The sequence below is a fragment of the Chiroxiphia lanceolata genome, chromosome 27 (assembly GCF_009829145.1).
Source record: "Chiroxiphia lanceolata isolate bChiLan1 chromosome 27, bChiLan1.pri, whole genome shotgun sequence".
Taxonomy (NCBI): domain Eukaryota; kingdom Metazoa; phylum Chordata; class Aves; order Passeriformes; family Pipridae; genus Chiroxiphia; species Chiroxiphia lanceolata.
In genome coordinates this window covers 2,079,115-2,186,719 of record NC_045663.1, presented here as the reverse complement: position 1 = coordinate 2,186,719, position 107,605 = coordinate 2,079,115, and the positions used below count along the sequence as shown (strand labels likewise).

At 58.9% G+C, this 107,605-nt stretch overlaps 8 protein-coding genes and 1 long non-coding RNA gene across 31 annotated transcripts; 5 read left to right on the top strand and 4 right to left on the bottom strand.

Moving 5' to 3' along the window:
* Positions 1 to 20,584: 20,584 nt before the first annotated feature.
* EBI3 (Epstein-Barr virus induced 3) lies at positions 20,585 to 23,610 on the bottom strand. Its single transcript, XM_032712130.1, has 7 exons — positions 23,560 to 23,610; positions 22,801 to 22,919; positions 22,153 to 22,368; positions 21,936 to 22,053; positions 21,687 to 21,847; positions 20,917 to 21,080; positions 20,585 to 20,820 (listed from the first exon to the last, which is right to left on the bottom strand). Exons 2-7 carry the CDS (start codon positions 22,886 to 22,888, stop codon positions 20,668 to 20,670), a joined length of 900 nt encoding a protein of 299 aa, XP_032568021.1. The 5' UTR covers positions 22,889 to 22,919; positions 23,560 to 23,610; the 3' UTR covers positions 20,585 to 20,667.
* A 300-nt stretch (positions 23,611 to 23,910) lies between these two features.
* On the bottom strand, positions 23,911 to 34,600 carry ANKRD24 (ankyrin repeat domain 24). 2 transcript variants are annotated; one of them, XM_032712042.1, is made up of 19 exons: positions 33,950 to 34,600; positions 30,787 to 30,917; positions 30,612 to 30,700; positions 30,306 to 30,370; positions 29,441 to 29,498; positions 29,239 to 29,309; positions 29,009 to 29,115; positions 28,738 to 28,925; positions 28,213 to 28,241; positions 28,012 to 28,104; positions 27,672 to 27,776; positions 27,294 to 27,338; positions 27,094 to 27,192; positions 26,941 to 27,013; positions 26,713 to 26,834; positions 25,466 to 26,632; positions 24,578 to 24,715; positions 24,417 to 24,482; positions 23,911 to 24,173 (listed from the first exon to the last, which is right to left on the bottom strand). In XM_032712042.1, exons 1-19 carry the CDS (start codon positions 33,983 to 33,985, stop codon positions 24,096 to 24,098), a joined length of 2,760 nt encoding a protein of 919 aa, XP_032567933.1. In that variant the 5' UTR covers positions 33,986 to 34,600; the 3' UTR covers positions 23,911 to 24,095. The 2 variants fall into 2 exon arrangements, with proteins under 2 accessions (XP_032567933.1, XP_032567932.1); XM_032712041.1 differs by lacking the exon at positions 33,950 to 34,600 and adding an exon at positions 32,201 to 32,336.
* Positions 34,601 to 35,371: 771 nt separating this feature from the next.
* On the top strand, positions 35,372 to 42,804 carry SIRT6 (sirtuin 6). 2 transcript variants are annotated; one of them, XM_032712352.1, is made up of 8 exons: positions 35,372 to 35,465; positions 36,972 to 37,099; positions 37,813 to 37,995; positions 40,403 to 40,462; positions 40,585 to 40,680; positions 41,251 to 41,331; positions 41,436 to 41,559; positions 42,346 to 42,804. In XM_032712352.1, exons 1-8 carry the CDS (start codon positions 35,400 to 35,402, stop codon positions 42,682 to 42,684), a joined length of 1,077 nt encoding a protein of 358 aa, XP_032568243.1. In that variant the 5' UTR covers positions 35,372 to 35,399; the 3' UTR covers positions 42,685 to 42,804. The 2 variants fall into 2 exon arrangements, with proteins under 2 accessions (XP_032568243.1, XP_032568244.1); XM_032712353.1 differs by lacking the exon at positions 35,372 to 35,465 and adding an exon at positions 36,280 to 36,392.
* A 630-nt stretch (positions 42,805 to 43,434) lies between these two features.
* CREB3L3 (cAMP responsive element binding protein 3 like 3) lies at positions 43,435 to 49,100 on the bottom strand. 2 transcript variants are annotated; one of them, XM_032712382.1, is made up of 10 exons: positions 48,616 to 49,099; positions 47,541 to 47,656; positions 47,203 to 47,458; positions 46,636 to 46,751; positions 45,960 to 46,091; positions 45,768 to 45,874; positions 45,596 to 45,664; positions 45,410 to 45,494; positions 44,797 to 44,893; positions 43,435 to 44,161 (listed from the first exon to the last, which is right to left on the bottom strand). In XM_032712382.1, the coding sequence occupies exons 1-10, from the start codon at positions 48,842 to 48,844 to the stop codon at positions 43,815 to 43,817; spliced, it is 1,554 nt and encodes a 517-aa protein (XP_032568273.1). In that variant the 5' UTR covers positions 48,845 to 49,099; the 3' UTR covers positions 43,435 to 43,814. The 2 variants fall into 2 exon arrangements, with proteins under 2 accessions (XP_032568273.1, XP_032568275.1); XM_032712384.1 differs by having other exon boundaries at positions 43,466 to 44,161; positions 45,960 to 46,088; positions 48,616 to 49,100.
* Positions 49,101 to 50,478: 1,378 nt separating this feature from the next.
* MAP2K2 (mitogen-activated protein kinase kinase 2) lies at positions 50,479 to 63,966 on the top strand. The gene is made up of 11 exons (XM_032712244.1): positions 50,479 to 50,580; positions 51,763 to 51,973; positions 53,322 to 53,468; positions 54,043 to 54,120; positions 54,530 to 54,581; positions 54,679 to 54,803; positions 58,032 to 58,245; positions 58,957 to 59,021; positions 59,736 to 59,797; positions 60,413 to 60,458; positions 61,572 to 63,966. Exons 1-11 carry the CDS (start codon positions 50,495 to 50,497, stop codon positions 61,680 to 61,682), a joined length of 1,197 nt encoding a protein of 398 aa, XP_032568135.1. The 5' UTR covers positions 50,479 to 50,494; the 3' UTR covers positions 61,683 to 63,966.
* Positions 63,967 to 68,219: 4,253 nt separating this feature from the next.
* On the top strand, positions 68,220 to 92,531 carry ZBTB7A (zinc finger and BTB domain containing 7A). Of its 2 annotated transcripts, none has more exons than XM_032711834.1 (3): positions 68,220 to 68,397; positions 85,607 to 86,811; positions 91,894 to 92,531. In XM_032711834.1, the coding sequence occupies exons 2-3, from the start codon at positions 85,622 to 85,624 to the stop codon at positions 92,366 to 92,368; spliced, it is 1,665 nt and encodes a 554-aa protein (XP_032567725.1). In that variant the 5' UTR covers positions 68,220 to 68,397; positions 85,607 to 85,621; the 3' UTR covers positions 92,369 to 92,531. The 2 variants fall into 2 exon arrangements, with proteins under 2 accessions (XP_032567725.1, XP_032567726.1); XM_032711835.1 differs by lacking the exon at positions 68,220 to 68,397 and adding an exon at positions 72,707 to 72,719.
* A 391-nt stretch (positions 92,532 to 92,922) lies between these two features.
* LOC116799059 (basic proline-rich protein-like) lies at positions 92,923 to 94,625 on the top strand. 17 transcript variants are annotated; one of them, XM_032711850.1, is made up of 5 exons: positions 92,923 to 93,260; positions 93,311 to 93,370; positions 93,475 to 93,641; positions 93,676 to 93,761; positions 93,796 to 94,625. In XM_032711850.1, exons 1-5 carry the CDS (start codon positions 93,253 to 93,255, stop codon positions 94,453 to 94,455), a joined length of 981 nt encoding a protein of 326 aa, XP_032567741.1. In that variant the 5' UTR covers positions 92,923 to 93,252; the 3' UTR covers positions 94,456 to 94,625. The 17 variants fall into 17 exon arrangements, with proteins under 17 accessions (XP_032567741.1, XP_032567738.1, XP_032567740.1 ...); XM_032711847.1 differs by having other exon boundaries at positions 93,311 to 93,385; positions 93,435 to 93,641; positions 93,796 to 94,581; XM_032711849.1 differs by having other exon boundaries at positions 93,475 to 93,643; positions 93,697 to 94,625.
* Positions 94,626 to 95,292: 667 nt separating this feature from the next.
* LOC116799061 lies at positions 95,293 to 97,254 on the top strand. Of its 3 annotated transcripts, none has more exons than XR_004360986.1 (3): positions 95,293 to 96,341; positions 96,460 to 96,673; positions 96,913 to 97,254. It is a non-coding gene; the product is annotated as an uncharacterized LOC116799061 (long non-coding RNA). The 3 variants fall into 3 exon arrangements; XR_004360988.1 differs by lacking the exon at positions 96,913 to 97,254 and having other exon boundaries at positions 95,293 to 95,886; positions 96,126 to 96,341; positions 96,460 to 96,905; XR_004360987.1 differs by lacking the exon at positions 96,913 to 97,254 and adding an exon at positions 96,813 to 96,899 and having other exon boundaries at positions 96,460 to 96,696.
* A 6,394-nt stretch (positions 97,255 to 103,648) lies between these two features.
* On the bottom strand, positions 103,649 to 105,439 carry LOC116798964 (forkhead box protein L2-like). Its single transcript, XM_032711676.1, has 3 exons — positions 105,083 to 105,439; positions 103,973 to 104,145; positions 103,649 to 103,868 (listed from the first exon to the last, which is right to left on the bottom strand). The coding sequence occupies exons 1-3, from the start codon at positions 105,437 to 105,439 to the stop codon at positions 103,649 to 103,651; spliced, it is 750 nt and encodes a 249-aa protein (XP_032567567.1).
* Positions 105,440 to 107,605: the final 2,166 nt, after the last annotated feature.

The following is a 107,605-nucleotide window of genomic DNA, read 5'->3' as shown; positions in this document are numbered from 1 at the left end:
AGAGGGCTGGTGCAGCTGCTGGGGGAGCAGGAACCGTGCCAGGGAAGGTGCTGGTGGGAGCTGACGCCGGTGCCAGGAGGTTTCATTTTTGGGAAGTGTTCAAGGCACTCGCCAAGACGAGGAATTGAAAGGCTGAAGGAGCAGAATGGCAGTGAAATTTTGCTTCCTCGATGGCCCGTGCTGCTCCTGGACTGGCCTTTGGCAGGAGTGCCAGGACAAGGGGGGAATGGTTTCAAACTGCCAGAGGGATATTGGGAAGGAATTCCTCCCTGGGAGGGTGGTGGGGCCCTGGCATGGGTTGCCCAGAGAAGCTGTGGCTGCTCCAAGTGTCCAAGGATGGGGCTTGGAGCAACCTGGGATAGTGGAAGGTGTCCCTGCCCATGGCAGGGGGTTGGAACTGGATGATCCTTAAAGTCCCTTCCAACCCAAACCATTCTGGGATTCCCCGGATCTGTGACCTTCCATCTTCCATCAGAAGCACAGGGGGGAAAAAAAAAAAAGTAAAATCACTGCTAGGAATATTTACAGACCCCAGATTGGCCAAGTTTTCCACAGGAATAAGGACAGGGCCATGAAAGGCAGGGAGCTGAGGCCCAGAGGCCGTAAAACAGAGCTAAGACTGATCAAAGGCCTCAAGGAAGTCCCTGGTCACAGGGCTGGCAAGGCTGACGGACTCATTTTATCAAAGCAAAAGGAAGTCTGAGGGATAACTTGACTGCCAGGCATGGATATCACCGGGGGAAGGGGAAATGTGGGATAGAAAACGACCCTTCACCGTCGGGGAAAAAAAAAACCATCAGGAGCCGGACGCCAAATCCAGACGATTAAAAATGAGGAATAAGGAGAGGGAGTTTTAACAGCAACCTGGGGCAGTGGGAGTGTCCCTGCCCATGGAATGAGGTGGGCTTTGAGGTCACTTCCAACACAAACCAATTTGGGATTTGCCACTGCCACAAGACTCCGAGGAAGTCACGGATTGCCCTGAGCGAGTGTGGATGAAACGCAGCGGTCGGATGGATGGATGGGCTCAGGACCAGGAGAAATGGGTGAAGTGTGGTAATCCCTGACAGATATGAGGTCACTGGGGATGATCTCATGTCCCTTCTGGCCTCTGTGGAGCTCTGTCACCGTGTAAATGTCACCACACCTGCTCAGTGTGGGGAGGGGATGATTCCCAGTCCTTCCCTGGGCTGTTCACCCCCATCAAAACAACAATTATGGCACTGATGATTCCAGCTAAAAATACCAGATCACTCCCTTCCCCTGGGATTCCTCCTCTGAATTTGGGCATTGCTGCCCAAACCTGCCCTCCCAACCCTCTCTGTGTTTTTAATCCAAGTCTAAGACCAGGCTCAGCAAAGCTCCTGCTGCATCTTAAGGGCTGTTAAAGCCCAGAACTGCCCATTCTTTGGTTGGGCTGCTGCAGAGTCTCCACTGTCTTTCCAAGGGTCCATCCCCTCATCCGAGGAGCACCTGGAGGGTCTGGAGACCCCAAAGACCTGCTGGGTCCCACAGGAGGGCAGGGGGACGTGTTGAAGCCATGGACACACATGGCCAGTGGCTCTCTGAGCCCATTCCAGGCTCACAGGAGGACACAACTCCAGGGAATACCCTCCATCCAGCACTTGAATTCCCAATTCCTGCAACGAGCCACGGGACAATTTTTTTCCTCCTCTTTTATTTTTTTTGTTTCACTGTGGAGTTTTCTCTTCCCCCCTTTCCCTCCAGCCCGGTGTTCCCATGTTCCTGTGGCTGTTTTTTTTTTTTTTTAGGGATCCAATCCCAGCCACCCCTCGGGAAGTTTGTGCCTTTCCTGCCGCTCCGTGTGCGCAGGTTTCCTGGTCCTGCTCACAGGAGACATGAGTTCATCCAGGCTCCCTCTGTCTAATCACTAACAGACATGGAAAAAACCCCCTCACACACCCGAGGAGAACATAAACATCCATGTGATGTGCACAAGCTTATGGAGACGGGACTATGGGAAACACATGGTTCCATTTTAATAAAAAACTCTTACATTTCCAGGGCTTTTTTTTTTTTTTTCCCTTTTTTTTTTCTTTTTTTTTTTTCTTCCCCCTTTTTTATGGCTTGTTTTACCGAGCTGTGAATAGCAAGGGCCTGTTTTGTTGTTATTGTTGTGTTTTATGAGGACAACTCTGTGTCCACAGCCCCAGACATCACATATTTTGGTGGTGGGGGGAGATAAAGCTTCCCTTGGCTCCCACCCAGGTCTCTGTTAACTCCTTCTGGGATTGCTCAGGCTCTGACAGCCGGGGATGGGGTGGTCAAGAAGCCCCATGTGCTCTGAAATATTTTATCTAATCTCCCTTCTTAAACAATTTCAGCCCCTCACTCAGATTCTTCAAAGTCCTTTGTGCTTTTTTTGGGTTTTTTTTTTTGGGCTCATGAGCAGTTTCCTGAGGGATTTTGGGATGGGGGGGGGGAGAAGTTTGGCTGCCCAGCTGGGCCACGAGAAGGAGGATGTGGAGGATAATGACACATTTAGCTCATAAATCATGGAATCAAGGAATGGTTTGGGTTGGAAGGACCTTAAAGCTCATCCAGTCTCACCCCCTGGGACACCTCCCACTATCCCAGGTTGCTCCAACCTGGCCTTGGACACTTCCAGGGATGGGGCAGCCACAGAGGAGCAACCTGTGCCAGGGCCTCCCCACCCTCTCAGGGAGGAATTCCTTCCCAATATCCCATCTAAATCTTCCCTCTGTCAGTTTGAAGCCATTCCCCCTCATCCTGTCATTCCATGCCCTTTTCCAGGATCCCTCTCCAGCTCTCCTGGAGCCCCTTCAGGCACTGGAAGTTTGGTCACACCTTTACACCGTTCTGTCACCACATCCATGGAATCAGAGAATCCCGGGATGGTTTGGGTTGGAGGGACTGGAAAGATCATCTCATTCCAACCTCTGCCCTGGGCAGGGGCCGGGATGGGGAGTGGGAATGTGCCAGAGTCCAGGATGTTATCCCGCTCGGCTCATCCCAGCAGACCTGGATCACAAGGCTCAGGATGATCAAGCCTCTTCTTCTCCGGAGAAGAGGACACACCTTGTTTTCCCAGACAGCCCTTTCCAGGAGATTTTCCTTATCGGGACATGAACTCTGGATGACTTAAATGCACGGATTTGGTTTTTTTTGAGGGGAGGGGGAACTCAGCAAGCTGAAGTTCAGGATGGATATTTGGGTGCAAAGTCGGGGCACTGGCCTGTTCCTCTCCTCCTCCTCCTCCTCCTCCCATTCTGTGATTCCCAACCCAGCATCCCAGCTTTGTTCCCACTTCAAAAGCCCCTCCAAAGCCCATCCAGCCCTGGTCTACAGCAGAGTGTAAACAGGCAGACCCCCTTCCAGGCAGACCCCATTCCAGGCAGGGCCAGGAGGCGGATTTGTCCAGAAATCCCAGGAATCCTACCCAAGGGCCAGAAAAGAGGAAACCCCGGAAAAGCCACTTTCCCTGAAATGCTTCGTTAATGTTGTCACTTTTAACATCAAAATGGCCTCAAAATATCCACAGTCTGGGTCGAGCTCAGACCAAACCACGCAGACAAAGCCCCGAGGGGGTTCAGCTCCGTGGAGGAAGACGATGGGATGGAGGGACAGCAGCTTTCCAGAGGTAAAAAGGCCACCAGACGTGGCCAGCACAGCAGAGAGAGGCACATGCAGGGTGCAGAGAGCCTCACATGGGCCTGATTAGAGATTCCTGAGCATCCCTTCCTGCCCATTCCCTGTTCCTCAGCCGGGCTCCCGCCGCGTGCCGGGATTCCGGCTGCTTGGTGAAGTGAACGAACGTGGGCAGGAAGGAAGGAAGGAGGAAAAGCCGACCTCAAATCTAATCCCACCGCCCCAGGAGCACCTGGATCCGCCCTGCCAAGGGTTTGGAGGGGGGATCACGGGGTTCCTCCTTCCCAGCAAAGGCTGGACCCGCTTTTCAAGCCATTTATTTATGGATGGATTGCTCGGGGAAAGGAATCAAACGGGGCGAAAAGTCAATAAAAGGGCACGATTTTGATCCTTCCCAGTGGGAGGATGAAACCTGGACTGACACAGAGAGAATTTTCACATCCCTGGAATATCCTTGGAGGTTCCTCCTCGCTGCCATTCCACTGCAGGGCATCTTCTGCAAGACCTTTCACCCCCACCAGCCTCTTTTTTCTCTCCCTCTTTTACTCCCGTTACAGCGTCTTGGGGAGGAGGGAAATGGATCTGCTGCCCCTGCTGATGTTTTCCCCATCACTAAAAAGAAGCTGCCTGGAACAAACCCCGAATTCTCAGCACTGAGAGTGTGTCTGCCCAGGGAAAGGGACAAAAATCCCTCAAGGAACACTCCTAAGGCTGGAAAAGGACTCAGATCCCACCCCGGCTCTGCTGATTCCTTCAGGATTTTACTGTCCTGCATCACTCTGGGATGTCCAACCCTGCTCTCCCCCTTCCCTCTCCCCTCCTGTGCTGGATATAATTCTGTTTATTTTGGGATTCACTAGAAAATCCCTAAATTTTCTGCTGGCTGCAGGGAAAAAGGTTTGCTGGGATGAGAGGGAAGGGGATGAAGGGAGGAAACGAGGGGCAGAGGGGTCTCCAAGCCCCAAACACCCCCCCCCCCGGACTCCACGGGCCGCTTGTGCCACACCGGCATCCTGAAAGACCACAGCTCCGGGGAAAATGGGGCCGTTCCAGCTCTCACCAAAACCAGGAGGATCCTGCCCACTTCCTAGAACATTCCTGGAACTGAGGAGTGCAGAGGTGCAGCTCTCCGGAGCCGTCACGTTCCATGTGGAGAGCTGCCCCGGCGCTGAGCTCAGGGCTGAGCTCCACTCCGAGCCCAGGACGGATTCCAAGCCCTTTGGCCGCTTCCCCACGTTGGATCTGCCGGAGTCAGGCTGAGCTCTGCGCCCTCAGAGCTCGGGAGAGGACACGGGGATCCTGCTTTTTTTTTTATCCGACTGCGGACAAGGGACGGAGGGGCAGGACACAGGGAATGGCTTCAAAGTGACAGAGGGGGAAATTTAGGTGGGATATTGGGAAGGAATTCCTGCCTGGGAGGGCGGGGAGGCCCTGGCACAGGTTGGGCAGAGAAGCAAGTGTCCAAGTGTCCATGCCAGGTTGGAGAACTCTGGGATAGTGGGAGGTGTCCCTGCTCATGGCACTGGATGAGCTTTAAAATCCCTCCCAACCCAAATCATTCCACGGCTCCATGAGATATTGGGAATGGGAGAAACAGGACAAATATAAACCACAGCCTGACACAGAGAGACTGTGAAAGGGTCCGTGTGACACCAGGGGAGGGGGTCAGAGCACCCCCAGAACTTCAGGTTCACGTGTGACAGAGCAACCAAAATCCAGTGGGGTTTAGCAAGTGGCTTGGAAATCTCCCAGGAATCTCTGGTTTCCGGCAGGTTGGAATTCAAACAAATTCTCCTGGTGGTATTCAGACAAAACTCAGCACCGAGGGAGCTGGAATTGGGTGGTTGTGCAGGGGATGAGCAGCAGTTTTTCACTGCATTTCTGCTCAAAGCTTAGAGGTCGGATTTTGGGCTGTTTGTTCTGATGCAAATTAACTGTTCCAGCTACTGGGCTGACAAACCCAGTTATTCCCTAAAGGAAAGGCTGGAATCAAGCTCAGGAGATGGTACTGAGGACACAAGCCCAGAAACCCCAGTGCACTGAGGTGCTCCAGGGAAATGGGGGGAGTGGGAGTTCAGGAACAGCAGGGAAGTCATGCCCTCTGGCCTGGAATATCCCTATGGAAATAAACCTGGAAGTAGCTCCTGGCCATGTGGCCAGAAACCACCACCTGGCCACTGCTGCTGAAGGAGCTGCAGAAGTGATAACAGGAGTGATGAGTCTCTTCTGCCTCAATGTAGCTTTGCTTCCTCCTCAGTCCGAGGTCACTCCTTGTCCCCAGTCCCTCTCCAGCTCTCCTGGAGCCCCTTTAGGCCCTGGAAGGGGTTTAAGGTCTCCCCAGAGCCTTCTCTTCTCCAGCTGAACACCCCCAGCTCTCCCAGTCTCTCCAGAGCCCTCGGAGCATCTCCGTGGTTTCCTCTGGACTCCTTCCAGCTGCTCCACGTCCTTCTGATGTTGAGGACCCCGGAGCTGGAGGCAGCTCTGCAGGTGGGGTCTCACCTGAGGGGAGCAGAGGGGGAGAATCCTCTCCCTCAACCTGCTGGTCTCACACACGATCCAGCTGCTCTTGGGTTTGATACAATTCCTGGCCCTGCCCAGGATACCCCAACATTCCCACCCTGTCCCTCAGAGCGTTGTCCAAACCCTCCTGGAGCTCTGGCAGCCTTGGTGCTGTGCCCACTGCCCTGGGGAGCCTGGTCAGTGCCCACCACCCTCTGGAGGAAGAACCTTTCCCTAATTCCAGGTTATACTGTGCATATAATTACACCCTGTGCACTTGGGTGTCATTTTGTGGGTGTTGAAACTGAGGTTTCACTTGGTTCCTCCAGTCAAAGTTGCAGCCTGGATTAACCCGGATTGCTAATTAATCATTGTAGAATCATGGAACAGCCTGAGTGGGAAGGGACCCACAAGGATCATCCAGTGCAACTCCTGGCCCTGCCCAGGACACCCCAACAATCCCTCCCTGTCCCTCAGAGCATTGTCCAAGAGTTCTGGACATGTTCCCCAGGGTTTGCTTTTGTTCTTCTCCACCCCCTGCCCCTCTTTATTTAAGGAGTTGGGGCTTCATTTGTCCCCTACAAACACAGAAACATCCACAGCAACAATGCAGCAGGATTTCTGTGGAATCCTGGAATATCCTGAGTGGGAAGGGACCCCCAGGGATCATCAGGACACCCCAACAATCCCTCAGAGGATCATCCAAACCCTCCTGGAGCTCTGGCAGTCTTGGTGCTGTGCCCACTGCCCTGGGGAGCCTGGGCAGTGCCCACCACCCTCTGGGGAGGAAGAACCTTTCCCTGAGATCCATCCCAACCCCCTGGCACAGCTCCAGCTGTTCCAGGGTCCCGTCCCTGCTCACAGAGAGCAGAGGTTGCTGCTGTCCCTCCGCTTCGAGGAAAAGGGATGTTATTAAACACCCCCCAGCAGTTCAAGCCAATCCTGGAATTCCTCCTCCTTCCGAGCCCCCAGCCGAGGTTCTGGTGAGGCTTCCACCGCCTCTCCTGACCCAGAGCGCTGCTCGGAGTCGCTTCTAATTAACCAGAGCTGTGTTTAATTCAGCAGCTGCTCAGCACCTGACAGGGCTGCTCCATCCCCTGTCTGAGCTCCAGCTCATCTTCATCGCGTTTCACGGGTCACTTCACCCCCTTAACCACCCGTTTGTGGCTGGAGAACACCCGTCCCGTCCTCCCCCCCCCGAGGGCTGGGGGGTGACGTGTCCAGCCAGCCCGAAAAGACGTGGAAATGGTGCTCCCAAGAGGCCCGGAGGAGCCACTCCTCCTCCCGAAATGTGTCTGAAGGTCGCGCTAAATCGTGCACCTCTAGCGAAAGGCTGATGAAGGGAATTCTTGGCTCACACTTCGGGCGCTTTTTCCAAAGCGTTTTGTCGCTGGCACTCCCGTCCACGCGGGGTGGAAAATGTGTCCAGCGCATAAAACAACGCTGCATTGTTGTTAAACTGCTTCGGTGTAACCCTTAAATAACCTCCTCCAGCGAGGGAAGGTTTGATTCAGCTTCTTTATTCAGCTTCTTTATTCAGCTTCTTTATTCAGCTTTTTTATTCAGCTTTTTTATTCAGCTTCTCTGATATCTGGAGATCTTTTTTATTCAGCTTCTCTGATATCTGGAGATCTTTTTTATTCAGCTTCTCTGATATCTGGAGATCTTTATTTCAGTGGAGCGCAGAGATCTCGGGAGGGAGAGTTTATACCTCGGGAACTGGTTTGGAAAAGCTGTAACAGCCCTGGAAATTCTGAAATGCAACCACCACCCCCACACACAGGCACACTGTGAACATCCCAAAAGTAAAATATAGGTATTTTGGAAATGGCACTGACACTTAGAACTGCAGAATCCCAGGAGGGTTTGGGATGGGAGGCACATTAAAGCTCATCCTGTTCCATCCCAGGGACACCTTCCACTAGTCCAGGTTGCTCCAACCCGGCCTTGGACACTTCCAGGGATGGGGCAGGAAACCTGAGCAACCTCCCTCAGTGTCTTCAGTGGAAACATGACTTTGTTCGAATCTGGTAAAAAAGAAGAAAAGAAAAATAAAAAAGGGGAGCTCTGAAAAATCCAGAGTTGCAGGTGACAAAAACCCACCCAGATCCCTCCACTGATGGCGACCACATGGCACAGAGAAAGTGCACTCAGGGGGATGGAAAATGAAGTTTCCTCATCCTTACAAGCTCTAGGAAGAATTAAATCCACTCTAGGAAGAATTAAATCCACTCAGGGGCTCCTGGAATCTGGAGGTGAGGCTGTTCCCTTATGGAATGAGAACCAGCCTCATCCCACGCCCCAGTCGTGTTTAGAGAACCCACCTCTGAGAGATGCCAAACAAAAACCGCTCCAAAATTCTCCTCAGGGAGGTTGAGTTTCTCCCCATTGATGGTGAAAAGGCATTCAACACAAACTCATTGCTGGCCCCACTCTAAACTCAACCAAACCCAAATATTGAAGGTGGAAGCAACTTGTAAGCAGGAAGAGCAATCCCATCTCCAAGAGCCTCTAAACTAAACAAGATTTAATGATGCCTCCTGCATGTCCCTGCTGGAAGGAGAACATCTGTTTCCTATGCAGGGGGAGATATCCTCCGATCTAATCAGTTTGGGGAGGATTAGAAGGCTAATGGAAGACATTCGCAAATTCCAAGTTTCCTAAAACTCCACATTTTCATCTCAGGAAGCCTGGAAGGAAAAGGCTCGAGTGTGTGTGCTGGATGCAATAAAATGGGGCTGAATAAAGATCACAGAAAAAGCAGGAATCATTCACATATCTCTTATCAGTTGGAAGACACTGCGGAATCCAGACCTTTCCGAAATCCAGACCTTTCCGCCGCCGCCGTTCGCTTTGATCCGGAGTTGCCGCACGAGGAGAGGGGACTGCAAACACCACTCCGTGTCCTGGGAAATCCCAACAGCTCCTGAGACACAAAGCCAAGCCCCAAAGGTGGGAGGCTTGCCCCAGATTTGTGCAAGGCATCAGTCCCTAAACACGACTTCCAGCAGGAAACATCCATGCCAGGAGTTTGGAGGGTTTATGTCCGGACTGAACCTGGGTGTCGTCAACTATTTCCCTTTCCAGAGACTTCTCTGCAGGTGAAGTGGCTCCTGAAGAGCTGTTAGCTCTGCTTTAGTCTCTGGTGGAACATTCCATGTTCTTCCCACCCATCTTCCCTGTTTTTTGCCTTTTCCTAAGCCAATGAGCTAATTCTGCACTAGAGAGAGAAGCCTGGGTGGAAACCTTCCTTGGGAGAGCAGGGCAGGAAGGGATGTGGCGTCATTCCTGCTGGTGCTGGACACTGGTGGGACCTCCTGGAGCTGTCCATGTGGTGGAGGAGACACTGGCTGTGCACACTCATTCCTCTCTAAATATCAAAACCAGATTAACCAAGTCTCAGGGCATCCATAAACCTGAGCTGGTGAGGGCTGTGGAGCTCTCCCAAGGTGGGACGAGCCCAGTCTTTACTCCCCAAAACACACCCAAGCCCCAGGACATCCATCCCCAAAACACACCCAAGCCCCAGGACATCCATCCCCAAAACACCCATCCCCAAAACACACCCAAGCCCCAAGACATCCATCCCCAAAACACACCCAAGCCCCAGGACATCCATCCCCAAAACACACCCAAGCCCCAGGACATCCATCCCCAAAACACCCATCCCCAAAACACACCCAAGCCCCAAGACATCCATCCCCAAAACACACCCAGGCTCCAGGACATCCATCCCCAAAACACCCATCCCCAAAACACACCCAAGCCCCAAGACATCCATCCCCAAAACACACCCAGGCTCCAGGACATCCATCCCCAAAACACACCCAGGCCCCAGGACATCCATCCCCAAAACACACCCAGGCTCCAAGACATCCATCCCCAAAACACCCATCTCCAAAACACACCCAAGCCCCAGGACATCCATCCCCAAAACACACCCAGGCTCCAAGACATCCATCCCCAAAACACACCCAGGCCCCAGGACATCCATCCCCAAAACACACCCAAGCCCCAAGACATCCATCCCCAAAACACACCCAAGCCCCAGGACATCCATCCCCAAAACACACCCAGGCCCAAGACATCCATCCCCAAAACATCCATCCCCAAAACACACCCAGGCCCCAGGACATCCATCCCCAAAACACACCCAGGCCTCAAGACATCCATCCCCAAAACACACCCAGGCCCCAGGACATCCATCCCCAAAACACACCCAAGCCCCAAGACATCCATCCCCAAAACACACCCAGGCCCCAGGACATCCATCCCCAAAACACCCATCCCCAAAACACACCCAGGCCCCAAGACATCCATCCCCAAAACACACCCAGGCCCCAGGACATCCATCCCCACGGAGGTTTGGCCAATGTCACCTCATGTTTCAACATTCTGGGTTCGATTCTGAAAGGAAAATACGGCTCCTAAAGCCACCCAGCCCCTCTGCTCCTTTTGGGACTGGACCAAAAATGCACCTCCCCTCCCCCTGCGTTCCCCCCCCCCCCCGACACACCTTTCCTTCCACTGGAACATAACCCCAAATAAGACGTTGGCCTGACATGAAAGCAAAACGTATAAATATTTTTAAAAAGAGAAGAATTCCTGCCTCTCCAACAGTTTAGCTCCAGCTAATAGGTTTCAGATGTCTCACATACTTCATTCATTCAGCCCCATTCAGTCTCCTAGGAGCCCCCGCTGTATTTATTAAACACAGCAATCGTGGAATGTTCAGCACTTACAGAATAAAACACACCAATTTCCCCACACACACACACAAAAAAAAAATCATAATTAGAAAGCTTTGTGAGTGACCTAAAACTGTCATTCTGTTCCAATCCCGGTGCCCACTCCAGCGTTTTGCAGCTGTCCCAAAGGCCGTGCCACGGCTTTTAGCCCTCCCTGGGTCGTGCAAGCCCCCAAGAACACGGTTTTTTGGGGGAGTTTTCTCCTCGGCAGGATGGTTTCGCCGCCTTGCTGGAGCACCTCCCGCTCGCTGTGTTATTCCTCAGCGTGTTCCTTTGGCCACTTTGGCTCTCAAATCCAACTCGTCTCGGCCCTTCCCGCCGCCGAACGCGAGTCAGGCCCTGGAATCCTGCAGGATGCCAGTGCTAATTTCAGCAGCAAAGGGCTGGAGCACACGAGATCTCTCCTAGAGGGATTCAGATGGAAGCAGACAGGAGTAGAAGAGCCATTTTTCATTACAGTGCTGGCAGGGAACGCCGAGGAGGACGTCTGGGCCGGAGCGTCGTAGAGAGGCAAGAGATGGAGTTTGCTCCAGCCCCAGTGACCTGCCAGAGCTGGGTGACTGGTCAGAAGGGTTTGCTGGAGGCTGTCCCGGCCCTGCTTCGGGGAGAGACACATGAAAAGCAGCTCAGAAAGGGGACGGGAGGCCCTGAGTCTGGGCTGGGATGATCTGGCAGGAGCCAGCGGGGCAGAAACGGCCTTTTGCTTGAGGCCACGACCAGTTCATGTGGCTGATGCGGTTCTGTCGGGGTCTGGAGTGCCCCAACAGGAGTTTGTGGCCCCCAACCAGCCTCTCGTGGGCCATCAGCTCCAGTCCAGCCTCCCCTGAGCCACAACTCCAGTCCAGCCTCCCCTGGGCCATCACCTCTATTCCATCCTCCCCTGGGCCATCAGCTCCATTCCCACCTTCCTTGGTCCAGCAACTCCATTCCAGCCTCCCCTGGGCCAGCAGCCCCATTCCAGTGTCCCCTAGGCCACCATCTCTACTCCAGTGTCCCCTAGGCCACCATCTTTATTCCATCCTCTCGTGGGCCATCAGCTCAAATCCAGCCTCCCCTGGGCCATCACCTCTATTCCAGCCTCCCCTGAGCCACCAGCTCCATTCCCATCTCCCTTGGTCCAGCAGCTCCATTCCAGCCTCCCCTGGGCCACCAGCTCCAGTTCAGCCTCCCCTGGGCCAGCAGCTCCAGGCCAATGTCCCCTGGGCCACCATCTCTATTCCAGTGTCCCCTAGGCCACCATCTCTATTCCAGCCTCCCTTGAGCCAGCAGCTCCATTCCCACCTTCCTTGGTCCAGCAACTCCATTCCAACCTCCCCTGGTCCAGCAGCTCCAGTCCAATGTCCCCTAGGCCACCATCTCTATTCCAGCCTCCCCTGAGCCAGCAGCTCCAGTCCATCCTTTCCTGATCCAGCAGCTCCAGTCCAGCCTCCCCTGGGCCATCATCTCTGTTCCAGCCTCCCCTGGGCCACCAGCCCCATTCCATCCTCCGTGAGCCACCAGTTCCATTCCATTCTCCCTGAGCCTCCAGCTCCATTCCAGCCTGCCCTGGGCCACCAGTCCATCCCACCTCCAGCCTGAGTGACATCCAAGGTGTCCCTGTCCCCAGCCCTGTCACGGGTGCTCTGGGCTCTGGTTCCCATCTCTGCCTGGCCCCTGGTGGGTGAGGACCTGCCCAGCTCACCTCCCAGCTCTCTGTCCCTTGAGGAGAAACCAACCCCCTGCCAAGAAATTTCCCTTCCCAGTGCCAGGGTTAGGTGGGATATTGGGAAGGAATTGTTCCCTGGGAGGGTGGGGAGGCCCTGGCACAGGTTTCCCAGAGAAGCTGTGGCTGCCCCAGCCCTGGAAGTGTCCGAGGCCAGGTTGGAGCAACCTGGGATAGTGGAAGGTGTTCCTGCCCATGGCAGGAGGTTGGAATGAGATGGGCTTTAAGGTGCTTTCCAACCCAAACCATCCTGGGATTCTGTAATTCCAAGACCCCCTGGGACAGAGCAGGATTTGGCCACACCATCAGCAGGCCCTGGGGAAGGCTGTGTGTGCACGAGGGTTTAGCAGAGCTTCACCTCCCCACTCGGGAAGATTTTGCCTAAGACGGTCCCTGCAGAATTTTGGAAGGTGCCTCTCCCGCCCTTTGCGTCACCGGAGGACGCTTCATCTTCCTCCTCCCCTCCGTCGATCCCCTCAGCCTGTGCCACCGCTCCAGGATTTTCCAGCAGGCATCCAGGAAGAGCCCAGCCCTACCCACACATCATGGACAGACTGACCTCTCCCCAAAGGTGTGGGGACTCATTTTTCACCCTTTTTTGGCCGCACACCTCCACCCCCTTGCCCATGGCAGACCCCCTGGCTCACTGGAACAGCGCTGCTGTCACTGTTTCCACATCCCTGCCCACTTCAAAGACCCCAGAATAAGTCTTGTCCCAGACACATTCCCGAGGGAGCTGTTGGTTTCCAGTCAGGATCCTCAGTTATTAGTCCCACTGCAGGAGGTTCTACGGGAATAGATGAACACCACGAGCTGTAAAACACACCAAATGTGCTGCGAGTCACTCCAGAGCAACGGCAACACTTCATTACACCACCCTGGAATGAGAGTTCCTCTGTCTCCTCTGCCTGGGGACAAGGACAACTCCATGCCCTGACCACTTCCAGGGGTTCCCATCTTCCCTGTACCTTTCACTAACTGTACAGAAGGAAAACTGGGAGCCCTGGTTGCTGGAGTCTGGCTTGTTCCCTGTCCATCCATTCTGGTTCAGCTCTGCCTTGTCGCATCCTGCCAGCAAATCCTTCATTTTCCCTCAGCCAGGCCCCTTCACGTCATCTTGGAGCGCTCCTTTCCCTAAATTTCATACAACTGTGAAGTCACATCTCACCCATCAAGCACCTGCAGCCAACCTTACACACTCACATTCAACTCCTCAAAAGCTTCAGGAAAGCCCAGGCTATCCCAGGGATCTGAGAGTCCAGATTCGAGGATCTGGGACAGCAAAACTTTTCAGCTCCTCACTCCAAAGTTGCTCCATCTCAAAACTGTTCCCTGACATTTCGGTGTCGCTCATCCCTGTGCTCACAGCACAGTGACAGATTTTCTGGAGAGGTGCCCAGGCCATGAGCCCAAACCATTGCCCCAGTGCCAGCATCTCTGACCATGTATTGGAAAAACCCCTAAGGAAGATTCCTGCCCATTCCCGAAACTTGGTGCCTCTGGGACAACAATACTCCCCCTTCCATCATGGGTTTCCAGCCTTTTTTGTGAGGTTGGCTGAGCATCTGCTGGTGATTAAGGGTTTTGTCATTTGGAAAGAGCTGACAATTACCTCCAATTATTCAAACTAGGTCAGGTTCTTCAGCACAAGTTTATGTGATGACTGTTGGCTGGAATTTAGGATTTCAAACCCCACTGGGGAGCAGAACCCACCTCTCCTCTCTCACATTCAGGAAAGAATTCCTCCCATAAAAAAACCAGCTCCTGATCCCACAGAACCTGACTTGGGCATGTCCCTGACCTGCTGTTGTTTCAGGACAACACCCCAGGAAGTGCAGAACAGGACAAGGGAGTGAAGGGAATTCCCAGGATGTTGGAGGAATTTCAAGGACAGTTTTCTCATCTAATTCCAACATTCCATGTTGAAATTCCCAACTTGCTTGGAAGTGTCCTTTGGGGGGCCTCAGGTGCCAGGTGAGAGGGTGAAGACTGCAATTTAAATTCCATGTGGGAAAAGGATACCTCACATTCCTTTTCCTCAGGAGCTCCTGGGATCTCCTGGCCTGGACAGGCTTGAATTTCCCACCGAGCTGGGAACTTGTGTGAGCAGCAACCACTGACCAGGGGCTGGACTTTAAAGATTCCTGTCAGTCCAGACTATTCCATGGCTCTACTTCACCAATCCTACAGGAGCCCTGTCAAGCTGTGTGGCTGTCAGGGAAAGGGATTTTCCAGGCATTCCCTCAAGAAGCTCTGAGCTTTTTAGATGCTCCCAGTGCTCATTCAGGGATCAACACGACTAAAAAGCCTCCTCAGGAACCTTCTGCACAGTGGGAGACACTGGAAGGTGAAGAGAGAACCTGGAAGCCCATTTGGGGCTCTGCCTGTGTCAGGTTCTGTCCTTGTCCAAGGAAAAGGAGGGATGAGCAGGTGACGTGAGGGAAACCAGCAGAGCCATTTCCAGCTGTCGCATGGGTGTGATGCTGATTTTATCCTGCAAAGTTTTCCCCTCCTCTTGCCTTCAGGCATGAACAAAGCCCTTCCCAGAAAGGACACGGCCATTAATTGATCACAGCCCGGTGTGGGACTGTGGCAGCCCCAGGGGGGTACATAAGGAATTCCTTTATATCCTTAATTCCCTCCAAAGCCGAGCCAGCAACGCCCGGCGGGCACAACTGGCAGGGCCAGCCCAGCCCAGGTATCTCCTCCCAGCCCACTTTCCAGGCAGGTTTTTGGCAGTGGTGCCTACAGAGAAGATCCCTCTGGAGACAGGAGCGTGCCCCACAAGCCCCAGTCGATGGGACGGTTCAAGTGGTACAAACACAACTGGAAAATAAGCGGCACTGCAAGGCCGGGATATTCAAATTCCACCTCCCTAATTACATGTGATTGCTTTTTGGCAAGAGCTCAGCCTGCCAGAGCAGTGAGGTTTTACAAACATTCACACAGGCATTAGATCATTGTTTGAATGAGTTATTGGCAGCCCGAATCCGAAGTAAAAACATAGTTTAAAGAAGACCATATTGGAGAGGGTGAAGCCGTCGGCTTTCATGTCTCCTGGTTGTCTCTGGACACCTCGAGATCCCCTCTGGCTCCGTGTCACTCACACCACAAGGGTGTTTGTGGGGGCGGGTGTCATGATTTTGGGGGGGTTCTGACGCGGGGTTGGCGCTCACACAAACCACAGGCCGTGGATGGGGCCCTTTCCCGGATTGTGGAGTGGAAAAGGCAGGTTTGGAAGTTCAGGTGCTGCTCAGGGAGGGGAAGGAGACGGAGACTCCAAGCGCAGGTAGGCTGGAGATCTGCCCAGACACACCAATCAGATCACTGGGAGGACCATAAATGACTTCAAGCTTTCCCATATTAATAAACACAACAGTGCTCCTGCCCCCCCAACATCACCCAGCACTTTGAGGAGGAAGATGGGAATACCACTGAAAGCAAATGTCCTTGTTGGGAAAAGGGATTTAGAGAATCCCAGAATGGTTTGGGTTGGAAGGGACATTAAAGATCACCCATTCCCACCCCCTGCCATGGGCAAGGACACCTCCCACTATCCCAGGTTGCTTCAATCTGGCCTTGGACACTTCCCGGGATGGGGCAGCCACAGCTTCTCTGGGAAATCCATCCCAGCCCCTCCCTGCCCTCACAGGGAAGAATTCCTTCCTGCTGCCATCCAGGAGTGCCTGCACGCTCCATGAATCCCTGCTGTCGAGGTGAGGGTGTCCTCCACCACGCTCAGGTGGTGCTGAGAGCCCCTGGCAGCTCGGCTTGGCGGATAAAAATATTCCAGGCCGGAATATTTTCGCCTGCACGGAGGTTCCGCCCTCGAGGACACCCCTGCCTTCCACGTGCTTCCTAAATTAGATCTCCTGGGACCAGCCTTGGGTTTTAAGAGGGAGGTGAGCTTGTTAGTGACCAACATCATCCATTAAATGGGAATCAACAGCTTTTATTGCACCTGGAGGTGCTGTAAAAGGAAAAGAGGGAGGGGACGGCACCAGGAACCCATTCCCTGCCCCAGCAGAGCCTGGCACAGAGGGGAGAGTCACTCAGGAGCTCTGGAATTGTGAAGTTACTTCATGCTCAGGGAGAACGAGCCCCAAACTAAACACAGGAGCCTCGAGAAGGTGTGAGAAGATCAGGACACGGTTTGTAAGGGGCAGCTCCCCAAAAAAGCCCCTTATCCCCCAGGTCAAAACCCCAAGCTGGAAAGGATCAAAGTGAGGATTGCCAAGATCCAGGAGGATCTATCCAGGACTGGCTCCTCCACCCAGGAAAGGCAGGGTATGCAGCTCCCTTCTTCCCCAAGTCATGGCTTGAGTTACACACCCGGGTGTTGCTGGCCCAGAAAACCCGGGGAAATCATGTTTTAGGAGCAAAAAAAGCCCCTCCTGCAGCAATTCCCTTCCACAACTTGCTCGGAGATCACGGATCCCCGTTGGAAAAGCGTCTCACGAGACGTTGGCCCACGGTTTCATTGACTGAGAGGGGTTGTTGTGCAGTTGTGTGCATTCCCAAATTCCCAGAGAGCTCTTTTTCCAGCAACAGGGATACCAAGGACAAGAAGAAACTAATAAAGAAGGGAATTAATCAAAAGTGGGGTCTTTTGGTTACAGGGAAAACTGGAGACAGAGAATCCGAAGAGAAATCTGTGACAGTTGAGAGCCGCCAGGCACCAATAAAACCTGCCCTGCCAAGGATGGTTTTTTTAATCAGGACCCAAAATCAAAGATTTTTGATTAAGAGGAGGGAAAAAAACCCACACAAACTGCACACGAAACTCAGCCGACAGGAACCATCCCGGAAAAGCTCTCGTGAATTTGCCGCCGTGTTTCAGAAAGAATGTGGAATTTCTGCTGCTTTAAACTGCTCTTCACAATGCAAACCTCGTGTTGCAGCAGCGGCCTCCGGTAAGATCTGAATCAACAAAAAGCTGAAAGGCCTTTTTGAATATTAACTAGTCCCACTCCAGCGCCTTGTGAGGTTTTAGTCGTCACTGTCATCCTAAAAATATGGGAATTTTGCTGGAGGGCTGATGTCCTTCCTAAGGTCATCCACAGACAGAGCCAGGAATAGAAATAATTGGTCCTGGCTTTAAGTATTAAACTCTGCCTGCCTGAAATAAGGAGTATAATTTATTGTCTTTTCTTGCTCGCACAGCAAAATCCACAAACTGCAAAGCAAAATTGGGAGGGGGGATTTGTGCCCATATCCATAATTCATTTTTTTTGCCACAGCGAGACCTTGTAAACCTGCATTCCCCAGCCACTGGCTGCTCCAAAGGACATCCCAGCCAGGCCAGGATTAACCCAGAGGCTGTTTGGGTTACAGGATCACCCCAGGACAGCCCCAGGTGTTCAGCCCAGCCGGTCTGGAATGACGCTGGATCAAGGAACGGACACACAAGGGCCGATTGTCAGCGTGAGGCCGAAGGGAGCCGCCGCTTTCCCAGGGATTTTCCCTTTGCTGTGTGTTTGGAAGGTCACACAGCTGTAAGTCAGGCTCAGGAGGAGCTGGAAGCCTGGAGGGATCATTGCCCCGATCACACATGTCCTATGGAAGGAAGCTCTCCCGTGGGCCGACATCCCATTAATTCCTGCTGGTGGGAGCCCCTTCCTGGGGCTGGAATTCCTTTGCTGCCGGGTGTTTGTCCTGCAGATAACTCCGGTCTCATCCCTGACCCGGTGACATGTATTTATTTTCTCATTTTATAAGAACCAGGCTCTTCCCCGCGCTCATTCCTGGTGGGAATGCTGGCGTGGTGCGAGGCCGAGACCGCGCTGCTTCAATCTCGGATACTCGAGACGGAAAACTGGGACGTTTTCCAAGGCTCCGTCTGCCTTCCTGGGAAAAAAAAAAAATCTCTGCTCCACAGGCTCCCAATCGTGCCATCAGCTGGAGAGAGAGGGAACTTCACCAGCCCTTTTCCAAAATGCCCTTTGAGGACAGGGAGAGCTTCCAGGGCCCGGGAAAAGCTCGGGGAAGGTCCTGGGGCTCCTCGAAGGGCAGAACGACACTTCCAGACCTTCCAAAGGTTGGCAAAGGCGCCAAGGAAATCTGGAGGGCAGCAAAGCTTGGGAAAGGTTGGGAAAGCCCTCGGAGCTCTCTGGAAGGTGGCAGGTCTCTGGGTCCTAAGCAAATCCCAGAGAAAGCCCCAGGGTTCTCTGGAGGGCCGGAGAGTCCTGCCCCAGCTTTGGCTAAACATGGAAAAGGGAATTCTCTGCAAGCACCAGCAAAGCCCAGCAAAGGTGCTGGGGCTGGCGGAGGGAAGCAGGGCTATCCCAGTGTCCTGGAAAAGCCCCAGGGAACACTGGGTGCCACCAGAGCCTCTTGAGATGTCATTAGAGGGCGAGGGACTGAAGAGAATTCCAGAATCCCAGAATGGTTTGGGTTGGAAGGGACCTTAAAGCCCATCCAGTTCCACTGCCTGCCATGGGCATTTTGTGTTTGTTCTCTTAATCAAAAATCTTTGATTTTGGGTTCTGATTAAAAAATGTCCTTGGCAGGGCAGGTTTTATTGGTCCCTGGCAGCTCTCAAATGTCACAGGCGTTCCTCCATCATTTTTGTTCGTATTCTGTGTCTGCAGTTTTCCTTGTAAGAAAGACACCACTTTTGATTAATTCCCTTCTTTATTAATTTCTTCTTGTTTTTTGTGTCCCCATTGATGGAACAGGAGCTATCTGGGAATTTGGGAACACAACACAACTATACAACAAACCTCAGTCCTGCTTTTGACAGGAGCAGGGAGGTCCTCAGGGGACCAGAGGGACTAAAGGCAGCTCAGAGAAACAAATGCAGGTCTTACGAGGGAACATGAAGGAAGACGGCACTGGGAACGTGAGATCGGGGTTAGATGGGATATTAGGAGGAAGCTGTTGACAGTGAGGGTGATGAGGGGCTGGAATGGATTTCCCAGAGAAGCTGTGGCCGCCCCATCCCTGGAAGTGTCCAAGGCCAGGTTGGAGCAACCTGGTATGGTGGAAGGTGTCCCTGCCCATGGCAGGGGTGGGAATAGATGACCTTTAGGCTCCTTTACCCCCCCCCCAAAGCCCTCAGCGTTTCGGTCTCTCCCCTCATGGCCCCGCCATCGCCTCAGCCCCTGAGGGGCCGCGCCCCGGGGTCGCCCGGCCCCGCGCGCAGGGGCCGCGGGCGGCGGGAACGGCGCAGCGCCCACTGCTGGAGGGCGGGAAGGCAGCGACGTGTAATGACCGCCGGGCACCAGCAGAGGGAGGCGACACACCGGCCCCAGGGCTCCGGTGTGGGTCGGTAACGGCCCCGGAGCTCCGCTTTGGGTGTAACGGCCCCACGGTGATCAGGGACCCCCACAGCGAGCACGGTGCCCACACCCAGCCCGTGTCCGACATGGCCGCCCACCCCTCAGCGCCGCCGCTCCCTGGGAATAGTCCCGCCCCTCCCTGCCGCTCATTGGTGGAGCGGGCCGCCGGCCGGTGAATGCTCGCCTGCTATTGGTTGTCTCAGATGTCTGTCAGCGAGGGCACCCAGGGGACACTGAGGGGGCTCAGGGGGCTGTGCCCGCCCTTGTGGCCATGGCGGGGCTGGAGTGGGGTTGAAGTGGGGCCGTTCGGCTTCTCGGGCACCACAGGGACCGTCAGAGAGCAGAAAAGGGAACGTCAAAGGGCAGAAAAGGGGACGTCAAAGAGCAGAAAAGAGATCGACCCCAGGGGCAGCATAGGAACCGTCCTGGGGCAGCAAAGGGACCGTTCCGGGGGAGTGAAGGGACAGTCCCCGAGGACAGAATAGGGACCGTCCTGAGGCGGGAAAGGGACAATCCTGGGGCAGTAAAAAGGGACCGTCCTGAGGCACCGAAGGGGTCGTCCAGGTGCAGAAAAGGGACCATCCTGGGGCAGAAAAGGGACCTTCCCCAGTGGCAGAAAAGGGACCTTCCCCAGTGGCAGAAAAGGGACTGTCCTGGGGCAGTGAAGGGACCACCCCAGGGGCAGCTTGGCCCCACAAACATCCCACACAATCAGAACAAGGACAGAGCCTGCAGCTGGTTTATTGCCCGTTCCTGGCAGTACTGGGATCCCTCGGTGGGACAGGGGACAGTGGCCCTGCCCTGCCTGTCATGGCCCCTCCCAGGGTGTCCCCAAGGCCGGTGGGCTCCAGGCACTGGACTCCCCGAAATCCGCCACCTCCTTGGCGGCCACCTGGATGTGGTGGAGGGTCCCGGGTTCCACGTCGGTCAGGATGTGGGATGTCAGCTCGAATGGCCCGATCTGGGGACAGCTGGGTTAGGGACACCCGGGGACACGGCCCTGTGTGTGCAGGGCAGCCTCAGTTTGCCCAGGGTGGGAGCAGGGGGGTGGCAGTACCGTGGTGGGGACAGAATCATTGTCCCGGGCGTAACGGAGGTGATACTTCAGTGGGAAGTACTCTGGGAAGGGCCAGGATGCCGGAGGGCTCCACTCCAGCAGCAGCTTCGTGGTCTCCCCAGGGATGGGGGAGACCCTCAGGTCCTCAGGGGGGTCCGGCTTTACTGAGGAATGGGGAGATAAGGAATCAGGGAATCCCAGAATGGTTTGGGTTGGAAGGGACCTTAAAGCCCATCCAGTTCCACCCCTGCCATGGGCAGGGACACCTTCCACTATCCCAAGTTGCTCCAGCCTGACCTTGGACACTTCCCGGGATGGGGCAGCCACAGCTTCTCTGGGCAACCTGTGCCAGGGCCTCCCCACCCACAGAGAGGAATTCCTTCCCAATATCCCATCTAAATCTCTCCTTGTGTGGATTAAAACCATTCCCCATGTCCTACCACCATCTGCCTGTGTAAAAAGCCTTTTTTCTTCTTTTTTAAATGAAGGGGAAGGTGATGCCTGGGGGATTTAGGGACACGCAGGAGGATCCAGGGACACCCAGGGGGATCTACGGACACCATGTGTCCCCTCCCTGTGGGCTGAGCTGTGCAATCCAGGCTGCAGAGACAGCCTGAGACCCCCAAATCATCGCACTGATGATTCCACATCCCGAGGAAGGGAGAAACCAGAGGGGAAAGACCCAAAGGTATCCGGATCAGACCCGTGGGGGGTGAGGTGTGACGGACGTGGAGGGGACTCCAGTGTCCCCCCATGCCAGCTGCACTCACTGATGTTCTCCAGGAGGAAGGGCAGGATTCCAGAGGCAGCTCCCAGGGGGTTTACAGCTGTCACATTCACCACGTAGGGGGTGAGGGAAAACACCTGCAGATCCCCAAAGGAGCAGCTCCGCGGCCCCGTGCGCTCGCACTCGCCCGTGTCTGTGCCGTGCCTGGGGGGCACAGGGGGCAGCTGGGCAAGGAAGGGGTGGCACAGACACAGGGAGGGCTCAGCTGGGCTTTGGGGACCCCCCCACTGACCTGTACGTGGCCACAAAGTCAGTGTCCAGCAGCGGGTCGAGGGTCAGAGCCCAGGAGCAGTTCACAGCCTGCGGGTAACTGGTGGCCCAGCACTCGATGGCGGGTGGAGAGGGGGGGTCTGGGGAAGGGGACGGGGGTCACCCCACTGCCAGTGTCCCCAGGGGACCCCCCCCCAGCAGCACTGGGGGCCACGGCGGGGCTGGGGAGGGTCACTCACAGCCCAGGCGCAGGCAGATGGTGGCCCAGGTCTCGCTGGTGCCGGGGTGGTGGCAGCTGTAGTTGCCCTCGTGGGCCAGGCTGGCGTTGGGCAGGGCCAGCCCCGGGGCAGGGGACGTGCCCAGGACGGTGCCCCCCCGGCGCCACTCGGCCGGACCCCCTGGGCACTGCAGCAGCACCTCGGTGCCCAGGGGGCTGTGCTGGGGGGCACAGAGGGCTGGGGGGGACACAGGAGGGGGCCCAGAGAGGGGTCAGGGGGACACGCCATGGTGGGGGTGACGCTGGGGCAGGAAGGGTCTGTGCCCCCCTGGGACCCCCAGTGCCATTCCCAACACCCCAGTGCTCCCAGCCCCCCGGCTATGCCCTTGGGTGCCCTCGTGTCCCCAGGCCCTCACTGTCCCTGTTCCTCCACCACCAGTCCCTCCAAGCCCCTGTTTCTGTCCCCCCATGTCCCATTTCCCTCCATACTCGCTCCCGGTCCCCCAATCCTCCATCCCAGTTCCCTGTTCTTCCCAACCTCCATCCTGCTCCCCCAGTCCCTCCATCCCAGTCCCTTGTTCCTCCCAACCTCCCTCTCAGTCCCCCAGTCCCTCCATCCCAGTCCCCTGTTCTTCCCAACCTCCATCCCAGTCCCCCCAGTCCCCCATACCTCTGTCCCCGTCGTCCCTGTCCCCAGTGCCATTGTAGGGGACGGTGCAGGCAGGTGCCACAAAAGCCACCACCCAAAGCCACTTCATGTCAGGAGGCTCAGAGGAGCTGCCCAGTGACCTGCAGGGACAGGCAGGACAATCAAACCCCAGGGCAGGGGACAGCAGGGACACCACAGGCTCTGGGGACATCACCTTGAAGCTGGGGGGGTTCCAACCCCTCTCTGGGCCACCCCACAGTGCTGTGCCTCAGTGTCCCCTCTGGCTGTGCCACACACCCCAGGGACAGGGATGGATTCTGGTTGTGGTGACCAGATCCTGCTGCCAGGGAGGAGAGGGAATGAAAACTCCTGCTGTTCCCACAGTTTCCTACCAGGGTCCTGCAGCCACCCCTGCAGTCCCATGCCTGGAATCGAGGTTTAGGATCACTCCAGGCCTGGACCTGCACCCTGGGATGGCCCCCACCCCCATGGACATCCAGGGTGGGACCATCCCTCAGAGAGACCCCCAAAGCCCAGCCCAGGGGCCCAGCTGAGCTCCCTGCTGTCCCCAAGCCCAGCCCCACAGGGACAGATCCTGCCCTTGTCACCTCCCACCGTGTCCCTGGGCTGGCTCAACCCCAGGAAGGACATGCCTCACTTTCCTTGGGTTTGGGGCTCCTGCAGAGCCCTAAACCAGGTGCTGTGGGGTCACCCCAGACCCCCAACACCCCCCCCCTCTCCCCCAGCCCCATAGGGAGCTCAGTCCCCCAAAATCCTCACCGCAGCAGGGCCAGGCCTCTGGGACCAGAGTGTCCCCAGCGGAGCGGGAAGCCACGGCCTCATCCCACTTCCTCGGGCAGGAAACGCCGTCCCCCGGGGGGACCAACACACTTCCCAGTGTTGTTCCACTGGGATCCTCACGCCCCAGGCTCACGGGAAAGGGCTTTCAGCTCTGGCCAAGAGGGTTCCCACCTTCCCACACCACCACCGAGCCCCCTTCCTTCAAGGTCACCCTCTGGGGACAGCAAGGCTGGAGATGGTGGCACTGATCCCCTACTGTGTCCCCCAGCTCCCCACACAGCCCCCCGTGCCCATCCTGGTGCCCGCAGAGAGGAGCCAAAATTGGTGTGACTATAAATACTTTATTGCTGCTGTGCTGGGTCGGGGGGCAGCGGGGCCCGGGTGGGTGCGGGGGGTGGGTGCCAGTGACAGGGCAAGCAAAGGGGCACAGAGGGTGCTGTGACAGACCTGTCCCCACCCCGTGTCACTGGCAGTGCCACCGCCCCCCATGGCACTGCCGTGCTGGCAGGGGCTCCTCATCTGCTCTGCTCCTGCAGCCGCTGCATCCTCAGGATCTGGCACAGGAGCCTCTGCACGTCCTCGTCCATGTGGCCCTGGGGTGGAGGAGGCATCCATGGGGACATCAAGGGGGGACATCAGGGGGTCTCCGTGTGTGTCCCAAGCGCCCCTGGGCTGGCACCAGTCCCTCAGTCCCCCACACCTCTGCCCCCAGGTCTCGCCAACCTCCATCCCAGCCCCTTGTTTGCCTGCTGTGGGCACCAAGGCGTGGCTGGCAGGTGGCCCAGTCCCCCCCAGTGTCGTCCCCCGCTGTCCCCCCAGCCCTGTCCCTGTCTCACCTGCACTGCATAGAGCAGGTGGCTCCGGTACAGCGTCACCACCTTGCTGTGCCGCACCTCTGTCTCCTGCAGGACAGGGAGGGGGGTTTGGCCACGGGGCTGGGGGCTCGTGGGAGCCCAGAACCCACCAGGTGACGGCCACCAAACCCCCCAGGGCCCACCTCCAGCTTCTCCTCCAGCGCTCGGATCCTGTCCTGGAGCGCTGCGGTGTTGGGGGGTGACTGTGGTTGCTCCCCTGGCTTGGGGAGGGTGTTCAGGGCTTCCTTCAGCCTGAAAACCTCCTTGGAGAGCTCCGTGATCTGCAGAGTGCACAGAGATCAGGGGGACCCCGCACCCCAACCCGCCGGGGTGCAGCCTTGGGTGGGCCCCGTGCCTGGGAAGGGGAAGGGAAAACCAGGGAAGAGCCAGGAGAGCAGAGGAAATTCTCCTCTAGGAGGGTGGGGAGGCCCTGGCACAGGTTGGGCAGAGAAGCTGTGGCTGCCCCATCCCTGGAAGTGTCCAAGGCTGGGTTGGAGCAACCTGGGATAGTGGGAGGTGCCCCTGCCCCTGGCAGAGGGTGGCACTGGATGATTTTTAGGACCCCTCTCCACCCAAATCATTCTGTAACTCCACATGTGCAGCTCCCAGAGGCAGAGCTGCCTCCAGGGGGGATTTCCTGGGATTAAAAGCCCCGAATCCTTCCCAGCACCACCTTTGCCTGTTTGAACTGAACAGCCCTGAGAAAAGGAATGGGGATTAAGGACAGAACTCTGTGGTGCTCCTGCTCTGGTTTAGCCCAGCTCTGCCACCCAAATGAAGCCTGTGCTTGAGCAAGAGCCGCTGAACTGGGGCCAAACTGGGGGAAATCAAGTCAGTCCTGTCTCATCCCCCCCAGAGGAGGTTCCCAGGCATTGTGGGGTTTGGAGGAGCACAGGCAGAGCGTGGCTGTGTTTCCCTCCGGCTTCTGCACCAACCTCCAGGGGACTTTTCAGACCAAACGAGTTTCAGAGGGCTGGGAACATCAGACCCCTCACTCCCCCAAACCTCCGCCCCGTGTCCCCCCCTCTTACCTTCCTGTCCCTCTCCCTGACCAGCCGAGCCGCGTCCTCGGCGTGGCCGTGGAGCTCCCGCAGCCGCCGCGCCTCGGCCCGCGCCTCCTCCAGCTGCTTCTGCGCCGCCGCCAGCCCGTCCTCGGCCGCCTGGCGCTCGCTCTTCATGAACAGCGCCTGCCGCTGCACCCTGAACACCTCCTCGCACGTCCTCTCGTGCCGCCGGCCCAGCTCCTCCAGCCGCCGGCCCAGCGCCGCCGCCTCCTCCCGCAGCGCCGCCGCCGCCGCCTCGTGCTCGGCGCGCGGCACGGCCGCCGCCAGCTCGGCCTCCAGCCGGGAGGCCTCGCGCCCCTTGGCCTCGGCCGCCGCCTCCAGCTGCGCCAGCCGCTCCCGCAGCGCCCGCGCCTGCTCCTCCAGCGCGGCCGTGGCGCGGGCGTGCTCGTCCCGCGGCACCCAGCCCTCGGCCCGCGCCTGCCGCAGCCGCGCCAGGGCCTCCTCGTGCTCCTGCCGCCCCACGGGCCGCGCCGCCAGCTGCTCCCGCAGGCTGCCCAGCTCGGCCTCCCGCCGCGCCAGGGCCTCCCGCAGCTCCGCCAGCTCCGCCGGCTCCTCACGCGCTCCCGGCTCCGGCTCGCGCCGCGCCTTGGCCTCCAGCTCCCGCCGCAGCGCCTCGGCCTCGGCCTCCGCCCGCCCGCAGCGCTCCAGCAGCGCCTCCTTCTCCCTCGACGCCTCCTCCGCGGAGGCTCCCGGCGAGGCCGCGGCCTCTGCGGCCTCCAGCCGGGCCTGCAGATCCTTCAGCTGCCGCTCCCGCTCGTCCAGAGCTTTCCGCGCCTGCTGCAGGGCCGCCCGCGCCTCCGCCAGCTCCGCGCCCGAGGAGGAGGAGGAGGAGGAGGAGGGCGGTGGCTGTGGCACCCGCAGCTCGCCCAGCGCTGCCTTGCACTCGCCCCATGTCCAGGCCAGCTCCTCGGCGAGCCCCTCCGCCGCGCTTCCCTCCGGGAATCCCTCCGGGATTTGCTCCGGGGCTCTCTCGGCGGTGCCGCGCTGCCCCTCCGGCCGCCCCCCGGCCTCGTCCCTCACACCCTGTGCCCGCAGCTGCTCCAGCTCCCGCTGCAGGGCCCGGTAGAGGCTGGCGGGCACCACGTCCCCCGGGGCGGGCACGCTGCTCTCGTCCCGCTCGTAGTTCTCCAGCACCTGCCGAGGACACCGTGAGGCCCCCGCGGGACAGGGGGCGGAGGAGGGAGGGATGGACGGACAGACAGATGGGGACGTGCCTGTATTTTGTCCCTCAGCTCCTTGTTCTGCACGGTGAGGGACTGCACCTGCCCCTGCAGCGTGGCCAGCAGCTCCTCGGCCGAGGGGCTCAGCGTCTTCTTGGAGAGCAGCAGCTCTGCAGCTGTGGGGTACAGGGACTCTGCTCGGTGCCCACCCGTGCCCAGTCACACCCCCACTCCCCAGTGCCACCCCCCCGAGGTGGCCTTGGGAGGCCTTCAGGGCCCTACCTGGGAACTCAAGCGGGTCTCCCTCCTCGTCCTGCAGCGTCTCAATGTCGTAGCTCGTGTTCTCCTTCTCGTTCTGGGGATGCAGGGTGGTGGTGACCCTCACACACACACACCCCCAAGCCCCTGGCACTGCCAGCTGCTGCCCACACCCACCTCCAGCGAGGACAAGCGGCTCCGCAGAGCCTCCACCTCCTTGCCCAGCCGCTCCTTCTCCCCATCCCGGGCTGCCAGCTGCTGCTCCAGCTCCTGGATCTGTGGGGCAGGATGCAGGAATAGGGTCCTCTTGGCTCCCACCAGAGTCCTGATGGCATTCCCAGCACCAGCAGCACCCTGAGCTCCTCCCTGGCCTTTACCTGCTTCTCCATGGAGCGCAGGGAGCCCTCGTCCAGTTCTGCCCTCTGGCAGGACCCGGAGAGAAAACAGGGAGGGATGAATGCTGCTCCCATCCCCACTGTCCCCATCCCCACTGCCCCATCCCCACTGTCCCCATCCCCACTGCCCCATCCCCACTGTCCCCATCCCCACTGCCCCATCCCTGCTGTCCCCATCCCCACTGCCCCATCCCCGCTGTCCCCATCCTTGCTGTCCTCATCCCTGCTGTCCCCATCCCTGCTGTCCCCATCCCCGCTGTCCCCATCCCCGCTGTCCCCATCCCCGCTGTCCCCATCCCTGCTGTCCCCTCTGCTCCCCAGGGACACGGTGGCATCTCCCCAGGACCCTGCAGCTGGTACCTCCCGGCGCTGCTTCTCCTGCTGCTCCAAGCCCCGGATCTTCTGCAGGAACTGGGCCCGTTCCTGCCGCAGCCTCACGATCTCCTCGTAGGCGTCCCGGTCCTCCTGCGGGTAATCACAGAATCGTGGAATCCCCCGAGCTGGAAGGGACCCATGAGGATTGTTGGGTCCAACTCCTGGCACGGGACACCCCAAAAATCCCACTGTGTGCCTGAGGGCGCTTTCTGACCCCAGGGAGAGAAGGAAAGGCTCTGGCAGGGCATGGACCCCTCACCAAGGGGTGTGCCCTGAACCTGCTGAGCCAGGTGAGGACCTGGAGCTAAGGGGGACCCCCTCTCACCTGGCTGAGGGTGCCCAGGGGAGGCAGAGGGGCCTTCCTCTTCCTTGGGGTGCTGCTCTTCTCCCTGACGGATGACTGGCTGGGGGAAGAGGTCTGTGGAGACACCAGGGCAGAGGGGACATCACACCCACGGTGACCTCTGTCCTCCCTGGCCCAGTGCCACCTCAGAGAGCCCCGGGGGACCCCCTGGCAGAGCCTCACCTGGGATGTCTGCTCAGTTGACTCCTCTTCTGAGGGGCAGAGTGGGAAGGAAGAGAAACAGGAGGGAAGTTTTTAGGGGACCAGAGCCCGTGTGGGTGTGGGGACACTCAGGGGACACACACACGTGAGTGCACAGTGTTTAAGGGGACACAGACAGACAAATACAGGGATGTACACGGGTCTGAAGGACAGGGATGCAGTGCAGACACAGGGAGACACGTGCACACACAGACACGTGTGAAAACACCCGCGCACTGAGACCCCCTCACCTGCAAACACGCGTGAACATGTGTGTGCAAGCATATGCAGACACCGAGGCTCAGCACCACCTCAGCTGGTGACAGCACAGCCAAAGGCAGCCCTGGCACCCGGGAGAAGGGGCCATGTGCCCCCCAGCCTCACCCAGCCTCCTCCATCCCCGCCCCAAAGCGCCCTGACGATGCCAATCACCCCCGGCAGGGTGACGACCCCCTCGCCCTCCATCCCCGGGGCACAGGGAGCACCAAGGTGCCACGGCTGCCTCACCACTGGCCCAGGAGCGGCGCTGAGCAGCCTCCTGCAGGAAGTGCTGGATGAGGGCGTTGCCCGTGGCCAGGCTGTAGTGAGCGGCGTCGTGGCCCGTGGCGTCGACCACGGCCACGCGGGCGCCGGCGTTGACCAGCACCTCCACCGTCTCCACGCTGCCGCTCTCACAGGCCAGCATCAGGGCTGTCCTGGGCACGGGGGGACAGCAGAGGTGAGGGGGGCATCCCCTGGGTCTCCAGTGCCCTCCCGGTGCCCACCGGCGCGGCCCCACCTGCCCTGCAGGTCCCGGCTGTTGACGGCGGCGCCGCGGTGCAGCAGGTACCGGCACAGCTCCGAGTGGCACATCTTGGCAGCCAGGATCAGCGGGGTGGAGCCGTCCTGGGCAGGGCAGGGGGGGTGAGGAGGAGCAGACGAGGCACCACCTCATATCCCCCCCCCCCGATTTCCACACCCCGCAGGCGCAGCCTGGCACGAGGAGCACGAGGAGCAGCAGGACCTCACCTTGTCCTTGATGTTCAAGGGGGCCTTGAAGTCACAGAGGATCTCGGAGCACGAGATGCAGCCGCTGACGGCTGTGGAAGGGACAGAGCTGAGTGCTCCCTCCCCGGGGACAGGGCAGGGTGGCACTGTCCCCACTGTCCCCACTGTCCTCACTGTCCCCACTGTCCTCACTGTCCCCACTGTCCCCACTGTCCCCACTCACCTGCCAGGTGCAGCGCGGTCCGGCCGCTGCCGTCGGCCACGTCCACGGGGCAGGAGGCCTGAGGGACAGAGCCTGGGTTACAGGATGGAGATGGACAGACAGACAGACAGACAGACAGACAGACCACTTGAGGGGATGTGGTTCTGTGCCACGGGGCAGGGCAGAGCACAGGCTGACAGATTGCTTGAGTGGGCATGGCTGCGTGCACGGTGGATGGCAAGGGACAGACAGACAGACTATGGCTTCGTGACACAGTAAAGGGCAGGGGACAGACAGACAGACAGACAGGGGTTCCATGGTGTGGTGGAACACAGGGGACAGACAGACAGACAGCCAAGTGGAGGACAGGGGACAGACAGACAGACTCCTTGAGTGGACACAACTCCCTGGAACAGTTAAAGACAGGGGACAGCCAGCCAGCCTGTGGCTCCATGGGGGGACAGGGGACAGACAGTCTGGTGAAGGGTAGGGGACAGACAGACAGCCTGTGGCTCCTTGGGGGGACAGGGGACAGACAGACAGCCTGGTGAAGAACAGGGGACAGACAGACAGCCTGTGGTGTGCTGAAGGACAGGGGACAGCCAGCCAGCTGTGGCTCCATGATGTGATGAAGGACAGGGGACAGACAGACAGCCTGGTGAAGGACAGGGGACAGACAGACAGCCTGTGGCTCTGTGGCATCGTGGAAGGCCGGGCAGGTGCCAGGCAGCACCACACAGAGCCAGGAATCACCATGCCAGGTCAGGGCACTGGTGAGGGAAGGGGGTTCAAGGACAGGGAGGACACTCCACTGGCACAGCACCTTCCTCCTCCTCCTCCTCCTCCCCTCCCTCCCTCCCTCCCTCCCTCTCCACCCGCCCCGTACCTGCAGCAGTTTGCTGACACACTGAGGGTGCCCGTGCTTGGAGGCCAAGTGCAGGGCAGTGGAACCTGGGGAGGGACAGACAGACGGGTCAGAGCACGGACAGCGGGTCTGTGGCACAGGGGACAGCCTGGGGGACACGCAGAAGGATGGGCACACGGGCTGGGCACACAGGGACATCCCCAGGAGCCTCATCACTCATCACTTTGAGCTCCTGGCGTGGCCGTCACCTCCATCCCCTGGGGACAACCAGGTGGCCCCGGGCGGCCCGTGGCAGTAGCCAGGGGCACGTGGTGGCCCTGCCCTCACCCGAGCTGTCCTTGGTCATGGCATCCACGCCGTGGGCCAGCATGGCTTCCAGGCAGTCCACGTTCCCCCGGGTGGCAGCCAGGTGGAACCTGCAGCGAGACCGGGGGGCTGTGGCACCGTGGCACTCGTGTCCCTCGTCCCCGGCCCTGTCCCCGGGGCGTGGGGTGGCACTCACGCGGATTTGCCCTCCGAGTCCAGCTTGGTGGGCACCAGGCCCTTGCGGAGCAGGAGCGACGTCACCCGCCCGGCATCGTTGTAGTCCACGGCCTGCAGGAGCTTCTCGTCGTTCTTGGTCCAGTCCTGGCTCTGCAACAGAGCCCAGAGGAGGCTGTGACACTGTGTGACACTGTGTGTGTGACACTGTGTGTGACACTGTGTGACACTGTGTGTGTGACACTGTGTGTGACACTGTGTGACACTGTGTGACATTGTGTGCGTGACACCGTGTGACACTGTGTAACACTGTGTGTGTGACACTGTGTGACACTGTGTGACACTGAGTGACACTGTGTGACACTGTGTGTGTGACACTGTGTGTGTGACACTGTGTGACATTGTGTGACACTGTGTGTATGACACTGTGTGACACTGTGTGACACTGTGTGTGTGACACCGTGTGTGTGACACCGTGTGTGTGACACTGTGCTGTCCCCAGGGCTGGGCTGGGGGCTGCCTTTGTCCCCGTCCCTGCTGTCCTGCCCCCAGCCCTGCCCCTTGGGGTGGCCGTCTCTGTGCCAGCCCCTCTGCTGGGGGCTGTGCTGTCCCACTCCCAGTACGGAGGGTTCAGCTGGGACTGGGATGAGGGTCCCCTCCAGCCCCTCCCAGTTTGCAGCTCACGGACCAGGGCATTTACAGATCCAGTGGGACTGACTGGGATTTGGCAACGAGCCCGGCTGCCCCTGCCACCCCAATAAACACAGCCAGCACCCAAGGGAGCCCCACCCTGCCCCGTTCTCCCCACTGATCCCATTCCCAGCCCTGAGGAGGGAAGGACCAAGCCGGGGCAGCTCCCCTGGGATGCTCCAGCCTCGCTGGGATAACGGGGCACGACACTGTCCCCATGCACGCAGCAGTGGGGCTGGAAGGGACTTTGCTTTCCCAGTGTTCCCGTTCATCCCTATCCCGAGGGACTGACCCGCAGCGGGACAGCACCAGGACAAGGACTGGAAGTCCTGGGTTCACCCCGCGACCGGTGACGACAAAGCCGAGCCGGCTGCGGCCGCGGCGGCAGGAAATGGATGTCACCTTTCGGGAGCTGCTGGCACCGTGCCCCGAGCCAGCCCGGGGGCACCGTGCCCGCCGGGAGCCCCTCGGAGCCCCTCCAGCCCGGCGGGGCCGGCAGTACACCAGTCTCCCGGGGTTACTGGGCAAACTGGGAGGGTGATGCCCGCGCCTCCCACCCCCTCGCGGGGCAAGGACAAAGCAGGTTGGGGAGGGCGCAGGGGGAGCCCCGGGTTGGGGCCGGGGATGGGGGCGCGGGGGGTGCGGGCGGGGCGGGGGGGACACGGCTGAGCCCGCAGGACGCGACCGGAGGGGTCCCGAGGGGGGTCCCGAGGGGGGTCCCGAGGGGGGTCCCGAGGGGGACGTACCGCGAAGGAGGCGGCGGCACAGAGGCAGATCTGCTTCATGGTGCTGAGGAGGAGGCGGCGGGCAGCCATAAACCCCGCGCCCCCCGCCTGGGCCAGCCCGCCCACCCCAGAGCCCGGCTCGGAGCAGCATCGCCGCCCGGGCGGGGCAGGGGCTGCCGCAGTGGGAAGCGGGACCCGCCTCCCTCCATCCCTCCGTCCCTCCCTCCCTCCTCCCCTCCCTCTCTCCCTCCTCAGCATCCCCGCATCCCACCACGGAGCATCCCCCAGTTAGCGACCAGCACCCAGACTGGTCCCAGTTCCAGCGGGAGGGGTTGGTGGGTGGGCGCAGCTTTCCCACCCCAGGCTCAAGTGAGGCGACAAACCACCCCCAAAGCAGAACTGAGCATCCTCCTGCCCCCCGAGGAGGGGGACGTGGGACCCCCTGCCCCGCCCTGGGGGCACAGACTGACCTCCCACTGCAGCCTGGCGGCCAAGGGGGGGCAGGACCCCTTGGCATCTCAGGCCCCCCCCAAACTCCCCCCAAAATGCAGAGGGTCCCCAGACACTGTCCTGGCAGAGCCCCGGGAGCAGCAGGACAGCGGGAGCCTCCCATGGGATTGTCCAGGGCGGAGCGGGGGAACTGAGGCACGGAGCACCCCTGAGCTGGGAGCCTCCCGGACTCCACGTGGGGGGGAGTCCAACCTGTGTCCCCGTGTCCCCCGGGTGCCTGTCACCCGCCCTGTCACCCTGTGCCCCCGGGGCAGAGCTCTCGGCCCGTGCCAGGCGGCTCCTGAATAATTGAGGAGCATCGACTCGCTGCTTCCGCGGGCTGTGGCAGCTGGAAAGCTGGCAGTTGTCACCAGGGAGGGGACAGGGAGGGGACCTGGGACCTGCTTCCCTCTCCTTTGTTCTGCCCCGCTCCCAAGGATGGCTCTGGGAGCACTCGGGGGTGCACTGGGGGCCCGATGCCACCGGCCAGGGTGGCAGTGCCAACCTCCTTGGGGCTGCTGTCCCCGTGGGGAGCAGCCACCCCTTCCTTGTCCCAGGGGGTGTTCCCGTGTCCCGGTGACACTGGGGACATCCTGGGGGGAATCTCCACGTCTTCAAGTCCCTGTAAGACTTGGGACGTTCTGGGGCAGGTCCCCATCCATATCCCAGGGCAGGTTCCCGTGTCCCTGTGGACATCCCAGGGCAGGTCCCTGTATCCCAGGGCAGGTCCCTGTATCCCTGTGTCCTAATGGACATCCCAGGGCAGGTCTCCGCGTCCCTGTGAAACCTGGGACATCCTGGAGCAGATTCCCATGTCCCCAAGGACACACCAGGCCAGGTCCCTGTGTCCTCATGTCCCTGTGGATATGCCAGGACAGGTCCCCATATCCCTGTGGACATCCCAGGGCAGGTCCCCGTGTCCTCAAGGACATCCCACAGCCGGTGCCCACATCCCTGTGGACATCCTGGGGCAGATCCCTGCATCCCTGTGTCCTCATGGACATCCCAGGGCAGGTCCCCATGTCCTCACGTCCCTGTGGATATAGCAGGGCAGGTCCCTTTGTCCCTGTGGACATCCCAGGGCAGGTCCCCATATCCCCAAGGACATCCCACAGCAGGTCCCCATGTCCCTGTGGACATCCCAAGGGTGGTCCCTGTATCCCTGCATCCTCATGGGCACGTCCCCGTGTCCCTGTGGACATCCCAGGAGAGGTCCCCGTGTCCCTGTGGACATCCCAGGAGAGGTCCCCGTGCCCCCAAGCCCCCAGGGATGGCACTCACGTCTCCCTTCTTGAACTTGGCCCTCAGGCTCTTCATGGTGGCTCCAACCTCAGCCTCGTGGCACCTGGAGGGGGGATGGCAGCGCTGGAGGGTCTGTCCCCTCCCGGGGACAGCTCAGCCCCCCCGTCCCGTCCCGCTGTTCCCAGCCCTGTCCCGCTGTTCCCAGCCCTGTCCCCGCGTCCCCGCAGCCGCAGCGGAGCCGGGAACAGGACCCGGGGAGTTGGGTTACGGCTGCGGCTGCGGTTACAGCCCGGGGGGGTCCGGCTGGGGAGGGGTCTGTCTGTCTGTCCGTGTGTCTGTGTGTCCCTGCAGTGCCAGGGACAGGGGGCAGAGGGGACATGGGCGGGAGGGGGAGCTGGGGGAGCTCAGTTCGGGCTGCTCAGCCCTCTCGGGGGGCTGGGGCTGCAGCTGCTGACGGGCACGGCTGGGTCCTGATGGTTGGCACCCCCTGAATTTCCTTGGCACCCCCTGAATTTCCTTGGCACCCCCTGAAATTCCATGGCACCCCCCTGTTCTTCCCTGTCCCCCCTGTCCTTGATGGTACCTCTGTCCTTCCCTGGCACTCACTGCCCTGCCCTGGCACCCCCTGACCTTGGTGGCATCTCCTGTCCTAGCCTGACCTCTCCTTCCCTTCCCTGGCATTCCCTGCCTCTCCCTGGCACCCCCTGCCCTTGCCAGCACCCCCTGCCTTCCCTGACACCCCCTGAACTTCCCTGGCACCCCTTGAACTTCCCTGGCACCCCCTGTCCCTCCCTGGCATCCACCATCCTTCCCTGGCACCCACTGCCCTTGCCAGCACCCCCTGCCTTCCCCGACACCCCCTGAACTTCCTTGGCATCCCCGTCCCTCCCTGGCATCCACCGTCCTTCCCTGGCACTCCTTGTTCTTGCCGGCACCTCCTGCCCTTCCCTGGCACCTTCTGTCCCTCCCTGGTATCCACCATCCTTCCCTGGCACCCCCTGTCCTTGCCAGCACCCCCTGCCTTCCTCGACACCCCCTGTCCCTCCCTGGCATCCACCATCCTTCCCTGGCACCCCCTGTCCTTGCCAGCACCCCCTGCCTTCCCTGACACCCCCTGAACTTCCCTGGCACCCCCTGTCCTTGCCAGCACCTCCTGCTTCCCCTCCATCCTCCCTTGTCACCCCTGTCCTACCTTGCCCTTCATGGCACCCCCTTGCCCTCACTGGCACCCATCAGCACCCCCTGCTCTCCCTGTCACCTCCTGCCCATCCCTGTCACCCCCTTTCCCCGCTCCCCCATTCCAGCCCGGGTTGGGGGGGCACAGCCCAGGTTTGGGCAAGGTTTGGGCAAGGTAAGGGCAAGGTTTGGGCAACTAAGGGCAAGCGCTTGGCTTTGCCCGACACAAAGATGGCGGCGGCGGCACGGGGCGTGTCCTGCTCAGGCCCCGCCCCCTCGGCGCTCCGCTTCCGGCCGCGGTGCGGCCGCGCCGATGGCGGTGAATTACGCGGCCGGGCTGTCCCCGTACTCGGACAAGGGCAAGTGCGGCCTCCCCGAGGTGAGCAGCGCCCGCGGAAGGAACCCTCCGACCGCCCGGGGGGGTCTCGGCCCGCCCGCAGCGGAACCACCGCCCGCCCGGGCCCCCCCCCCGCCATCCACGGGCCGTACCCCGGCCCGGCGCGTTCCCATGGCAACCGCGGCCGAGGCCCCCGCGGGGACACCCCTGGGGAGCCCAACACCGGGGAGGGACCGAGCGCTTTGTGTGTCCCCCGTGGAACCCTCCTTGGCCCCCCTCCATGGCCCCTTCCAGGCCCCCCCCCGGCCCATCCAACGGCTCCCTCCTTATCCCCTCAGCCCCACCCCGTGACCCCCTCCTTGGCCCCCCATATCTCTCCTTGGCCTCCCCTCCATGGCCCCTTCCATGGCCCCTCCAACCCCATCCATCTGCTCCCTCCTTATCCCACCCAGATCCATCCCATGGCTCCTTCTTTGTCCCCCCCCAGCCCCACCCCGTGGCCCCCTCTTTGTCTCCCCAGATCCATCCCATATCTCCCTCCTTGCCCCCCCCTCAGCCCACCCCATGTCCCCCTCTTTGTACCCCTCCAGGCCTGTCCCATAATTCCCTCCATGTTCCCCCCATCTCACCCCGTGGCTCCCTCCTTATCCCCCCAGTCCCACCCCATGACCCCCTCCATGGCCCCATAATCCCCCCCCCATGGTTTTCCCCATATCTCCCTCAGGCCCTTTCCATGATTTCCTCCTTATGCCCCGATATCCACCCTATGTCCCCCTCCGTGTCCCTCTCAGTCCCACCCCCTGTCCCCTCCATGTGTCCCCAAATCCCTCCACGTCCCCCCTGAGCCCCAGCAGTACTTGGGACCCTTATAAAGGCTTTGGGGTGAGGGGACAGGGACACACAGGGGCCTGTCCTTGTCCCTGTCCCCAGGAGATGGGGCTGGAGAAGCATCTCAGGAATTCAATCCAGGTGGGCACAGTGCCCCCCCAAACCCGTGTCCCACCTCCATGGCTCCTCTGTCCCTCACTGTCCCCGGGGCTGGTGGCACTGCTGGTGAGAGCTGGTGACACGTGGGGTGGCCCCAGGTCACTCCTGGAGCCCAGCCTGGATCAGCTGCCTGGGAGAGCAACAAACACCCCGGGAGTGTTGGGTGTTCCTGTCCCCTGCTCGGACGGGGGGTTCCTCTCCTGTTAAATGCTTCTGTTGTTAAGGAATGTGGAATCTTCCATGGGTAAGGAAGAGCTGTGGGTTACTGGGAGGTGTGTGGGATCATAGGATCACACACTGGTTTGGGTTGGAAGGGACCTGAAGGATTATCCATTCCCACCCCCTGCCACGGGCAGGGACACCTTCCATTATCCCAGGTTGCTCCAGCCTGGCCTTGGACACTTCCAGGGATGGAGCAGCCACAGCTTCTCTGCCCAACCTGTGCCAGGGCCTCCCCACCCTCCCAGGGAAGAATTCCTTCCTAATGTAACCCACAGTCACATGCACCCCATGGAGATCCACCCCCACATCCCTCCATCCCGGGTTTGTCTCTTTGCCCAGATTTTCGACCCTCCGGAGGAGCTGGAGCGGAAGGTCCGGGAGCTGGCGGAGCTGATCCGGAGCTCCTCCAATGTGGTGTTTCACACAGGGGCAGGAATCAGCACGGCCTCGGGGATCCCTGACTTCAGGTAAGGGGATGGCACCTCCTCCAAGTCCATCTTCCAGCTTGGAAAGCTCTTGGAAAGCTCTGGTTTGCCCCAGCCAGACCTACTCCGTCCATCCATCCATCCACCCATCCATCCATCCTTATATCCATCCATCCATCCTTATATCCATCCATCCATCTATCCATCCACCCATCCACTCATCCATCCACCCATCCACTCATCCATCCACCCATCCATCCACCCACCTATCCATCCATCCATCCACCCACCCACCCATCCATCCTTATATCCATCCATCCTTATATCCATCCATCCTTATATCCATCCATCCATCTATCCATCCACCCATCCACCCACCCATCCACCCATCCATCCACCCATCCATCCATCCTTATATCCATCCATCCATCCTTATATCCATCCATCCATCTATCCATCCACCCATCCACTCATCCATCCACCCATCCACTCATCCATCCACCCATCCATCCACCCACCTATCCATCCATCCATCCATCCACCCACCCACCCACCCACCCATCCATCCTTATATCCATCCATCCTTATATCCATCCATCCATCTATCCATCCACCCATCCACCCACCCATCCATCCATCCATCCATCCATCCATCCACCCACCCACCCATCCCATCAGTCCTGGATCCAGCTGGTCCATGACCTCCATGGATGAGGCCTGAGCTCTCCCTTTTCCCTCTTTCCCTCTTTCTGCAGGGGCCCCAATGGTGTCTGGACCATGGAAGAGAAAGGGCTCTCCCCAAAATTCGACACCACCTTTGAGAATGCCAGGCCCTCCAAGACTCACATGGCGCTGCTGGGGCTGCAGAGAGTCGGAATCCTGAAATTCCTGGTCAGCCAGAACGTGGATGGCCTGCACGTGCGTTCGGGATTCCCACGGTACTGCCCCTGCCTTTCCCAGCCCCGGGGAAGGGATTTGATTCCCGAGGAATCTGACAGGGGGAGTGAAAGCTGGAAGGGGATGAACCAGCTGGAATTTAGAGGCTGTGGTTCGAATCCAGAGGGTGATGGAATGGAGTCGTCCTCGGTTGGTGCTCCCTGGAAATGCTTCTTGTGCTCAGGGAAAACAGGTCATGGAATTGTAGAATCCCCAAATGGTTTGGGTTGGAAGGGACCTGAAATCCTATCTCATCCCACCCCCTGCCATGGGCAGGGACACCTTCCACTAGCCCAGGTTGCTCCAACCTGGCCTTGGACACTTCCAGGGATGGAGCAGCCACAGCTTCTCTGGGAAAACCTGTGCCAGGGTCTCCCCACTTTTCCAGGGAGGAATTCCTTCCCAATATTCCATCTAACCCTGCTGCTCTCCTGTGCCACATCATGGAATCAGGGAATCCCAGACTGGTTTGGGTTGGAAGGGACCTTTAAGCCCATCCAGTTCCACCCCTTCCCTGGGCAGGGACACCTTCCCCTATCCCAGGTTGCTCCAAGCCCCATCCAGGTTGTGGTGGTTGTAGGTGTCGGTGCTCCCTGAGGGATCGGGGCCCTGGGGGTGGGAATCTGGATCCAAGCAGGACACGTGCTCCTGGGAACACCTCAGGGTCCTTTCCACCCTCTCCATAGCCATCCAGAGGGGTGGAGGCACAGGAGGGAGGATGGGAACACCTGGAATGGCTCTGGGTGCAGAGACGTGTCTCGCCCCAGTTTGCCGGAGCTCTCGGAGCGCTGGATCCTGGGCTGCCTCAATTTGCTTCCATGAAATTCCAATAAAACCAGTGCTGGGCCCCAAAGACCCTTAACGAGCATTTGGCCTCTCGATAAATCTGGGAATCTCCAGGAGCAGCAAGAGAGAGAGGGAAGGTCCCGTGGCTGGAACTGCTCTGACTTACCGGTGCTCTCCGATTCCCCGGCGGCGAGGTCGGGATCCCACAGAGGATTCCCGAGGATTCCAAGAATTCCCTCTGCAGGGAACTGCGACGTGCAAGAGCTGAGGGTACCAGAGCTCCAGTCCCTGCTGGGGGGGGGGGGAGACTGGAGTGGCTGTTCCAAAGATGTCCTCAGAGGAACCTGCCTCTCCCCCCAGCCCTCGTGACAGCCGGAGCTTCGCCCTTCACCAACTCCAGCCCGTTATAAAACCCATTCCCGGCACTTAAGAGCAGCCAGGGATTGTTGTGGGAGGGAAAAGTGCTCGGAGCTGCCTGGGAAGGGGAGGGGAGAGCAGCAGAAAATAAAAGGAAGGGAGGCATTGAGGCTTGAAAGATGCTGAGTGTCCGGGACTGACGTTCAGACCTCTGGGGGTTTTTATGCTGATGTGTTGGAACAGGTTTCCCAGAGAATCTGTGGATGCCCTTGGAAACAAGGATGGGAAAAGGGAAATAGGCCTTGGAAAACGCTCTCAGGGACATGGTGGCATTGTTGGGGTGTCCTGGGCAGGGCCAGGAGTTGGACTGATGATCTTTGGGGGTCCCTTCCGACTCAGGATATTCTGTTATCCCTGGAAATGTCCAAGGCCAGGTTGGAGCAACCTGGGATAGCGGGAGGTGGCCCTGCCCATGGCAGGGGTTGGAATGGGATGATCTTTAAGGTCCTTCCAACCCAAACCATCCTGGGATTCCACGAGTGGGGATGAGAATGAGGATCATGAAGGAGTCTCGGAGAAGATGTTTCTCACAAATACCTTGAACCATCTGTGGCTGAGCAGAGCTGCCTCCAGGGGGGATTTCCTGGGATTAAAAGCCCCGAGTCTTTCTCCCAGCACCACCTTTGCCTGTTTGAACTGAACAGCCCTGGGAAAAGGAATAGGGAATAAGGACAGAACTCCAGTTGAGCCCAGCTCTGCCACCCCAGCAAAGCCTGTGCTTGAGCAAGAACCACTGAACTGGGGCCAAACTGGGGGAAATCAAGTCAGTCCTGTCTCATCCCCCCTGGAGGAGGTTCCCAGGAGTTGTGGGGTTTGGAGGAGCACAGGCAGAGTGTGGCTGTGTTTCCCTCTGGCTTCTGCACCGAGCTCGAGGGGACTTTTCAGGCCAAACGAGTTTCAGAGGGCTGGGATGGCACAGAGGTGCTGAGGAAAGCAAAGATCCAGGTGCTACCAGGAGCAGAGATTTGAGCTGGATCAGGAGCTGGAATCGATGCTGCAGGTGGAAGCATTCCAAGTAAAAAGCCAGGACATGCTGTCCCTCCTCTGTCCCTGCTCTGGTGGCCTCGGGGAGATGAACCCACCACCTGGCAGAGCTGGAATGCAGGGAAGCCCTTGAGCTTCAGGGCCCCAGTGAGGAAGGGAGGTGGGGGGTTGCTCCAGGGCTCTCCACCCCTTTCCCACCTCACCTGTGCCGTTCTCCCACAGGGACAAGCTGGCTGAGCTCCACGGGAATATGTTTGTGGAAGAGTGCGTGAAATGCGGCAAGTACGTGTGCCCTGAGCCTGGGGGGTGAGGGGGGGCGACTTGGTGGGGTTTTCCACGTCAAGGGGGGGCATTCCAGCCCTTCCCTGAGCAGCTGGGCCCTGAGTGGATCCGTGTCTCCGCAGGCAGTACGTGAGGGATGCCGTGGTGGGCAGCATGGGGCTCAAACCCACCGGCCGGCTCTGCAGCGTCACCAAGGCCCGCGGGCTGAGGGCCTGCAGGTAGGGCTGGGGCCCTGCAGGTGGGGCTGGATCCCTGCTGGAACGCTGGATGTGGGATGGCAGGGATCATGGAATCAGAGAATCATAGGATCACAGGATCAGCTGGGTTGGAAGGGACCTCCGATATCATCAATCCAACCCTTGATCCAACCCCGCTGTGGTTCCCAGCCCATGGCACTGATGCCACATCCAGTCTCATCTTAAAAACCTCCAGGGATGGAGAATCCACCCCTTCCCTGGGCAGCCCATTCCAATGGCTGAGCACCCTCTCTGGAAAGAAATTCTTTCTAATATCCAACCTAAACCTCCCCTGGCACAGCTTCAGACCGAGCCCTCTTGTCTTGCTGATCGTTTCCTTGGAGAAGAGACCAACCCCCCCCGGCTCCCCCCTCCTGTCAGGGAGTTGTAGAGAGTGATGGCAGGGATCTCTTGGAGTGGCCAGCAGTGCCTCAGGGTTAGGAGAAGCAGCTGAAGGTGCAGGAAGGGGCTGGGTCACTGTCACTTCTGCCAGGGCAGCTCTGCTGTTCCTGCCTGGCAGGGGAAAACTTGGTCCCTGTGTGTGTTTTCCAGAGGGAAGTTACGAGACACTATCCTGGACTGGGAAGATTCCCTGCCCGACCGTGACCTCACGCTGGCAGATGAAGCCTGCAGGTGACTGAGCACCCTGGGGAGTGGGAGGTGGAACTGGATGAGCTTTAAGGTCCCTTCCAGCCCAAACCATCCCGTGGTTCTGGAGTTTTGTCTCCTCCCCGCAGGAAAGCCGATCTCTCCGTCACCCTTGGGACCTCCCTGCAGATCAAACCCAGTGGGAACCTCCCGCTGATCACCAAGAAGAGAGGAGGGAAGCTGGTCATAGTCAACCTGCAGGCAACCAAACACGTGAGTGAGCGTCCTCTGCACCCTGGGCTGCTCCTCTGCCCTCGTGTCACCTCCCCCAGGCCCAGCCCAGGTTTGTCCCTGTCCCCTCCCAGGTGGGAGTTAAACCTGCAGTTCCAGATAAACGCTTAGAAATTGCAGGTAAATCTGCAGACTGGTTTGGGTGGGAAGGGACCTTGAAGTTCATCCAGTCCCACCCCCTGCCATGGGCAGGGACACCTTCCACTGGACCAGATTGCTCCAAGCCCCGTCCAGCCTTTTCCAAGCAAGTTTCAAGAGCAGAATAAAAACTCAGCCCAAAGCCTGATGTATCCTCTGGTGAATCAAAGCCCAGTGAAATCATGGAATATGCTGAGTTAGAAGAGACCCATCAGGATCATCGAGTCCAACTCCTGGCCGTGCACAGACACCCCAATGATCCCACCCTGTCCCTCAGAGTGTTGTCCAAACCCTCCTGGAGCTCTGGCAGCCTTGGGGCTGTGACCAAACCCTGAGGAGCCTGTTCAGTGCCCACCACCCTTTGGGGAAGAACCTTTCCCTGAGATCCAACCTAAACCTCCCCCAGTTCAGCAGGTCCACTTTCTGCTCAGCCCTGATTTCAGTGCCCCAATTATCCGAAATCTTTAACACCCAGATTTCTGGGATTATCACTCCCCTTGTCCCCGTCCCACCCTGTCCCTGCTCTCTGTCTCGGTGTCCGGGCGTGTCCCCGGGGTGTGACGCCCTGGGGCCATCTCCTGGTGTCCCTGGGAGGGGCCCTTTGTCCCCAGCAGTGTGTCCCCACCCCAGGACAGACAGGCCGACCTGCGCATCCACGCCTACGTGGACGACGTGATGACGAAGCTGATGAAGCTCCTGGGGCTGGAGGTGCCCGAGTGGACGGGGCCGGTGGTGGTGGAGAGCGCGGAGCTGCCGAGGCCGGAGCAGCTCCTCACGTCCCCCGGGAAGTGGCTGAAGGAGGAACCCGTCTCCCAGCACAACGGCACGGGAATGCCGTGTCCCGGGAATACGCCGTGTCCCGGGAAGGTGCTGGTGGAGCACCACGAGGGGCTGAAGCAGGAGCGTCCCAGCCCGGACACGGGGCCACCGCCGGTGAAGAAGGTGAAGGTGGAGCCTCTCCTGAGCTGAGCCCCGGACTGTTCCCTCTCTCCAGACACTCGTCTGTGCCGCTTTTCCTACCGACTTTTTTTTATACCCTTAAATATTGTCCCTTTTTTTTATGTAAGTATTAAACACACTTGAAGCACACGCGGCGGGGCTTGGGAAGGGCGTCGCTCCTTCAAGTGTCCCAAAGCTCCCGGTTCCTTTCCTGAAGGGAAGCAGCTGTGGGGCACAGCTGGAGCTCGGGGAGCAGAAGGATGTGGGGTCTGGGCACTGGGATGGTGACACGGGATCACTGGGACAGCTGGCACCAGGTGGTGGTTGGGATGAGCTGCCACCGGGTCCTGGCTGTGCCCATCCCACAGACTGGGGGGGGTGGATTTTCCCAGAGAAGCTGTGGCTGCCCCATCCCTGGAAGGGTCCAAGGCCAGGTTGGACAGGGCCTGGAGCAACCTGGGATAGTGGAAGGTGTCCCCGCCCGTGGCATGGGGTGGAACTGGATGGGCTTTAAGGTTCCTTCTAACCCAAACTGTTCCATAATTCTCTGATTCCATATCACTTGGTCATGGAAGGGGACTGGTGCTGGCTGGATCCCAGTTGGACACAGGGCTGGGAGCTGTGGGATGTGCCCTGGTGTCCCACTGGGCCTGGCCACATGTCCCATCTCTCCTGGGCCCCTTTGCCTCAAGGGAGTTGGGCTTGAGGTCCCCCTGGCCCAAGGCTCCTTGAAACCTTGTGGATCACCCCCTCTTAAATCAAATCAGGTGGATTTTTTTCCAAAATAACTTGTATTTAGAGATGAAAATAAAAATATAAAAAACCAAAAACCACCAAAACGAACCCAAGAACAAAACCAACCAGTTGCACCACCAGCAAAACCAACCAGCCCAGGGCCCCTCCCGCTCCCTCAGCCCCGTCCTGAGCGACCCCCTCATCCCTTCCACAACTTCCAGTGCACCCAGGGGGCAGGAGCAGCCCCTTCCCTCCCAGTAAGGCCAATGGGAAGCGATCTCCTCTTCCCAGTTCCCAGGCACAAGCAAAGCCGAGCGGGTCCAGCAGCTGGAGGCACGTCCCGGAGGGGTCACCCCGAGGGCTCGTCCCGGAGGGGATGAGGTGCTGTGTCACCCCGTGGCGTCCCCCGTGGTCCCTGGGTGCTGCTAAAGCTCCTCCTCTGGCTCCAGCCCAGCAGAGTGGCCGTGCCCAGCTTTGGACCAGGCCAGGGCTGCCAGGCTCTGGTGCGACGTGGGGCTGTCCCCTGGCACGGCGTCGGTGCCGTCCCCGGCCCCGCGGCTCAGCCCCTCGGGGGCCAGTGCCGCCGTGTCGTTCCCGAGGGACACTTTGTTCCTGAGGGACACTTTGTCCAGGTGTGTGTGGCCACTGAAAGCTTCGTGCAGGGTCTCGGGGGGCTCCGACCACAGGGGCTCCCGGGGCTGCTCGTCCCCGGGCTGGGGCTGGCTGTGAACCACGCGGGAGGCGGCCGCGTTGTGCAGCGACCTGGAGAAAACTGAGCGCCACGGGGCGAGGGTCAGGGCCTGGGCTGGGACCCGAGGGCCTGGCACGGCCCTGGCACTGCCCCAGCACAGCCCAGCACAGCCCCAGTACAGCCTTAGCTCAGCCTCAGCACAGTCCCAGCTGAGACTGGCACTGCCCCAGCACAGCCCAGCTCAGCCCAGCTCAGCCCCAGTACAGCCCCAGCTCAGTCCCAGGACAGCCTGGCACAGCCCCAGCACAGCCCAGCTCAGCCTTGGCACAGCTCTGGCACAGCCCCAGCACAGCCCAGCACAGCCCAGCTCAGTCCCAGCACAGCCTGGTACAACCCCAGTACAGCCCAGCTCAGCCTTGGCACAGCCCCAGCTCAGCCCAACTCAGCACAGCCCAGCTCAGCACAGCCCCAGCTCAGCCCAGCTCAGTCCCAGCACAGCCTGGCACAGCCCCAGTACAGCCCAACTCAGCCTTGGCACAGCCCCAGCTCAGCCCAGCTCAGCACAGCCCCAGCTCAGCTCAGCACAGCCCTGGCACAGCCTCACTACAGCCCAGCTCAGCCTTGTCACAGCCCCAGCTCAGCACAGCCCCAGCTCAGCCCAGCTCAGCCTTGGCACAGCCTGGCATAGCCCAGTACTGCCCCAGCTCAGCCCTCACCTCGCACTGGCCTGAAGTCGCCGTTGGGCTCGGCCTTGCTGGGGGCGAAGGGGCCGACGGAGGGGAAGACGATGAGGGTGAAGGAGAGCAGCAGGACCTGGGGACAGAGGGGACGTCACCACACAGCAGTGGAGGGGGACCAGGGGCTGGGACACAGCTCCCAGGGAGGGGCTGATGGCAGAGCCAGGACTGTGTCCATCCCTCCATCCCTCCTGGTGCATGTGCTCCTGCCAGTGCACTTCCACCCATCCACCCATCCCTGCCTCATCCATCCCTCCCTGCCTCCATCCATCCACCCATTCCTGCCTCCATCCATTCATCCCTGTCTTTCTCCATCCACCCCTTCATCCATCCACCCACCCATCCCCACTCTCCATCCCTCCCTGCCTCCATCCATCCATCCATCTCTCCTTGTGTTCTTCCTTCCCTTCATCCATCCCTCCCTGCTTCCCCCTATCCCTTCATTCACCCATCCCTGTCTCCATCCATCCCTCCAACCCTGGAGCATCTATCCCTCTGCCTTAGCACATGGAGGGACTCCATCTGTCCATCCATCCACCCATGGATGCCCCTTCCCACCCCGAGGATCCCGGGGGGTTGGAGCCCCACTCACCGCCAGGCAGGTTCCCGTCTGCGCCGCCTTGTTGCTCGACTGGACCACGAGGGCCTGGAGCTTCTTCAGCTGCTCCAGGAGGGATCTGGGAACAGGGAGAGCCTGTGAGCCCCCCAGGCCCCTCCAGCAGGTCTGGGAGTGAGGGGGGTGTCCCAACTGCCCCCATCCCACCCTGGGAACACCTACGAGTTCTGCTTCTCCAGGTGCAGGACTTTCCTCTGCAGCTCCTGGTTCTGGGCCGTGCACGCCGACATCCTGGGGGACAGGGAGAAGGGGCTGGGATCAGGGGGACAGCTGGGGGGGCTGGCTGTGCCCCCCGGGGTGCCCCCGTGCCCAGGCTGAGGGGTGGGGTCCGTACCTGCTCTCCAGCCCGTCGATATATTCCTTCTTCTTCTTGCGGCTCTCCTGAGCCGACTGCTTGTTCCGGATCTTCCGCCGGATCTTCTTCAGCACCCGCTCCTCGTACTGGGGGACACGGGGAGGGGGGTCAGGGATGCTGGGGATGGGATCTCCCCCACCCCACACCCTCCCCAGGCCTGCTGGGACCCACCTTGGTGAGGGGCAGCTGCGTGGGCAGGGTCACCCCCTCCTTCGCCAGCAGCTTCTTCTCGTCCTCCGTCAGCACCAGCTCCTGGAAGTGGCCCTGGTTTGGCCGGAGCAGGGAGCCGGGAGCCTGTGGCTGCTGTGGGAACAGGGAATGGTCACCCCAGGGACTGTGGTGGGGACAGGGATGGGGTCGTGGAAGAGGGAGGGACAACCTCTCTCCGTGGTGTGGGAACGGGGACAAGTGTGGGGATGGGGAGGGATGGGAGCAGGAATGGGGGGAATCATGGTCCAGGAAGGGACAAGGGATGGGACCATGGGGTGGGAAAGGGGACAAGTGTGGGGATGGGGAGGGATGGGGGCAGGAATGGGGGGGATCATAGTCCAGGGTGGGACCATGGGGTGGGAAAGGGAACAAGTGTGAGGATGGCGAGGGATGGGAGCAGGAATGGGGGGGATTGTAGCCCAGGAAGGGACAAGGGATGGGACCATGGGGTGGGAATGTGGGGATGTGGAGGGATGGGGCAGAAATGGGGGGGGATTGTGGTCCAGGGACAAGGGATAGGACCCCAGTGTGGGGATGGGAAGGGATAGGGATGGGAATGGAAGGGATCAGTGTCCAGGAGGGGCCAAGGCTGCAGACAGGGACAGGGAGTGCTGGGGACACAGGGACAGGGACTCACGTTGTCAGAGCTGCCCGAGAGCAGCAGGTCCTTGACAGTGAGGGCACAGGTCGGCGGCGGGGAGACCATGGGCAGGTCCTGGCTCTCCTCCAGGAAGAACCCGGGGTGCCACATGTCTGGTGAGGGCACAGCAGGGCTGTGAGCAATCCTGTGTCCCCCTCTGTCCCTGGTGTCCCCCCCCTGGGGGTGACCCTCCCCCTGCCACAGCCCCAGAGCTGAGCTGACTTGCTGCCCAGTCCGTGACCCCGACTTTGCCCCCCCAAACTGTCTCTCTGGTGCTGCTCCAGCTGCCCCCCAACACCCTGTGCTGCTCAGCCCCCCCCAAACCCCTCTCCTCATCCAGCCTCCCCCACCAACACCAGCCTGCCCAGTTCACCCCAGTTCCCAAGCTCTCCCCACTCCCCAGTCCTCCAGACCTCCCAGTTCTCCCCAGTTCCCTCTAGTCCTCCAGCTCCCCTAATTTATTCACAAGCCCCAAGAGACCCCACCTGCCCCACCCCTCTCAGCTCCCCAGTGTCCCCAGTCCCCCCCCAGTCCCTCCAGTGCCCCCAGCCCAGTGTGGCTCACCCAGGTCGATGGAGACCTCGGGCTGCAGGACCCCAGACCCCGCTGGGATGGGCTGAGCCCGGCAGGGGTTGGTGTAGGGGTACAGGACCTCCTGGGGACCCCCGTCACAGCACCTGGGGGGGCTGTCGTGCTGGTCCGAGGGGGGGTCCTCGGAGACCCCGCTGTCACTGGTGGCCGAGGACCAGCTGGGCGAGTCCGACGCCGAGTCCCCGGAGCCCAGGATGGAGCTGAGCAAGTCCTCGCTGTCCTGGACACGCTGTGGGGACACAGCACCCATCACCACAGGGCACTGTCACCCCGGGGTGCCCACGGGAGCCCCCCCAGCCCGGGGGTCTCACCCTGCCCTCGTGCCAGGCTCCCGGCGGCGTTCCCAGCTCCACCCCGCGCAGGATCCCGTCCTGGCGGTCGAAGAGAAGGTCCAGCAGGTCCAGGCTGTCCACGCTGGAGGCCATGGCTGGCAGGTGACACAGCGTCAGGGCCCAGCCCTGGTTGTCCCCCGTGTGTCCCCCCCCCCCCAACCTGCACAAGCTGCACGGGCCTGGGGACACCTCGTGGGGCAGTGGGAGGGAGCAGGGAGAGGGTTTGGGGGTGTCTGTGCACAGATGTGGGCACAGCTGGCAAAGCCCTACATGTGTGGGAGGGAGAGCACAGGGTGTGGGGGCTCTGGGCATGGCAGTGCCCCCCCAGCTCCTTCCAGCTGCTGAAACTCCCAAATTCTCTATTTTTCTCCTGAGAATGACCCAGCCAGGGGCTCCCTGCAGGCACAACCCCCTCAGGTCCCTCGAGGGCAGCCCTGGCCTGGGGGTGACCACTCTGGGAGGGCAGGTTAAGCATTTTGGGTGGGAAGGGGAGGGGAGGAGACTGGGGAGGGGACTCATCCCCAAGGAGGGGATTCAGCCCCAGGGAGGGGATTTGGCCCCAGGGAGGTGACTCAGTCCCTCAGTGCCACCCCAGGCACTGCTCAAGACCCCGGATTCAGAGAGAGCCACCAGGCCAGTTGGCCACTTGCCCACCTGGCCAATCAACCCACTGACAACCCAACTACCCCACCAGCTGACCTACTGACCAACTGGTTGACCAGTCAATCAGTGAGCCCATCAAGAAACAGTCCAAATGGTCAACCTGGTGGCCAAGTGACCAAAGGATGGACTGACCAAATAGCCAACACATTGCCCAATGGACTGACCAGTTAACTCTCTGACTGATTGATCACCCAACCCAACCACCCAACCCACCACCCAACTGCTCTTCCCAACCAATTAACCCCTGACTCAAGTGTCCTCCAAGCCAGGTTTGGGGACAGTGTCATTACTGGGACATCCATCTGGCCCCCCCAGACACGGGGGGGCTTTATTGCACCCTGTCCTTCACCCTCCACCCTGATGGTCCCACGGGACCCGCTGAGGGCCATACCTGGGTGAGATCCCACAGATTGTCCTCTCAACCCTCTCTGAGTGCAGGGCAGCGGGGTGGACACCGAGCCCAGCCTCCTCCTCCTCCTCCTCCTGTGTGATGCCCTGACCCGAGTGGCAAAGTTTAAACTCCAACTGCACAGAAATAACGTCCTGGATTGCGAAATATCCCCGGCCGGGGCCGGCGGGATGTGATGGGAGGGAATGGACCAGTAACTCATTAGCCACATGTTTTTGTGCTCCCTTGCCAAGCAGGGCAGGAGGGGCCGGGGCTGGAGAGCGAAGTCCAGGTGCTATAATTACCCATGAACCTTCACCCACTTTTAGGGACAATTTCCCTTTTTTTTTCAGGCAGGTGTCTCGGCGTTAAATCACATTGGGTGGGCGTTGGGGAAAACATCCGGGGGACAGCAAAACAAACCTTGGGCCCCTCAGCTCCCTGTGGCCAGGGCTGGGCTGGGGCTCTGCTGCCTGAGCCCTCCCTGCCTCAGTTACCCTCAGTGTCCTTCCAGTGCCTGAAGGGGCTCCAGGAGAGCTGGAGAGGGACTTGGGATAAGGGATGGAAAGACAGGACACAGGGAATGGCTTCAAAGTGAAAGAGGGGAAATTTAGATGGGAAGGAATTCTTGGCTGGGAGGGTGGGGAGGCCCTGGCACAGGTTGGGCAGAGAAGCTGTGGCTGCCCCTGGATCCCTGGAAGTGTCCAAGGCCAAGTTGGAGCAACCTGGGATAGTGGAAAGTGTCCCTGCCCATGGCAGGGGGTGGAACTGGATGATCTTTAAGGTCCCTTCCAACCCAAACCATTGCATGACTCCATGATTCCCTCATGGGTGTTTAGGGCTGAACACGGTGAGAGGCCATCAGCACAACAGTGTCACCCGTGTCCCCTCCATGAGCTGTTCCCCCCCAGACCCCCCGGGATCCCCACACCCCCCGGGATCCCCGGACCCCCCGGGATCCCCGGACCCCCCGATCCCGGGCTCCCGGGCGCAGGGAGGGGCCTGCGCTGACTAAGGCTCCGTGTGCCCCAGGCGTGGCACAGGGACAAGGCCGCGGCCCCTTATCGGCCGCCCCACGGCCCCTGACCGACGGGGCAGCGGCTGCTCCCTGGTTTATGGCCCCGCCGGGACCGGGCAAAGGGCGCCCGGGGCTGTGAGGGGTCGCCCCCGTGATGGGTCCCGGAGTCGGGTAGGGAACGGGTTGGAGAGAGGCGAGGCGGCTCCTGTTCGTTGCTGGGTCGCTAATTAGTTTATTAACGCCCCTCACACGGCGGAACCGCCGGTGCCCCCCGGTGCCCGCCGGTCCCTCCCCTCAGGCCGCCATGGCCGCCTCCTCCTTCTGCCGCCGCCTCAGCGAGATCTCGCGAGACTCCATCGCCCTCAGCCCCGCCCCTCCTGGCCCCGCCTCCGCCTTGCCCGTAGTCCTGTCGAGGCTCCGCCCCCTCTACCTAGGTCACGCCCCCGTGGTTCGGTCACGCCCCCCGGAGCACCGGCCACGCCCCCATTGCCCCATCCATGGTCTCGGCCCCGTCCGCGGTCCCTCCCCTGGCCCCGGCCCCCGGGCGCGGCCCCCGGGCGCGGCCCCCGAAGGCCCAGTCTCTCCCCCCCCGAGCCCTTGTTCCCACCCCAATAGTCCCGTTTATGGCCCTGGACCCATCCCGTGGCTCCACCCCGTCCTGTGGCCCCGCCTCCCGGCTCCCCGAGGCCCCGCCCACCGGAGCAGCGCGTCCCCGCCGCGCTCGCCCCGCGCGAGGCCCCTCCCCGATGCCCATCCCTGCCGCTGATAGGCCCCCTGCAGGCCCCGCCCCCCCGGCGCGGCCCCGCCCCCGCGCGCCCCCGCGGCCGGCGCGCCCCCGCGGCCCCAGCGCGGCCCGGCCCGGCCATGCCGGCCAAGAGGAAGCCGGTGCTGCCCGCCCTCAACATCGCCCCCAGCGCCGCCGAGGGGCCCAGCCCCGACGGCTCCGCAGAGTGAGTCAGGGCCGGCAGGGAACGCCCCGGCCGCGGGGGGGGCCGGGCCTGGCAAGCGGAGCGGGCCTGGGGGGGGGGACACTGGGCCTGAGGGGGACGCAGCGCCCTGAGGGGGACACACCGGGACAGGGAGGGGACGGGGACTGGGGGGAGCCGGAGCAGGGCGGGCTGGGGAGACCGCAGCAGAGCGGGCACTAGGCCGGGGGGGCCGGGACAGGGCGGGTACGGGGCCTGTGGGGGGGTGGGACGGGTCTGGGGGCGAGCAGGGAACAGGCTTGGGGGGCTGCGGACAGGTCTGGGGGGCTGGGACGGGCCTGAGGAGGCCTGGGACGGGGTCGGGGGGAACCAGGAAGGCCTGGGGGATTTGGGACAGGCCTGGAGGGGCTGGATGGGCCCAGCCCCAGGAGGGTCTGGGTGAAGGATCAGGGAGCCAGAGCTGAAGGGGTGGGCTGGGGGCAGGCAGGGGTGGGGTGGGCAGGGGGGAGGCTGGGCTGGTCCCTGGGCTTGCTGGGGGTGGGCTGGGGGCTACCTGGGGCCTGGGGTGTGCAGGGAGCAGGCCTGGGGACGCAGGTTGGAGCTGGGATGGGGTCCTGGGGTTTGGGGGAGGGATTTGGGGCATTAATGGGGGCTCAACAGACAGGACATGTGGAGAGGGGACAGCAGAGCCTCGTATCAGAGCACTGGGTGGGAGGGATGGGGTGAGACCCTCCCGTGGGTGAGGGGGGGACAAAGGGGTGGGCAGCAACTGGGAGGAGAGAGCAGCTGGAGCCCTCAGCAGGTGCTGGGGGAGCACAGCCACCCCTTTGTGCTCGGGATTTGGGGCTGGGGGGGCTGCTGGACCCCGTGGAAAGCCCTTCTCGTGTTTCTCAGCGAAACCCAAGCTTGGCTTCCCGGGACAGGGAGCGGTTGCTGTACTGCCTCTTTAAGGATTGAAGGATTTTCCCTACTCCTTGGGCTCTCCCAGAACAGCTGACTGCTCCAAAGCTCCTCTCCAGAGGAGATGTGTGTGTTGGGCAGGGATTGGAGCCGGGCTCTGCCTCTCCCTGGAGCTTTGCTTTAGCCCTGCTGCTCTGCCAGGGGGCTCAGGGCGTGTCAGGGGATGGTTTTTAAGGCATTTCCCCTAAAAAAATGAAACTTTTCCCTGTTGCTGAGCGTGCTCCCATCTCCTCCTCCTCTCCTCAGGGCGAACCTGGTGGACCTGCAGAAGAAGCTGGAGGAGCTGGAGCTGGATGAGCAGCAGAAGAAGCGCCTGGAAGCTTTCCTCACCCAGAAAGCCAAAGTGGGAGAGCTCAAGGACGATGACTTCGAGAGGATCTCCGAGCTGGGGGCTGGAAACGGCGGCGTGGTCACCAAAGTGCAGCACAAACCCTCAGGGCTCATCATGGCACGGAAGGTAACGAGGGGCTGGGCAGTGTCTGGGGCCTCTCCCTGGCTCTGGGAGGGCTGGTTTTGGTTGGATTCTCCCTGTTTTGGTTGGATTCTCCCTGTTTTGGTTGGATTCTCCCTGTTTGCACCCTCACCTGGGTCAGGAGCACGGTCCTGGCAACCTCCAGACGGGTTTTACATGGGTCCTGTCTCCGAGTCCTCCTTTGGGAGAGGACTTTGATGGATAAACTGGCCAGAAGCAGTTGGAAGGAGATCCCTTGAGGGTTGTGGCTGAGGAGGGCTGGAAGTGGCAGAGGGAGGGATGGCTTTGAGATACACATTCCTCACCCCTCACCACCAACTTAACAGATCCCAAAGGTCATTCCAAGCAGTGACTGATTCCTCTCAGGCTTGGATTCATGGGGAGCATCTTCTACTGCAGTAGAAAATCAGAAGATGCTTCATGTGCCTGTTGGAAGAGGCTCGGCAGGAGCAGCACAACTGCTCCAGAGCCTCTGCTCCCTCCTGCTGTTGGGATCATGGAATCAGAACATGATTTGGGTTGGAAGGGACCTTAAAGCTCACCCAGTTCCACCCCCCTGCCATGGGCAGGGACACCTCCCACCAGACCAGGGGGTTTTCCTCCCCACAGCCGCGTTAACAGACCTCAGAAGCGGCCGCTCGTTCTCGTGCTGAACCTTCACGGGGTTGGTTTGGTTTTTTTTTTTTTCTTTTTTCCTGTGGTTTCCTTGATCTCAGAGCACCTTCTTACAACACCTACCTACAAGAGCTTGTGAAAATGGTCCTGTGTGTGCTGAGTCAGAGCTGCTGAGATCAAACCTGTGACTCGTCTTTCCGCTCCCGTCCGGCGCAATCCCGGCGCGGTCGTGGCCTTCCCTCGCTGACAAGGGAGCACAGGGCTCTCCCTCTGCCTTCATCATGGAATCACAGCCTGCCTTGGGTTGGAAGGCACCTTAAAGATTGTTTCATTCCACCACCTGCCACGGGCAGGGACATTTCCACTCTCCCAGGTTGCTCCAACCTGGCCTTGGACACCTCCAGGGATGAGGCAGCCACAGCTTCTCTGGGAAATCCATCCCAGCCCCTCCCCACCCTCCCAGGGTGGAATTCCTTCCCAATATCCCACCTAACCCTGCCCTCTGCCAAGTCGTTTGAAGTCATTCCCCTTTGAGCTGTCACTTTATCCTCAATATTAACCTGCAGGTGGGATAAATTCTGTTCCAAAGCAGAGCTTCCCTTGATTTTACTTCTCCCCAGCACCCAGGACTTGCTCGCACGCTTCCCGTGAGTTGTCCTTTTTTTTTTTTCCCAGGTGTTCCACCCTGACTCCCTGCCTGTTTTTTCTTTCTTGGCAGCTGATTCACCTGGAAATCAAACCTGCCATCAGGAACCAGATCATCAGGGAGCTGCAGGTGCTGCACGAGTGTAACTCCCCCTACATCGTGGGGTTCTACGGGGCCTTCTACAGCGACGGGGAGATCTCCATCTGCATGGAGCACATGGTGAGAGCAGCTCCTCCCCTTTTATCCTTCCAAATTCCATCTCCCCTGCCAGCTTGGGGCACTGGCAGCTGTGCTGGCTCCTTGCTCTGCTCCTGGTGGGAGCCACAAACTTCTGCTCAGGCCTCGAATCGAGGGAGAGAGAGAGAGAGAGAGAGAGAGAGAGAGAGAGAGAGAGAGAGAGAGAGCGCGACTTTTGGGGAAGAGGAAGCAGAGGTTTGGGGGTTGGCCAAACGGAAATGTTGCCAACCCACCGCCCTCCAGAGCCTGCTGAGAAGCTCAGTGAGCACATTCTGCTGTTCCTGGTGGCAAATAACACTGTTTCTCCTCCAAATCAGCACCAGCAGCATCACCCCTGCGTTTCCACACAAAGAACCAACGGAGCTGGTAGAAAACCAGCATTAAAAATGGGTTTCAGTGATAAAGTCGGGCTCAGATCAGCAGAAATCTCTCAAAGGAGATTGCAGAAATCTCTCAGTGCTGAGGATGCTCTGTGCTGCTTATCCACCACTGCACAGCTCTTGTTTTCCTGCTGGGGATTGGCCTGTGGGTCATTCCCAACGTTCTCCCATTTTAGGATGGCGGCTCTTTGGATCAGGTGTTGAAAGAAGCCAAAAGAATTCCCGAGGAAATCTTGGGCAAAGTCAGTATAGCGGTGAGTTGTGGTGGCTCCTGAGGCCTCCAGGGAGGATTTCCTGGGAATGATGGGTTTGCCTGGAGAAGCTTTTTGCATTTCCCCACATGCACTTCCCAGTCCTGACCTGGGGCAAGAGGCCAGTGTGTGTGTGCCAGAGGGGAGGGCAAAGCATATTCCCAGGCACTTTTCCCAGCTCCAAACCTTTTGGGTTCCTCTGGGTGGTGTTGGATTCTCCTCAAGAGGGGGTCAGGAGAAGCTTTTTTGGGTGGTTAAGCCAAGCTCTGGGCTGGGCTCTGTGGGATAAACTGCAAAGCCTGAAACCTGTGTGCACCACGGGGCAGTTTCCTCACCCTGCAGCGTGTCCTGAGGGAGGGAAAGCTCTTCCCTTCCCAGCTCTGATCTCATCCAGCCTCTGGATTCCTCCCAGGTTTTACGAGGCTTGGCGTATCTGCGGGAGAAGCACCAGATCATGCACAGAGGTGAGAGGAGAGGAACCTAAAAATAGCTGCCCTGCAAGTGCAGGAGCCCCGGGGGTGTCACCCCGTTCACTCTGCCCTCCCTGGCACCTCTTCCCAGATGTGAAGCCTTCCAACATCCTGGTGAATTCCCGAGGGGAGATCAAGCTGTGTGATTTCGGGGTCAGTGGGCAGCTCATCGACTCCATGGCCAACTCCTTTGTGGGAACTCGGTCCTACATGTCTGTAAGTTCCTCTCAGATGGGTTTTTTTGGGGGCCATTTGGGTTCAACAGCCATTTGGGGATGGTTTGCTCGTGGCTTCGCTCTGTGTTTCCACCTTGGTTTGTTTTGGGATGAGCCCAGGCCTTTGGAAGTGGGAGAAGCAGAGACCTCCTCATCCCCTCAAGAGGACTTGGTGGCCTCTCAGCTCCAGCCTGTGCTCCCCAAGCACGTGGAGATGCAGAGACTTGCAAGGAAAGACATTTCAGATCCTACAAATTCCAGGCATGGGGCAGCCACAGCTTCTCTGGGAAATCCATCCCAGTCCCTCCCCACCCTCACAGCCTGGAATTCCTTCCCAGTATCCCATCTATCCCTGCCCTCTGGCAGTGGGAAGCCATTCCCTGTGTCCTGTCCCTCCCTGTTTTATTTTAGTGCGTTTTTGGGGGTTCAAAAAAATCCCTTTCTGCGTGCAAAGCTCTGTCCAAAAACTGGTGCTGATCCACCCACCTCCTCTGGGGGTAAACAGGGGTAAAACCACTTCAGTGCAGCTGGGATTTGGTGCAGGCTGATGGGAAATTAAAGCCAAACTGGAGCCAACCAGTGAGAGTGAATCCAGAATGGATTGGGCTGGAAGGGACCTTAAAGCCCATCCAGTGCCACCCCCTGCCATGGGCAGGGACACCTCCCACTGGAGCAGGTTGTTCCAAGCCCTGTCCAACCTGGCCTTGAAGAATTCCTATAACAGAGCACCTGCAAGAAGAAAATTGGTGCCCAAAATTCAGGGGGTGGGTGGGGGTGTTGGGGCAGGCCCCACACTGCACTTGAGCGCTCAGCTCTGAGCTGCTCTCGTATTTTGGGAATGGTTAGTCAAGTCCAGTTATAGTTAGACTGGGGGCTATTTAAAAATAAGATCCCCTTTGCACCCAGGCACTGGCTCCAAGCTGCCTCGGAGCTGCCAGTGGGGATGACTTGCAGGGATGGATTTATTTTTAATTTATTTTTTTTCCCTCTCTCGACGGTAAGAGCCTCGTGTGGATTTTCTGCCTCCTGGGCGTGAAACAGGGATGAGCAGGAAAATAAATTTTTGTTAACCAATTAGATTTCAGCACGCAGAAAGATTCCTGCTGTGTGTTCCACGTTCCCAAATATCAGCAGCTGTGAATGCTGCTGGGCTGGAGCTGTGGATGAGGTGCTACAAGTGCTTTGTGTCTGCACATGATGCTTCTTTTCCATCCTCTTTGCCCGTGACCCTTTTGGGACTGCCCTTTCCCTGGAAGGGTGGAGACTTGGAATGGAGAGACCGTTGGGATATCACAGAATCAAGGAGTGGTTTGGGTTGGAAGGGACTTTAAAGCCCATCCAGTCCCACCCCCTGCTGTGGGCAAGGACACCTCCCACTATCCCGGGTTGCTCCAACTTGGCCTTGGACACTTCCAGGGATGGGGCAGCCACAGCTTCTCTGGGAAATCCATCCCAGTCCCTCCCCACCCTCACAGGGAGGAATTCCTTCCCAATATCCCACCTAACCCTGCTCTCTGGCAGTGGGAAGCCATTCCCCCTTGTCCTGTCCCTCCATCCCTTGTCCCAAGTCCCTGTCCAGCTCTCTTGGAGCCCCTTTAGGCCCTGGAAGTATGAGTCTCATCCATTTAATTCCAGCACAGGATATTTTTGACCCTGAGTGCTGATATTCCATGTCAATGATTGTTCCTGTGCTCTGTGTGTTGATATTCCAAGTCAGTGGATATTCCTGTGCTCTCTGTGTGTCGATATTCCATGGCAGTGGATGTTCCTCTGTCAATATTCCATGGCAGTGGATGTTCCTCTGTCAATATTCCATGGCAGTGGATGTTCCTCTGTCAATATTCCATGGCAGTGGATGTTCCTCTGTCAATATTCCATGGCAGTGGATGTTCCTGTGCTCTCTGTGTCAATATTCCATGGCAGTGGATGTTCCTGTGCTCTCTGTGTTGATATTCCAAGTCAGTGGGTATTCCTGTGCTCTGTGTTGATATTCCAAGTCAATGGATATTCCTGTGCTCTGTGTGACTATTCCATATCAGTGGATGTCCCCATGCTCTCTGTGACTATTCCAAGCCAGTGGATGTCCCCGTGCTCTCTGTGTGTGACTATTCCATGTCAGTGGATGTCCCTGTGCTTTCTGTGTCGATATTCCAAGTCAGTGGATATTCCTGTGCTCTCTGTGTCAATATTCCATGTCAGTGGATATTCCTGTGCTGTGTATGACTGTTCCAAGTCAGTGGATGTCCCCATGCTCTCTGTGTTGATATTCCAAGTCAGTGGCTATTCCCATGCTCTATGTGTGACTCTCCCAAGCCCGTGGCCATTCCTCCCTCAGCATTCCCAGCCCGCTGATGTTCCTGTGCTCTGTGTGTTGATATTCCATGTCAGTGGATGTCCCTATGCTCTCTGTGTCAATATTCCATATCAGTAGATGTCCCCATGCTCTCTGTGACTATTCCAAGTCAGTGGATGTCCCCATGCTCTCTGTGTGTGACTATTTCATGTCAGTGGATGTCCCTGTGCTTTCTGTGTCGATATTCCAAGCCAATGGATGTTCCTGTGCTCTTTGTGTCGATATTCCAAGCCAATGGATGTCCCCATGCTCTCTGTGTCAATATTCCATGTCAGTGGATGTCCCCATGCTCTCTGTTTGACTATTCCAAGTCAGTGGCTATTCCCATGCTCTGTGTGTGACTCTCCCAAGCCTGTGGCCGCTCCTCCCTCGGCATTCCCAGCCCACTGACATTCCCGTGCTCTGTGTGACTATTCCATGTCAGTGGATGTCCCCATGCTCTCTATGTCAATATTCCATATCAGTGGATGTCCCCATGCTCTCTGTGACTATTCCATGTCCGTGGATGTCCCCATGCTCTCTGTTTGACTATTCCAAGTCAGTGGATGTCCCCATGCTCTCTGTGTTGATATTCCATGTCAGTGGCTATTCCCATGCTCTGTGTGTGACTCTCCCAAGCCCGTGGCCGCTCCTCCCTCGGCGTTCCCAGCCCGCTGATGTTCCTGTGCTCTGTGTGTTGATATTCCATGGCAGTGGATGTCCCCATGCTCTCTGTGTCAATATTCCATGTCAGTGGATGTCCCCATGCTCTCTGTTTGACTATTCCAAGTCAGTGGCTATTCCCATGCTCTGTGTGTGACTCTCCCAAGCCCGTGGCCGCTCCTCCCTCGGCGTTCCCAGCCCGCTGACCTCGTTCCCGTTGCTCTTCCCTTGCAGCCCGAGCGCTTGCAGGGCACTCACTACTCGGTGCAGTCGGACATCTGGAGCATGGGGCTGTCCCTGGTGGAGCTGTCGATCGGAAGGTACCCAATCCCCCCGCCAGACTCCAAGGAACTGGAAGCAATATTTGGCCGTCCTGTGGTGGACGGGGCGGAGGGAGAGTCCCACAGCGTCTCGCCGCGGGCCAGGCCCCCAGGACGCCCCGTCAGTGGTAGGGGCTGTGGTGTGACTGCAACCAACACCTCACGTGTGGGGGAACGAGGGGCTGGGGGCTGGGAGAGCCTCAGGAGGAGGAGGAGGAGGAGGAGGCCGTGCCGGGAAAGGAGTGGCTTTTTTAGGGAAGCCGCCTCGATGCTCCGACCGCGGAGGTTTGGAACTGCCGGGCGAGGCAGGCGGGATCCGGGCGTGCGTGGGGAGGTGGAGGTGGCATCCCAAATCCGGCCTTTGGGCCCCTGCTGTGTCCCCCGTGCTGGGAATGGTGCAGGCTGTTGGAATGTGACCCACTTGGAGGGGCGCTGCCACACCCCCCGGTGCTCCCCCGACAAGTTCCTTTCAAGCCCGAGGCGGTTTTTTGGGAAGAGCTTTGCCGGGAGCTCTCGCGGGAGCACCCAAAAGGGCACCAGGGTTCCGAGGAGGCTCTGCTGGAGCCACTCCCTTGGAAGCAGAAGGCACCATCAGCAGCAGATGGTGCTCTCCAAGTGCTCCGAGCTAGGAAATAAATCTGGGCTGTGCAGGCCTGGTGAAAGAAACCCGAAATTTCGGAATGTGGTTGGTTTTCTCTTTAACCACAAGTCGGTTCCCCGGTGAGTCGCCTCTGCCTCTCCCAGCAGGAGTCCCACAGGCACGGTCTGCACACAAAATCAAGTCTTTTGCTGTCCCCAAACAGTCCCTGACCACTGTTTTTGTCACCTTCCCCATGCAGGCCACGGGATGGACAGTCGGCCTGCCATGGCCATCTTTGAACTGCTGGATTATATAGTTAATGAGGTGGGTGTTTGTTTTCCACGGGCATTCCAGAGGTGCCAGAGTGATGTGTCCACTCTGCTGAGTCAGGGTGGGCTCAGAAGTGTTTGTTAGTCGTGGAATCCCGGGTTGGTTCGGGTTGGAAGGAGCTTAAAGCTCATCCAGTGCCACCCCCTGGATGGCAGGGACACCTTCCACTCTCCCAGGTTGCTCCAACCTGGCTTGAACACTTCCAGGGATGGGACAGCCACAGCTTCTCTGGGAAATCCATCCCAGCCCCTCACCACCCTCCCAGGGAGGAATTCCTTCCCAGTATCCCACCCAACCCTGCCCTCCCTCAGCTTAAGGCCCTTCCCCCTTGTCCTGTCAGACTCGTGAGGGTGGAAGGAGCAGTTTCCCCTTCCAAGGGGATGGGAGTTGACCCCAATTATCATTTCTGGGCTGTTTCATCAGCCCAAGGCGGTGCCAGAGCTGGGATTTGTGAGGCTGGAGAGGGAATTGAGGTGCTTGGATTTTGATTTCCCAGCTCTGGCTGGGTCCCCCAGCTGCAGGGTGAGCTGGAGCAGCAGGGTGAGGAATGGCAAGGAGCCATGTCCTGGTTGGAAAAGCAGTGAGGATGAGGAGGATGAGGATGGCTGTAGAGCGCTGAGCTCGCTGGGACTGCAGGTGACCCTGGGTTTTTTGGCACATTAACACCACAGTGATGCAGGAAAGAAACCCTTCTCCTTCTCTCCACAGCCACCTCCCAAGCTGCCAAGTGGAGTTTTCACGCAAGATTTCCAGGAGTTTGTAAATAAATGGTAAGGATTTCATCTCCTGGCTGGAGGGGGAGGCCTGTCCGTGCTCCCTGACAGCCCTGCAAGCTGCTGCTCCACCCGAGGTGCTCAGCAGGGCTCTGGTGATCCCTCCCTGCCTTCTCTGCAGTGCTGTGCTGGCAACTCCAGCCTCGGGAAGGCTTGGAATAAAAGCAGTTTATCTGGGGGGATGCTGAGCAGGATCCCAACTCCTTCTAAATCTGGCAAGGGGGGGGGGATGGTGGAGCAGATTCCCGGGGCTGAGTCACCCCGGAGGCACCAGGAACACACCAGCCCTTCTGGTGGGGTGGGGGGACACCTGAAGGTGCTGCCACAGCTCCCATTAAACCAGGGATTGGATGTTACAAGGATCACTACTAATTCCTGCCAGGCTTTAGGGCCTTTTCTCCCTTTGCAGGGTGCAGTTTATCCCCATGGAAGACACGGATCCCTGGGCTCTCACTGGGAGCTGGGCTGGTGGGGATGGAGCCAGGGAAGGAGCCAGGAGGCCCAGTGGCTTTGGGGGAAGCTGGAGACCTCTCTCTATCCAGCCTGATAACCACTTTTCCCCCCGGGGAATGTCTCACATTGATTTTTACTCTCTTGTTCTTCTCATTTCAGCTTAATTAAGAACCCGGCGGAACGGGCAGATCTGAAGATGCTGATGGTGAGTGAGGGGGGAGAGAGAATTTTCTACCAGCTCTGCCAACTGCTGCCCCTTCCCTCTGAGGAGCCTCTTGCTCCAAAGGCTGGAAAGTCCCAGGGCTGAGCTTTAGGATGAGCCAAATGGAGGCAGGGAAGAGGGAGTGACTCACCCACCTTTGGTTCAAAGGCGCTGATGGTATCGGGGAGCCACCCGCCTGTCCGGTGTCTGCTGAGGTGCCTGAGCCAAACCTGGCTCCTCACCCGGGCAGGTGGATGTGAGTGAGGGCTGAACCCGAGCTGGAAATGTGTGCTCACATCCCAGGAATCCATCCATGTCCTGGGCTCATCCCACAGCCGGGTGAAGGAGGGGATTCTGGCCCCTCTGCCCAGCTCGGGTGAGACCCCTCCTGCAGAGCTTCCTCCAGCTCTGGGGCAGCAGCATCCAAAGGATGTGGAGCTGCTGGAATAAGTCCAGAGGAGGCCACAAAGATGCTCCAAGGGCTGGAGCCCCTCTGCTCTGGAGCCAGGCTGGGAGAGCGGGGGGGGGGTTCACCTGGAGAAGAGAAGGATCCAGGGAGACCTGAGAGCCCCTTCCAGGGCCTAAAGGGGCTCCAGGAGAGCTGGAGAGGGACCTGGGACAAGGGATGGAGGGACAGGACGCAGGGAATGGCTTCAAAGTGAAAGAGGGGAAATTTAGATGGGATATTGGGAAGGAATTCCTCCCTGGGAGGGTGGGGAGGCCCTGGCACAGGTTGGGCAGAGAAGCTGTGGCTGCCCCATCCCTGGAAGTGTCCAAGGCCAAGTTGGAGAAGAGAAGGCTCCAGGGAGAGCTTGGAGCCCCTTTCAAGGCCTAAAGGGGCTCCAGGAGAGCTGGAGAGGGACTTGGGGTGACAGGCCAAGGGGAATGGCTTCCCACTGCCAGAGGGTGGGGCTAGATGGGATACTGGGAAGAAATCCCTCCCTGTGAGGATGCTGAGACCCTGACACAGGACTGCACCAGCACCTTCTCCCCTCTCCAGGGTGTATCCCATATCCCACAGCACAAGAGCTTTGCTTTGGGAGCCGGGGAGGGTTCTCCTAACCCTGTTTTTGTTGGTTTTTTTTATTTTTTTTTTTGTCTCCCCTGTGCTCGCAGAGTCACACCTTCATCAAGCGCTCCGAGGTGGAGGAGGTGGATTTCGCGGGCTGGCTCTGCCGAACGCTGCGGCTGAACCAGCCCAGCACACCCACCCGCGCTGCCGTGTGAGCCCCGCTGGCACCGCAGCTGCCTCTGGCACCACCTCCTCTCCTTCCCTCCGCCACAGAACTGCCCTCCTTCCTCCTCCTCCTCCTCCTTCTCCTCCTCCTTTCCCAGCCCTCCTCCCCCCCGACTCCCAGCAGCCAAAGCACCGACCCCTCGGAAGCGTCTTCTCATCGTCCGACCCCCCCCTCCCTCCCCGGCCCGAGCGGGGTTGGTTTCTTTTGATGTGTGTGTTAAAGGGAGGGGGTGGTGTTTTCCAGGCCTCTGCTCCGGCTCTGGAGCTCCTGACACTTTGGGAATTGTGGTGCTGCTTGTGTTGATTTTTTTTTTTTTTGTTGGTTGGTTTTTTTTTTCTTTAATTTGTTGGGTTTGTTTTTTTTTTTGGCGTCGTGTTCGGTTGAAAACGAGAAGGTAACAGGGGGTGGGGAGGTGTGTGGGGGCTGTGGGAGGTGGTGGCAGGGGATGGGGAGGGTGATGCTTCCCCTCCTCCCTGCTTTTCGCTCCCGGGGTGGAGAATCAGCGGGATCAGGAACGGAGAAACCCTGTCTGGGGTGGCCCAAAACGGTGTCACTGCCCTGCCTGGGGACAGGGGGTGGTCTTGGGGGGGTGATTTATGGAGGAGACACAGCACTGGGCTCCTCCTGCCCCTCAGAGCAAAGACTTGTGCTTTTTTTGGTTTAGTTTTTTTTCTTTTATTTTCTTTCCTGGTTTTCCTTTTAAACGGTTGTTTCCAAGCCTGGTCTTGTCACGTGCTTGGATGTCCAGGGAAGGGGCCGGATCCATCGGAGTCCGAGGGAATCAGGTGGGAGCTGGGGGTGGGCAAATCCCCACAGGGTCGTGGCTCCCACTTTTCAGTGTCAAGATGAGGGGAGAGCGTGGATTTTCCTTCCTTTCCTTACCTTCCAGCCCGAAAAGTGGGAGCAGAGCCTGGTTGTTTCACCCTGGCCGTGCCCAGGATTTGGGGTCCCTCTCCTGACCCCGCCATTCCCAGGGCACAGGGAAGGGTGAGACCCTGGTTTTCCACCTCTCCAGCTGCCTCTCCCCCATCCCACGGGTGGCCTCATCCCTTGTGGAATGTGGCAGAGCTCCAGGATTGCCTGTTGGAGCCCCCCCTGGAGCCCCTCTGGGCCAGTGTGGGGATGAACCCACCCAGCCAGACCTGCGTTATCCCGAGTCCAGAGGGTTTTCCAAAGGGCTGGAATGGTCCCTCCCATCATGGACCTTGCAGACCCTCAGGTCCCCTCATTTCCCTCCGTGTGTATTTTGGGGTGAGTCGCTCCCCTGCTCCCCCCACCCAGGGCTCTGTGACCCCCCCCAAGCCTCCCCTGAGGATTTTGGATTTTTTTTTGGGGGGGGGAGCATTTTCCTTCTTTTTTTTGGCTGTTTTTTCACCCAGTCAGGCTGGCAGGTGCCAATCCCCTCTGCCTCTGCTCAGCCCCCCCCCCCAAAAATGAAGTGCCAGGGCTTGGGAACCCCAAACCCTTCCTGTACCTTTTCCTTCCCTGTTTTCCAGCGCTGGACGAAGGCATTGCCCTGCTCAGGGCAAAGCTGGGGGGAGGATACCCCGAATTTTTGGGGGGAATACCCCAGATTTGGGAGGGATACCCCAGTTTTGGGGGGGGCACACCCCTAATTTGGGGGGTTCTGTGCTTGCTGGCTCAGCTCACGCCCGGACAAGTCACTCCGGAGCTCCAGGGTGCTCAATGTGATGGATTTTTTTTTTTGCCTCTTATTTTCTGTGGGAAGTGGGGAAGAGGAGAGTTCCTAAAGATTGGGGCTATTTTCCATAGGTTTTGGTGCTGGGTTTTGGAGGAGGAAGAGGAGGAAAAGGGGGAGGAGAGTTTGGATCGAGCGGTTTGTTGGTGCAATTAATTTTTTTTTTTAAACTCGATATTTTCATCATTTTGGGGGGGGGGGGGAGGAGGGGAAATAATAAATAAACGGCACTTTACATTTCCAGGCGTTTTCTCTCCTTGGTTGTGCCCTAAGTGCCTGGAATTCCAGCCGGGAATGATGTCACTGACGGGGTTTGGGGAACGCTGGGATGCAGCAGCAGCTCTTCCCACGCTGTCCATCGGCTGCCTCCAGCGGAAACAGGAGATACTGGAATTATCTTGGCACAGAGGCAGCCCTGGATGGGATGGATGTGGAATCCCAGCACCTAAATCCCGCCCCAAGGGAGTCGGGATGGGCTTGGGAATCCTTTGGGAGGGGGGGAAACATTTGTGGGTCTTCAATATTTGGGGTGAGCAGGAGCGGGGAGAGGCCGAGCTGGGCTCTGCTGGGAGATCAGAATTAGCCCAAAAGTTGGAAAATAAGTTGATTTTTGCGAAGTTTTTGTGCTGTGAGTGGTGCTGGAGCTCAGGGGGTGACACTGGGCACCTGCCACAGTGCCATCCCTGATGCCAGGCTCCTGTGGTGGCACTTTGGGGGGTCCTGTGGCGGCACTTTGGGGGTCCCTGTGATGTGGCACCCGATGCCAGGCTCCTGCAGTGACATTTTTGGGGGTCCAGTGGTGCCACCCCTGATGCCAAGGCTCCTGCAGTGACACTTCTTGGGGTCCCATGGTGCAGTCCCTGATGCCAGGCTCCTGGGGTGGCACTTTGGGGGGTCCTGTGGTGGCACTTTTGGGGTCCCTGTGATGTGGCACCTGATGCCAGGCTCCTGCAGTGACACTTTTTGGGGTCCCCTTTTGCCATCCCTGATGCCAAGGCTCCTGCAGTGGCACTTTAGGGGGTCCCATGATGGCACTTTGGGGGTCCCTGTGATGTGGCACCCCATGCCAGGCTCCTGCAGTGACACTTTTTAGGGTCCCATTTTGCCATCCCTGATGCCAGGCTCCTGGGGTGGCACTTTGGGGGGTCCTGTGGTGGCACTTTTGGGGTCCCTGTGATGTGGCACCTTATACCAGGCTCCTGCATTGACATTTTTGGGGGTCCAGTGGTGCCACCCCTGATGCCAAGGCTCCTGCAGTGACACTTTTTGGGGTCCCCTTTTGCCATCCCTGATGCCAAGGCTCCTGCAGTGACACTTTTTGGGGTCCCTTGGTGCAGTCCCTGATGCCAGGCTCCTGTGGTGGCACTTTAGGGGGTCCCATGGTGGCACTTTTGGGGTCCCTGTGGTGTGGTACCCGATGCCAGGCTCCTGCAGTGACACTTTCTGGCTCCTGTGGTGGCACTCTGGGTGTCCCTTTGGGGTGGTACCCGCTGCCAGGCTCCTGTGGTGGCACTTTGGGGGTCCCATGGTGGCAACTTGGGGGTCCCTGTGGTGTGGTACCCGATGCCAGGCTCTTTCTGGGACAGTTTTGGGGGGTCCCATGATGTCCCTGACCCCAGGCTCCTGCGGTGCCACTTTTAGGGGCACCTCCTTTGGCTTCTCTGGCTGTTTTGGGGTCCCTGAGGGTCTGGGGTGTCCTGCACCCATGGGAGGTTTGGGATCACAGTGGGGGGGTCCCATGGGGGTCCCCAGGGTGGGTTTGAGCACAACCCCTGCAACCCAGCACCATTTTGTGGGCGCAGGGAGGAACAAGGGCTGGAAAAAGGGGCCCCCCAAACCCCGCTCCCTTTGTGGGGCAGGATGGGGGGGGGGGGGTGTTTTAGGGTCTTCCCCCCGCCCCCAGACACACAGGGGGGATTTATATCTTTGCTGCAGCTGGTTTTGGGGTGCCCCCAGTGCCAGGGGAGGGGGTGGGGGGGGTCACTTGGGCTCGACATTTTAGGGGGGGCCCCCTGGGCGTGCCCCCGGGAGCGCCGGGGGAAAGCGAAAGCGCTCGGGGTGGCTGTGACGTAGGGCAGGGCCCAACCCCGGGGGTGCAGCCCCCCCCCAAAAAAAACCCCTCCCGGTGCCCCCCCCGACACACCCAGGGATCCCTCGACCCCCCCTTCCCCGTCCTGCCTCGGTTTCCCCACCCCCACAATGGGGTTAATGCCACAAAACGCCCCTAAAATCCCTTCCCCCCCCCCCCCTCCCGCGGGGGGCTGGGGGAGGGGTGGGGAGCTGAGCCGGGGGTTATTTAAGGCAAAAAAGGGGAGAAAAGGGAAAATCCCGCGGGGGGGAGTGAGGCCCCCTGGAACCGGTGGGGGGGGGGGCTGTGGAACGAAGCTTTTGCTTTTCTTTCTTTCTTTTCTCTTCCTTGAATTACTTAAGAAAAAAAAGCGATGATTGAGCCAAAAGCCACCCCAAAATCTCGCCGTGGGGTGTGTGTGTCCCCCCCCCGCCCCCACGCGGTGTTCCACGTGGGAACACGCGGGTTTTAGGGATAGGTTCCCTCTGGAGCGGGGATGGTGGGAATGGGGGACGCTGTGGTTGTGTCCCCGTGTCCCCCCCAGCCCGGGGCGGGCCCGGAGCCGGTGGCTCCGGCGGGATTGTCCCTGTCCTTGCCAGGCTGGCTGCCAGCCCACCGGTGACCTTGGGCTCCGTGTCCCCTTCCCAGCGTGGGGGGGGGAGGGCTGGGAATTCGGTGGGAATCTCAGGGATACTGGGGGGGAGTAAAGGGAGGGGTGACACGGGGTGATGGGGGGGGCTGGGGACACGTGGCGGGGCCGAGGGGGTGACACGGGTGGGTTTGGGGGCGTGGGGAGGTGACACAGGGGGGTGACATGAGGAGGGGAGGGGGCGGGGGGAGCGCCTTGTGGGGTGACACGGGTGGGGCTGGGGGTGTGGGGGGTGACACGGGTGGGGCTGGGGCTGTGGGGAGGGTCCCGGGGGGGTGACACGGGGTGAGGGGGACACGGGTGGGTCTGGGGGTGCGGGGAGGTACCTGATGGGGTGACGTGGGTTGGGGGTGACACGGGTGGGTCTGGGGGTGTGGGGGGTGACACGGGTGGGTCTGGGGTGTGGGGAGGTACCTAATGGGGTGACATGGGTTGGGGGTGACACGGGTGGGGCTGGGGTACGGGGAGTGACACGGGTGGGTTTGGGGGTGCAGGGAGGTACCTGATGGGGTGATGTGGGTTGGAGGTGACACGGGTGGGTCTGGGGGTGTGGGGGTGACACGGGTGGGTCTGGGGGTGTGGGGGGTGACACGGGTGGGTCTGGGGGTGTGGGGAGGGTCCCAGGGGGTGACACGTGGTGGGGGTGGGTTTGGGGGTGCAGGGAGGTACCTGATGGGGTGACATGGGTTGGGGGGTGACATGGGTGGGTCTGGGGATGCTGGGAGGTACCCGATGGGGTGACGTGGGTTGGGGGTGACACGGGTGGGTTTGGGGGCGTGGGGGCGGTCCCAGGGGGTGACACGTGGTGGGAGGTGACACAGGTGAGTCTGGGGGTGCGGGGAGGTACCTGATGCGGTGACATGGGTTGGGGGGTGACACGGGTGGGTCTGGGGGTGTGGGGGGTGACATGGGTGGGTCTGGGGCTGTGGGGAGGGTCCCGGGGGGGTGGCACGGGGTGAGGGGGACACGGGTGGGTCTGGGGATGCAGGGAGGTACCCGATGGGGTGACATGGTTTGGGGGTGACACGAGTGGGTCTGGGGGCACGGGGGTGTGACACGTGTGAAGGGTGACCCAGAGGGACCCAGGGGTGGTCCCGTGGGGTGACACGAGCGGTTTTAGGGGAGCGTGGGGGTACCCCGTGGGGGGACACGCAGGTATGGTGACCCAGAGGGGCCCGGGGAGAGCCCGGCGGGGACACGAGTGGGTCTGGAGTCGTGCGGGGGCTGCCCCGTGGGGTGACACTTGGGTGGGGTGACCCAGAAGGGGCCAGGGAGGGGGTGCTCCGTGGGGTGACACGAGAGAGTCTGGGGTCACTCCAGGGCGTGTGTGTGTGTGTGTGTGTGTGACACTCCCCGGGGGGGTTTCTCCCCTCAGTCCCCTCCACCCTGTGACACGCGTGGATCTGGGGTCTCTCAGGGGTGTGTGTGACTCTCCCCAGGGAGGGTCTCCTTGCAGTACCCCCATCCCGTGCCACGCGTGGGTCTGGGGGCTCTCAGGTGTGTGTGTGACTCTCCCTAGGGGGGTGTTTCCCCGCAGCCCCCCGCCCCGTGCCACGCGTGGGTCTGGGGTCTCTCAGGGGTGTGTGTGACTCTCCCCAGGGAGGGTCTCCTTGCAGTCCCCTCACCCTGTGACACGCGTGGGTCTGGGGTCTCTCAGGGGGTGTGTGACACTCCCCCAGGAGGGTGTTTCCCCCCCCGTGCCACGCGTGGGTCTGGGGTCTCTCAGGGGTGTGTGTGACTCTCCCCAGGGAGGGTCTCCTTGCAGTCCCCTCACCCTGTGACACGCGTGGGTCTGGGGTCTCTCAGGCTCTGCCTGACGCTCCCCGGGGAGGTGGCTGGTGCGTGTAACCCTGCCCAGAGCGGGGGTGTCTCCCCGCAGTCCCCCCCCCCCCATGACACGCGTGGGGTGACACTCGCTGCTTGAAGGGAGGGGGGGGCTGCGCGGACCATCCCACTCCCCGGGGGGGTGTCCCTCCCGGGGTCCCTTCCCCGCGTCCCCCCCGCACCCCCCTGTCCCCTCGCTGCGCCCCCCCCCGGCCGCGGAGTGGCTGCGCCCCGCGTGTGACGGGAGGGGGGGGGCGGGGGGGGGGGGGGCGGCGCGCGGCCCCTTTAAGAGCGGGGCGGCCCCGGCCGGAGCAGGAAGGAGCCGCATACGGGGCCTCGGCGAGCAGCTCCCGCGGGGCGGCCAGAGCCTGCTCCGCCCGCCCGCCCCTCCGCACGGCCCGGCCCGCCCGCCTCGGCACGGCGCGGCCCCGCTCCGCTCCACCGGACCGCTCGGCCCCCGCCCGGTACGGAATTGGGGAGGGGGGGGGCGTCAGGCATGGAGGGAGGGGGGGGGACCGGGGGGAGGACGGGGGGGGGGGGGGGTCAGGCCTCAACACCCCTCAGCGTGGGGAGGGGTCGTTGGGTCCGTTGCGGGGGGGGGGGTCGGGGGGGGCGGGCGGTTGTTGCCCCCCCCCTCAAGCTTCAACTCAACCCCCCCCGCCCGGCATACGTTGGACTTGGCCGGGCTGGGGGGGTCGCGGAGGGGGGGGTGAGGGGGGGCGGGGGGGGAAGGGTTCGGCGCGGGGCGGGTGTGTGGTGGTGGTGGTGAAGGGGGTGTTGGCGCGGGGGTTGCCGGGAGTTGTAGTCCCTTCGCGGGGTCCCCGCCGCAGGTGCGGGCGCACCGCGCGGAGCGCGCGGACTTCGCTTCCCGGCGGCCCCCGCGCGGCGGCGGCGGGGGGAGAGCGAGAGGCGTTGTTGACGGGCAGCGGGCGGGGCCAATCGGGGCGCGCCCTCCCCTGCCCCGCCCCGCCCCCGCCGCCCGCCCGGCCCAATGGCGGGCGCCGCGCGGGGCGGCCGGGGACGGGCGCGGCGGGGCCTGCGCGGGGCCCCCCCCACTCCTCTCACCCCTCACCGCGACCCCCCGCCCGCCACCGCCACCCCCGGCACCCCCCAACCCGCTCCGCGACCCCCGCGGCTCCGCCACCGCTTCCTCGCCACACTCTTTCCCCCCCCCCCGCCCCCCCTTCTCCGCCCTGCACGGCGCCCCCCGCCCCCGCCTCCCCCCGGCCTCCATTGCGGCGCCCGCCCGGGGGAAGGGGTGGGGTCGTGGCGCCCGGCCAAGGCTCCCTGTGGGCCCCGCGGGGGGGGGGGCGGCCCGGGCCGGCGCGGGGGGGGGGAAGGCCGGTCATGGGTGGGGTCCCCCGGGGCCGCCCCGCGCGGGGGTGTCGGGCAGGGCCCGTCCCCGCGCACCCCCAAGGTCGTTACGGGCCGGGGGGCGCCGGCCCGGCCCGGCCGCGCTCGCTCGCGGGGCGCCCCGGGAGGGGCTTGTTTTGACCCCCCTCGCCCGTTCCCTTATCTCCCCCCGGCCGGCTGCGGGCAGGGGGGGCCGCGGTGATAATCCCCCCGCGGGGCCGGGGCGCTGCTGCCCGGAGGAGCCCGGCGGGATAAGCCTCTCCCCCCCGCGGGACTGCGCAGCGGCCGGGCCGGGAGAGCTCGGCCAGAGGGGGCTGCAGCCCCCGCTCCGGCCAAAACACCCCCTGCCCGCCCGGGGAACTGCCGCTGCCTTCTCCTCGTCGGCCCACCCTCCAGTTTGAGGGGGTCTGGAGTCTGAGCTGGTGGGGCGGTTCAGGTACCCCGAAGTGCGGTGCTGAGCCCCCCGGGAGAGAGCCGAAGGTCCCTGCCCTCTTCCCCCGGGATTGCTGCGTTGGGAGGCTGGAGGCAGGGACAAAGTCACGGGCAGATCGCTGGGAACGTGGGCTGGGAGCTGGGCACTGCCAGGGCAAGGGCTTCCTTGGCCGTGCTGCTTCCAGAAGTGTGGGAAAAAGTTGGTTTGGGAAGCTGTGTCAGGAGAGGTCCAGGTGAGATCTCAGGGAAAGGTTCTTCCCCCAGAGGGTGGTTGGGCAGTGGGCACGGCCCCAAGGCTGCCAGAGCTCCAGGAGGGTTTGGACAACGCTCTGAGGGACAGGCTGGGATTGTTGGGGTGTCTGTGCAGGGCCGGGAGTTGGACTGGATGATCCTTGGGGATCTCTCTCAACTCCGTGGTTCTCTGCGTGCGGAGCAGGACTCCGGCACCTCAACCAGGACGTGTAAATCCCGACGTTCCCGTGTCGAAAGCAACAGTTCCTGTTGTACAACCACAGCCGACGTGACTGCCTGGCCCCCAGCCTGGCTCTCCCTGTTCCCAGCTCCTGGAGACCCTTAGTTTGCGGGACAGGAGGAGGTTGGGCAGCCAAAGTTTCTCTGGGCTCAAGGACTCTTGGTAAGAGTTTGCTGCCGGTCTGAGTTCAAGATCAGCCCTCGTGTCCTCAGGGCTGTTAATTGTCCTGGCTATCGAAGCCATAACTTATATAATTAAGTATTTTATGGACATGGGTAGAGAAAGGCTCTACCTGGAAGAATTTACAACCTAATGAGGGTTGAAGTTGTGCTCGGCGTAGCAACGGAGCTAAAAGGTCATCCCAGCGCTTTCTGAAAGTGTTTGGGTTGGTTCTTGTTGGTGTTTTTCAAGGAATTGTTTTATTTCTCAGGGTTTCTGCCGGGCCTGGTTGGAAATTGTAGTATGTGGGCACTCGTGGAGGCTGAGCAGGAAGAGACGGGCTGGCTTTAAGTCGGGTGGTTTTGCTGGAGTTGTTGGATTTTAAACTGCTTTTAAAAAAAATAAATAAATAAAAAAATAAAAGAGACCGAGAGAAACTGAGCAGTTTATTAGAGAGGAGCCATCCTTGTTTAATATTCATTCTGGCCCCTGTTTAGGCTTGTTCTGGTGAAAGAGGGAGTGAAAGAGGCGCAACCCAAACATGGGTGAGATGGTGGGATTTTTCCACCAAGCCTTAATTGCATTAGTAACTCCAGGGAGGGTTTTGCAAGGCAGGAGCTCCTTAATAAATTTGGTGGTGAATGAAAGCAGTTCTTCGCTTTCTGCTGCTCTGCAACTCTTCCTGTGCCTGTTCTTTTTTTTTTTTTTTTAATTATTAATCGTTTTTCGCTCTCGTTTCGTCTCGTGGGGTCTGGTGCTGAACTTCTGGGTTTTGTGAGGAGCTCTGGGGCCGAGCTGGGTGGAATTAATTGGGCCCAGCAAAGGCCGTGGGTTCCCCTTCGCGTCGGGCGACTTCTCGAAGCCGAATCAAGAATTCCAGTTGTTCTCATCCAGCGTGGGAATCTGGATGTGGGCACGGGAGGCAAATCAGGGGGGAAATTAATGCTCCCATCGAGGCGCTGGGATGGTTTGGGTGCTCTTGTCTCCTCTGACACCTTCTTTGGGCGTCAAGTCGTGCCCAAGTGCTGGGTTTTAGCCGCAGGATCAAGTCCCACGCGGGCGTCCCACCTAAAAACTGAGGGGTGGCCTGTGAAATTCCCGGTCTGCGTTGGAGACTGGAGCCTAAATGCTCGAGAACTGTGGTTTAATCTTGATTAAAACTGACACTTGAGGGTTTTTTCCCCCGTCTCAGGGTGCTGAGTTTTATTGGAAGAGCAGACTTGTGTGGTGAACAATTAGAACCCGGCTCGTTATCTTGCCTAGTCCAGGCAATAAACAGTTGCTTTAACTACTCTCCCAACCAGCCTTAACCTCAAATTCGAGCAGACCAGGCTGTAATTAAAAGCCTTTAGACGGGCAGAGCTCAGGGAAAGGGAGAAAGACAGGCAGTCTGTGGGATGAAGGGAAACATTTCTCCCCGATCCCGCGGCCCTTTGATCCGAGCGGGGTTTTCGGTGCCACCTCCGGTGTGTCCGTCCCGATCCCTGTGCCTGGAGCATCCCGGAGAAGCTCTGGGGAGGACGTCAGCGGGAGTAAACGAGGTCAGACGAGCGCTAGGATCCTCTCTGCGAGTATCCAGGGACAATTGTTTCCCTCCCAGCTCCCTGCCCCGTATCGCCTTCCCTCCGCATAGTTTCAGTTTCCGTGTCAGCGCCGGCTCCGGTGGCAGAGTGCGGGCGGCTGCAGAAGCACCTTGGGAGAGCGCGGTGGGGGCTCCTTTCCTTTCCCCGTGCACTCCCAGGATTTGGGAATCTTCCCGCCGTGCAGGTTGGGAGGGAGCTCGGAGGGCTCGCTGGGCGTCCTCGATGTGACAAGGTGCGAGAAACTGGAACCGGGCTCGGAGCTGCCCCGCGGGCGCAGGTGGGAGCCAAGGCCACGGGGGTGAGATGAGCCGCAGATCCCTTGGCAATCAGCGGCTTCCCAGCGCCCATCCCTGAAAAAAACCGAGCGTGGCCGGCCCGGCAGGAGCGTGGCCAGCCCGGTGGGAGCTTGGCTGGCCCGGCAGGAGCGTGGCCAGCCCGGTGGGAGCTTGGCTGGCCCGGCAGGAGCGTGGCCAGCCCGGTGGGAGCTTGGCCGGCCCGGCGGGAGCGTGACCGTGACCTCCCGGCCGCCGAGGCTCCTCACGGATCTGGGCGGCCACTCCCCGCCGCCGGCACCTTCGGGCTCGTTTTCCTCCCGTTTTCCACCACGTGAGACCCTCTCCCTGCCGTGGGAAGGGCCGCTGCTGGCATTTTCCACAGCAGAGGATGCTCCCAGGCGTCCCGGCGCTGCGTTTTAACTCCCTCCTGCCTGCTCTTAACCCCCGCTCGGGCGCCCGTTTCCTTCCTGCTTCGGGCACCTCCTTATTTCCCACCGGCAAACTGGAAACCAGTAAGTTGATGTCCTGGTGTGGAGTTTTTTGTTGGGTTTTTTTTGTTGTTGTTGTTGTTGTTGGAGGTGGGCTTGTAGCTACAGGTTGCTGCTCTCCAGTTCCTGGGAGCCTCCTGCCCGGACAGGCAGAGCACACACGCGGTCCCGGAGCGGCGTTCCCGGAGCAGCATTCCCTCCTCTTTCCATCCCCCTGCTCCGAGGAGGAGAGTTACAGGGGGATGAAACTCCGGGGATTCGCTGTCACATGGAGTCGGGAATGTCGGGAAGAGCTGCCTGTTAATCCACAAACTGGGAATTACATAAGGGACTGCCCTGCCCGGTGCGGTACTGAACTCCGCTCTTATTATTCCTTATTTATGTTCCTTTTTTTTTCCCCCCCTCCTTCCCGGTGTGGAAAAGAACAACGGGTGTGAGAGGTGTCATTTGAGGCAATTAGATTAATGCCAGAGCTCCAGAAACGTCAGGAGAGTCGGGGGAGGGGGGGACACGGGGGCTGGAAGGGAAACCTGTGACACGGCTGTGGGAGGGACAGGGGTGGGTGGGTTTGGGGTCGTGCAGGGAGCAGGTCAGGAAAAGGGGGCATCGTGGGAATGGGGGGATTTGGGACTTAGGGCTCAGTTTAGGAGACCACAGGAAGCTGTGACAGGGGAGGGGGAACATGGGGTGAAGTGGTAAATGGTGTCCAGGACCAATGGGAATGGGGGGATTTGAGGAGTTTTTATGGTTTTCTTGTTTTAGGAGACCAGGAGAAGCTGTGACAGGAGAGGGGGAATGTGGGGTGAGGGGGTAGATGCTGTCTGGGGCCTGTGGGAATGGGCAGAGCTGAGAAGTTTTTATGGTTCTCTCAGTTTAGGAGACCAGGAGAAGCTGTGACAGGGGAGGGGGAATGTGGGATGAAAGGGTCAGTGGTGTCCAGGGACAATGGAAGGGGGAGTTTTGAGGAGTTTTTATGGTTTTCTTGTTTTAGGAGACCAGGAGAAGCTGTGACAGGGGAGGGGGAACATGGGGTGAAGGGGTAAATGGTGTCCAGGACCAACAGGAATAGGGAGACTTGAGGTGTTTTTATGATTCTCTCAGTTTAGGAGACCAGGAGAAGCTGTGACAGGGGAGGGGGAACGTGGGGTGAAGGGGTAAATGGTGTCCAGGGCCAACGGGAATGGGGGAATTTGAGGAGTTTTTATGGTTTCCTTGCTGTAGGAGACCAGGAGAAGCTGTGACAGGAGAGGGGGAATGTGGGATGAAAGGGTCAATGGTGTCCAGGACCAACAGGAATGGGGAGATTTGAGAACTTTTTATGATTCTCTCAGTTTAGGAGACAGTGAGAACTGTGACAGTGGATCAGCAGCTTATTCCTGCAGGGATTTTGGGACCTCCAGGTTGGAAAAGAAACCTCCTCCAACCAGGAGGAGCACAAACCTCCTCAAGCACAGCTTCACATTCTGTGGAATTTTTTCCCCTTTTTCCATGTAACTTCTGAGGTTCTGAAGTATTGAGGAGAACTGGGGCTGGCTTAGGTGTTTTCTGCAGGATCTCCTGGAAACCCTGCCGTGGTTTTGCAGGGAGCTGCTCCACGAGCCACGAGGGAGAGAACCTGTCAGAGGAGTGTGGGCACGCTTGGGCTGGGCTCAGAAGAGTTGTTCCAGCAGCAAAACAAGCAGCTTCCAGTAGTGTGGAAGGCCAGGGTGTCCAGCTTTCCTGGGACTATGCCTGTGTGGGCTCAGGCTGAGGATTGAGGGAAGCCTGGGAGCGACTCACGGCATCGCTGGAGCAGAGATGGGTTTGGAGCACCTTGGGATTGAGGGTCTCTGGGCAGCTCTCAGTCTCTGTGGTGAATTGTGGCTTGTTTTGTCTCGGAGCAGAGGTGGGTTTGGAGCAGGAATTGAGGGTCTCTGGGCATCTCTCAACCTCCTCAATGGATTGTGACCTGTTTTGTTGCAGAGCAGAGGTGGGTTTGGAATGGGAATTGAGGGTCTCTGGGCATCTCTCAACTTCCTCAGTGGATTGTGACCTGCTTTATCTTGGAGCAGAGGTGTGTTTGGAGCAGGGATTGAGGGTCTCTGGGCATCTCTCAACCTCCTCAGTGGATTGTGGCCTGTTTTGTCTTGGAGCAGAGTTGGGTCTGGAGTAGGAATTGATGGTTTCTGAGCAACTCTCAACCTCCTCAGTGGATTGTGGCTTGTTTTCTCTTGGAGCAGAGGTGTGTTTGGAGCAGGGATTGAGGGTCTCTGGGCATCTCTCAGCCTCCTCAGTGGATTATGACCTGTTTTGTCTCGGTGCAGAGAAGCCCCTGGGGGTGCCAGTGCCAGCACCAGCACAGAGACCTCTGTGCCCTGGTGGTGCCGTGGCCCTTCCCGTCGAGAAACCCCCGGACACGGCGACAGTGCCATTGCTGGGGGGGGCTTCCCACACCCAAACACCCCCCTGCACGTGCAGGGACACACGTGGGCCGTGGGCCTGGGACTCCCCAAGCTCGAAATAAGGCACATTCCTGCCGGATTAAACACGGGCTCTGATGACAAAGGAGAAAATTGGCGAGGAGGTCTCCGGGTGGAGGAACCAGTTCGGGGGAGCCTTGCAACACGAGAGGAGTTTCTGTGCGTCCTGTCAGCGGGGTGAGGGCTCCCTGCTGCTCCCTGGGGTGGTGGCAGGTCAGGAAGGTCCGTGCCTGGTTGGGATCTGGGCTGTTTGGCCCCGTGGCCGTCGGGCTCCACGTCCTGCTTTTTGCCGGCGGTCGACGCCGCGGCGCAAACTCAAGTTCCCCGTGTGAGCCGTGCCCTGGAAGGAAACCCCATCCCGGTTACAGACATCCCAGGGAGCTGTGGGGTCACAGAGTGTGATGTTTGGTCATTCCTCACCTGCTTGGATTGTGGAATGGATTCCAGCATCCTCGGAGAGGGAGCCGTGCCGTGGCTCCGTTGGGTTGCGTGGAAAACACAGACCTTGTCCCAGGAGAGTCTTTTCCCCCCTTCCCAGGCCTTTGGGATGGGTTGGAATGAGCCCTGTGTGCTGCAGCAGGTGGCTTTCCCTGGCTGGTTGTGGTTTAATTCCCTGGGAGAGCAGCAGGAATGGTCTCAGTGTCGTGGGTGTGCTCAGAGGTCGGAGTTTGGATGGACAGACGGAGCTGAGCGGGGAAGGCAGGGAGAGAAACGGGGCTGGGAGGGCTGGAGGGTCCCTCAGTGGGTGGGGTTGGGGTTGAAGGTGGTGGGTGTGAGCTCATTCCTGGTTCTTACACTGCCCATGCCACTGGAAGAATTCCACAGGCAGCTTGTCCTCCCCTCACCTGAGCCAGCCTGTGGAAAACACTGGAATTGAAGCAGTTTGGGGAAAAAAAGAGTGACAAGCCCTTTTTCTTCCTAGTGGCTCTGTAGCAGCATCCCTAAAAATTCCCTGTAGCACGATGAGGAATGCCAGACAGCCAGGGTAGTCACCATCTCCCTGCTCCATTGTGGTCACACCATCCCTTCCTGCTGCTGCCAGTGGGATTTGGGAGCCCCATTCCAGTGGCTCTGGTTGGCACGAGTGGTCACTGTCACCACCAAGGTGTCCTGGTGCAGTTCTCCTTCTCTCTGAAGGGCTGGAAGGGGAGGGGGAGCAGCTTGGAATACTGAGAAGATCATAAATGGGATGAGGAGTAACATTTAAATGGATCCTTTGGGAATGCCTTCAGCCCCCTCCCATGGTTTGCCTCGGCTCGCAGGGAGAATTCCGGCTGAATTCCCACCAAAACCTGTCCGTCCAGGAGCTGCTGGGCACTGGGTCACCTTGAGGAGAGGTTTGGTGTTCCCTCCCAGTCCTGATCCTTGGATGAGACGACACCACAGGCCGTGGGTTTGGGGCTTCATCACCCAAATCCTTCCCCCAGCTCTCCCGACCCGATTTAGACCCTCTGCCAAATAGATGGGCCCTGGGCAGGCTCCTGTGAGTGAGCACAGGATGCAGCCATTCCCCAGCGAGGAAATGGCTGGATGGGAGCTGGGAAAGGCTGGGAATTGCTGGGAAGGGCTGGCCTTGCTCTGCACATCGACCCCTTGGGCCAGCTCAGGGCCAGGAGAGCAGAGCACCGCGGGCAAAGCCGTGTCCTGGCACTGCCCCTCCCTCTGAGCTGCTGCAACTGGGATGGTTGTTATTATTCCTTTGTTAATATGAAGGAGAATAAAGGTGGTTAAAGTTCCTGGGATGCCTGTTGAGTGGCTTGGGGTGCTCAGTTCCAGCTCTCCATCCAGATTTCACCGGGAGCAATCACTCTTCCTACCAGAGTTCCCTTGGCAGCAGTTGCAGGATGTGGGATTCTCCTTCCCTGTGCCGCGAGATCCTCGTGTGTCCTGCCCTGGCCAAGTGTCCCCAAGTGTATCAGGTGGAAAGTAAATCAGTGTCCTGTCAAGAAGTGGCTTGTGAAGGGTTTGGCTCTTCTCTTTGCAAGGGCCTGGAGTGACAGGGCAAGGGGGGAATGGCCTCAAACTGAAAGAGGGGAAATTTAGATGGGATATTGGGAGGGAATTCTTGGCTGGGAGGGTGGGGAGACCCTGGCACAGGTTGGGCAGAGAAGCTGTGGCTGCCCCTGGATCCCTGGAAGTGTCCAAGGCCAGGCTGGAGAAGGGAAGGCTCCAGGGAGAGCTTAGAGCCCCTTCCAGGGCCTAAAGGGGCTCCAGGAGAGCTGGAGAGGGACTTGGGACAAGGGATGGAAGGACAGGACACAGGGAATGGCTTCAAAGTGAAAGAGGGGAAATTTAGATGGGATATTGGGAAGGAATTCTTGGCTGGGAGAGTGAGGAGGCCCTGTCACAGGTTGGGCAGAGAACCTGTGGCTGCCCCATCCTTGGAAGTGTCCAAGGCCAGGCTGGAGCAACCTGGGACAGTGGGAGGTGTCCCTGCCCGTGTCAGGGGGTGGGAATGGATGATCTTTAAGCCCCTTCCAACCCAACCCATCAGTGATTCCAGCAGCAGGGATATGTTGCTCCGTGCTGCAGGGTCAGTGCTGGGTGGATCCCAGGGGGTAGATTTTGGGGTAGATTCCCTTTTCCTCGAAGCAGCTGCTGGGTGGGAAACAGTCCCAGAACAGGAGTCGATGAACTCCGTGCGGGAGCTTCCTGGGCTTCCCATATTCCTGCCCATATTTGCAGGCAGGAGGAGGGAGAGGCAAACCTCCCTGGCAGGTTGGACCTGGCAGGGGCAGGAAAGCCCCGGCTGTTTTGGTTACCCGATAGTGCCGCGAGTCCGTCGGGTTGGACTGAAATTGGGGGGTGGAGGAGACGCCGTCCCACGGCTCCACGTTGAATTTAGGACACTGAACCATCCCAGGATGGTTGGGTGGGAAGGGATCTTAAAGCCCATCCAGTGCCACCCCCTGCCATGGGCAGGGACAGCTTCCACTAGCCCAGGGTGCTTCAACCCAGCCTGGGACACTTCCCAGGGATGGAGCAGCCACAGCTTCTCTCTGGGAATTCCATCCCAGCCCCTCCCCACCCTCACAGCCAGGAATTCCATCCCAGTATCCCATCTAACCTTCCCTCTGGCAGTGGGAAGCCATTCCCCCTTGTCCTGTCACTCCATCCCTTGTTCCCAGTCCCTCTCCAGCTCTCCTGGAGCCCCTTTATGCCCTGGAAGGGGCTCTGAGGTCTCTCTGGAGCCTTCCCTTCTCCAGCCTGGCCTTGGACACTTCCAGGGATCCAGGGGCAGCCACAGCTTCTCTACCCAACCTGTACCAGGGCCTCCCCACCCTCCCAGGGAGGAATTCCTTCCCAATATCCCATCTAAATTTCCCCTCTTTCACTTTGAAGCCATTCCCTGTGTCCTGTCCCTCCATCCCCTGTCCCAAGTCCCTCTCCAGCTCTCCTGGATCCCCTTTATGCCCTGGAAGGGGCTCTCAGGTCTCCCTGGAGCCCTTCCAGCAGCACTCCAGTATCCAAAGGGGTCAGCAAGAAGCGGGATACTCCAGTCTTGGGAAGGACCAGGACAAACCAACCCCCCCTCTGGAGCAGTGCTTTGGTGTGGGGGTGACACTGAACCCCCCTGCTGTGCTCACACTCATTCCCAAACTGAGCCTTCATGTCCCAAATCCACAGCAATTCCAGCTGTGGTCTCTTTTTCCCTGTTTGAGAGCTGAGGAAAGGAGATGGAGGGGCTGGAAAACAGAGCTGGATTGTCCAGAACAGCCCAGAGATATTTGCAGGATGCTGGTTGTGCTCTGATCACTTCAAGAGCTGCATGATCTTGGTCATGTTACCCCAGAGGGGATGTCCAGTCAGGATACAAGAAAGCTGGAATTCACCCTTTGCCAGGGATGGCACAGCACCAAAGTTACCTGCTCAGCACCAAAAGTTTCTTCCGTTGCATTCCAGAAAATTTAGATTTATTTCAATCGATTTATTTAAATCTAAATTTTATTAGATTTATTAGTTAAAAAAGAAAAATAAAAATCAGCGGGCTTTTATTTTCTCCTAATTCCTATCTTCTCTTATTTCCTATTTTTCCTAATTCCTATTTTCTCCTAATTCCTATCTTCTCCTATTTCCTATTTTTCCTAATTCCTATCTTCTCCTAATTCCTATCTTCTCCTAATTCCTATCTTCTCCTAATTTCCCCAGATATTTTTTTTCCCCACGGTGCAGTTTCCCTCCTGTCAAAAGTACAGGGTCTTAGGAACATCCACCTGTTTTCCAGGTCCACATAATTTGGGATAGCTGGGCCCTAAACCTCCGGCAGCACATTCCTGGGGCAGAGCCAGTTGGATTTTCACGTGGAATAGTGACTTCTCCCGAGCAGGCAAAAAAAACACCCTCCTTTCATTTCCTGCTGCCTCCCATCTTCCCACCTCTCCTGCTGCTCCGTGCTAGGTGTGTTTCCCGAGGCCTCTGCATAGTTTTGGGTGGATCCTGGGCAGAGGGAGGACCTGCTCGGGCTTGTCCTGGGGATGTTGCAGAGCTTGGTGTCAGCAGAGATGGTGCCTCGTGCTCCCAGAGTGGCCAGGGAGCCGATTTATCCAAAGGGATCCGGGCTTTCAGATGTGTCTGGGAGAAGGAAAAGCGGGGCTGGGATGGTCTCTCCTTAAATTGGTGTTGTGTGAGCTGGAATTGGGGTGAGCTGTTGGTAGGGAATAAATTCCTGTTCCTCTGGAGGGTGGGGATCGTGTTCGGGCCTTGGGCAGCAAAGCACCGGCTTTATTTTTATATTTTTTATTTTATTTATTTCTTTTTATTTTATTTATTTTAATAGTTCTTTCCCGGTGCTGCTGCAGGGGCTGCCCTGCCTGGGTCACGTGTTTTTTCCTCCAGGGAATCCCAGAGAACTTGGGATCTCCTTCCTTGGGCACCTGGAGCTGCAAGAGGCCGAATATCCCAGGATCCCAGGATGGTTTGGGTTGGAGGGACCTTAAAGCCCATCCAGTGCCACCCCCTGCCACGGGCAGAGACACCTCCCACTGTCCCAGGTTGCTCCAACCTGGCCTTGGACACTCCCAGGGATGGGGCAGCCACAGCTTCTCTGGGAATTCCATCCCAGCCCCTCCCCGCCCTCACAGCCAAGAATTCCTTCCCAATATCCCATCTAGCCCTGCCCTCTGGCAGTGGGAAGCCATTCCCTGTGTCCTGTCCCTCCATCCCTTGTCCCCAGTCCCTCTCCAGCTCTCCTGGAGCCCCTTTATGCCCTGCAAGGGGCTCTCAGGTCTCCCTGGATCCTTCCCTTCTCCAGGTGAACCCCTTGAGCTCCCCCAGCCTGGCTCCAGAGCAGAGGGGCTCCAACCCTTGGAGCATCTCCGTGGCCTCCTCTGGACTCATTCCAGCAGCTCCACATCCTTTGGATGCTGGTGACCCCCAGTCCCTCTCCATCATTCCCGCAGGCTCAATATCCACGTGCTTTCCGCACAACTAATCCCAGGAAACCTCGTAGGGTCCCCTAAATCCATTTTGCCTCGTGCTCCACGGGGAAGGTGATGCTGATTTTCCCTTCCTGCCCCGAGCAGGTGCGAGCTGTTGCTCAAGTTCTCACCTGTCTGCTGCAGTGGGCGGCACCTCTGCCTCTGGAAAACTTTTTTGGGATCTTTTCCGGATAAGAGCGCGGAGAAAACGTTGGCTCTTCCCGGCTCTCGAGGTGTGACCGAGCTCTCCAGCTCTCCCACCCAAACCCTTCATTTTTCCAAGCCCTGAGCTGCTCAGTGTCCCTCTAAAATTTTCAACTCAAAGAAGCAAAAGGAGGGGAAGAAAAAAAAAAAAAACCCACTGAGGTTTTAAGTGGAAAACTGGTAATTAAGAGGTGTTTTGTCAGCGCTTCTGGTCCTGATCCCATCTTAATGTGGTCGCCTCATTTGAATGTAAATGTCCAAAATTCCAGAGCTCTCCTGGAGGAAAGGGACTGGGAGGTGAGGAGGAGTTTTGGGGAGTGCTGCTCCTCTGCAGTCTGGAAGGAGCCGGTGGATGAGTTGGGTTGAAGGAGAGAAAATGGACGTTTCAGTGGTGAGGGCTGTGTCCATTTGTGGGCCCATCATGGCAAGAAGGACTTTGAGGGGCTGGAGTGTTTCCAGGGAAGGGAACAGAGCTGGAGAAGGGGCTGAAGAACTCCTGAGGGAGCTGGGGGAGGCTCAGCCTGGAGAAAAGGAGGCTCAGGGGGGACCTTGTGGCTCTGCAACCCCCTGACAGGAGGGGGAAACCAGGGGGGTCGGGCCCTGCTCCCAGGGAACAACAGGACAAGAGGGAATGTTGTGCCAGGGGAGGTCCAGGTTGGACACAGGAGGAATTTCTTCCTGGAAAGATCAGTCAGGTGTTGGCAGGGGGTGCCCAGGGAGGTTTGGAGTCCCCATCCCTGGAGGTGTCCAAGGAACCCCTGGATGTGGCCTTCAGTGCTCTGGGCTGGAGGACAGGGTGGGGATGGGTCACAAGGTGTGACTCCATGATCCTGGAGGTCTTTTCCAACCTCAGTGATCCTGGGATTCTGTTTTGGTGCTGGGGAGCAGCATCAGACAGGGGTCAGTGCTGGTGGGAAATCAGCGGCTCGGGGAGGCGGAGGAACTTCCCTTGCTCCTGCAGCATTCAGCACCCAATCCAAAGCAGATTTTCCCGCCTGGAATGGGGGCTGTGTGGGTGCTGGACTGACCTGTGGAGCTGGAACAGCCCGAGCTCCGTTGTGTTGGGGTTTGGGAAGCTCAGAGCAGGGCTGGGGCTGCGAGTGGTGTCGCGCCAGGTCCGTAAATCAGCTCCATGAATCCCTCGGAGGGCTCCGGGCTCGTGACAAACCCTCTTTCACACGGGGCCGTATTTTAAGTTGACGGGTTCCCCCCTCGGTTGGATGCGAGGGCCGTTCCCAACCTTCTCCCAGGCAGCTGCTCTGGGGTGAAATGTGGCATCTTGGAGCCCTGCAGAGCCACCCAGTCTGGGGCAGCGCCGTTGGAACTCCTCGGGAGCGGTCGGAGCGGGCAGGGAGAGAATGGAGCTGCCTGGGAAATTTAGGTCAGTAGTTGAAGCTCCCCCTTGGTGGCCCATTCAGACCTTTTCCTTGCCAAGGAGGGGACGAGCCGGTGGCTGTGCCAGTGGCTTTTGTCACTTGTCACCTGGCCCTCAGGGGCTTTTCCAAGTGGATGTCGAGCCCCGTGGCTCCTGCTGGGAGCAGACAGTGGGTTTGGGGCTTTTGGGAGGTGGAAACATAAGCTGGAAGACCCCAAAAAAGCTTCAGGTCCATAAGGTGGAAGACTCCATCTCCCGTTAGTAATTCCCAGGTTCGGATGATCCGGCTGTTCAGCCCCTTGGAAAGGGAACAAGGTGGGATTTTAAGGGCTCTGGAGGTGGCTGGAGCATCCCAGGCCCCGAATCCATTCCTGGGGGGCTCGGAACAGCCCGTTTGCCCCCCGACGTCCTCGGCCACCGCGGCCGAGGGACACAAAGGGCGTGTTGTGCGAGGAGAATGAGGGGAGAAATTGGACAACTCTCCAAGCCAGCCCTCGGCAGTCTCATGACCCTGCAGCCGTTCCCACACTGTCCAGCTGATTATCCTGGCCCCCAGGATGGGGAGGGGTGACCTTCCCTGGATGTCCTGGCGGCTCCCAAAGGCCCCTGGGTCCCCCGGAGCTGGGATCCGGGATTCACACCGATGGGATCGTGGCCTGAAGCTTCCAAATGCTTCCCGAGGGAGGGAGGGGGGGGGAAATCCTTTGTAAAGCATCTCATGGAGAAGGGAAGGGGAGAGGGGAGGGTTTAATGTCATTTTTAGGGTCCAGGAGGTGTTGGATCTGCTTTTCCCAGGAGTGCCGTGTGGTGGCTCCGAGTGGGGGGGTTTTTGGGAGCTCTGGGGCTGAGGCAGCACAAACCTCCCCTGGAAGCTCAGGAGGCAGGAGGGGTCCCTCTGATCCCCTGGGGATTCTGGGATGAGGTGACCTTGCCCAAGGTCACACCTGGAGCCTGAATTCGGAGCCGTCCTGCGCTTGGAAACAGCCTTTCCCTCCCTACCAGGACCGGGATTTAAAAATCCCTGAAATTAAGGGCTCGGAGGTCAAATCCTGGAAGCCCAGGAGGCAGCTCTGGAGTCGATCCCTTGCTCCAGGTGCCTCAGGAAGCCACTTTTGGTGCTTGGTCGTGGTGGCAGGACTTGTGCCTGCCCTGCACATCCAGCCCAGCTCCCCTGGATCCTCCCTCTTCCTCCCCCCCATCCCATTCCTGTTGGGAGCAGAACCCCTGGCTGTTGTCGAATATCCAGGGATCTCTTCCTGCTCCGTGTGTTCCTCAGCCTCAGCCCCGCCTCCCTCCCGCCTTTTCTTTGTAGAAAACAGGAAGGTGCAGCAAATAAATTTTATTTGCTGGGATTAAGGAAACTTTTGAAAAAAAGAAGTAAATATGGAAAACTACCGAGTGGGAGGGGGGTGGGTGGGGGAAGCTGGAGTTGTGCAACCCAGTCTCCTGCTCCGTGCTAGAACCCGGTGCTGGGAGTTGCTTCCTGGATAAATGACTCCTGTTCTGGATCTGTCCTGACTCATCCACATCCCCCCTGTCCTGTGGGACAGGCCACGTCCTGCTGTGCCTCAGTCTCCCTGAAAACCCGGAGACTGGGGGCTTGGATACTCCAGGCTTTTGTGCCAGGCTGGTTTGGGACCCGATTTGTGCGTGGAATTCTTGGCTTCTGATGATCCCAGTGCTTGGGGGGGGCAGCAGGGGGGGATATGTTGATTTACGGGCTGCTGCAAGGAGCACGTGGATTTGCTGCTGGAGATGGAGAGGTGGGAAATGTTGTCCCTGATTTTTGAGATCATGGGAGAATTAGGGGCTCGTTCAGGCTGGCAGTGAACCCACATTTGGCCCCAGTGCCCCTCTCCTGGCAAAGGGAATTCCTTCCCAACAGGGCTGCCTGCTTCCCTCTGGGTTTTCCAGTTCTTTGGAGTCGAGTGGATCTGTCAGGAGTGACTTTATTTCTCTTGTCCCTTGGGAGGAACAGCTGCTTCTGGTGAAGCCTTTCCGAGATCTGGGCCTGGTGCTGGCACTGGGTGATCCCAAAGTCCTCCCTCTCTTCTGTTCCCGGGAAGGTGCAGCAGATGGAGGTTCAAGGTTTCATCTCCACCACCCACAGCAGCAGCTTGGGGTGGTTGCTGTTCCCCTCTCCCTGTCCCCAGGGGCTGCTGGGCCCTTCCCAAAGGATGCTCCCTGCCTGCATCTCTCCAGGTGTATCCCAGGGATGAGCAGTGGGAATGGTGTTCCCAGTGCTGACATCACTCTGTCAGCAGTTCTGCTGGGCTGGCTGAGCAGGGGGACTTTCCCAGTAGGAGTGGGGTTGGGAAATGCTCCCAGAGGTGGGCTGGGATGCACTGGCAAGGCTCAGGCTGCTGGATCCCCATGCTGGGTGCACCTCCAGGTGCTTCCTGGCCACATGATCCTGCTCCTTGCCAAGCCTTGCTGGCCCTGGCCTGGTGTTAATTCAGCCACTTGAGAGCTCCCGGGCTCTGCTTCTCCTCCTCCCTCCAGGAGTGAAGGTAAGCACAGGCCCATCCTCACCTGGGGAGGAGGAAGCCAGGCAGGATGGCAGGCTCAGGGACATGGAGAGGGCCTGGGCACATGGAGAGGGCCTGGGAACATGGAGAGGTCCAGGGGCATGGAGAGATCCAGGGAACATGGAGAGGTCCAGGGGCATGGAAATGCTCAGGGCACATGGAGAGGTCCAGGGGATATGGAAAGGTCTAGGGGATATGGAAATGTCCAGGGAACATGGAGAGGTCCAGGGAACATGGAGAGGTCCAAGGGATATGGAAAGATCTAGGGGATATGGAGAGGTCTAGGGGATATGGAGATGTCCAGGGGACATAGAGAAGTTCAGGGGCATGGAGAGATCCAGGGCACATGGAGAGATCTAAGGGGCATGGAGATGTCCAGGGAACACAGAGAAGTCCAGGGAACATGGAGAGGTCCAGGGAACATGGAGGGGTCCAGGGGATATGGAAAGGTCTAGGGCACATGGAGGGATCTAAGGGGCATGGCGATGTCCAGGGCACATGGAGAGATCTAAGGGGCATGGAGAGATCTCAGGGACATGGAGGTCTAGGGAATATGGAAATGTCCAGGGAACATGGAGAAGTCCAGGGGCATGGAGATGTCCAGGGAACACGGAGGGGCCCAGGGAATATGGAGAGATCTCAGAGACATGGAGATGTCCAGGGAACACGGAGAGATCTCAGGGACATGGAGAGGTCCAGGGAACACGGAGAGGTCCAGGGAACATAGAGAGATCTCAGGGACATGGAGATGTCCAGGGAACACAGAGAGGTCCAGGGAACACAGAGAGGTCCAGGGAACACGGAGAGATCTCAGGGACATGGAGAGGGACACACAGGGCCAGCGCTGCCGGGGACGTTCCTCGGGAGTTCTCCCATGGGTGTGCTTCCTCCCAACCGTGACTCACCGCCTTCCCCTCCTTCTTCGCAGCCTTTTGCGTGGAAGATGGCGGGTGGCGTGGACGGCCCCATAGGGATCCCGTTCCCGGATCACAGCAGCGACATCCTGAGCAGCCTGAACGAGCAGAGAAACAACGGGCTGCTGTGCGACGTGGTCATCCTGGTGGAAGGCCAGGAGTTCCCCACCCACCGCTCCGTCCTGGCGGCGTGCAGCCAGTACTTCAAGAAGCTCTTCACCTCAGGGTTAGTGGTGGACCAGCAAAACGTGTATGAGATAGACTTTGTGAGTGCGGACGCCCTGTCGGCGCTGCTGGAGTTCGCCTACACCGCGACCCTCACTGTCAGCACTTCGAACGTCAACGACATCCTCAACGCGGCCACTCTGCTGGAGATCCCGGCCGTCAGGGATGTCTGCACGGATCTCCTGGACAGGAAGATTCTGGCCAAAAATGACCAGATGGATACAGTAGATCAAATTGATCAGAGGAACCATCTCAGAGCAAAAGAGTACCTGGAGTTCTTCCAGAGCAACCCCGTCAACGGCCACCAAGGCAGCTTTCCGTGGACCAACCCAGAGTTGAGAGACCTTCAGAGACTGAACTTCCGAGGCCAAGAGGAGGAGGAGGAGTCGAACTGCAACGGCCTGGACTTCTACTCGCAGGCCACCCCAACCGAAAGACCAAAGGCAAGTGACTGTGACCCTGACAGCAACCCGGCCATGTGGCTGGACCGGGAGGAGGAGGAGCCGGTCGCCGCCGGCATGTTCTCACCTTCCCAGAACGGACATTACAGCAGCCGTGGCTTGGCCACGCCGGGAGAAGAGGAGGGGGGGACCCCCCGGGGGCCTCTGGACCCGCAGGAAGCCGGCGACTCGCCCGGCTTCATCCCCGCCGGGGCGGAGACGGAGGACGACGCGCGGGAGGTGGACGACTTGGCCGCCAGCGCCCTCCTGCAGCAGATGATCAACTCGGTGGGGCGGCAGCAGCTCGGGGACGACGACCGCAAGGACGACGACGGGGTCATGGATTATTACTTGAAATACTTCGGCAGTTCGAACGAGGGCGACGTCTACCCGTCCTGGTCCCAGAAGGAGAAGAAGATCAGGGCCAAAGCATTCCAGAAGTGCCCCATCTGCGAGAAGGTGATCCAGGGCGCCGGGAAGCTGCCACGCCACATCCGCACCCACACCGGGGAGAAGCCCTACGAGTGCAACATCTGCAACGTCCGATTCACCAGGTACGGGCTGGGGGGGGAAACGGGGGGGCTCTCCCACAAATCCGGCTCTTCCCTTGGCTTGGGAGCATGGAGGGCTCTCCCACAAATCCGACTCTTCCCTTGGCTTGGGAGCATGGAGGGCTCTCCCACAAATCCAGCTCTTCCCTTGGCTTGGGAGCACAAGGGGCTCTCCCACAAATCCAGCTCTTCCCTTGGCTTGGGAACATGGAGGGCTCTCCCACAAATCCAGCTCTTCCCTTGGCTTGGGAACATGGAGGGCTCTCCCACAAATCCAGCTCTGCCCTTGGCTTGGGAGCACAAGGGGCTGTCCCACAAATCCAACTCTACCCTTTACCTGGGAGCATGGGGGGCTCCCAAAAATCCAGCTCTTCCCTTGGCTTGAGAGCACAGGGGGTTCGCCCACAAATCCCACTCTCCCTTTCCCCTGGAGCACAGGGGGCTCTCCCAAAAGTCCAGCTCTTCCCTTGGCTTGGGAGCACAGGGATCTCTCCCACAAATCTGACTCTCCCTTGCCCCTGGAGCACAGGGGGCTCCCACAAAACAGGCTTTGCTCTTGCCCCTGGAGCACAGGGGACTCTCCCACAAATCCGACTCTGCCCTTGGCTTGGGAGCACGGGGGGCTCTCCCACAGATCTGACTCTGCCCTTGACCTGGAAGCACGGGGGGCTCTCCCACAGATCTGACTCTCTCTTGCCCCTGGAGTACAGGGGGCTCGCCCACAAATCCCACTCTCCCTTTCCCCTGGAGCACAGGGAGCTCTCCCACAAATCCAGCTCTTCTCTTGACTTGGCTCTCCCACAAATCCAGCTCTGCCCTTGGCTTGGGAGCACAGGGGGACTCTCCCACAAATCCAGCTCTGCCCTTGACTTGGCCCTCCCACAAAACAGGCTTTACCTTGCCCCTGGAGCACGGGGGGCTCTCCCACAAAACAAGCTCGGCCCTTTTCCCTCTCAGGTGATTTTATCTCTCCTGCTCCGCTCATTTCCATCTTAAGCTGGGTAGGAAGGCCGGAGCTTTCCGGGGAGAGGAGCAGTTTGGGTGTCTGACACTCGAGATGTCTCAAGGGGCCCGTCCTGACAGGCAGTGCCACACTGTCCCTCTGTCCTGAACAGCCCAACTCTGCTGGAAACTCAGCCAGAGCTGGGATTGTGAGGAGGCCAAGGGACGTGGTTGGTTGGTGGAACAGAGCTGCAGCTCTTCACCTCTGCGTGGTGGCCGAGGCCAGAGCCGTGTGGAAGTGGCTCCAAGGGGTGTCTGGAGTGTCGGTGGTTGGGTTTGGAAGGAGGTTGGACCCCGTGCCGTCGGTGTCCTTGGCACACCGTGCCCCCAGCAGCCCCTGGTGCAGCTCCCCGGGGGCGTTGGCCTGGGCCCTGCTTCTAATCAGGGTTCCTGCTCCTTCCCTGGGCCACGGGAACGCCAAAGAAAGGGGATATTGTTTGGATTCCTCCGGTTCACTCCGGTCCGAGCGTCGCGGCGCCGCCTCCTCTCTCCGGGCTCCGCGGCTGCCGTGGCCGTGCCGGGGTGGGGGTCCCACCCTGCTCCCACCCCGGTGTCCCCCAGGCCCTGCTGAGGGGCTGCGTGGGCTGCCTGGCCCAGGAGCCTTCCCTGCCTGCTCCCTGCCTGCTCCCTGCCTGCTCCCTGCCCGCCCAGCCATTCCCAGCCATTCCCAGCCGTGCCAGTGCCCGCTGCTTTGCTGCCAGGACCAGCCCCTCGTGCTTTTGTGGGGTCCCCGGGGCTGCCCCCCGAAACTGGTGGGGCCATACCGTGGGCAGGAGGCCTCATCCTGCCCCTTCCCCTCGGCAGGGCCGCGCCCAGCCCACGTTGGAGAGCTGAGGAATGCAGATAATGGCGGGGGCAGGATGCCAACCCTCCCTCCCCTGCTCCCCCGGCCCTGCCACGCGGCACCTCCCTGCTCCGGGGGCCCGGGGTGCTGCTCCCACACCCCCTCCACCGAATCCAGGGGCCTGGAGTGCTCAGGAGCAGCGGGATATTCAAGTGCCAGGGGGTGCCTGGCAGCTGGGTGCCACTGGGAGTGGTGGCAAGGGGGAGATGGGGGGGACACACAGGGATTTTTGGCAGGGGGAGGCCCGTGGGGCAGTGCCACCCCGTCCCTTTTCCATCTCGCCCCCATTCCGTGGGTTTTGGATGGGGACCTGCTCCCTGCCAGCTCCTGAGAGGTCCTGGCACTGTCTCCCAGCCCCTCTAAAACAAGGTGCTTCCCTAAAACCCCCCATTCCAGGCAAAACACAGCCTCCTGCTTCTTCCCACTCCCCGGGTTTGGGCATGGAGAAGCCTGGATGGGGACAGGCTCGGCCTTGCTGTTCCCTGTCACATGTCCTGCCCTGAGCTTGATGTCCCCTCGATTTTGTTATTCCTCGGCATCCCATCAGGAAAACAAATCCCTTCCTCATTCCCTGCATCGGAGAGCCTGGAAACGGGGGAGCCAGGTGGGGACAAAACAGCCCCTGCTCCGGACCGGGGTGTGGGGGGGTTTTGGGGCGAGGCAGGAGGACGAACCGGGGCTGTTCGAGCCGGGGCTGTTCGAGCCGGGTGTTCCCGGCCACCCCCTGCATTCCCACCCGTTTGTGCTCCCTGCTGCTTCCTGGTTCCTGCGCGGTCACAGGGGGAGGAGCAGCAGCGGCAGCTCCGATAAGGAAGGAAAGGCACAGAGAGAGAGAGAGAGAGAAAAAGAGAGAGAGGGGAGGAGGGGGGTTTATAACACGAAATAATTTGAATTTCCAAAGGCCAGTCTTGCTGTGCCGCTGCATCCCCTGGGGTTCCATCCAGGCCACCCCTCGGAGGTGGGCACGACCTTGGCGGGGGCTTCCATCCTTCCCTGGAGGTTTAGGGTTTTTTAGGGGCTCAGCGGGGTCTGGATCGGGGTGTTCCATACAGGAGAGGAGAGAGGGATGGAGCTGGATCAAGGGCAGGGTGAAGCAGGTCCCTTGTGGGGGCAGGAGGGGCTTCTCTCTCCCTCGCCACGCGCTTCGGGCCTGGGTTTTTTCCTCCAGGAAGCAGCAGTGGCTCACGTGGCCCTGCTGGCCCCGGGCCTGGCTGCTGCAACTGCCCTTCCCAGACCTGGCTGCTGCAACTGCCCTTCCCTGGCTCCTTCTGCTCCAACTGCCCTTCCCTGGCTCCCGGTGCTCCAACTGCCCTTCCCTGGCTCCTGCTGCTCCAACTGCCCTTCCCTGGCTCCCAGTGCTCCAACTGCCCTTCCCTGGCTCCTTCTGCTCCAGCTACCCTTCCCTGGCTCCTGGTGCTCCAACTGCCCTTCCCTGGCTCCAACTGCCCTTCCCTGGCTCCTGGTGCTCCAACTGCCCTTCCCTGGCTCCTTCTGCTCCAGCTACCCTTCCCTGGCTCTGGCAAACTGGGGCTGTGCTGGCCCTGCAGGAGCCAGCTGGACCTGGGCTGGGCAATGTGTGACCCCCCAGCCCTGCTCAGACCCTGTCCCAGGCAATGTGTGACCCCCCAGCCCTGCTCAGACCCCCTTACCCATGCCCAGCCCTGCACTGGATGATGCTCAGCCCTGTAGTGATGCTTGACCCCATCCTGGGTGATGTTCAGCTCTATATTGGATGATGCTTGACCCTTACCAGTGCTCAGCCCCTTACCAGTGCTCAATCCCATACTGGGAGATGCTCAATCCCATACTGGGAGATGCTCAATCCCATACTGGGAGGTGCTCAGTCCTGTACTGGGACATGCTCAGCCCCAGTCCCATATGATGCTTGGCCTGTCCTCATGCTCTGCCCCACACCAGGGGCTGCTTGACCCCACACCAGTTGATTCTCAGCCCTGTACCAGTGCCCAACCCCACACCAGGCAAAGCTCAGCCTCGTGATGCTCAAGCCCTGCACTGATGCTTGACCCCAAACCAGTGCCCAACCCCACAGCAGGTGATGCTCAGCCCTGTACCAGGCACTGCTGTGCCCACTCCCCCACCCTGTGCCATCCCCACCCCACAGGCAGCCAGCCAGACCCCCAGGCTGACCCCCTCCACTCTCCCCTGTCCATCCAGCCCCCCCAGGACCCCTGGGCTGATTGACCCCTGTCCCCTGTCCTCTCTCTGTGTAGGACCCCCGGGCTTACCCCTGTGCTCTGCTCTGTCCAACCAGCACCCCCAAACTGACCTCCCATGTCCATCCAGCCCCCCCAGACCCCTGAGCTGACCCCTGTGCTCTGTGCTGTCCAGCAGCCCCCCCAGAGCCCTGCGCTGATCCCCCCCACTGTCCTGTGTCCATCCAGACCCCCTGACTGACTCCCCATGTCCATCCATCCCCCCCTGTCCATCCATCCTTCCCCATCCATCCATCCCCCCCAGCACCCCCAGACTGATTCCCCCTTGTCCCCCTGTCCATCCACCCCCCCAACACCCCCCAGACTGACTCCCCCTGTCCATCCATCCCCCCCAAATGACTCACCCATGTCCATCCATCCATCCCTCCCAGCACCCCCAGATTGACTCCCCCTTGTCCCCCCTGCCCTCCCACCCCCCAAACACCCCCAGATTGACTCCCCCTTGTCCCCCCATCCATCCATCCCCCCCAACACCCCTGGGCTGACTCCCCCTTGTCCCCCCTGCCCTCCCACCCCCCAAACCCCCCTAGACTGACTCCCCCTTGTCCCCCCTGTCCCCCCAAACCCCCCTAGACTGACTCCCCCTTGTTCCCCCATCCATCCATCCCCCCCAACACCCCTGGGCTGACTCCCCCTTGTCCCCCACGTCCCCCACCCCCCCAAACCCCCCTAGACTGACTCCCCCTTGTCCTCCCATCCATCCATCCTCCCCAACACCCCCAGACCGACTCCCCCTCTCCATCCATCCCCCCTGGACTGACTCCCCCATGTCCATCCATCCCCCCTGTCCATCCATCCCCCCCAGCACCCCTAGACTGACTCCCCCTTGTCCCCCCATCCATCCATCCCCCCCAACACCCCCAGGCTGACTCCCCCTTGTCCCCCCTGCCCTCCCACCCCCCCGAACACCCCTGGGCTGACTCCCCCTTGTCCCCCCCACCCTCCCACCCCCCCAAACACCCCTGGGCTGACTCCCCCTTGTCCCCCTGGTGTTCCCCCGCGCAGGCAGGACAAGCTGAAGGTGCACATGCGGAAGCACACGGGGGAGAAGCCGTACCTGTGCCAGCAGTGCGGCGCCGCCTTCGCCCACAACTACGACTTGAAGAACCACATGCGAGTGCACACCGGGCTGCGGCCCTACCAGTGCGACAGCTGCTGCAAGACTTTCGTCCGCTCCGACCACTTGCACAGGCACCTTAAAAAAGATGGATGCAACGGGATTCCCTCGAGGAGAGGCCGCAAACCCCGGGTGAGGGACGCGGCCGCCGCTCCCGCCCCGGCGGGCGGAGCGGCCGCCGACGATGGAAGTTTCGCGGCCGGCGGGGAGAGCCAGGAATCAGAGGACACCCCCCCGTCCCAAGGGAACGACCAGGAGCAGCAGCACTTTGAGGAGAATTCAAACAATGAAGCGCCGGGATTGAATGTAGCAGGAGGAGGAGGAGGAGGGTCGGAGGAGGGGAACGCGCAAGGACTCTCCTAAACCAAAAAAAAAAACAACAAACAAACAAAAAACCGACGACGACGACAAAACAACAAAACAACAACAAACCCCACACACCCGAAGTCACAAAATCTAGTTAGTACTTTTCCTCCGATTTTTTTTTTCTCTTTAAAGATGTTTCTCTCCCTTTTTTTTTTTTTTTTTTAAGAAAAAAAAAAAAAAGCCGGAAAAAAAAAAACAAAACAACACAACGACAACAACAACAACAACAAAAAAAAAAAGATTATATTATATATATATATTAACGTTTCCAAGCTTTCCCCCATCGTAAAGCAGGGATCCCCCCTTCCCCCCGAGGATCCCTGGTAGCCAAGGACCTTTTCTTGGAAAGGCAAGGAAAAAAAAAAAAAGCACGAGGTGGGGATGGAAAGTGGCTCTGTCGGCATGGAAAAGAGCTTCCATGTAAATCCAAAGCTTTATTTTGTGTCCAAACGTGTGTTTAAAAAAGAAAAAAAAAAAAAAAAAAAAAAGAAAAAACTTATTTCAGAGAAAGAGATCTATTTAAGACAAAAAAAAAAAAAAAAAAAAGGAAAAAAAAACCAGGAAAAAAAAAAAAGGAGGAGCGGTAGGAGTTTGGAAGGGCTGCGGCAGGGAGGGATTTTGGGATCTGGGGGGGGGCCAGGGGTGTCCCTGCAGCCCCCTGGGAGGAGCAGGGGCTCGGAGGGAGCTGCATCCCGGGGGATTGGGGTCAGGATTTGGGGTCTGTCCCCCCCCCCCCCAGCCCCACCCCCCGTGCGAGGCTCGGTTTGGCAGCGAAGGCTCCGGGTGGGAAATGGCCAAAAATCGCTGGGAATTGCCTAAAAAAAATCATGTGAGGAGAAAGGCAGCGGGTTTGGCAGGGCTGGGGACACCTGGGGGTGAGGATGAGGCAGGGATGGGGACAGCCAGGGGTGGGACACCCGGCGTGGGGACACCCACCCTGGGATGGGACACCCAGATTGGGGACACCCACCCTGGGATGGGACAACCCAGACTGGGGACACCCATCCAGGGATGGGGGAACCCTGACTGGGGACACCCAGATTGGGGACACCCACCCTGGGATGGGACACCCAGATTGGGGACACCCACCCTGGGATGGGGGAACCCAGATTGGGATGGGGGAACCCAGACTGGGGACATCCATCCATGGATGGGGACACCCAGATTGGGGACACCCACCCTGGGATGGGACAACCCAGACTGGGGACACCCACCCTGGGATGGGATACCCACACTGGGGGGACCCATCCAGGGCTGGGGACACCCAGACTGGGACACCCATCCATGGATGGGGACACCTGGATTGGGGACACCCACCCCAGGATGGGACATCCCATCCTGGGATGGGGACACCCAGACTGGGGACACCCATCCCGAGATGGGGGAACCCAGATTGGGAACATCCATCCAGGGATGGGACACCTGAACTGGGGACACCCATCCATGGATGGGGACACCCAGACTGGGGACACCCAGACTGGGGACACCCACCCTGGGATGGGGGAACCCAGACTGGGGACACCCAGATTGGGGACACCCACCCTGGGATGGGACACCCACCCTGGGGGGACTCATCCTGGGATGGGGACTCCCAGATTTGGAACACCCATCCAGGGATGGAGACACCTGAATTGGGGACACCCAGGGCTGGGGACACCCATGGATCTCAACACCTGGAGCTGGGGACACCCACCCAAAGCTGGGAACACCCACCCAAAACTGGGAACACCCCAGGCTGGGGGTCCCCAGCTCCGTGTCCATCCCTGTGTCCATCCCTGTGTCCATCCCTGTGTCCATCCCCATCCCAGGAAGTGCCTGAGTCGGCCCCAGCCCCCCCTGCCGGCAGAATTTGGGGCTGGGGGTGCCCAAAATTCCCCTTCCCCCTCCCCCAGGTTCATTTTTCCCCCTCCCCCCAAAAAAAAAAACGCCTGGAAATGGCAAATTCCTTTGGGGGAAAAAAAAAAAAAAAAGGTTATTTTTGGTCTCCCTTAAAGGAGCAAGGAGGCCTTTGGGAAGGGGGGGGAAAAGCTCTGGCACCCCCCCAGCCCCATTCCCAAAAAAAATATATATATATATATAGATAGATAAATAGATTTATGGCTGGAGAGGCGGGTCCCGACCCTCGGGGGGGGGGGGAAAAAAAAAGGCACCTTTGAGCTGGTCACCTGTTTTCTAAAAATGCACATTTTTAAATGATATAAAAAAAAAAAGCAGAAAAGAGAGATTTTAAAAAAAAGCCCTTTTATTTTCAAAGCACTTTTTAGATTCTCTTTATTTTAAATTTTTTCTTTTTTTTGGGGGGGGGGTGTGGGGGGGATGTTTTTTGGTGTTTTTTTTTTTTTCTGCTTTTATTTTTTTTTTTTGATGTTTTTACTTTTCCAAAAAGCAAAAAGAGAGCGGGTTTGGCCGAATGTATTTTTGGAGAGGGAGTGAGAGAGAGTGTTGGGAATGGGGTGGGATGAGTGGTTGGGATTTGTTGGGGGGAGGGCTGGGGAAAAGAGATGGATGTTTATTTAATGCAGAAGAAAAAAAATAAATAAATAAAAAAAAATCCACAAAAAAGCAATAAAAAAATTCCCCAAAAGTAAAAAAAAAAACCCAACAAAAAAAAGGCTAAAAATAATAATAAATAATAAAAAAAAAAAGAAAAAAAAACAAAGAAGTCTTAGCACTTTGCAATGGAACGGGTACTTTGAGCTCACTTTATCTTAATTTAAAAGAAAAAAAGCAAAATTCAAGATGTTTACAGGTATGAAAAAAAAAAAGCCGACTTAAAAATAAAATATTAAAAAAAAAAAAAAGCTTCTACGGAGAGAAAAAAAAAATGTTATTAAAAAGGACAAAAAAAAAATTTAAAAAAAAAAAAAAGCCTAAATTTATTTTTGTAAGAAAAAAAAAAAAGAAACAGAAATGTGTATATATATATATATATTTAAAAAAAGTTTAAAAAAAAGAGACAAAAAAAAAAAAGAAATATATATATATAGGCAGAATCCAAGTGATAATTCCAGGTGTTGTTGGATGGGAGGAAGGATGCTAATTAGGTTCTGTGACAGTGCCCCTGACCCTCGGGAATTTTAAATATTCCAAAAAAAGAAAAAAACAAAAAACACATGGAAGCTTGAATTTTAGGCAGGAATCCTAAATCCTTGAGGGGGGTGTGGATTGGCTCCCTGTGGCCTTGAGGAGGGTTGGGGTTGGTTGAGTTTTTTTTAAATAATTTTATTTTTCAATGTTTTATTTTGGGGTTTTTTTTTTTTTTTGCCAGTCGGTGTTGGAATGTTGGGATGGGGGGGGAGGGGGATCCCTGTGGATTTGGATCCCACCTCGGGCAGGGGGAATAATTGGGATTTTGGGCAGTGAATCCCCCCAGGAAGGTGCTGGAGGGACTTGGATCCAGGTTGGAATTGTGTTGCTCCCTGTGGAATTGGATCCTTCCAGCTCTTCCCTGGGAGAAAAACTGGGATCTGGGAAGTGAATCCTTCTGGGAAAGTGCTGGAGGGACCCAGATCCAGGTTGGAATGGGAATGTCTGTGTTGTTCCCCATGGATTTGTATCCCTCCAGCTCTTCCCTGGGAGATAAACTGGGATCTGGGAAGTGAATCCCTCTGAGAAAGTGCTGGAGGGACTTGGATCCAGGTTGGAACTGTGATGCTCCCTGTGGAATTGGATCCCTCCAGCTCTTCCCTGGGAGATAAACTGGGATCTGGGAAGTGAATCCTTCTGGGAAAGTGCTGGAGGGACTTGGATCCAGGTTGGAATTGTGTTGCTCCCTGTGGGGTTTGGATCCTTCCAGCTCTTCCCTGGGAGATAAATTGGGATCTGGGCAGTGAATCCCTCTGGGAAGGTGTGGAGGGACTTGGATCCAGGTTGGAATGGGAATGTCTGTGTTGTTCCCCATGGATTTGTATCCCTCCAGCTCTTCCCTGGTAGATAAACTGGGATCTGGGAAGAGAATCCCTCTGGGAAAGTGCTGGAGGGACTTGGATCCGGGTTGGAATTGTGTTGCTCCCTGTGGGTTTGGGTCCCTCCAGCTCTTCCCTGGAAGATAAATTCCCAGTACCTTCCCAGTGAATCCCTCTGGGAAGGTGCTGGAGGGACCTGGATCCAGGTTGGATTTGGGGGGAAGGATCATGTTGTTCCCTGGGGATTTGTATCCCTCCTGCTCCCACCTTGGGCAGGGAAACTGGAACCTGGATCCAGGCTGGAATAGGGGGGTGTGATGCTCCCTGTGGAATTGGATCCTTCCAGCTCTTCCCTGGGAGATAAACTGGGATCTGGGAAGTGAATCCCTCTGGGAAAGTGCTGGAGGGACTTGGATCCAGGTTGGAATTGTGTTGCTCCCTGTGGGGTTTGGATCCTTCCAGCTCTTCTCTGGGAGATAAATTGGGATCTGGGCAGTGAATCCTTCTGGGAAAGTGCTGGAGGGACTTGGATCCAGGTTGGAACTGGGGAGTTTTGTTGCTCCCTGTGGAATTGGATCCCTCCAGCTCTTCCCTGGGCAGGTAAATTGGGATCTGGGAGCAAATCCCACTGGGAAGGTACTGGAGGGACCTAAATCCAGAACGGAAAGAGGCCTGAAATATTCCCCATGGATTTGTGTTCCCATGGATTTGTGTCCCACATGGATTCGTGTCCCCCATGGATTCATGTCCCTCTCCTTCCCCCCTTGGGCAGTTCAGTTGGAATTCCGGGAAGGTGCTGGAAGGACCCAGATCCAGGTGGGAACGGGGCTGGGAATGTTCCCTGTGGATTTACATCCCCCCCCCCTCCACTCCCTCCTCGGGGCAGTAAATCGGGATTTGGGCAGGGAATTCCCCCCGGGAAGGTGCCAGAGGGATCCGGGCTGGGATGGCAGCGCTGGCAAATTTTGGGATATGCAAAAAAAAACCCCAAAAAACCCCTAAAAAACTCCCGTGTGGATTTTGTAAATAGACACTTGTTGAGGTTCTTTGTTGTACTCGGGGTTGTGGTGGCTCCTCTCGAGTCTGTCCCGGTTTTTCCCTGGATTTTTCCCACCCTCCCCCAGCTCCTCGCTGCTGCTTTCCCCCCCCCCCCTTTTCCCGATCCCGGAGGAGTTCTGGGAGATTTTTTGGGGGTTCTGGGAAAACGGCGTGGCTGGGGAAGGGGGTGGAGTTGGTGGGATCCTCCCGGTGTGGAAAAAAGGGGGGAAAAAAAAGGGGGGATTGGGAGAAAAAAAGTGGGAAAGGGAAAAAAAAGAGGGGGAGGAAAAGGGGGGGAAGGAAAAAAAAATGGGGAATTAGGAGGGAAAGAAGTAGAGGGAAAGGAAATTGGGGGAAGAGGGAGGGGGGAAAAAAGGGGGGAAAAAAAGGGGGAAATGAGAAAAAGGGGGAAATGAGGAAAAGGGGGGGAAAGAAGGAAAAAAAGAACAGGGAGAAGGAGAAGGAAAAGAAGGAAAAAGGGGAAATGAGAAATAAAAAAGGGGGGGAATGAGAAATAAAAAATAAAGGGGGGAAATGAGAAATAAAAGGAGAAAAGGGGGGGAAGAAATTGGCGGGAGGGGGGACCAGGGGGAGAAAAATGAGGAAAAAACGAGGGAAAAAGGAAAAAGACACAAAGGAGAAAGAGCACAAAAAAAAAAAAAAAGGAAGAGGAGAGAGGAGGAGGAGACTCAGGATTCCCCCAAATGACGTCCCCGTGACCCCCTCCCCGCCCTAAAAGTGGCGACACTTTAGCACAAAAGGTGAAGTTTGCACTAAAAAATAAAGAGAAATAAAGCAAAAAAAAAGAAAAAAAAAGCTCAAACCCTTCCCAAAATCTCCCGGTTTTGTCCCTGTCCTGTCACCTGCCTTAAACCCCCTGACCCCCCAAACCCTCCCCCCCGTAGCTCAGCCTCGAGATTTTTATCATTGTTATGATGATTTCCATTTAATTTGATATTTTTTTTGTTGTTGTTCGTTCTTTTTTTTTTTTGGTGGTGGTGGTTTTTTTAAAATCCGGGTTGGGATCAGACGTTGCCAAAGAAAGTGCTGAGTTACGGTGGGAAAGGGAGAGAGAGAGAGAGAGAGAGAGAAATAATAATAATAGTGATGATTATAATAATAAATTATGAAATAATAATCGAGTGATGAAATAATAACGACTGGATCGAAGCCAAGGGGGAAATTAGGGGGGGGAAATGAGGGGTTTGGGGGTAGAAAAGAGGAAAAAAAATCAATGTTTCCCCTCTCTCCCCCCTCCATCCCATCACCCCCAATGTCGGGGGGGGCTCAGCTCAGATTTAGGGGGGGATTAACCCGGGTTTGGGGGGGTTTAGCCCGAATTTGGGGGGCTCAGCCCGAATTTGGGGGGGATTAACCCACGTTTTGGGGGGGCTCAGTTGAGGTTTGGGGGGTTCAGCCCAAGTTTAGGGGGGATTAACCCACATTTTGGGGGGGCTCAGGTCTGGTTTGGGGGGGCTCAGCCTGGATTTAGGGGGAATTAACCCAAGTTTGGGGGGGTTCAGCCCAAGTTTAGGGGGGCTCAACCTGGATTTAGGGGGAAGTAGTCCAGGTTTGGGGGGGCTCAGCCCGAGTTTGGGGGGCTCAGCCCAAGTTGGGGGGGCTCAACCTGGATTTAGGGGCAGTTAGTCCAGGTTTGGGGGGCTCAGTTTGGATTTAGGGTCAATTAATCCAGATTTGGGGGGGTCTCAGCCCAAGTTTAGGGGGCTCAACCTGGATTTAGGGGCAGTTAGTCCAGGTTTGGGGGGTCTCAGCCTGGATTTAGGGGCAATTAATCCAGGTTTGGGGGGGTCTCAGCCCAAATTTAAGGGGCTCAACTTGGATTTAGGGGGAATTGATCCAGGTTTGGGGGGTCTCAGCCTGGATTTAGGGGGAATTAATCCAGGTTTAGGGGGCTCAGCCTGGATTTAGGGGCAGTTAGTCGAGGTTTGGGGGGTCTCAGCCTGGATTTAGGGGCAGTTAGTCCAGGTTTAGGGGGCTCAGCCTGGATTTAGTCCAGGTTTAGGGGGCTCAGCCCGGCCTGGAGGGTCCGTCCCCCCCTCATTGGGGTCTGGGGGTGACAAAAGGGGGGGTTTGAACCCCCCAAAATTGTCTCGGGGGGGGTCAGGGGGTGTCCTGTCCCCCCAAACTGAGCACTGGGGGTTTGGGGGGGTCTCATTATTCCCATTTTTCCACAGGAAAAGGGCTGATTTCCCCCTTCCCCCCCTCCCCAAATTCCCCTTCACCCCCCCCTTTACACCCCCAAACCCCCCCCAAATTTCCTAATTTAACAATAAACCCCCCAAACCCCCCCCCTTAACATCCAAATCTATTTATATTTTTAATTAAACCCGGAAAAGAATGATTAAAAAAACCCCAACAACAACAACAACAAACCCCACATTTTATTTAAATAAAGAGAAACGAGAGGGTTTTTTTTAAAAAAAAAAGAGGAAAAAACAGGATGGAAATTTTTTTCGGGGGAGGTTGAGGGGGTGGGAAAGATTAAAATGCTGCGTTTAATTGTGTTTTATATTAAAAAAAATTATATATATATATATATATATATATATACACAGCAAGAGCTGAAATGTCTCCGGGGGGGGGGTCACTGTGACACCGAGCTCGGGGACCCCAAAGGACGCTCGAGGTGGGGCCACTTTATTATAAATATTAATTTTATTTTCGTTTTTTTCCCTTTTTTTTTCTTTTATTTTCGTTTTTTTTTTTTTTCCTGCGTCTTTCTATATAATCTATTAAAGAGATTCTTTATCTTCAAGCACTCGCAAAAAGTTTCAGCGGTTTTTATGTGTTTCCAGACTTGTTTTTTTTTTGGGTTTGGTGGTTTGTTTTTTTTTTTTTCGGTGAGGGGGAGGGGCAAAAAGGGGGAGGGGAGGGGGAAAAAAATAAAAGGAAAAAGGACAAAAAAAAGGAAAAAGGAAAGAAAAAAAAAAGGAGCGAGGCAAAAAAAGGAAGAGAAAGAAATATCTTAAAAATAAAAATTTAAAAAAAAAAAAATAAAGCACAGAAAAGACATTCCATAGATTGTAACTTTGATAGTTCTTTATAAAAAAAAAAAAAAGTCGGGGAAAGGGGGGGGGGGAGAGACGAGGAGAAAAATAAAGAAATGAAAATCACGACAAAAAAATAGGAAAAAAAGAAAAAAGACAAAAAAAAAGGAAATTCAAATAATAAAAAAATTGCACTTTGGGAGGGGCTTTAAAATAAAAACGAAAAAAAAATTAAAAAAAAAAAAGAGAGAAATAAACTATATATTAAAAAAAAAAATACACCCGGAGCCGGTTGGTCTTCTTGGGGGAGGAGGTTTTGGGGGGGTCCCCCCAATTTTTGGGGGGGTCTCCGCAATTTTGGGGGGGGTTCTGGTGGGTTTTCCATGGGTTGGGGGGGGTGTTGTTGGTTTTGGGGTGTTCGGGGATGGGGGAGTGGGGGGGGTCCCCCTGGTTTGGGGGGGTCCAGGGGTGCAGGAGGGGGTAGTTTGGGGGGGTTCCCCTGATTTTTGGGGGGGTTCCTCTGGTTTTTGGGGGGTTGTCCTGGTTTGGGGGGTGCGGGGGGGGGGTAGTTTGGGGGGGTTCCTCTGGTTTTTTTGGGGGGGTTCTCCTGGTTTGGGGGGTCCAGGGGTGCAGAGGGGGTAGTTTGGGGGGGTTCCCCTGATTTTTGGGGGGGTTCCTCTGGGGTTTTTTTGGGGGGTTCTCCTGGTTTTGGGGGTGTCCGGGCCTGTTTGGGGGGGTCCCCTCTGGTTTGGGGGGATTCCCTTTGGTTTGGGGGGGTCCAGGGGTGCAGGAGGGGGTAGTTTTGGGGGGTTCCTCCGGTTTTTTTCGGGGGGTTCTCCTGGTTTTTGGGGGGTCCCCCTGGTTTGGGGGGATCCAGAGGTGCAGGAGGGGGTAGTTTGGGGGGGTTCCTCTGGGTTTTTTGGGGGGTTCCTCTGGTTTTTGGGGGGTTCTCCTGGTTTTGGGGGTGTCCAGGTCTGTTTGAGGGGGTCCTCTCTGGTTTGGGGGGATTCCCTTTGGTTTTGGGGGGATTCCCTTTGGTCTGGGGGTGTCTGGGGTTGCAGGGGGGGGGTTATTTTGGGTGGGTTCCTCTTGGTTTGGGGTTTTGGGGGGAGTTCTCCTGGTTTTGGGGTATCCGGGGTTCCAGGGGGGGTTGTTTTTGAGGGGTTCCCCCTCTTTTCGGGATGTCCAGGCCTGTCTGGGGGGAGTTCCTCTGGTTTTTTTGGGGGGTTCCCCTGGTTTTGGGGGTGTCCAGGCCTGTCTGGGGGGAGTTCCCCCTGATTTGGGGGTGTCCAGGACCACAGTGGGGGTGTTTAGGGGATTCCCCCTAATTTAGGGGTGTCCAGGGCTGCGGGGTGGGAGGTTTTGGGGGGTTCCTCTGTTTTTGAAGGGGTCCAGGACCACAGAGGGGGTTGTTTGGGGGGGGGTCCCCCTAATTTAGGGGTGTCCAGGGCTTTGGGGGGTGTGTGTGGGGGGGTCACTCTCAACCTGTGGCCTCAGTTTCCCCAAATGGAACAAACCCCCCCCGGCACAGGATGGGGGTCCCACCATCCCAGCCCAGCATGGGGTGCACCCCCAGTCTGCCCAGTCTGCCCAGTGCCCCCCCCAGTCTTCCCAGTACCCCCCAGTCTGCCCGGTACCCCCCCAATCTACCCAGTGCCCCCCCAGTCTACCCAGTGCCCCCCCAGCCTGCCCAGTACCCCCCCAGTCTGCCCAGTACCCCCCAGTCTGCCCAGTACCCTCCCACCCTGCCCAGTGCCTCCCCAGTCTGCTCAATACCCCCCAGTCTACCCAGTGCCCCCCCAGCCTGCCCAGTGCCCTCCCAGTCTGCCCAGTGTCCCCCCAGTCTGCCCAGTGCTCCCAGTGGGGGGATAAAGGGCGGTGGGTCCCATCCCGGGGGGGTCCTGTGAGTGTTGGAGGATTTGGGGGCTCGGGATGGGGTTGTGGGGGGCCCCCCCAGTCTGCCCAGTGCCCCCCCAGTCTGCCCAGTGCCCCCGGCCCAGTTAAGCCGCTTGCGGGGGGCTGAGCCCCGGGGGTCGGGGGAGGGGGGTCGGGGGGGCTCTAATCGCGTTTGGGCCCAGATGGCCACGATTTAAGGAGCCTCCGGGGGCAGTTTGGGGGGTCCCCCCCCCTCAAACCCCCTCCCCAAGCCTGAGTGGGGGGTCACTGCCAACAGCGAGCCCGAGGTGGGCGGGGGCCACCCCACATCCCAAAAAAATCCCCAAATCCCGGTGCCAGCCCACATCCCACCCTCCCCTTCCCCCCGTGCTGCCCCCCTTGGACACACCCCCCCCCAAAACGGGCACGGCCACTGTGAGGGGATTAATTTGTGTCATAATCTGCCTTGTTCGGGGGCGCGCGCGGGGATTTGGGGGTTTATCCCGGGATTTAGTGGCCGAGTCGTCTTTCTTAGCGAGACGCCCTAATGCCACTTAACACCTGGGAGCCGCGATTTTCATTAGGGGCGTCAGGGACAATTAGTAAGGAAATAATTAGGGCACGGGCAGCCGCTGGAGGGTTTAAGCCCCATATGTGCCTGAGCCCGCTGAGGGGGGGGGGGAGGGGGGGGAGGGTGATCCCCGTTTTGGGGGTGTCCGGGGCTGCAAAGGGGGTTTTTTTGGGGGGTGGGGGGGATGAGTCCCAGCTGAGGCTGCTCCTCCACGGAGCAAAAATCCCTCTTGGAGAGTAAAGGCAAAGGGGGGGGGCCCGCCAGTCTGCCCAGTGCCCCCTCCCCAGTCTGCCCAGTGCCCCCCCAGTCTGCCCAGTGCCCCCTCCAGTCTGCCCAGTGCCCTCTCCCAGTCTGCCCAGTGCCCTCCCAGTCTACCCAGTGCTCCCAATGGGGGGATACAGGGCGGTGGGTCCCATCCTGGGGGGTCCCAACGCCCCAGCTCAGCATGGGGGACCCTCCCCAGTCTGCCCAGTGCCCCCATAACTTACCCAGTGCCCCCTCCCACTCTGCCCAGTGCCCTCCCAGTCTGCCCAGTGCCCCAGTAACTTGCCCAGTGCCCCCTCTCGGTCTGTCCAGTGCCCTCCCAGTCTGCCCAGTGCTCCCAGTGGGGGGCTACAGGCCGGTGGGTCCCATCCTGGGGGTTCCTGTGAGTGTTGGAGGATTTGGGGGCTCGGGGGGAACACGGGATGGGGCTCTGGGGGGCTCCCTCAGGGGATGTGACCCCACCCCGGGTCATCGGTAATGGGGACACACACAGGTGACCCCTTGGCGTGGTGATTGCAGGGGGGGGACACGACACATCCCGAGTGTCCCTGAAGCCACCCCCACATTTTGGGGAAGGGGGGGGGGGGTCCCATACGGGCCGAGCACGGGGGGGGGGTCACAGGAAGGGCGGGCGGGGCAGGAAAACCCCCGGAGCTCGGGGAAGGGGGAACCTCCCCCAGGCCCAGCGGGGCCGCTCGGGGGGGCAGCGCTGGGGGATCCCGGGCAGCGCCAGGGGGGGCAGCGCCAAGGGGGGCGCGGGGGGGCCCGGGGGGCAGCAGGGGCAGCAGCAGCCGAGGCCGTAGAGGGCGTAGGGGTGGTAGAAGCCGACGTTGACCCTGCGAGGGGGCAAAAACAGAGCGGGGGGGGGTGAGCGCTGAGCCCCAAAACCACCCTGTGAGACCCCCCCGTGCCACCCCCCAGGACGGGCATCCCCCCCGACCTGCGGACGCGCCGCCGGGCCCGGCGCCGGTGGTAGTCGCCCTTGGCGAAGTCCTCGAGGTTGGCGGGGTGGATGGCCCAGAAATGGCCTTTGCCGTTGTCGCTGCGCCCGGCCTTGACGAAGCACTCGTTGAGGGACAGGTTGTGCCGGACGCTGTTGCGCCAACTCTTCTCCTGGGCAGAGAGGGGGAGGGGGTCAGCCAGGCCGAGATCCCCCCCCCACGGCCCCGCTGTGCCCACCCCGTGCCCGCCCCGTGCCCCGCGGCAGCACCGGAGCGAACGGTGCCCGGGGAGATCAACCCCGGCAGCACCGAGATCCGGATCCTGGAGATCCACAGATCTGGATCCCGGAAACCCCCAGATCTGGATCCTGGAAGAAACCCTTAGAGACACCCTGGGAGATGGTCCTGGAGACCCTTGGGGAGATCTTGGCACGTGTGTTTTCCCGCTGGATTGGGGTCAGGCAACATCAGGAGGCACCAGAGGGAAACGGTGCCTGGAGAAACCAGCACTGAGATCTGGACGTGGGCACGGGCGTTTTTTTCCCTCTGGATTGGGATCAGACACCAACAGGCACCAGAGGGAATGGTGCCTGGAGAATCCTGGAGACCCCAGCCCCACCGGCATTGTTAGTAACAAGATCCCGATCCTGAAGACCCTGGGAGAGCCTGGGAAAAGATCCCGGGGATCCCTGGGGAGATCCTGGCACACTCATTTTCCGGTTGGATTGGGATCAGTAGGCACCAGAGTGAACGGTGCCTGGAGAAACCAGCCCCAGCAGCACCAAGATCCGAATCCTGGAGACCCTGGGAGACCCTGGGAGAAGATCCTGGGGACCCCTGGGGAGACCCCAGCACACTCCTTTTCCCGGTGGATTGGGATCAGCCGCCACCAGCGGACACCAGAGTGAACCAACCCCACGGGCACCGAGATCCCGACGCGTTTTCCCGCTGGATTGGGATCAGCAGAGACGGGGTGAGTTCCCCCAGCCCAGTCCCACACCCGCCAGCAGCACCCCGGGCTCAGCTCCCGCTTTTTCCCACCTCGCACCAGGAAAATCAAGGAGAGAATTCCCAGGAATTCCCGGCTCCAGCCCCGGCAGCCCCCTCACCTTGTTCTTGAAGTAGGGGTAGTTGTCCATGATCCACTGGTAGATGTCGGAGAGCAGCAGCTTCTTCTCGGGGGACGAGAGGATGGCGGTGGAGATGAGGGCGATGTAGGACTGCGCCGGTTTGTCCCCGGGCTCGGGCGGGGGCCGGGGGGCTCCTCCCGGGGGGCTCTTCCCGGGGGGCTCCGGGCTCGGGGGGGTCCCGTCCCGCCGCTCCGACAGCAGCGACTCGATGGTGAAGGAGGCTCCGGGTGGGCGCCGCGTCCCCTGCCCCGTGTGCCCGCCGTGCCCCCCGGTGCCCGTGTCCCCTCGGTGTCCCCCGGTGTCCCCCCGGTGCCCCCCGGTGCCCGTGTCCCCCATGGTGCTGCCGCCGCCGCCGCCGCCGCCGCCGGCGCTCGGGGCCCCCGGTAATTAGTGCAGATTACAGGGTTTGCTAATTGTGTTTTCACAAACGCGCTGCCCCCAAAGCGGGCTGTTTATCTGGCAAAGCCCCGGCTTTAGCGGGATTTGGGCCTTTAAGCCTCATAAATAAAATGATTAATCCCTCTGGAGGTGGAGGAATTCGAAGTGGCACCGAGGTGCCCGCGGGGATGGGGCCCGGGGGGGGGGTTGGGGCTGCCCCCCAAATCCTGGGGGACATCGGGGAGGGGGGCAGGGGTTGAGCCAGGACCCTCCCGCCACGGGCACGGACCCTCTGGACTTATTTTAGGCGACCTTTGGAATCCCCAGGGAGTTTATGGAGGTCCTGGAGAGATCCTGGGGATGCCCAGGGAAATCCTGGGAGCCTTTGGGGGGGACTGGGATTGACCCAGGAACCTCCTGCCACAGGTACAGACCCTCCAGGCTCATTTTGGGGGCAGCTCAGGGTGATCCTCAGAACCCTCAGGAAGTTCCTGGAGACCCTGGAGAGATCCTGGAGAACCTAGAGAGATCCTGGGGATGCCCAGGGAAATCCTGGGAGCCTTTGGGGGGGGACTGGGATTGACCCAGGCCCCTCCTGCCACAGGCACAGACCCTCCAGGCTCATTCTGGGGGCAGCTCAGGGTGATCCTCAGAATCCCGCGGAAATTCCTGGAGGCCCTGGTGAGATCCTGGAGAGATCCTGGGGATGCCCAGGGAAATCCTGGGAGCCTGGGGAGGGATGACTGGGATTGATCCAGGCCCCTCCTGCCACAGGCACAGACCCTCCAGGCTCATTTTGGGGGCAGCTCAGGTGATCCTCAGAACCCTCAGGAAGTTCCTGGAGGCCCTGGTGAGACCCTGGAAACTGGAGAGATCCTGGGGATGCCCAGGGAAATCCTGGGAGCCTTTGGGGGGGACTGGGATTGACCCAGGACCTTCCTGCCACAGGCACAGACCCTCCAGGCTCATTTTGGGGGCAGCTCAGGGTGATCCTCAGAACCCCCAGGAAGTTCCTGGAGGCCCTGGTGAGACCCTGGAGAGATCCTGGGGATGCCCAGGGAAATCCTGGGAGCCTGAGGGGGGGACAAACACCTGGATGTTGCCCTGGGATCCTCCTGCCCCCTGGGACTCGTTTTTGGGGTGAGCTCAGGGTGATCCCGGGTACCTGGAGGAAGCTCCTGGGGACCCTCTGGAGATCCTGGAGACCCCGAGAGAAGATTCTGGGGAACCCCAACGAATTCCTGGGCACCCTGGTGAGATCTTGGGCACCTCAGGGAGATCCTGGAGACCCCAGGGATCCCCAGGGAGTTCCTGGAGACCCCAGGCAAGACCCCAGGGACTCAGAGCGAGATCCTTGGGAGACCCTGGGAGAAGATCCTGAGGATCCTGTGGATCTCCAAGGAGCTCATGGAGCCCCTGAGGACCCCCCTGGAGTTCCTGGAGACCCCAGGTAAGATCTCGAGGACTCCTGGGGAAATCCTGAGGAGCTCAGGAAGATCCTGGAAAACCCTGGGGGAGCTCCTGGGGATCCCCAGGCAAATCCTGGGGAGCCTCTGGAGCCCCTGGGGAGATCCTGGGGATTCCCAGGGAACTCCCGGAGATCCCGAGGTCAGAAATCCCAACAAGCCGACACGGAATTAAATGTAAATCTTTCATTTTATTTAACAAACACTATAATTTGAACTTTTGAAGAATGTGTACTGAGGGAAAGAAAAATAATTTTCTTTTTTTTCTTTTTTTTTTCGTTTCGTTTTTATGTTTTTTTGTCCTTTTTTTTTTTTTTTCTCTTCTCTTTACAAAACAAAGGGAAAAAAAAATAAAACCAGGAAAAAAAAACAGCATAGAAGGGAAAAAAAAAAAAACAACAAAACCCAAAACATATGTACAGGAAGAGCTGGCCAACTCCAACAGAAAGCGCTAACACAAGCACGGTGTTTCCAAACAGTTGCTTGGCCTGGAAAGTTTAAAAGCAATTAAATTAGAATAAAAATATTAGGAAAAAACAAACTGGACTCTAAAGCTACTGTGCAGCCAGGGCTGAGAGCACAGAACTTTGTACAGTAAAACTCGATTTTGGAGCTCTACCCGGGTTATTTTTATTTATTTATTTTTTTTTTAGGTTGT

What these genes read in the sequence shown, in the direction of transcription:
- MAP2K2 (XM_032712244.1), top strand. Translation starts at nt 50,495, where the DNA reads ATGCCGGCCAAGAGGAAGCCGGTGCTGCCCGCCCTCAACATCGCCCCC. An exon ending in CCCAGGACGCCCCGTCAGTG is followed by an intron (nt 58,246 to 58,956) that starts GTAGGGGCTGTG and finishes TTCCCCATGCAG; the next exon opens with GCCACGGGATGGACAGTCGG. An exon ending in CAGGAGTTTGTAAATAAATG is followed by an intron (nt 59,798 to 60,412) that starts GTAAGGATTTCA and finishes TTCTCATTTCAG; the next exon opens with CTTAATTAAGAACCCGGCGG.
- CREB3L3 (XM_032712382.1), bottom strand. Translation starts at nt 48,844, where the DNA reads ATGTGGCTAATGAGTTACTGGTCCATTCCCTCCCATCACATCCCGCCG. An exon ending in GAGCCTGGCACGAGGGCAGG is followed by an intron (nt 47,459 to 47,540) that starts GTGAGACCCCCG and finishes GTGTCCCCACAG; the next exon opens with CGTGTCCAGGACAGCGAGGA. An exon ending in CGACTTCAGGCCAGTGCGAG is followed by an intron (nt 44,162 to 44,796) that starts GTGAGGGCTGAG and finishes CGTGGCGCTCAG; the next exon opens with TTTTCTCCAGGTCGCTGCAC.
- SIRT6 (XM_032712352.1), top strand. Translation starts at nt 35,400, where the DNA reads ATGGCGGTGAATTACGCGGCCGGGCTGTCCCCGTACTCGGACAAGGGC. An exon ending in TCGGGGATCCCTGACTTCAG is followed by an intron (nt 37,100 to 37,812) that starts GTAAGGGGATGG and finishes CTCTTTCTGCAG; the next exon opens with GGGCCCCAATGGTGTCTGGA. An exon ending in GTGCGTTCGGGATTCCCACG is followed by an intron (nt 37,996 to 40,402) that starts GTACTGCCCCTG and finishes GTTCTCCCACAG; the next exon opens with GGACAAGCTGGCTGAGCTCC.
- ANKRD24 (XM_032712041.1), bottom strand. Translation starts at nt 32,269, where the DNA reads ATGGCTGCCCGCCGCCTCCTCCTCAGCACCATGAAGCAGATCTGCCTC. An exon ending in AGCCGGGACCTGCAGGGCAG is followed by an intron (nt 28,926 to 29,008) that starts GTGGGGCCGCGC and finishes CCCCGTGCCCAG; the next exon opens with GACAGCCCTGATGCTGGCCT. An exon ending in CAACTGAGCAGACATCCCAG is followed by an intron (nt 28,105 to 28,212) that starts GTGAGGCTCTGC and finishes GTGTCTCCACAG; the next exon opens with ACCTCTTCCCCCAGCCAGTC.
- EBI3 (XM_032712130.1), bottom strand. Translation starts at nt 22,888, where the DNA reads ATGAAGTGGCTTTGGGTGGTGGCTTTTGTGGCACCTGCCTGCACCGTC. An exon ending in GACTTTGTGGCCACGTACAG is followed by an intron (nt 21,848 to 21,935) that starts GTCAGTGGGGGG and finishes TGTGCCCCCCAG; the next exon opens with GCACGGCACAGACACGGGCG. An exon ending in ATGATTCTGTCCCCACCACG is followed by an intron (nt 20,821 to 20,916) that starts GTACTGCCACCC and finishes AGCTGTCCCCAG; the next exon opens with ATCGGGCCATTCGAGCTGAC.
- ZBTB7A (XM_032711834.1), top strand. Translation starts at nt 85,622, where the DNA reads ATGGCGGGTGGCGTGGACGGCCCCATAGGGATCCCGTTCCCGGATCAC. An exon ending in TGCAACGTCCGATTCACCAG is followed by an intron (nt 86,812 to 91,893) that starts GTACGGGCTGGG and finishes TCCCCCGCGCAG; the next exon opens with GCAGGACAAGCTGAAGGTGC.
- LOC116798964 (XM_032711676.1), bottom strand. Translation starts at nt 105,439, where the DNA reads ATGGGGGACACGGGCACCGGGGGGCACCGGGGGGACACCGGGGGACAC. An exon ending in ACCCCTACTTCAAGAACAAG is followed by an intron (nt 104,146 to 105,082) that starts GTGAGGGGGCTG and finishes CTCTCTGCCCAG; the next exon opens with GAGAAGAGTTGGCGCAACAG. An exon ending in GCCCGGCGGCGCGTCCGCAG is followed by an intron (nt 103,869 to 103,972) that starts GTCGGGGGGGAT and finishes GCCCCCTCGCAG; the next exon opens with GGTCAACGTCGGCTTCTACC.
- LOC116799059 (XM_032711837.1), top strand. Translation starts at nt 93,162, where the DNA reads ATGGCCAAAAATCGCTGGGAATTGCCTAAAAAAAATCATGTGAGGAGA. An exon ending in GGGACACCCATCCAGGGATG is followed by an intron (nt 93,386 to 93,434) that starts GGGGAACCCTGA and finishes CCACCCTGGGAT; the next exon opens with GGGACACCCAGATTGGGGAC. An exon ending in AGGGCTGGGGACACCCAGAC is followed by an intron (nt 93,642 to 93,675) that starts TGGGACACCCAT and finishes GGACACCTGGAT; the next exon opens with TGGGGACACCCACCCCAGGA.